We start from the raw sequence: 114,028 nt of genomic DNA, 5'->3' as shown, positions 1-114,028 counted from the left end.
GTTTTTCCTCATGTCGTCTTTGGATCTTCGGCCAATCACCTTAAATCTGTGTCCTCTGGTTCTCGACCCTTCCGCCAACGGGATCAGTTTCTCTCTATCTACCCTGTCTAGACCTCTCATGATTTTGAACACCTCGATCAAATCTCCTCTCAACCTTCTCTGCCGAAGGAATTGACGGAGATTGATTGCTGTGATTAGTCAATAACTCCATTATTTTTGGATCATGGGACTACCAGGATGGTAGAAGGTGAACTAGATGGACCTTGGTTTTTTTCCATCTTGCGATTCCTATGTTAGAGGAGAAAATTTACAGAGCCACAAAAATAGAGATGCACAAGCCCGCCATGCAAGTCATGGAATTGTGCATGGCACAAGATGTGAATTGTACAAAGGGAGAAAACTCAGTTACCTAATGCTTTGGTAGACTGGGGCTAAAAATAGAAAATACCCATGTGACATGAAACTTTGCTTGACTGCCAAACTCCACCTGTAATCGCACTGGAGTCAAGGTGGAAACGCACTGAGCTACTGTTCTGAATGGAATATTTGAACAGCCTAAAAGAAATGTGCTTAACGAGCCAGTGATACCCAGGGGCATCTCAACTTACAAAAAGAACTAAAAGTGGTTGAACATGAGTTCGGTTCCCTTCCTTAGGGAGTAAGGATAAAGCTAACAAGCAAGTGTGTCCAAAGGTTTTAGAAGTGCAAAGACACAGCTCCCCAGATTGCTTAGTGGGTCATGGCACCACCCAGTGTGGTACGGAGCCCTACAGACCAGGAAGGTACCATGCTCCATCCCCAGTTTGGCTTCAGACAGGGTGGGGGAAGGAGTGCAACGAGTGGGCGAGGGATCAGAAACAAGGGCTAGGGACGAGAAACAAATCAGCCAGGGCTCCCATTGTCCAGGAACTCGTGCTGAAACGTGCACACGCATGCGAGCGTATACACACACACACACACACACACACACACACACACACACACACACACACGGGTGAGGACAGGATCAGACTCAGCTGTTAAGCTCTCGGCAATAAAATAGCCTGCCAACACGCATTGCCTTACATAAGAATTATCACTTGAACAAGGTGCCAGAGGGCTTCCAATGCCAGTGGAACTGGACCCTAGCAAGGGGCAATGCCTTGAGGAGACAGTTCATGTGTCCAATCCTCAGATTCCCAGCATTAAGCTCTCGCAGTGTAAGTCATTTGTTTGTTTACGGAACTAAATAGGTTGTCTAGTCCGCAAGGAGTTAAAATACAACGGAATAAAAGACAAATAAAACAATACTTTTCATTTCCTGAAGCAAGTATTCTTTAAGGAAGGAAAAGGAAGGCAGGAAATGCAATCTCTGTATCTGGAATGTACAACATTTACTTTTACAAAAATGTTAAAGATCACTCAGGAAAAAAAAAGAAATAGGGCCCTGCTTACCTCATTGTCTCTGCTCCGATTACTGCCAGGGGTTGATGGGATTGCAGGGTGTGGCTGTCTGTCCATCTCATGCAGGTAGTGACCGACACTTGGCTGCTTTCCCGCACTGAAATCATTTGCAATTTTGTTTCAGACGATATCTGCTAAATCAGCATGCTTCGTGACAGCGTCTTGTCCTGGTAATCCAAACATTTTTGATTCCAACATGTGTGGGGAGTTGGGGGTGGGGGGGGGAAAGGGTGGGGGCCCGGGACAGAAAGAGAAAGCCTCTGAATCACGGTTCTAAACTGCTGTGACAGGAAATGGCAGGATGTAAATACGACTTGGCTCCCAAGGCCGTTTCCAACTGGCTGACAGACTCGCGTGAGAGACAGGCGCTCACACCTCATTGTGTGGGCGAGGCGACTTCAACTTGTCACTTACAGCACCGGCCAAGCACAAGGCTGAGCAAAGACAGCTCCATCCGCAGTCTCGTGTCTGAGCGTAGGCCAGTCACTTGCTTTCAACACACAACATGTCGCAATCTTTTCTGCTCTACAACCATCTGTTAAAAAAAAAATTCTCCCTCCCTCCCTTCAAAATCAACTGACCCTTGACCCAGGGGTACAGTCCCCAGTCGCCCTCCAGTACCTTGTTCCACTGGCCAATCGGCATACATGCGTTTGGACAGAGTGGTTCAGCCGGCTATTTGACCCGAAAGAGCATCACAGCCGAGCCCATCCTCTTCTCATTCTCACCCGGCATCCACACATCCACCGTTTGCAGCAGAGGTCGCTGGATAGTGAGTGAACGGCTGATCGTTACCCCACCCTAGCTTGGGGAAGGGGGGGCCGCACCAAGGCCAGTTGTGGTGCTCTAACTGTTATACCCGAGCTGAAATCAGCTGACTCAGCCCATAGGTCTTGAGACCCCCCTCCCTCCTGGTCTATATGGCTTGGTGTTACAGCAGGCAATGCCTTTACCAACTAGGCCACTGGGGGAGCTGCATACAGGAATCTCTTTTTTATCCGGCACCAACGGGACCGCCGTGGTGCCGGTTTATCAAAAAGTCCGGATTACCGAGAGCTATAGTAAAAGGTACAAGAGCTGAGAGCTCCGTATACAGCAACAAACCCAGGCTTCCCTGTTGCTTAGCAACAAGTGCAGGAACAATGGCCACAAGATCCAAGCATCCCTGTTGCTTAGCAACAGCTGCAGCCACACCCGATTGCACAGCCACAGATCGAGGAACGGCCAGTAATATGAAGTAAAACTTACCTGAACCTACTCCTGAATTTTGCCGGTTAACCGAGATTTCCGGTTATTTAGGTGCCGGTAAATCGAGAGTTTCCTGTATAACCATCCTTTAAAACAGCAACAATTTCACTGAATTTCTGTCTTCCTCGCTGTGAGGGATCACAGCACTGGGGAAACGGATTTCTCTCTTGCTTCACCCCACTCCCATGTTCTACACCCATGGAATGCTTGAAAACCGCCACCGTCATGTGTTACCTACAGGGCAACATTGCTTGACTAGTGGGATGGATATAACCCACAAGGAGAAATTACTGGTGGTGGACAGATGCTACTGGCAGACTACAGTTGGACTCAGTGTCTCTGGGCACAGGGGGAGGGGAGTGGGGGAGGGGCTGGGGAAATCAGACAGGGTTTCTGCTTCAAATCACGGTCCAGCCATTCCCGCTAGAAAGTGCAGGTGTGGACGTCAGACTGGTGTGGAGGACAGGGCTGGGCACGGCTGGGAGTTCAGGGTTGGTAGTACAGGCTCACATACCACTTTGGTGGGGTAAAGGAGAGCCATCAACACCCATAGAGTGGCACCCAGAGTAACTGCCTTCAGAAAAGGAGAGATTAGAGCAGAACATTGGGGGGAGCTTGCTCCACGATGGTCGGATCTGATTATCTCGGCCCTGAATCCTGGTGTCACTTCAATACATTGTAACTGTGAGACCTTTACGTCACCATGACAGCGCCCTGCTGTCCCATTCATTTTAATCATTTTATAGATTCTGTGGAGTCGATACAGTTAATAATGGTAAAGAATGCTAAATATGTAAGTGTTATACTGGGGCAGCTTTGATTTTATTAAAATAAAAAAAGAGGATTGGCACATTGACCTTATAATTCAGTTCAAATCCAGCCCAGACAGACGGATTTACAGCCTCTGGTGCTTGTAAGGGTCCCATGTGAAATGAGCTTGAGGCAGTCTCAGCCCAGCTCCTCGTGAGTGTGGATCCACAGAGGAGGACTGCTCACTGGCACTGTATTTGCAATCTCACTCAGAGAGGCCAGAAGGATGGTGGCTGGAGAAAAAGGACATTTTCAAACTGGCGCAGTAGGGGGCGCTCTAGTGATAAAGACACATTTAATGGGCCAGAGCAGAGAGTGAATCCCATTCCTGAACACTGACACCCCTCACCTTTGCCAGGGCACAAGTTCAAAATAAAAAGGAAGCGGGTTCCAATTACCCCCACCTACAGGGATAAAGATCATTCCTTTTCCAGTTGAAATGTTTTCATCGACTTCTAATTTCCCAAAATGGCCCATGAACCGTCCAGCAGCTTGGAAGGAGAAGCTGAAGGGACCATATATTTCTCAGTTACCAATATCTTTTTCTATCCAGGTGACAAGGTCCATAGGAGGGAGTATTTTCCTCATCTAAGCTGTTGAAATTATTATTTTTTTTGAACTAGATAGTATAGTAAAATAAATTCAGTGGATTCATTTCTCAGTGCCTGCTCTAATCTGGAGGTCATTATCCACCAGAAAACATTCAGGATCATTGCTAAACAGTCCAGAAACACACGGCCACTTCTCACACCAACGATAAAGTTAATCATACACGAAGCAGATGGAGGGTCAGAGGTCCCTGGGACATCAAACCCATGACCACAACATAAGCAGCATAACCTCTTCACTACCAGACCACATCATCTTTGGCTGGGTTTGGGAGAGGATGTTATATATTTTAAATCATCAGCCACCTCTTCCGCTCATCTGAATCACTTCTGCTTACCTTGTGCCAGAGTCTACTTTACTCTGATAATTGCCTGCGTCGTGATAAGATGAACAGCTAATCACTTCCTCTGGAACATTTTCCAGGTTACCCTGTGAATCAGTTATTACTGACAGCTCCTTTCCTCTTCCAACACTGTCAAAGCTCAGCTGGCACTGTAGCAAGAACGAGCCAAAACCTTGTATCGTTAACCATTTTGCTGCCAAATTCATTTACATACTACAGCTTGGCGTTACCTAGTGGAGCGATCCACTGCTTACTGTGTCTAAGAACCTGGTACTTCTCACGCTCGTACAGACTGATCTTGAGCCCAGTGATGCATCATGGTACGGGTTCATGAGCAAAGGATATCATTAACATATTTATGCTCCATTTCTCCTGCTCTTTGGTTCCCTGGAGCTTTCTGCTTCATTTATTCTACATAACTGTAATCTGTAGACTTTGCTCCTTGAAGTTCACTTCTGCATCAGAGAGGTCAGATCCAGCTGGTACTTGTTGCATCTCACACCACTACACCTAGAGGCTTGGTGCTGCTTTCAGCGACCCTTTACCAGGCAGAGTTCAACTATGGATTAAGATGGTCACTCTGGCGATTCTGCCAAGGGCATCATTCCCAACTGTAACATTTGCATATTGAATTATCATTGGCCCGCAGGCATCTGTAAGGAATACCTATTATATTCACATGTGATCACATGCTGAGTTGTCATCAACCTGCAGGCATCTGTAAGGACTACTATTGTTTGGAAGACCCAGGCTAGGGGTCCTAACGCCATCTTTTCCCCACTGTGCTGTATGAGTAAGATCACAGACCTAATGCTTAATAAAAGAGTTAAACTGTAATACTCCGTTGTCCTGCAATATATTATTTTTGTACAAAGTGTGCAAAACAAGACACCAACTCCAAATCTGTTTGCATTGCATGCAATTTAAATGTGATGTTAAGTGGGACACCGACAAAGGTGTGACATTCACACAACCTGCCTTTTGGGGAGGGGGAACGGTGGGCGGGGGCAAAACCCTGACCCTTCAATCAATTCAATTTTTTTATTTGCCATATGTAACCAGTACAAGTACAAGTACAATGGAATGCTTGTTCCCCGTTGGGACGCGTCAGCTATACATACAGCGCCGTGTTCAGAGTCAATATAATGGCTTCCCGTGGCAGTGGGAGCACGATGTCCCTCAGCCGCTCCGTCCTCCTCGTCACCGCGGCCTCCTCCTCACTGTTGCCGGCTCCACGTGTGGTGGCCTGCTTCTCCCGCTCACGATCCGACCTCTGGCCGCTATGCCCGGCTCCCCTCCTCCCAATCGGACTGCGAGCTTCCCGCCATGGAGCTGCCGGCCGACGTGCTGCAGCGGGTCGTCGTGGCTGCTGCTGCTGCTCGTTGCGCTGCGCTGCCTCCGCCCGACTCGCCGAACACATCGTCGGGATGTGAATGCTCCGGTCGCCGCGGCCTCCTCCTCACCATCGCCGGCTCCACGGTCCGACGGCCCGGGGCCTGCTTCTCCCTCTTCCGGTTCGGCCTCTGGCCGCTATGCTCAGCTCCCCTCCTCCCAGTCGGAATTCCTTCCCGCCGAGGAGCTGCCAATCTTGCTGCTGTAAAGAAAGTCTGTATCATGTTTCTGTTGGCATCCGGCATGATCCCACTAACCTCGCCATAGGGTTAGCAGCATTTATACTGTTGCAGACTTTTAAAGGTCATTTATGTTGGCACAGAGTGGAGATGCCAGTGTGGCAACTTTAAGTCACCACATCAGAGTCCATTGTTACCTGGAGGCAAGCAGGAAGATCAAAGACCTCCGTCCTTTGTGATGGTACTGGCATCAGACCAGTACAAAGAATAAAACACAACTTTATTTTTTCATGGACCTTATCAATGGAGAGATCTCAGGACAACTTACACCCATAAACCTGGCAGCTACTTTCATATGTATCCTAGAGACTAAAGAAAAAACAAATTTGCACAACACAACTAAACTATCGACCGCCAACATCACTATCCTACTCAATTCACGATCTTTCTATGTACAGTGTACACACATTCAACGAATTGATGCAGCTGCACTGTAATCTCTGCAGCAAATATAGGCCCACAAAGAGCTTTTTCCTCCTGCACCTGTTTCATCCCTCCTCTCCTGAAGGCGATGGCTCTTCCTGGTGTATAAGCCCACAGGTGCTCCCCGTTGGGATGTGGTTCCTCAGACACCTGTCACCTTGCACAACCAACCATTCTTCAGAGTGTTCAGGACCGTGAGACTTGACAGGCTGTTTTACCATGGGGGCCATCACACTCCTAGGCCCAACCATCTGCAGCTGCTTCATTAATGACCTTTCCTCCATCATAAGGTCAGAAATGGGGATATTTCCTGATGCTTGCACAGTGTTCAGCTCCATTCGCAACTCCTCAGATAATGAAGCAGTCCGTGCAAGACTGGACGACATTCAGGCTTGGGCTGATAAATGGCAAATAACATTTGCGCCACACAAGTACCAGGCAGTGACCATCTCCAACAAGAGAAAGTCTAAACACCTCCCCTTAACATTCAATGGCATTACCATAGTCGAATCCCCCACCATCAACATCCTGGGGGTCACCATTGACCAGAAACTCAACTGGACCAGACACATAAATACTGTGGCTACAAGGGCAGGTCAGAGGCTGGGTATTCTGCAGCGAGTGTCTCACCTCCTGACTCCCCAAAGCCTTCCCACCATCTACAAGGCACAAGTAAGGAGTGTGATGGAATACTCTCCACTTGCCTGGATGAGTGCAGCTCCAACAACACTCAAGAAGCTCAACACCATCCAGGACAAAGCAACCCGTTTGATTGGCACCTCATCCAACACCTTAAACATTCACTCCCTCCACCACCGGCGCACTGTGTCTGCAGTGTGTACCATCTACAAGATGCACTGCAGCAACTCGCCAAGGCTTCTTCGGCAGCACCTTCCAAACCCGCAACCTCCGACACATAGAAGGACAAGGGCAGCAGGCGCATGGGAACACCACCACCTCCAAGTCACACACCATCCTGACTTAGAAATATATTGCCGTTCCTTCATTGTCGCTGAGTCAAAGTCCTGGAACTCCCTAACAGCACTGTGGGAGTACCTTCACCACAGCGGTTTAAGGCGGCAGCTCACCACCACCTTCTCAAGGGGCAATTAGGGATGGGCAATAAATGCTGGCCTTGCCAGTGATGCCCACATCCCAGGAAATAATTTTTTTAAAGTGTGCCTTCATCTTTTCATTACCCAATGACCACACACATGCACTTGCCAGCAGGATTTACTGGATGGTTTCAGGAGCAGGGAGAAGACCGAGATAAAGGAACAAAGTGTTAACTTGGACAAAAAAAAAAATCAATGGAAAAAGAATAGGTGGCTGATGATTTAAAATATATAACATCCTCTACCAAATCCAACAAATGAAGCTGAAGTGGATGTTTTACAGAGCTCAGAGTGTGGGAAATATACTAGGGATTTAGAAGCTCTCGTGTCTCAGGAAGCTCTAGATTTAATAACACTAACAGAAACTTGGTTGCAAACTGGGCAGGAGTGGACAATAAACATATCGGGTTATAATATTTTTTAGGAGGGACAGAATGGATAAGAAAGGAGGAGCGGCGGCAATATTGGTGCAAGAGGGAATACCTGTTGTAGTGAGGACGGATGGACCCTAAAGAGGTTGAGACACGTTCAGTATGGTTAGATATCAAAGATAAAAGGGATTGTTGCATTAGTGGGATTGTACTACAAACCCCCTAATTGTGGGATGGAAATCTATAGGCCGATCAGGAAGATCCAGGAAGTCCAAAGATGTGGTTAGGTTGATTGGCCATGATAAAAATTTGACCCTTAGTGTTAGGGGGGATTAAATACATGGGGTTACGGGGATAGGGCTTGGGTGGGATGGCTGTCGGTGTAGGGACAGGGTACTGAATTTGGATGATCAGCCATGATCTCGTTGAATGGCGGAGCAGGCTCGAAGGGCCGAATGGCCTACTCCTGCTCCTATCTTCTATGTTTCTATCAGTCGGAATAGCATTACTGCTCTAAGAGATTTTAATTATCGCTCATTGATTGGGACAGGGAGGGAGTAAACAGGGAAAAGGGAATGGAATTCCTAAAATGTGTGTAGGACTCCTTCCCCAAGCAGTGTGTCTGTAAGCCTACAAGGGGAGAGGCGTTGCTAGATCTAGTTATGAGTAATGAAATAGATCAAGTGGGTGGGTGAGCACCTCGGGAGTAGTGACCAGAATATGATCAGGTTTAAGGTTCAAATACAAAGGGAAAAAGTTAGTATAAACACAAGGGCAGCAGATTGGAATAGGGCAGATTTTGGAAAAGGTGAGGAGTGAGCTAGCTGAGGCAAGGCGCAAATGCTCCTCAATGGCATTATGGACTCTGGAGATGTGGTATATCCTCTCTACTGGAAACAATTGTTGCTTTTCCTGCTAGATGTCACATGCTGCTGACAACGGGTTGTCGTGTACCACCTCCGCTCTCTTCGAGCACCTTCATCATGAGGATTGATGACCTTCATCATCTTCAGATGGATAGCACAATCCTTTCCCAACAGCAATTTTATGCAACATGCCACTATAATTCTCGATACCCTTGCTGGGCTGTAGTGTAGGGCTCCCCGCTACCTATCCAGGCAATGGAAGTGGGACTTCAGAATACTGATGGTCTGTTCAATAATAATATGTGTAGCATTCAAAGCTTCATTGAACCTGTTGTCACTCAGTCCTTGCATGGCACAGTGGTATCAGCCATGGTTGAAATGGATAACCTTGGTCTCCAAACAATCATTCCTGACACATTGTACTGGCTGAACAATGCAGGTATGTTTGATTGTCAGAAAACAAAGGAATCATGGCAGCTTCCAGGGTAACATGCTTTTATGTGCAGTGATCTGGTTGACATCGCTCACAGGCTGCACAAAGAATGAAACCCTTCCTGTTCATGAAATTTAGGGAATCTTCAGTTGGGGCCTTTAATGCCACATGGGTAGAATCAATGACACCTTGTACTTGGGTTGAATCCTGCTACACAATAAAAATATGAAATAAAAATCGGGAGAGATACCGACTCGCTATCATCCATTTTACACAATTGCACAAAGTCAAAATTACCCCTAGAGAGTCATAAATTCATACATCTCCCTCCCATTTCTCAGTTATTTTCTCCCCTCTTGCTGGTCCTAAATGCCATTCCCTGGCTGAGATCTGGTGGATCAGTAACTTGGTCCCGGACAAGATCGACAGTTCTTTCAAATTTTCGTGCCCCATCACTATGGAGAAGCGCCTTGCTTTCTCTCAGCACCTTCTTCTAATATTCTGTCATCCAGCTGCCTCATCAGAAGAACTGTAGACATACCTTATAGAAACATAGAAACATAGAAGATAGGAGTAGGAGTAGGCCATTCAGCCCCTCGAGCCTGCTCCGCCATTTAATGAGATCATGGCTGATCATCTAAATTCAGTACCCTGTCCCTGCTTTCTCCCCATACCCCTTGATCCCTTTAGCCTTAAGAAATATATCTAACTCCTTCTTGAATATATTTAATGAACTGGCCTCCACCGCCCTCTGTGGCAGAGAATTCCACAGGTTCACCACTCTCTGGGTGAAGAAATTCCTCCTCATTTCAGTCCTAAATGGCTTACCCCTTATCCTTAGACTGTGACCCCTGGTTCTGGACTCCCCAGCCATCAGAAACATCCTTCCTGCATCTAGTCTGTCCAGGCCTGACAGAATTTTATAGGTTTCGATGAGATCCCCTCTCAATCTTCTAAACTCCAGTGAGTATAAGCCCAATCGACACAATCTCTCCTCATACGTCATTCCTGCCATCCCAGGTATCAGCCTGGTGAATCATCGCTGCACTCCCTCCATGGCAAGAACATCCTTCCTCAGGTAAGGCGACCAAAACTGCACACAATACTCAAGGTGTGGTCTCACCAAGGCCCTGTACAACTGTAGCAAGACATCCTTGTTCCTGTACTCGAACCCTCTCGCTACGAAGGCCAACATACCATTTGCCTTCTTAACCGCCTGCTGCACCTGCATGCTTACCTTCAGCGACTGGTGCACAAGGACACCCAGGTCTCTTTGCACTTCCCCTTCTCCCAATCTATTGCCATTCAAATAATAATCTGCCTTCCTGTTTTTGCCACCAAAGTGGATAACCTCACATTTATCCACATTATAGCGCATTTGCCATGTTTCTGCCCAATCACCCAACCTGTCCAAATCGTACTGGAGTGACACAGCACAGTCGTGTGCCAATATGTTCAACAAATACAGAAAATGCTGGAACTCCTGTGAAGCGCCTTGGGACGTTTTACTACATTAAAGACGCTCTATAAGTACAAGTTGCTGTTGTTGTTGAAACACTCAGCAGGTCAGTCAGAATCCGTGGAAAACTGACAATTTAATGTTTCAGGTATGATCAAGACAGTTCTACACCTGAAACGTTAACTCCTCTGTTCTCTCCACTGATTCTGACTGACCCAGAGTGCTTCCAGCCTTTTCAACATCTGCAATTTGTTTTACAATTTTCTCCACCATCCAAAAGTAACGGTACATTTTCATGGGTTCTGACCACCTTCTGGCAACTGGCCCAAGTGGCCATTTTTCACGTGCGAGTCTAGACAGCGAGTGTCAACAGCCTATTTGTAAAGGACATCAAAGCCCAGCTTGATCCTGTCCTCACCAATGGCCACACAAACCTTCCAGCAAGTATTCCTGGGTAGTGATCAGGAATGGAAACCCTATTGTCCCCTTCCTAGCCCAAGGGCACTGGAGCCAATTATACTACCCCTACTAGCTGAGAGCTGTTAAGTCAGCACTTAACAGCTCTCAGCCCCACAAGGATGTGTGCTGAGCCCCCTCCTCTACTCCCTCTTCACCCACGACTGTGTGGCTGTTCATGGTTCTAACACCATCATCAAGTTTGCGGATGACACCACGGTAGTAGGCCAGATCAACAACAACGATGAGTCAGCCTACAGGGAGGAGGTCCAGCATCTCGTGAAGTGGTGCGCCGATAACAACCTGGCCCTTAACATCAAGAAAACCAAAGAAATCATCGTGGACTTCAGGAAGTCAAAAGGCGGAAGTCACACCCCCATCCACATCAAGGGGGCTGTGGTGGAAAGGGTGGACAGCTTTAAGTTCCTCGGAGTCCACATCACGGAAGGCCTCTCCTGGTCCCTCAATACCTCCTCTCTGGTGAAGAAGGCCCAGCAGCGCCTATATTTCCTAAGGAGGCTGAAGGGATGTAACCTGTCACCCCTGATCCTCTCTAACTTTTACCGCTGCACAATAGAGAGCATCCTGACAAACTGTATCACAGTATGGTATGGCAGCTGTAGCTACTATGACCGGAAAGCCCTGCAGCGGGTAGTCAAAACTGCCCAACGCATTACCAGCACCCGGCTACCGACCATAGAGCACATATACCAGAAACGCTGTCTACGGAGGTCACGGTCCATCATCAAAGACCCTACCCACCCCAGCCACAGTCTGTTCGCCCTCCTGCCATCTGGGAGACGCTACAGATGCATTCGCACCCGTACGACCAGATTTAGGATCAGCTTCTTTCCCAGGGCTGTCATCCTACTGAACTCCACAAACAAACTCTAAAGCCTGCACATCTGCCAATGCACTTTATTATGGTTATGTTATGTTAATATACTACAAGCCAAATGTATGTTGAATGTTTAAATGTCTTAATCCAAATGTACACTCTCGGGAGCCGCAAGCCTACATTTCGTTGTACTGCACTTGTGCACTAACAATGACAATAAAAGTTGATTTGATTTGATCTGATCAGAACATCCTGGTCTGTCTCGCTCAGTTCTGTACTACACTGGACAGTGCCATTGAGCAACTAGGAGATCCCACCATTGTTAACCTCTTGGAGGCAACTTCCAAACCCTGACAGATCCTACCATTGTTAATATCTTGGAGGCAACTTCCAAACCGACAGGAAAGCAGCAAAGTTATGTTATTTCTGAGAATGCAATGCTAATCACAAGATAAAAATTAACCAGTCCAATTTCACATTGGACTCTTCCTGAAACTGGGACTCTCAGCAAGTTAAAGTAGAATTGTTCAATCTGACCCAACTTCACCAAATGTCATGATATTCTAACTGTTGTCCATCTCAATGAAGGTCGGAGTAACCCAGCAGGTGATGGATCCTTTCAGGTTTCTAGGTGGGGAAGGGGTAACAGAGGTACCCATTCTCACCCCTCCCAGAATTTAAAATTCACTGAAAATCTGAAAGCAGACACAAAGTAGCCTTTAAATATAAACTGTTCAGGTGATTCTAACTTGAAGGGTCACCTAAGACGGGCAGGCGTTTGACACGGTTTGTAAATGTGACAGTGATTAGGGTCATCAATCTGTTTTTCTGTTTTCAGAGGGCTTTCTTGATGTTGCTCCTTAACTTGCCATTATTTTCTGACCAAAATAGATGATATCACCACTTCATGTTTGTTCAGAAGCTGCTCACTCCCTCGTTAGAATGGTGTAACTCATCCTATGGATATTAATAAAGGCCCAAGGGCTTAATTTAATGAGGTTAATCGTGAACTTACTTTCAGCAACAGCATCTAATATAGTTCCAGTAACAAACATCAACTGTGACTTCAGGCATTAAATGCTTCCCTTTTAATACAGGAAACAATAAAGCTATAAAGTTCACAGCCCCTCTCCCTCGAGTTGTGATTCTTTCCCTTCTAACAGCTCAAAGTGTGTTCGTTGAGGTGAGATCTCTTGGGGTGCACGTCAAAAACCAAAACTTGTATTGTACAAATTGGCTGTGGAATTGGTGGGAGGTGCAGGGGAGACATCAGGTTCTTGAGATTAAAACACACACACAAGGCGATACAAGGCGTTGGTACTCAGACATGTTGCTACACAAGGTGATTGGATGCACTCTTACACGAGTGATTTCACACATAGTTCTTTGTTTCAGGAAGAAGCTGCAAGCATAAATAAGAGGCTTTCCCCAATAGAAGCAACCATAGGTTGCTCATGTACTTCTACACCTAGGCCCCACAGTCAAGAGGTCGAAGGCAGGTCACCTGTTCAATTCCCAAGCCAGGGAGTAAGCATTAGAAAGCATGGCATGAGAAAAGGTCCATTCAGCCTATCGGGGCCTGTTCCTTCCACAGATCACGTGCAATCCAGTCTATAGCAGCTGGTTTCAGAGCAGCCATGGTTGATTATGTAGGAGCAGGCTGCCTGCCTATCTTCTCTTGGACTGGGTAGGGGGAATATCTAAGAAAATGACTTAAAAAAACAAAGACTAAAAAAAAGGGGGAATAATTCTTGGAGCTGTTACCTGACAAAGTTGCAAAGGACAGTCACCACAGAGGATTCACATCATTTCAAATAAATTCTTCAGGCCTTTAGAAAATAAATTAAAAAACTTGCATTTATATAGTGACTTATCATCAAAACTTCTCAAAGCACTTTATGTAATGAATTACTTTTTAGAACAGTGTTATGCAGGGAACACAGTACAGTACAGCCTCATTATAACAAACCATGTTATCCCATTTATAACCCAACAGGTTCTTGCCTCTCTTTCCACCCATCCATCCACACAGCGGTCATATTAAAGCTAGGTATTCATATTAGTTTTGCAAATTTAAAGCGCCATTGAAAGCCAAACCTCTCGTACTGATCAGATTAGCAGCTCTGTATCGCTAATCATCGCCTATTGTTTCAGCACGGGAAAGATTTCACAGCTCATGCCCAGGCTGAGCCTCAGCATCAGATGGTAGTGAACAGTCCGCTGTAAAGAATTTGTTAAACTACTGGCACAAGCTGTAATCTCAAGAGAACAGGTTAACAAAAGGCAGCCGGTGACATCCCAGTTTGAGCCAGCTGGCAAGCAGCCACGGCCCTCAATACTTTGTAAATCAGCTACAAGTGGGTCCAATGCAAACCTCATTGATTGCTATTGAGGCTCCCTCTAACACACACCTCGTTCTAACGTACCTCTGGCTTGGAACCAAGAGTAATGTTATAACAAGGCACCTTTCATCCAATCATTCACTTGAATAGAATTAGCTATCATCAGCAGCTTGAGAAATCTGGTTAGCTGTTAAATCTGGAATTCCAAGCACAATTTGAATTGTTAAAGTGCGACTATGAAAGAAAAGACAGACTTGCATTTCTATAGCGCCTTTCACGTCCCAAAGTGCTTTACAGCCAATGAAGTACTGTAGATACGTCACCACTGTTGTAATCTATGAAGCTTCTTATAGTAATTGTCAAATGTTGCCCCTCTATTTAAGGTTTGGAGTTTGATATACAATTGCTTTTCAGCTTTTTAAAATAAAGTAGAAGAGAGAAAAACTGTTTGAAAGTGATCATCCCACACCGCTGAATATCCTGACACTGACAAATGTTAAATGGTGTCCTGGGTGTGTAAAGCTTGGCACAATTGAGCTGGTAGCACCTACATGTCTTACCAATGATAAGACTGGCAAAGTCTCAATCCAATTCCTAGTGGACACAGCCCACAACCATCTCGAAGTTGGCACTCTCACTGAGAGGTCAAGTGGCAGCTGGTCTGGGAAATGGAAACGCTGTCACACTGCTGCAGTAATGTCTTGAGGGGTTGGGGCTGAGGCACATTGCTGGGGGCAGAGTAGAAGCAGCTTTACACTGTGCCTAACTTTGTTATACTTGACTGGGAGTGCTTGATGCCAATACTAGGTGCCTGAAATGGAAAGTGTTCCATCCCCCATCAACATCGCTCACCTTGATGAGTGCAAAATTCACAGAATAAAAAGTAGGTGCTGCATAGCTACGGAAAATGGATTGCATTGCTGGCTGGATATTAGTGCGAGAGGAACTCAAAGATATCATTATGGAATTGGTTTGAGTTGTTCCAAATTGTTTTACAGATCAAAAGAGTGGCAAAACACAGAGTTCTTTTATTTTGCTTAATGCTGCTACAAATACATTTCTTGATAAAAGTTCAAATGCAGATGGAGCCGAACGACAAAAATAGAACATAAAGGCAGAACTAAACAGATAACATTCTTATTCTTTTTGCCATTTTATGAGAGTGAGACCATTTTGAGTCAGTGCAACAGCGTTTCATAGCTGAACCATCACTGGGTAGTGTGTGTTGCCTTCTCATTTCTGTGTGTCGTTGATAGATGTATGAACTGGCATGAAAACCACCAGGAACTGTACAAGTTTGACTCCTCCACATGTCTCCTGAGGAAACACAAACCCTCCTTTGATTTCACATTTTACAATTTCCTCAGCCAAACGGATTGCGCCCAAAACATCCACCTACATCAACACTTGCAAAGGCCAATCGGAAGAGGCTCATTAGGCAAAATAAAAGTTTGTTGTGATGTAATCCACATAATTAAAGCACACTTGACAGAAAGATGTACTCTGCATTTCCCTCCTTTCCTAAAAATACTGAGAAAGACAAAGCAACTCGGTCTCCTTAACACTAAAATTAGCCAGAAGGACATCAACCCTTAAGATTCATTTTGTCTCCAGACAATTCCAGTACATTTCCTTTACAGCTGCCAGCATACAGACCTGTTCCATTATCTCAAATCACAAGAGTAACAATCAGTATGATTACAATGCTACAAAGTATGTTTTGTAGTTTTTTTGTGACATTATTTTATTTATATGTTTCCCCAATTTGTTTTCTCCCCATCTCCTCTGAGGTGTTGATTTATGCTGGGATATCGTTCCACAGGCAACAGGCAGCCTTCTATAACTGTCCAAGTGAGCCAGTCTTCATGTTTGAGTTCAGGCAGTGTGAATTGACAGGCTAGTCAATGACAAGGGAGCACAGCTGCCGAGCCCCAACCTGTCCACACGCAACGTCAACCCAACTGCCCTTTCTAGCTGGGGTCACTCTACAGCGATCAGGAGCAGGCACCGTGGCAGATTTATTCCCATCCTACCCAGATACACTGCGAGCAAGTGGAGTTCTCCCCAGTGTCCTGGGCCAATATTTATCCCTTAACCAACATCACCAAAAAAAAACCCAGATTATCTGGCCATTATCTCATTGCTGTTTGTGGGAGCTTGCTGTGCGTAAATTGGATGCCCCGTTTCCTACATTACAACAGTGACTACACTTCAAAAATACTTCATTGGCTGTAAAGTGCTTTAGGACATCCTAAGGTCATGAAAGGCGTGAGTCTTTCTTTCTTTATCACTACCCTGACTAAGATCAGCTTAAGCTACACAGGCCAATGGTCAGATGTGAGACGAGATGGTCGGTATAGTTTAATTCAACATTGGGCAGTGCATGTACCTATGAGCCCTTTATTTTGACTTGTAATTTTGGTGCTTAGTGTGTATGTACATATATATTTTACAGGTATTTCTAAGTATAGTGCAGAGATGTATATGCACCTTAAAGTAAAGGAGGCAATTTCTACAGAACTGCCCCAGTCGCCTACTACTGCTACACATGTACTTGGAGGGATCCTTTGGTACATTTTCTTTATTTGATGCATTTTCGCATATTCTCCTCCTGCAATGGAGAAAAGAGGAAAAATTAAAAAATGAAACAAGGTGGAATAGACAGAACATAAGAAATAGGAGCAGGAGTAGGCCACTCAGCCCTTCAAGCCTGCTCCGCCATTCAATGAGATCATGGCTGATCTTCTACCATCAACTCCACCTTCCTGCACTATCCCCATATCCCTCAAGTCCCTTAGTATCCAAAAAATCAGCCTTGAATATACACAATGACTGAGCATCCACAGCCCTCTGGGGCAGAGAATTCCAAAGATTCACAACCCTCTGAGTGAAGAAATTTCGCCTCATCTCAGTCCTAAATGGCTGGCCTGGGCGAAAAGGAACAATGGGGAGGAAAGAATGTGAGAAATGAGATATATTTATTTTCTAGACACCGGTTTCTGAATGTACGCAAGTAATAGAAAATATTTGCATCAAAATCTGTATGCCAACATAAATCATTTTTTGACTTACAATTGTCTCCTCTCTCCACAGAGTGCTGGCTCCTGGTAGGTATAGTTCTACTGGTGCCTGTTGCCTTCTGACTGGGCCTGAGCAATTTAAGAACACATTCATTTTGAACAATGTTCATAAAACTGAACAAACAGCAGGAAACTTCATTTCTTCCACTCATAAGGAAAGTATTTCTTTTTACAAACAGAATATTCGGCCAGTTCCTCTGTTCTCCACCAGTTAACTAAACTACATGCTGTGATTGCATTCCTAATTGGAGTAAATTCAGAATCCTCCGAGGGCCCTGAAGATTCAAGCGAACTTCTGGCCATTTTACAATATTCAGTACTGTACACGGTTACCTGCAATAGCGAAGTAACAAAGGGGCTTCGTGGTGGCATGGGCCTTTCAGTTTTGGGGCCTGGGTTCATGTTCAGTGCAGACTAAATGTCACCTCTCTCTACTGGCTGAGGGGGTCCTACTTGAAATGAGTTTGGGCAGTCTCAGGCCAGTTGTTAGTGGGTGTGGGCACTCTGCACAAAACAGGCAGTCTCACAGGATGATGGTGTGGGAAGTGGGATTGACATGTTGGTACAATGGTAGTGGGGGGGGGGGGGGGGGCGCTCTTTTGAGGTTGAAACAAAGGCTCATTGTTGGGGCAGAGTAGAGGGAGCTTTATTCTGCAGCTAGCCCTGGCGTACCCGACCTTAGAGTACTTAATGCCAGCACTGGGCGAAATGGAAAGTGTTCTGTTCCCAGCACTAAGATAGCGCTCACTTTGATGAGGAGGGGGGGCGGGTGGGGGGGAATTACAGAAATGGACACAGATCCCTTAACAAATCTAAACGTTAGGAACTCTATGCAAGTTACCAGTTTCTGAAGGGCAGACACTTCCACTTATTTGGGTCTGTTGTGGCCACCTTGGAAATGGCCTTCACTCCTGTTCCAAATTGTGTTTTTACTGTACATTATAATTTGCTATCAAAAATCCTTTTCATTAGTGTGGGAGGGAAGATTATTAAGGAACTTCAGGAAACCAAAATGGTTATGTACTGTGCGGTTTTAGGACATCTCTCCTCAGCGAGAACCTCCTGTGTAAGAGTCGGAGCAATCAGCAGGCAGGAAGCATGGAGTCATTAAAAAGAAAAATAAATTTCAACATCCAAACACTGAGTGGTGTCATTTTCTCAGCATTATCTGCAAAATGCAGCAGAGGCAACATTTGAAATTAAATTTCCTTTTTTTAAAAAATAGAAATCGCTGTCGTGACAAACACAATTGTACTTAATAGAACGGCAAAATAAAATCGGAAGGCTTTCTTCCTACAAGCCTCCCAGTGTAAAGTGCCACTTGATGACAGCCGTTCAGGAACTGAAAGAAAGAAAAGGCTTTATAGATCCCGCCAGCAACTGAAAATCAAAGATATCTAACGATATGAAGTTAATTTGGTGCTTTGCACGCTCAAAAGTGTGGGACGATTATTTTATCAGTTTCAAAATGACTTTCAACAATGCAATTCCACCCCTGCCTTACAATGAACACAAAAAAATTAGTGGTTGTTGCCGTCTGGTAGAAAGAACAGCATTACCATCTAAAACAAAAGACAATGACACAAGTAGGCACAAACTTTATAAAGGAATCGGCCCGTACACATTATAACAGTGCATCGCCCTCCTCCCACACCACCCACTTAAGGTCCAGAATTTTCTTCCAATTTCAGATTTAAAGAGGCTTTGCTACTCCTGTAAAATTGAGAGAAACTCCCCTCACCTTCACCCCCCCCCCCCCCACAACCATAATTTCTAAAAACCCTCCACTTTCCCCTCCCATCCTGAAAGTAGTGATTAATGCAAGATCCCAAGTCAGTTATGTGAACCAGCAGATCACTGTGCCCACAGGAGGTCCCAGTGACTGAATGGTACAGAAAGAGAAATAGAGGGAAAGAAAGGTTGGATTGAGAGTGAGCTATCCAATTAGTCCCATTGCCCTGCAATCTTCTCCATTCTAGTTCAGACAAGGGCCAGGGATTATACCCTGGTGAACATTGAGGACCTCAAGTTCCAGTCAGACGTGAATGTATACCTCACCCATGTCACCGACATACTAACCAAGTTGAGCAAAGCATAAGAACATAAGAAGTAGGAGCAGGAGTAGGCCATACGGCCCCTCGGGCCTGCTCCGCCATTCAATAGGATCGTGGCTGATCCGAATCTAGACTCACGTCCACTTCCCTGCCCTCTCCCCGTAACCCCTAATTCCCTTGTCTGCTAGGAAACTGTCGATCTCCGTTTTAAATTTATTTAATGTTGCAGCTTCCACAGCTCTCTGAGGTAGCAAATTCCATAGATTTACTACCAGAGTGAAGAAGTTTCTCATCTCAGTTTTGAAAGGGCAGCCCCTTATTCTAAGATTATGCCCCCTAGTTCTAGTCTCACCCATCAGTGGAAACATCCTCACCGCATCCACCCGATCAAGCCCCCTCACAATCTTATATGTTTCGATAAGATCGCCTCTCATTCTTCTGAACTCCAATGAGTAGAGGCCCAACCTACTCAACTTTTCCTCATACCTCAACCCCCTCATCTCCGGAATCAACCGAGTTAACATTCTCTAAACTGCCTCGAGAGCAAGTATCTTTTCTTAAATATGGAAACCAAAACTGCACGCAGTATTCCAGGTGTGGCCTCACCAGTACCCTGTATAACTGCAGCAAGACTTCCCTGCTTTTATACTCCATCCCCCTTGCAATAAAAGCCAAGATTCCATTGGCCTTCCTGATCACCTGCTGTACCTGCATACTAACCTTCTGTGTTTCATGCATCAGGACCCCCAGATCCCTTTGTACTGTAGCACTTTGCAGTTTCTCTCCATTTAGATAATAACTTGCTCTTTGATTTTTTCTGCCAAAGTGCATAACCTCACACTTTCCAACATTATATTACATCTGCCAAATTTTTGCCCACTCACTTAGCCTGTCTATGTCCTTTTGCAGGTTTTTTATGTCCTCCTCACTCACTGCTTTCCCTCCCATCTTTGTATCGTCGGCAAACTTGGATACGTTGCACTCGGTCCCTTCCTCCAAATCATTAATATAGATTGTAAAGAGTTGGGGTCCCAGCACTGACCCCTGCGGAACACCACTAGTTACTGATTGCCAACCAGAGAGTGAACCATTTATCCCAACTCTCTGTTTTCTGTTAGATAGCCAATCTTCCACCCATGCCAGTATATTACCCCCAATCCCGTGATTTTTTATTTTGTGCAGTAATCTTTTGTGTGGCACCTTGTCAAATGCCTTTTGGAAGTCCAAATACACCACATCCACTGGTTCCCCTTTATCCACCCTGTTTGTTACGTCTTCAAAGAATTCGAGCAAATTTGTCAAACATGACTTCCCCTTCGTAAAACCATGCTGACTCTGTCCGATTAAATTATGCTTATCCAAATGTCCTTGGTTGACTAATAAAAGCCAAATTGTACCTGGCTGAGGTATTACACTTGAGTCACCGGGGGTGTGGGGGGGCGGGGGGAATGACAGGAAAGAGACCCAACTAGATGATGGTGGGCACCATTACACAGTGGGCCCATCCCATGACCAAGGAACAGATGTGGCCATTTCTCAGGTTGGCCAGCTATTACCACAGGCTTATTTGACACGGAAGTGGAATTCCAACTAAGTTATCTGGTTCATTGATACGGAAAATGCTTTTAGAAGATTAAACATGCTGTGTGTGCAACCCGTATTAACTGGTCCAAATTATGCTCAAGCTTTCATGCTCCACACTTGACGCATTGGAGCAAAGCTCAGCCGAGCCAGGTAAATCACCTTGGGGAGGAACACCCGAGTTGCAGACTACAGCCACGGGAAAGAGTTTATTCAGCAGCAGAACATTGAACCTGGGCACTGCAGAAGCTACAACCACAGTCATACAGGAACTACATTTACTCCGTATTCTGACCAAAATCCTGTAGCATGATTAAAGTTGACAAAAATGTGCATCTCGTGCAGTAGAACATGGCTCTGCAGATACAGCATCAACCAACATTGTTGTGGTTCCAAAAACAGGAATGTCGACACACTGTCACATCAGGAAGAAACGCTGTTTTGGTGCTCAGTGGTATTGCTTCAGTGGTACCTTTTTAAAAATTTGCTTATGGGATGTGGGTGTCGCTGGCAAGGCCAGCATTTATTGCCCATCCCTAATTGCCCTCGAGAAGGTGGTGGTGAGCCACCTTCTTGAACCGCTGCAGTCCATGTGGTGAAGGTAGTACCACAGTGCTGTTAGGGAGGGCGTTCCAGGATTTTGACTCAGCGACGATGAAGGATCGGCGATATACTTCTAAGTCAGGATGGTGTGTGACTTGGAGGTGGTGGTGTTCCCGTGCGCCTGCTGCCCTTGTCCTTCTAGGTGGAAGAAGTCGCGGGTTTGGAAGGTGCTGCCAAAGAAGCCTTGGTGAGTTGCTGCAGTGCATCTTGTAGATGGTACACACTGCAGCCACGGTACGTCGGTGGTGGAGGGAGTGAATGTTTAAGGTGGTGGATGGGGTGCCAATCAAGCGGGCTGCTTTGTCCTGGATGGTGTCGAGCTTCGAGCATTATTGGAGCTGCACTCATCCAGGCAAGTGGAGAGTATTCCATCACACTCATTACTTGTGCCTTGTAGATGGTGGAAAGGCTTTGAGGTGTCAGGAGGTGAGACACTCACCACAGAATTCCCAGCCTCTGACCTGCTCTTGTTGCCACAGTATTTATGTGGCTGGTCCAGTTAAGTTTCTGGTTAATGGGGACCCCCAGGATGTTGATGGTGAGGGATTCGGTGATGGTAATGCCGTTGAATGTCAAGGGGCGGTGGTTAAACGCTCGCTTGTAAATATTGTTCGGGGGAAGGAAAAAAAAGGGAAAAAGGCATTTCCCCCACCCCCCCCATCTAAGATTTGGCCTGGTATTGGCTTTCATTCTACCAAGAAATCAATTCCAGCATAAATTTATACAATTGTTGCAGCAATTAGTTTGTTTGAAGTAGATGTCAGAAGGGACAAGCCACTTAATTTAAATAACATCTTTTCAGATTTGTTCAATTTAAAAAAGGCAGCCAATCACATTTGAAGTGTTATTTAAATTTGCTTGGTCACAAGTCATTTTTTGAAGGTATTTATTAGCCTATCTTTTTCAAGGCGGGGGGGGGGCAGGTGGAGAGAGAAAAAGAAAAACTTCTAGCTTAACTACAGTAAAACTGGGTACTGCTCCAATCACTATTTTAAAAAAATTGTTTGGCAGTTAAAACCGAATGTAGCAGCTGAAGTAAATGGAAGAGGGTTCTCTGTTCACACTATGAATTCATCCAGCTCACTGGCCAAGTGGAAACATTTGCAGGGAGCCAGGGTAGTCAGAAACACTGGACTCAAAATATCTACAGTAAAAGAAAAAGAAACCCCAGACTTGTGACAGACATGTCACAAAGTTTCAGACAGAAGAGGGAAAAAAAATCTTACAAAATTCGATGTTCAGTAATGTTAGGCAGGACAAGTGAAAACACAACCAATTTTTAAAAAAAAATTCATTTTACTTGTATTGTATTTAACAGATTGTACACAAAAAAGATACAAACATGGGTTTGCATTAGAATTTCAAATCACATAACACTTATTTACCGAACAATGGGTTTAAAAAAGGGATATTCTTTTCACAGGAGTGATGATTATATATCAGAGCCATTTCACTCCAATATAGAACAACTTTAGGAGACCAGGCTGCTGGGACACTGGAATGCCAGGCCTCCCAAGTATTTCAGAATCCTTAACGAAAAAGGCATTAAGGATATGCCCCATGACTGGGATTTTCCACCATACAGCCCAAGTCCTATAGCCATTTAAAAAAAAAAATCTGAACCTTACATTTGGAATGTCAATTATTGAAGAGAGGGGCATTTATTTTGAGAGGGGCAAAAATTGATGCTCACTGAAGTAAATTCCTCCCCATACTCCAAAATTCTCCCTTCCTCTCCTGAACTCATTGACTCATACTGAGGTACAGTTCAATGGGCACCAGCCATCCTCTGCACCTCATCCAAGCAGCCCTCCTTCATGTGCAAGCCCAGGCAGCAAGTGCTAGCAAGCTAATGGACGGTTAAGGGCAGCAGACCAACTGATCGATATGGCTTACTACTACACAAGGCAGTGCCCTTTACCCACTAGGCCATCTGGGGAGTGAAGTGAACGATATTTACACTAAATATGTAATCGAGGGATGAACTAAAACACAACTACATTGCAATAAGATGCTCAACAATATCCAGTTTAGAGACTAGTCTGAAAAAATGAACCATGCTCCCCAAGACACTATACATACACATTAGAGGTCAACTCCACTGTAACCAACCCCATTCCAAATCTCAAACACATTCAACTCCTGCCAATATTTTTTAAAAAACAAAATGTTTTCTGCTAAAATGAACACAGTTTAAAATGACAATATTGAACACTTAAAAAACTTATAAATAATCAAAGTTGCCATTCGAGTTTATAGTAGCTTAAAAAGGTTAACTACATCTGCAGGAACTGGTCTCTATGACAACAGTGCAAACATAGCAAATACGAGCCCTAAAGGAGGATAGTGTGACAAGCAACAAAGTATTTAATCAGGATCTACTAATGAAAAAACAGCTCACCTGCCCTGTAAATGAACACAGTCTGATGAAAAACCACAGCAATAGAAGAGGGAGGAGGAGGAAATGGATTTCTTGCCCTGGGATCTATTCTCTTTTGCACACTCTTAATTAATTAAAAAAAAAAAATCAGCAGACACAATCCCTACGAGGCCAATTTGTTACAAAAAAAATCCAACTGCCGCAATTCAATTTAAGAGCCATTATGAACAGCAGGTTTAAAACAAGAACAAGCCCATCGAAAATATTATTAGGATTAGTTCTTAAAACTCTGTTGCCTTGCTATGGCAGTTCAGGACCTTGGGCAGATCACAGGACATCATACACCAGGTCTGAAAGGAACAATCTGCTCTGGGTCCCATGACTGTGCTAAATAAAACTGTTCGTGGCTTTGAGGAGTAATTACCTTATTACATACAAGCCTCATTAGTAAGAGAACCCAGAGTTCAAACACAAAAATCTGACTGAATTGATTCCTCGATTCAGTCACAGTAGGGCAAGCTTCAGTTGTAAAATGAATTTCTCGACCAAGAGCTATCATGATGCCAAAACACTCTCTTCAGTCAGGAGTCTTTGGATTAGGAATCCAATAAAATTCAATTAGAAAGAAATATTTTTACCGCTCCAAGGGAGAAAAGAGAAGCGGAGATGGACATTAAGGATTTACTAGAATAGGGACTTTGCCAAAAGGATGGCCTTTTGTTAAATTACTGGTGTTGGACTTGTATCACACAACCTAACCACCAAAAGGAGGTGCTGAGCTCTGACCAAATCCCAGATTTTAAGAAGCATTCTACAGTAGTAGTTTCATTCGTACATGTTCTCGCATCTTCTACCAAACAGGCATCATCATAGAAGATTTGAGATACACGGGACACTCGTGTACTTCAACGGCGCTCAGACTTGTAACTCTTCACCTTCCTACCCCGCCATTCATAATGCAGAGGTCGGAATGTCAACTGTCCTTTCAGCTTTTGCAACTCATTTAGGTTTCTATATAAAAGGATAGCCCTCTATTATTTTACAACCAGCTGGGATCTAGCTGATCTTTCCAGCATTGCCCTTATAGACACTGTGCAGCAGGTTTGTTGCATTTGAGCGACCAAAATCTAATTCAAGCAACACAAGTCCATACAGTTGGTCTGCGTGATATTCTACGCAAACTCATGGTGGAGATACATACGGTTAAGACCTCCAGAGAAATGAGACAAAGCAACTACAGGAAACTTTGGTTTATCCGGAGGTTAACTGTCTGGAATGCTCGAGCCACCGGCAAAAATCAGGAGCCGTTTCGTTAGGTTTTTTTTCTTTTCGTTGCTTTTTTTTCCCCCACCAGTCAGGCTCTGCAAGGTCTCGCTGAAGCTGTTGCTAAGCTACAGAGACGCTTGCAAGGTACGGCCGACTGTTTAGAAGCTGTAGCAACAGGGTTTGTTGCCAGATACGGAGCTCAAAATCTCCGTATGTTTCAACATTAGCGCTGGTTTGTCCGGCAGTTTTGATGGGACGGCAACAGCTCGGTCCCGTCGGTGCCGGATAGCACAAAGTTTCCTGTACAAAGATAATCATCCCAAACTGCAAGTTCCATTCCCCTCCATAAGGACATTTTAAACAAGCGTAACAAGGACAGGACTTCACGCAAGGTCAACTTTAAGAACTATACACAGCTGTCAGGCTTCCCCCTCCGCTCCTAAATAATCTTCCTTCACTCTGGTGCTGCTGGGAGGCTGAGCAAATCACATCCATTCTGCCCAAGTGGCTACTGCAAAGTTTCCTACAGGTTTCTGTCCAGCTGTACAAAGATCCGCTGATACCCTTGGCTTCCAGTCCTTCACACCGCCAATCGATACCTGCTGCTCTACAGAAGCTGCCGCTCCTAAAAAATTTACAGGTTTACATAGTTTAAAATGGATGCCTATATTAAAATAAAACCTCAAATGGCAACCTTCAGTTATTTGCCACCTTTGCTAACTGGGCTAAGATTTTAATTGCATAAACTAATTTAATAATACAGCACTGTTTTAAAGAATAATACATTTAAAATAGTTTTCTGCTAACTGAAGTTTAAGGAACAGAAAAACAGATTTATGTACAACATTCGGGGAACAAAGGCCCAATGAGCAGGAATGTAGGGTTGCAATCGGAGTTAGTTTGTCAAACTTTTTGCAGTGACAGGCCCCAATCTTCTGAAACCATTTTCAGATTTTTTTTGAAACCATTTTCAGATTTTTTTTTTTTTTTTTTCTAAAGTTTCATTTTTCTTCATTACTGCATGTTTCAAAGTGATCCAAAATTAAATGTTTAATTAATTGTCAGGTTGGCTTGGCTACCTGGAGGATCGATGTATTTTTCACAGAATGGTTGGGCATGAGTTTTCAATTTCCAAATTTTGATGCCATCATGGTGAGGTTCATCAATGATAGGAGGGACAGAGAGGTGGAAAAATAACCCAATTGCCCAAAACTACACTAGCAATTTTATAATAAACCCACATAAACAGATCAATGGTTTGTTGATGGCTCGTCTATTTAGACAGTCTAGACTTTGTGGTACACATACATCTAATCCGGTAGAAATGAAATGCAACTCAATTCAATCCTTCAATCAAATGAATTCTTAGCTTTGGGGTGGGCGGGAAGCAGCCTGAATGTGTGCGCAGAGATTCAGTTATAGCTCCCGACACTCTTACTAACAGAACTAAAATACGGAAGGATATAAAAGTCATTACCAAGCAGCGGGACAAGAGGTCTTGCTTCATCAGTAACCTAAACACCAATGTTAGCCGCTCCATTTATATAAAGCACCAGTTTAGTGACACAAAAAAACCCCATTATTTGCCAGTAACCACTGCAGATTAAAACTCCTGTAATTTTGCATTGAAACATGTCATACAATAAAAACCATTTCATCTCGCCTACCTGAATCCTAACAAATAAAGCTTCACATTTACTATTTCCAATGTTCGCTAACTCAATGAGAAAATCTCACTCAACCGCCCATTTTTCTCTGCATGGTTAACAGCCTGGGTTTCTCGGTCAGCAGACACTCTCCATGGCCTCCATTAAACGGTTCTGGAAGGAGCATGGTCTGGAGGAATTATCCCCAAATAGCATCGTGTAATAATTGAGATGGTCAAAAATATATTAAAAGTTCTGCACTTTCTCCCCCTGCAAATATCCACTCTGTTACTAGCATACAAGGAATTCCTTCCCAATCTATCAATTTTGACAGCACTAGTGAAAAATGTAGTTTAAAACAAAGGTGGAAGGAACACCTATTGGTCAACAGCGAACTAAAAAAAAACACTAGCAACATCCAAGGGGGAAAAACACTTTTAAATAAAACATGCTAAATCCACATTAAAAAAAACCATATTGCACAGAGTACGTAGTGTAAACACTTAACGGCTTGAAATATCTGCCTCTTTGGGTTCATTCCATCCCATAATATTGTACAGTTACATAATGAGGTCTCTCTCACTATGGCAATGGTAATTCCAGCTCCGACTGTCGTAAACAAGTTTGGTTTCTCCATGGTGGGAAAGAGAGATTTGATTGGGCAATCCAGAGAGTCTCAAGATTTGCTGAAAAGGATGGCCTGATCCGGAGTTTAAAGTTCACGTTTCCTGGCCCTGGGGTAGGGGCCTTGGAACTTCCAAACCAACCAATAGCAGCATTCACAGTATCGTTTTAACATAGTTCCATCTCTTGTGTGGCTGGTCCATTGATATTTCATCAGCCATAACTATCCAGCAATGCTACGAGAGTCTCTTGCTGTTAGCTGGGCCCATCTTGGCAGACGTGCTGGATCTGGTGACTGGGAGAGGCAATCTGTCCAAGCCTGAAAGAAAAAATGTTGAAAAATAAAGTTAGAACCACAAACAATTCGTTTCAGAAATTCTACAGGGGGTGAAAAGCCGCATGAAAAACAGTCGAATGCCCATTTTGCTCCATAATTAACCTAGTGAATTTTAAAAAATCAAAATAATTTCACACACTCCTCTGTGCAAGTGCTCAGTTTGTGTCATCATCCATATGTACTGTAGGACAAGCAAATCCAGACACCAACCCATGAACTCCCAGCAAGTGCTTCACAATATTAAACATTTAGATCAAGGTTTACACCTAGCTACGCTGAACATCTGATAACCACCATTGCACACTTCCTCAAAAAGAGGCTAGCGATAAAATTATTTTCAAAAACATAAAAGGACCGATATCTAACCGAGATTTGTAATCCACGATAAACCAACAGGAAAAGCAAATCTGATTCTAACAATCAGTTCACATAACCTACCTCCTTGCTCCGAGATAAGTCAGCATTCAAGGAGTTTACAGTCTATTTTAAAGTAATCGTATCAAATTTAATTATAAATAACTTAGCACTTTTTTCAGTCAGACTTCATTGTGATCAAGGAGGCCCCCACTGTGAGCCCAGGCCTCGTCAGGCCCGGTTGAATTTTTTTGTAATCTTTACATCCAGAAATGGAAGTTAATTATTTTAGAACACAGGATTTGAGTCAATAATGCTCAAGTTCTTTTCATATTTTGGATTTATTCCAGCTGGTCAGAGAGTTTAGTTATTGTGAAGGTTTGCCCTTGGTCAAATAAATTATTCAAAAAGAAAAAAAATAAGTGAAAGTGAAAAATCAAAGGCACATTTGTCAGTTGGGTGACTAAGTGTCTGCAAAGCAACAGAATGAAATTTTAAAAATACTTTACAGATAAAGCATTTTGAAATATTTGGTCTGAATAACCGTTTACATTTTATTAGGATATCACAGACTCAAGAGTTGCGGGGCGGGGGAACCCTCCAACTACCCATTCGTCTCACTCTCCACTTCAAGAGAAGCAGCTGTTCATATCGGCCATTTGGCAGGTGATTTTGGTTAAGTCACACAAAGCCAGGGAACTGCAACAAAATAGAAAGCCAGCATCTACAACAGAGCAACAGGGTGTATAGCAGCAAGGAGAGGAAAGGGAAACTAAACAATGATCCTATCAACATATTTAAAAGAAAGAACTTACATTTATATGGTGCCGTTTGTGTCTTCAAAACGTCCCAAACCACTTCACAGAACTACTCTTGAAGTGCAGTGACTGTTTTGTAAGCAAATGTGGCAGCCAATTTGCACACAGCAAGATCCCACACACAGCAATGAGCTGAACGACCAGGTGAGGGCCCATTACCTCAGCCTTTATCCAGGTGAAAACATTATGCTGGACAACAGAAATACAGCTCCTCACTGCAAGCTATCCCTCCCCAGCCCTGAGAGCATCTATTAGACATCTAAAAGCAGGAAAAGGTTAAGGGTCTCCCCCCACCCCACCATCTCTGGTTATTTGTCCCATCACCATTTTCAAGGATGAGAAACCCTATTGCAATAAAAATGAAGCTACTTTCTCTGTGTTTGCATCACATCCCCTCTTTTCTCCTGGTAGCAATAGTGTTCACTGTTGCACGTCACATACACACACTTACAATCCAAGGTGTTCACATCATTTGTTTTACAAATTAATCTAGAAAGGTGGCCAATCCCAAACGGACCAGATCATCTCCCTCCACCTCCACAAGACCACTGCCAACCTTTTAGACAAGTGCAATCCAGGTCAATCCTTTTTAAGATCCAGCTGCACACCTAGCTTGCACGCAGGAAGCTTTTCTATTCCCTCACCAACTATTTGAGTGTGAAAGGGGAGATTTTTCAATCGTCCTTCTTGCAGACAAGGACAATGGTTAAGACTGTATATTTTGCACAGGAGTACATTTTTTGGTAGAATTCCTGAAGCTCTATAAAGTTGGGCAGGGGTGGGGAAACGAATGTATTTCACAGAAATGATCAACAGACAGTAGGTGAGTTTTACAAAACGTTCTGGGGAGAAAAACCACGTATTCTATGAAAAACACACAGCAGTGACAATGGTGCTGTCTGGGACAGACTCTCTCCAGTGTGACAGCCATGCAGAAAGTTTAATATACCAAGGAAGTGTATTGATGTTGTTTGTACGGATTTTCTACTAATGAGGGAACCATAAACATCACATATTCTAGGGAGCAGCTTGACGCAGTGAGGGTGTTTTATTGAGGATGCACAATAACTTCATACTCCAGGTTCAAAAGCACCTTATTTAAATGAAACAAAAAATACTGGCATTTAGGCACCTTAAGAAAATCTGTCCATAAACTTAGGAATACCTCAAACAATGGCGGGTAACTGAACGGTTTCAACAATCAGTGCGAATTATCTTGATAAACTTATAAATACCACACAATTAGATACATTGTCGTTTACTTTTGAAGTAGAAAAACCCTTTACACAATCCAGAAATTGCAGTTATAAAATATTGCTAACGTGCCAATATCAACTCCCTTCAATAGGTGGGTACAGACGCCTAATCGCATGGTGCGGGCGAGGCTCTTCATCCCTCCTTATCGTGACCCTTCGGAACGAGTTGCGGCCCTGACTTTGTGCTTGGATAGCCATTGTATTCAATTTGTTGACAATGAGAGATTAGAAATGGCTCCCAGGAGACAAAGCTTTTCACAGCAACGTTTACCCAGAGGAACCGGACTGGGATTGTATTTCAGGACAAACGTCACCAGTTACTGACCACAGATCTAACATGGCCAGAACGGAGTTTAACCCTTGTTAATGCATTTTTCAAGGCAAACAGTAAAAAGTGAAGACAGACATATTGTAAAGTTCTACGCTAGTCTCGGGTTTCCCTTTTCAATAACTGCATGAGGAATTGAGAGAAAACTACTTAAAAAAAAAAAAATTTTTTTTTAAATGCAAGCCCTTTCAGAGACCATGTACATAAAGAAAGCACACTCATTTTAGGCAAAATGAGTGGCACATTACTACAACATGGCTAACATTTTGTACCTTCGCCCCCAAAACAGCATTCTATCTACAGCATTTAGCTTCATATACTTCTATGAACAAACAAACTGCAATCTTCAGCTGCCCTTCCCCCATTGGCACAGCGGGCACGGCCACATCAAATGACAATTTTGAGCAAGAACGCTGATGAGAACCCTCCAGAATCAGCAACTGGGGACTGGATCTGTGTGTCAAACCAACAGCAAAATATCTGGAGAGGACCCTACAGCTCCTTATACATGGTTTGTAATGGCAAGGAATCGAACTTTTATGCATTAATTTGGCTCCAAGTGGCACCAAAAGCAGCAAATGTGTACAATTTGAGAATAAACAAGCGCCACTTTTGTTTGCGTTAAGACACGTGCAGTTATTTCTTCCTTCCTGTACCTCCTTATTTGAACTAGATTTTGGTAACTTGCAGCACGTCAGATTGACCCTGCTTGGAGAGTGACCAGAGACAGGATGGTGCCATCTCTTGCTGGGGTACAGTTCTACGGTGCCTGCAGCTGTCCAGTAACTCACCCAAGTGACCATTCTTCATTTGTCAGCAGGCTACTCCACAGGGGTGAAGAGGAGGGCGAGGGCGGGAAAGGGAGAGCAAGAGCGAGGGATAAAGGTATTAGAAGTGCTGAGCAACAGCTTGGTCAAAGGGTGGGTTTTAAGGAGAATCTTAAAGGAGGAGAGGGAGATGATGAGGCAGAGGGATTTTGGGAGAGAATTCCAGAGCATGGGGCCTAGGCAGGAGGGGGAGGTGCACAAGAGGTCAGAGGAATGGAGTTGGGGAGGGGGGTTTGCGTTTGTAGCGCTAGAGGCGGCGACAGAGATATAGGGAAGAATGATGCCCAAGACTAGGATGGGAATTTTAAATGAAGCATTGGGGAACTGGGAGCTATTGTAGATCAATGAGGAAAGGGGTGACGGGCAGGCAGGACTTGGTGCAGGACAGGATACGGGCAGCAGCGTTTTAGACTAGCTGAAGTTTACGGAGGGAACACTGGCCAGGAGAGCGTTGGAATAGTTCAGTCTGAAGGTTACAAAAGGCACAAATGAAGGTTTTAGTGGCAGAGGGCTGATACGAAGGTGGATGTAGGTGGTCTCGGTGATGGAGAGGATATGGAGTCAGAAGCTCAGCTCAGGGTCAAAAAGAACAGCATGTTTGTAAACAGCCTGAAACCATGGCCAAAGGAGGGGGATAGGGAGTCGATGGTACAGAGTTTGTGGCAAGGGCTGAAGATGAAATATAGAAAATAGAAATGAAGAGAACACTACAATTCAGACCAATCCAAGGTAAACAAAGAAACACTGTGCCTTTCAAGGGTCTGAAACCCACTAGAAGTGGTTTCAAGGATGGCTCCAGAGGCAGCAGGGCTCCTGATGATAACCTAAGCATTGCCAGGCACTGAGCGACAAAGCTGGCTCAATGGCCTGTCTGCATCTCTCCAGCCAGTGAGGGAAGTACAGGGGTCAAAAAAAAGTCACAAATCAAGAATCAAACAACTAGTTGTTACCTAATCTTCTGGAAACTGTAGACTCTGCCCCGCAACACAAATGGCACAAGGCCCTGAGGTAACCAGTTCTTGAAGCAACTCTGCAATATAAACTGGTCAGAGAATTGTGCTTAAAGCATCCAAACTAACCTCATCCCACAAAAGGTACCATTACTCAGCATGCGCAGGCAAAGTCGAGCATCTCTGACCCGGCACACAAATATCTACCTGATGCAAGGATACTACAGGTTTAATGAGAGAAAAAAGATGATGCGCCTGTAAGCATGCAATTAGGATTCTGTACCCACCTATTGAATGGATTTCAAACTATAAAAGTTATCCACACCTTTTAAAACATAAAATAGCTACAATAATGCGGAACATGACAAATCCTGTCACATTTCCAATAGGATTCTAGTTCTAAAGGTCTGCAAGCCATTATTGAAAGCAGCCTGGTCTCATCATTAAGATGTACCCAATCAGAATGCACAATAGGATGACTGCGAGCATCTAATCCCCAGTCTGCTGTTCAATAACTAGAATCACAAAGTCAGTCAGTATAACTACCTTCTTTTCAGGCATAAGATTTACCGGTGGGTTCCTAACTAACACTGTTACACCTGTACAACTAGCACTTACCAAATGCATGGAGAAGTTCTGCTTGGATCGCCCTGGTGAATTTTTTGACCAGGCACATTGCAGTAAGGCCAGCAAAAAGCATGTTGTAGAGAAAGACGATGTAAAAATTTCCCAGCCAGTTAAACCTGCCAAAGTTCCCCAACAAGTCAAAGTTTGTGATTCCTAAAAAAAAAAAGAAAAAAGAATTCTTAATAAAAAAGGGAAGCCATTCAAATACTTGATTTAACACCTGCAAGATAATTCAGAAATGTTGCGCGCATTACTTTTCTCTCGGGTCATTTAACGAGAGGCAGCACAGTAGGAAAAGTGAAAGTGTTGTTAAAATGGACCCTGCTGCATTAAAAGCTTCAATAAACACGCACCTTCCTGAGAGCACACAAGTGAGAAAGAACAGATAAATACTATGCTTCTGTCGTGGTTTTTAAAGCCAGCCGTACTGCAGAACACATTTTTACTGTAAAAAACATTCTCTTCCAATTTTCTCTCCTCTCCGGGTGCTGACTTTTGCTGAAGTACCGTGCCATAAACAGTGTGGCCATTCATGTGATACTCCATGTCTAGGCTCACATGTAATCACAGGGAGCATGAATGAACACACACATGAACACCAAGCTAACCGAGCAGAGGCCCACGACTGATCCAGAGATCGGGCTGTAAATCTCAACGTTACACATTTACTCACTGACCTATCTAGGGGGAGGAAGAGAAGGTGAGAAGAGACATTACCTTGGGAAACACATTTTGAAAAGGTTACACAGTTCTGTTTTGCACAGTACTTTTGTGTACCAGCACAATGACCACACAGCAAGACACAGGTTTGTATTCAGGTCTCGACACAGCCAGTTCCCAACTTCAGCAAGACAGGCACTGAAAGAAGTTGGACTGAAGGAAGATGTTTCCCCAAGTAGGAGAGGGAGAGACATCACTTGAGCCACTCTCACCAGGTGGATGGACAGGCGAGCGAGAGCGCTGGAGACAGAACACCAATTTTGCACTACAGAGTAAAAAAAAAAAAATCAATGCTGGAAAGTTGAAATAAACTAGAAAGTTCTGGAAATACATAGCAGATTAATCACCACTTGAAGGCGGGAAAAAAAACTTGTCAATAATTCTGGTGGAGCCGGGGTTGAGGAAGGATCACAATAGAAGCATTGACCTGTCTTTTGCTTCCTGTATATCTGCAGCATTTTCTTTCATAAATGTAGAATCTTTGCAGATAATGTAAAGAGATAAAGCTGTTAGCAGCCCCAATAGTAGATTTAACAAGTGTATATATATCGAATAATGGCGCCCAGGATTGGGGCAGAGAGAAATAGAAAATGGAAATGAGAAAAATCTAAAAACGAGCTTTCCGGTTCTTTTTTAAAAATAAAAGAGCTGTCTCAATGGCCAGCAGATACATTCTGCATCTCAGCTATGCAGACTATGAAGGTCCTCGGTTCAAGCCTTGGCCTGGGCTCAATTACCTGATCTCAGCCATGACTGAAGCAATAGTGTTACAATTGGCTCAGTGGGCAGCACCCTCGCCTCGGAGTCAGAAGGTCGTGGGTTCAAGTCCCACTCCAGAGACTTGAGCACAAAAATCTAGGCCGACACTCCAGTGCAGTGCTGAGGGAGTGCTGCACTGTCGGAGTGTGCCGTCTTTCGGATGAGACGTTAAGCCGAGGTCCCGTCTGCTCTCGGGTGGATGCAAGAGATCCCACAGCACTATTTCGAAGACGAGCAGGGGAAGTTAGCCCCAGTTTCCTGGCCAATATTTATCCCTCAATCAATATCACACACAGATAATCTGCTCATTATCACGTTGTTTGAGGGAGCTTGCTGTGCACAAATTGGCTGCTGCGTTTCCTACATCACAACAGTGACTACTCTCAAAGTACTTAATTGGCTGTAAAGCACTTTGGGACATCCGGTGGTCATGAAAGGCGCTATAGAAATGCAAGTCTTTTTTTCTTGTGTCCCTGTGCTAGGGGTGGAGAAAAGAAAAAGGCCAAGGTTTTTGCTCCTGATCACTACCCAGCTATGCATGTGTACCTTCATATGAATAGCCGGTCAACAGTCAAGGCAAGTGCATAAATATTTGATGGACAGGGTGCCTGGAACACACGTAACTACACCCCATTGAGGGAGCCACTGCCTTCCAGAGAGGAGCCATTGGGAGTGTGGGGGAAGGAAAGTTTACATTTTAAGTCTAGCCTTTGAAAAACAATTCCACTTAAGCTCCACCTCAGCACAGCACAGGCCGACCTTGCTTTTATTTCACTGAATGATACAAGAATAAGACGACAGGGCATCTCTCTATATATCCATACAATACCAATAGGCAATAAAGATGTGAAAATATTAAACAATGGCATTTAGTTATGGGCTGAGAGCAAACAATTCCAGTGGAGGAGGGCAGATTTTTAAAAATAAATTTAATAAAAACCAGTTCCATAAATTATCAAAAATTCTGCTTTATAATAAAAGGCAGGAAAAACTGAATGTTATAGGTGTAGATTTTAAAAACTGAAAATCTGAAGTCCCAGTGGGCTTGGTGGAGTTTGGTGCCACCTGCAGGCAGTCTTGGGCAGCTCACATTCCAAACCGGAATGGTGGTAAAGTGCCATCAGGGCCAAAGGCTTGTAGTGACTTGAGTAAAGCAAATTTGTTTTTATTGCATTTGCTTCTTGGATCTCTTTAATTTGCATTTTGGAGATCAGATTCCACAATTTAATCTGTTCTTCTGTGGAAACAGAAAACCTTCCTTACAATATGAAAAGCTGTGGGAAGAGGCCATTCAAACAGCCTAGTTAATGGCGGTCTGATTCACTCATTACTATTCAGAGAAGTCTCACAAATTGGGCAATAAATGACAGACTGGTGCTGTGCGGAGTGTACACGCACAGTGATTTTTCCCCAGAGATGCTCATTTTAATCGACAGCTTATCCAATTCAGTTTTTTCTTCCACTTTCTCCATTCCTCTCAAAGGGGGTGCCTCATACTGGGGCAAGGCTCCACAGGTGCTGGCTCTACAATATCTCAGCCAAGTGACCATTCATCACGAGCGACGTTCGACAGCAAGTGTGAGCAGGCTAATTAGCCAGAAGGGAGCAAACACTTTCAGTGTAGTACTGAGGGAGTGCTGCGTCGTCAGAGATGCCATCCTTCAAACAAGACATTAAACTGAGGCCCAGTCTGTCTGTTCAAGGGGACACAAAAGATCCAATGGATCTATCTGAAGAGGAGCCAGGAGCTCTCCCAGTGTCCTGGACAACATCCCTCCCTCAACCAAAAGCAGGTTAATGGTCATTCATCTCTTGTTGTTTGTGTGACTCCAAACTGACTGTTGTGTTTGGCTAATTAATAATGACTGCACTTCAAAAAAAAAGTAATGCATTGATGGTGAAACTCTACCAGCTCAAGAATGTGATAAAGCACTATATAAAACACAAGTTCCTTCCTTCCAGTCTTCACCCAATATTTCCCTCATGCGCACACACACAAACTCACTCTTCAGCACAGTACACGGGTTAACAATCAAGAACTTGGGTTGATTTTGCTCCCCTCCCTAGTCAGAGCAGGTTGCGGCCAATTAGAGCGTCCTCACCACTGCCCCAGTCGATATCAGTAAACTCGGCACAGACCAGGAAGGTTTGAGCGGATCTAGATACGGTGACTGAAAGTTAAACGGAAGCTACAGTCACTGGAGACATTTACTGCTGCTTACCGAGTGTCCGGGAGAATACTGGCAGGGCGGAGCTCAGAACAAGCAGTGACACACAGTTCCCGATTATCTAGATAAAACAGATTGATCAAAAGATTTTACGCATCACAATAAAGATAATGGTATCCTTCAAACAATTTTGATCAGGCCATATCTGGAATACGGTGTCCAGTTTTGGTCCTAGAAAAGGTTCAGGGGAGGCCCACTAGATTGATTAAACTAAGTTAATGACCCTTAGTTACCAGGACAGAGAGCGAGCTGGGGCTTTTTACTTTGGAAACAGATAGACTGCAAGGAGATACGATTGAGATCCTTAAAATAATGAAAGGATTAGACTCTGTCCACGTGGATAGGCTACTTAAGCTTGATCGGTTAGGAAAGACCGGAGACACAAGTATAGGTTACAAAAGCATAGAATTAGGTGAGATGCCGGAAGGCATGGCCTTTCGCAGAGAGTCTTCGGGGGGAAAATTGGGTGGCGACCATTTTTGGGGCGGTAATGTCGCTGGGGCGCTAATTTTAGTGCCCCTCCGCTGGAAATTCAGTAGTAGCTCCCTAAGCAGGCGGCGGCGTGCTTCCAGTAGCGTTCCACCTCCTTGGGGCACTACAACTGAAGATCGCAGTGCTACATACAACAGTGCCACACGCATTGGCACGTAGCACTGCGTCATCGCCGGCCTCCCTCCACTGATTAAAGGGGAGGGGTCTAGCGCTGTGCGCACCGGGGCCCTGCTACTCCACCGGGGAGCCGTGAAAACAGCCCGGCACGCAAGAGGGGTTGAGCAATTACGGCCAGCACCCAGAGAAAAAAAGGGGGCAGGCGCTGGCAGTCGGCCAAAAAAAAATGGCCGCCCGACACCTGCCCCTTTAACTTGCACTGCCGCAAAAACGCCCCGACCCTGTCGGACAGATCGTCCGGCAATAGGTCAGGGGGCGCAAGGGAAGGGAAGTTTGCGGCCTGGGTGCAAGTGGGGCGCTGTGCACGGCAATGAAGTCATCGCCGGCAGCGCAGCGCCACCAGCTACCTCCTGCTGAATTCAGCGGGAGGAGTTAGCAGCGCCGTGCCCGGGCACAGGCACATGGGGATTTGCGCAAATCAACCGAAATTTTTCCCCCTTAAACTCGGGAATAAATTGACGGCACATCAAGTGAGTGCGGACTCACTGCAAGCATTCAAAGGGGAGCGGGACAAGTTCCTGTGAGTGGCTAACATCTCTATACAGGAAACTTCGCGATATCCGGCACCGACGGGACCGGCGTGATGCCGATCTATGAAAACTTCCGGACAGACCAGCGCTAATGTTGAAGGATACGGAGGTTTTCATCTCCGTATCTGACAACAAACACTGTTGCTTAGCAACAGCTTGTAAACAGTCGGCCCGTACCTTGGAAGCGTCTCTGTAGCTTAGCAACAGCTTCAGAGAGACTTTCCAGAGACTATTTAAAAAAATGCGAGAAGAAAAAAAACCTAACAAAACGGCTGCTGATTTCTGCCGTTAGATCGAGGTTTCCGGACATACAACCTCCGGATAAACCAAAGTTTCCTGTATATAGAAGGTAGCGGAGTCATTGGTGGCCAGTGTCACTAGTCCCTATGTGGTCACCTCCAGGGATTGGAGAGAATTGCTGCAGAGTTTATTTTCCTAAATTGACCAAACTATTTTTCCCTCTTGTTTTTTTGCCTTTCCTGGGAGAATGAGACTGCCACTGAGGGGTGATGAGGGGGAGACGGTGTGTCAGCTACACCATGCCTTTCCCTGTCCTCTTTCGTATGTTTGTAACGGACTATCTGATGGCTGTGTTCAAATATTAATCATTGTAGAATATCCAATAGAACAAGCTGAACAGTGCTGCTGTGGTGTTGGGAAATACAGCTTAGTTGATGGCTAACTTTTGCTCTTGTACTATGGACAGCACCCAGAAAGGCATAGTTTGCATATAGCCATTAGTAACCAGGTTAAAATTCTTTACAGCCCAGAGTGCTAATGTACTTTGCAGATTTAAGAATAAGTCATAATATTTACACGCCATTCTAGAATCAGATAGACTCTGATGGGAGATTTGGCAGGGGAAGCTAGCCACAGGTCTTCTCTTGTCCAAAACATTACGATGCAGTTACCCAAGCTTGTAATGGTGTACACAAGAAAATAAACAGAACAATGTGGCATTTTATAATACAACACAGGTCGAACCATTAAAAAAAAAAAGACTTGGACGCAGAAGTGCTATTATAATCCTCAAAGAGGAAATGATTTTAAACAGACACAGCTCCGACTGTTAACACCTACCTTGGTCATGGCGGTGTCCTGCTTCCTGGGGGCAAGTTTGATGAAAAATGGGGAACTGTAAAACCCAACAACTGATGACACCATTAAGTAACTGTGTCGAAGTTAAGGTGAAATAAAAATACTCAACATGCCGGACCAGAGCTAGTTAGTCCTAGAGCATCAGAAACTTTTATTTTTTTTCGGAGGGGGGGGGGGGGGAGGCGCCAAAGGAAGAAAGCAGAACCAAGTGTGCCCGAAACAAGGTCTGCAAACTACAGAGTACACGTGCGTGCCAATTCTTTTATTCATTTCAGTGACAGCTGTGAATCAGTAGGCAGCACTTTTGCCTCGGAGATTGTGGGTTCAAGTCCCACTCCAGAGATTAGAGCACATAATCTAGGCTGAGGGAGTGCTGCACTGTCGGAGGTGCCATCTTTCGGATAAGTCTTTAAACAGAGGCCCTGTCTGCTCTCTCGGGTGGATGCAAGAGATCCCACGGCACTATTTTGAAGAACAGGGGGAGTTCTCCCCGGTGTTCTGGCCAATATTTATCCTCCAACCAACATCACTAAAACTGATTATCCGGTCATTATCACATTGCTGTTTGTGGGAGCTTGCTATGTGCAAATTGGCTGCTGCGTTTCCTACATTACAACAGTGACCACACTTCAAAAATACTTCATTTTCCGGCACTATGCCATGCACTCCCTGGGCAGGCCCGCCCCCGAGCAAGCCTTGTGCCAATCAGGGAGGAAACAGGAGTCCCCGAGGAGGCTGCCGACATCCGGGCCTTTCTGACTGCTGCTGGAGAGCCCTGAGGAACGATCCTGGGGGGAAGGGGAGGAAGAGGAGGGCTTACAACTCTGATCCAGGAGAGTCCTGGGGCAGGGCCTTGCACCAGGCTTCTTCAGACACCCCAACACTGGGGTGTCCAATAGACAGATGAACAGCAAACTGAGGCGGGAGGTCAGGAACACACACCTCCTCTCTGGTGAAGAAGGCCCAGCAGCGCCTATATTTCTTGAGGAGGCTGAAGGGATGTAATCTGTCACCCCTGATCCTCTCTAACTTCTACCGCTGCACTATAGAGAGCATCCTGACAAACTGTATCACGGTATGGTACGGCAGCTGTAGCTCCCATGACCGGAAAGCCCTGCAGCGGGTAGTCAAAACTGCCCAACGCATTACCGGCACCCAGCTACCGACCATAGAACATATATATCAGAAACGCTGCCTACGGAGGGCACGGTCCATCATCAAAGACCCTACCCACCCCAGCCACAGTCTGTTCGCCCTCCTGCCATCTGGGAGACGCTACAGATGCATTCGCACCCGTACGACCAGATTTAGGAACAGCTTCTTTCCCAGGGCTGTCATCCTACTGAACTCCACAAATAAACTCTAAAGCCTGCACATCTGCCGATGCACTTTATTATGGTCATATTTATGCTAATATATATGTACAAATGTATGTTGAAATGTTTAAGTGTCCTAATCCAAATTGTACACTCTCGGGAGCCGCAAGCCTACATTTCGTTGTACTGCACTTGTGCACTAACAATGACAATAAAAGTTGATTTGATTTGATTTTGATTGTGGCACTTGGCTTGTGCCTATTACAGGTGAAGATCGAATCACACGCTGTGGGGGAGCCTCAGGAGATCCTGGTGGAACGCAAAGGGGGAGGAGACCTGACATAACGAGACTTTGTCCGTCTTTACTGAACAGAAACACGTTGAAAGGATACAAAATCAGAACAACTTCCACAGCAGCTCCAAGTGAACCAAACATAGAGAGAGAGTCTTTCCCTAGAAGAGGATTCTAGAACAGAAAAAAAGCACTTAACAGCACTGCTAAAATCACACATCATAACAGAGTAACTCAAGGTTCAAAACAAAAACATCCTCAAGCTGGGGCTGCAGTCACAGAACTACAATTGGCTTCAGTATGACAGACATTTTTGGAAGGGATGAGGGAGAAGAAAGGGTAGATGGAGTGAGGTGGTGGGCGGGGTGAGAAAGAAGTGTGTGTAGGGGAACAGCCAGGGTTCCTGGGTGATGACCACTACCCAAAGCTCGCTGCTGGAAGGGCACTGGGTAGTCAAAATGCCTGCAAACAGTCACCGTCTAGGCCCACACATGAAGAATGGCCATTTAGACGTGATATTAGACAGCTGTCTGCACCTGTGGCACTTGTAACTCAGCACAAAGTGGAAAGGATACAAAATCCAGAACTACACCAGCACACTGCAAGAGCACCCTGCAAACTCTCAGCTGCCATTTTCCTCCAAAACACAACCGAGATATTGTACGTGATGAAAAGGAAAAAAACTCCAAATGCTGGTGGGACATAGCAGGCTCATCCACATCTGGAAAGAGAAGAGATAGGCTAACTTTGCACTGTCAGCCCTTCTTCAGAACCAGATGAGTTTGTTAAGGGTCAACCTATCTTTTCCCTTTCCAGATTCTGGCAGACCGACAGTGTAGGTTCCAGCATTTTCTGTTCTTAATTCAGATACTGTAAGTACGCAGTACAGGAGCTCCCCCTCCAGGTCACTAAAGCTAGTGCATGCTATACCCTGAAAAGAGTTTGGGGACCGCGTTACAATACAGCACAAGTAGCAACTCAAGAGGCTGGAGGCCACCCATTCGGACAAACTATATGCAATTTATTTTTGTTCACGTCAATGCATTTTGTTCCTCCACTTGTGTACAGAACAAAGGAGGGTTTGTTTCTAGAGTTCCCGGAGAAGCTTATTGTCAAACACTAGTTTTGCAAGTGAATAAACAGCAGTTTTGAAAATTGGGGTCTGTTACACAATGTTCATGTTTTCTACGCTCAGAATCAAACATCCCAACTCCCAACACAAAATTAATCTGGTTACAGAACACATAACGTGCAATTGTCGCTGCATTTGGGCACTGTACATTTAGCTTTGGAGACTTTCCCTTTGCTGATTTTATGGGCAAGAAAAAGCCACCAGACTCTCAGTGTAGTAATTCTAGCTAGTTACAGGACAATAGCTACAGGAACAGGTTGTACAGATCTGGGAAATTTGAGCTTCTACACTTCACAATACTATAGGTGTGTCATAGGAACAGGAGGAGGCCCTTCAGCCCCTCGAGCCTGTTCCGCCATTCAATGAGATCATGGCTGATCTGTATCTTAACTCCATCTACCCGCCTTGCTTCCGTGACCCTTAATACCCTTGCCTAACAAATTCTATCATACTGACTTTCCCAACTCGAGGATGCGTGGCTTTTAGAATCGGGGGCGAGGTTAAAATCTTTGGTGTAGCCAGGTCTGTGTAGCTGACTATATACCCAGACATGTACGTGAATATGACACATACACACAGTTGAATTAAATGACATGTTTCGCTTTATTTCGGAGTTCTTTACCTGCATTCCTTTGGGCATGGCCGTTTCATCAATAAGCAATTCAAAGACATGGAATCCCACCAGCAGGACTGAGATACCCTGAAATAACACCAATGATAAGCATGTCAACTGGGAAGAACAGTGTAGTTCAGCCTTCACCAATTAGTCAGACATCCCGCTCAGTCCCAGAACAGTAGAGCTGAAGCTGCAGCGCTCCGTGTTTCAGGAGCACTGTACTCCTTCAAGCACTGTCTTTTCAGCTCTTAACACTGATGGAATGATATAAAATCCGTCCCAACCAAATTCAGTGAGCACGAGCCCACAACCCTTCGCTATACTCTCAGACGGGATTGGAAAATGGAAGGTTCACAGTGGCACAATAGGAGTTGTGGCACATCGTTAAGGAAGAGCAGAGGAAGCCTTATGCTGAGTGACGTAAGAAAACTACGAGGCACTTGGTCTGAGTATTAAACAAGGCTTTAATCAACTGTTTTTCAACATGGAGATCTAGTTGTGCCCTTCACTAGTTCCTGTTAAAGAATGTCCTGAGCAAGCTGGGCCCATGCCCGAGTATTTATACTCTCCCTGGACAGCGCCACCAGCAGGCCGCCCAGTATTACTTCATAAGTCATTTTCACATAAATGACAAGATTCATGTCATTGAGTTTGGCCCATGATGTCCCTCATCTGGAGGTGCTTGATGTGGACGCCAACTGCAAAAGTATTGCACTGTTCAGCACAGACATCCTCAGTTTTGGGGGGGGGGTACAAAATTAAAAAAACCCCACAATAACCAGATTTGGTTTGACCACATACACCAATTTTTAAATATTGAAGCAAGTTTTATTTATGGGTCGAGTAATGTACGATTCCTGGCTCGCGATACATCAGGACTCAAACAGGAGCCAAACATGTTCATGCCAAAGGTCAACAAACAGTTCATCTCCTCAAATGAGGCCTTTCATGTGAAGTTGGGTTTTCTGGATTCAGCCATAATAAGCACAATCAATTAACTCCTGCATAAAACACATTTATTTCAAAACTGAAGAGCTGTTCATTTTTTTTTTTTGAGTTATGCAAATGAGTCACTCCTGAAACACAGTGGCCAAGCTGGAGATGGAGCTACCGGTTTTAAAATATTGATTATATATATATATTTTTTAAGGAATGCAGCCTCTCATTAAAAGCCCTGCAGCCCGAGAGAACAGGAGGGAGTCTCGAAACTGAATACTCAATCCAAAGAATTTCAACATCATAGAATTATAAAATGTATAACGGCCACAAAATCAACTCCCAGATCACTTCTCAATAAACTTGCAGTAATGAAGTCACATTAGTACAGTATATTCTGTTCATACGTCACAATAAAACAGGAACAGTGCAGAATAAACACCATGGAGCAATCTCAAAACGATCGAGAATGCAACTATTCAGAAGGAGTATGCTCTCGAAAAGCAAACATTCATGAAACCCTGCCTTAACTACACTGGGTTTAAACTTGCACTCTCCCCAACACTGCCATTTTGGATTCAGGACTCCAAGAAGTTAGGCTCTCCCACCAGAAATTTGTTATAGCATTCCAGACATCCACAATTTGCAAAGTTGCTAGAAAATGCTACGGGTAATCATCCCCAGCATTTCCTTCAGTTGAAAAGGCTTTAGGTAGACTTTGTTTACAGCAAGGATGCTTTTTAAGATTTTGCAAGAAGGAAGATACACACAATTCAACCCTGATAAGATAATATTTTGTTTTGCAGAGAAACACTCAGGATTTCTACAAACAGCAGATACACAGACAACTTGCAAACCTTTGTATTCAGCAGTTCAACCCAAAACAAAAAGCTCAAAAACCTCTTATTATAAATCTCATCATCAAGAAACTACTTATGAAATAACACTGGACGGCCAGCTGGTGGCGCCGTCCAAGGAGTATAAATACTCGGGCGTGGGCCCCAGCTTGTCAGTGACATTTTGTAAGACAGGAACTAGTGAAGTACAACTAGACCTCCATGTTCTGAAACAAGTTGATTAAAGCCTTGCTTTATGCTCCAACCAAGTACGTAGTGAGTTTTATTACGTCACCTCTTACACCAAGAAGGTCAGACTATGAAGTGCACTGCTGTCTCCAGGTGACTTGACAGTGGGTTGGCTGCATTTAGTTGGCAAAGCATTAAAAACAGTTTACGGAACACTTTGTAGTTAAATGTTCCGTGTGATCAGCAATTCTGTACAAGATGTGATTGGGTACATTACATTCTATGCTTGGATGAGGTGTGCATTTATCTGAAGTGGACTATAATGAGAACCAAGTCTAATTTGAGGGGGTTGGTTCTTGCATCATTGTAACATGCTGCCCTTCGAATACTAAACAAATTAATTTGTGATATATGAAATGGCCCTGGAGTAGAAATAGGTCAAAGTTTCCATTAATTACAGGTGGACAGGCGAGTGGCTGGAATCTCTTCACTTCACCAAAACCCAACCAATATGTTAACACTTACCGTTAATGCCAGAAGGAGCAGCATGGCCAACGGGTATCCCAGGTTCCTTTGCCAGGGTGATGCGCTTATCCTCATTTCTGCCGGAACAGATTTGCTGTTAGATGCATCACACTTTGCACGAGGCATCAACAAAGACACTGCTCTAGTTTAGTCACACCACCACACACACTTTCTGTCCTTACCCAACTTAAGCCTCCTGGCATGGATACTCAAGAACTGGTTTTTGAGGGACTCCACACTGAAAAACACCCAGCAGGACGACATCTTGCCTGCCATCAGAAAGAGAAAAAGATGCATCAGCAACAACAACTTTGCTTTTAAATTTAAATGGCTTTTAAAAACAGATATAATTGGTCTAAACTTCTTCATTCAACTAAAGATCAAACCTTCTATTGTAGCTATCATTGAGCACAAAGCTACACAGCTCAATGTATCGTTCTTCATGACTTATATTTTTAACTTCGAACAATTTTTTTTATTTTTTTATTTTTTAAAAAAGGACTTTATTGTTTGTGAATGCTCAATATCAATCTCATGTGCTTGACAGAAGAAAAGGGTATTAAATCCAGCTACGCTTATACCATTATCACTGATGACAAGGCATCACATGTACCCAAGTATTACTTTTTTTGCATACCATTTAGCTTGTGCAGCACAGCAGCCTCCTCAAATCGTGTACAGTTGAGTTGTTCGTCTAGATCCTCCAAAAGCTAAAAACAAAAAGTAAAAGGAATAAGATGAATGATGTATTCCGCCTGCCCCCCACCACCTTAAACAACAACTTGCATTTATATAGCGCCTTTAACGTAGTAAAACGTCCCAAGGCGCGTCACAGGAACGATTATCAGACAAAATTTGACAGCCATATAAGGGGATATTAGGACAGGTGACAAGAGGTAGGTTTTAAGGAGCGTCTTAAAGGAGGAGAAAGAGTTAGAGGGGTTTAGGGGAGGAATTCCAGAGCTTAGGGCCCAGGCAGCTGAAGGCACGGCCGGCAATGGTGGAGCGATGGAAATCAGATATGCACAAGAGGCCAGAATTGGAGAAACGCAGAGATCTCGAAGAGTTGTCGGGCCAGAGGAGGTCACAGAAATAGGGAGGAGCGAGGCCATGGAGGGGTCTAAACACAAGGTTAAGGATGAGAATGATAAAAGAGGTGTTGCCAGACCGGGAGCCAATGTAGGTCAGTGAGCACAAAGGGCGATGGGTGAATGGGATTTAGCGAGAGTTAGGATATGGGCAAGTTTATGGAGGGTGGAAGATGAGAGGCTGGCCAGGAGAGCCTTGGAATAGTCAAGTCTAGACGAGGCCTCGGTTTAACGTCTCATCCTAAAGACGGCACCTCTGACAGTGCAGCACTCTCTCAGTGCTGCACCGGAGTGCTCAAGTCTCTGGACTGGGGCTTGAACCCATGACCTTGGTGACTCGGAGGCAAAAGTGCTACCCACTGAGCCACGGCTGACAGCCTAAATTTATGAAAGTCTACATGAACACTCAGGAAATTTGGAGAGGATACAATTCTTTTTGGAGCTCCTTCAGTGACTTACTGGGTAAATGCACAAGGTGGTGTGTACTAAGCTAGATTAGAAGGTCCCACATTTGATTGCTTGCTACTGTCCTAATTTAGACCATCTCAGTCAGGCAACAGATGGAATTGGGACCGCTACAATGCCCTTGTACGGAAATGAAAATCAGATAGGGTTCTTGCTCCCAATTGTCAGTGGTGGCTCAGTGGGTAACACTCTCGCCTCGGAGTCAGAAGGTTGTGGGTTCAAGTCCCGCTCCAGGGACTTGCGCACAAAAATCTCGGACACGCCAGTGCAGTGCTGAGGGAGTGCTGCCCTGGCGGAGGTGCCGTCTTTCGGATGAGATGTTAAACCGAGGCCCTGTCTGCTCTCTCAGGTGGATGTAAAAGATCCCATGGCACTATTTCGAAGAGCAGGGGAGTTCTCCCCGGTGTCCTGGCCAATATTTATCCCTCAACCAACATCACTAAAACAGATGATCTGGTCATTATCACATTGCTGTCCGTGGGAGCTTGCTGTGCGCAAATTGGCTGCCGCGTTTCCCACATTATAACGGTGACTACACTTCAAAAAGTACTTCATTGGCTGTAAAGCGCTTTGAGACATCCGGTGGTCGTGAAAGGCGGCGCTATAGAGATGCAAAACTTTCTTTCTCTTTCCAATTACTGTCCAGTGACACTCTGCTGCTAAATGCAGGTGTGCACACAAGCCCAGGCTTGACTGTGATGGTCAGACAGCCTACTGATATTATCTAGGTTCACACAAAGAACGGCAACTGAGCAGAGATACCAGAGGACGGCTGGCACTCCAGCAAGAGCCAGCCTATTCAGAAGAACAGGGAGGGAAGTTGGGAGTTATAGAACATTACCTTAGATGGCGAGAGGTTGGGAAAGAAGATTCCTTACCCTGGGTTTTACAAGTAGCTGCCCAGTGACCGTGAACATGCGGGACAAGCCAAAAGGAGTGCACACTGTGAAGAGAAGGAGACGGGTTAATTCTGGAAATCAAAAACCTATGCAACTTGCTTCCTACAGTCGTGGTGAATCAGACAGATTTAAAGCTCTCCTCCGCTGCCTAACACTGCACTAACCTGTAGCTTTGAGAGCAGATGGTCCGCTGCATTAGCAGTGATGACCAACAATTTACATGCTTCTAACATAGAAAAATGTCCTACGGCGCTTCATAGGTGTTTAGTGGGGTGGGAGGAAAGAGTTTAAAATCAACTTAGTGGTTTAATAAAATTTAAACTAAAGTACTTTATGACATTTCCATCATTTTTTAAATTAAAATGATGAAATGCTGTACAATATTACTCATCTCAGAAAAATCGTAGTAAAGTAATCATCAATCCGAGATCAAAGAACTGGCTGTGTAAAGGGTCAAATCAAACTTGAATCGTCTCTGCTTTGTGTCAATGCTCAATTTTAAAAAGGGGCAAGTCACACACGACAAGTTTGGCCAGTTGTGCGGTTAACAGCTTCAGTCTGCTTCTCACCGTTAAGTCTGTTTGAGCAAAGCGCTGTCCTCACGCTGGTCGAGAGTAAGCACAGACACCCTCCACAGTTCATACTTGCCCAAGTACACCATTTACAAACCATTTGAATTTCATTACTGGGCCATTTAAGCAAACTTCACATAATACAATGCAAACTATGTTTTTAAAATGCTGCTAGCTTTCACGAGAAAGATCGATCCAAGACAGCACAGGCCAGCATTACATTCAAGGAGGAGTTACTCACAGAGCAGCAGCAGAACTCCAAATAGTGAAATGCAGGAGTAGAGGTATGGAAGGTAATAATCCCACAGATCTGTTGGTAAAGAGAACTTGGGTTAGAATATAGACTAAACAAGAATGGAACAGCGGGGAAAGGGTCCCCGGTCTCAGCTTTTAGACTCTCCTTGGCTGCAGCATCTGGAAACGCCCAGTCATGAGGCTGTGTAAAGCTCGATCCCAAAATAACAGGAGTACAAGAGGAATGATGTGGTCCTCCAAACTGCAAGTCCCACAAGCTGGCCATCTCTGTGCCGATGCTATGTTAAGATTTTTACAATTGCACTTTTTGCTGCTATGCCTCCTCCAGCATAGCCCCTTTAGCTTCTCACAAGATACTCACCGTACAGAGATTCTCTGCTAGCTGCATCATTATTAATAATTGCAGATGCCACCCACACGATCCCCAGAACCAGGAGGGTCAGAAGGAAGAGGACAACAAATGTTTCATAAACTCGAGCCATAATTCCCTGTGGGGAAAAAAAAGAGTACAGCTTTAAGACTGGGTTCTCGTGTATTACAACGACAACTCCACCCCAATTACCGTGTTTGAACTGAAGCTGCAGGTCAGGTGAGCTGTTAAAACCAGCAACCAGAATGTCGGTCGACGGCACTACCCGTGTCCAGTCAATGACGAGTGCCGGTTAAGTGACCCAGTCAACCGCAGAAAGTGTCAATGGCTTTGGGCAGATGAGCGGCCTGGAGGAGGGTAGTGGGACCCTCGCTGCAGGGAATGCCATCAATAGACAGATGAGCTCATCTTTGAATTAGCCGAAGGTGTCCATAACCGGCAACGGGTGACACAGCCGCAGTACACAAGTCAACGAAAGAGCAAGAAAAACGCCAATGATAGACGACTGATGATAATGGAGAGCTGAAACTACCAGAGTTAAACTCCTGGCCACTTCCAAAGACCAGACCCAAACACATCCATCTTCAAGATTGCAGAAAATGGTGGATTTAAAAAAAAAAAATTAAGTTTCCAACCTTTAAAATTATTTCATTGGGGAAAGGAATAAATTTAGGAGCTTTAAACTTCTAAACTGAAAGGACACAAGACAAACAAACATTCTCAACAATGTCTGCTTTAATTGGGGTTTTTTTTTTTACATAAAGTCATTAATAATGGATAATTAAGACAACCAAGTTCTTGACTAGCTTAAGTCCAATCAATTGTTAGCATAAAATAATCAGGAAAGTCCAAGATTTAACCTGAGATTTGCCAAAATAACTCAATTCAAAACTTAGACTACATGCTAACAGACAGATTTACTGAATTATCACGATCAGCAAAATCAAAGCCTGGTAAGAAACGAATCAACCACATATGATGGTTTAGCCATTCATTACCAGATCTGGCAGGAACACAGAGCACTATCGGGTCCTGTTCACCTCTGTCAAAACGGCTCACTGCTCCAGGATCAAAGATAACTTCTTAAACCTCTCTCCCCGCCCTCTCCATCCTCACCTCCAACAAGTTCGAGGAGCTAATGGACTTCTTTGCCACGAAGATTGAAACCATGCGTTCAGCTGCCTCTGCCACTTCCCTCCCTTCCCCTAGCCCACCACGTCAAACTTCCCCCAAGGTTCCCGCCTGTCCTAGACCTGAACTCGCATCTTTTTCTAGTTTCTCCCCCATCATGCCCTCTGAGCTCATCTTGTCCACGAGACCCACCTCCTGCTCTTCGAGAGCTGTACAAATTCTGTCCTCCCATGCTAAGCCACTTCAGCCAAGTTTGGCGGGGAGGACATATCCACATCCCTGTCGATTTGGTACATTCACTCTGCCGACTCAATGATCACACAGCTATTGCACTGCAGAAAGCAATCCGCACCATCCCAATTAAAGCAACACTCATTTTAGCGATGATTTGAATTCTGATTAGTATATTCACAGCCATTTACCGCGGACCTTCTGGGTCTTTCTGTAACACAACAATAACCCTTCTCACCTTTTTTGAGCCAGCAAATCCCTCCGATTCAGTGAAGAAGTATGCAAAAGGCATCAGGAACACCAGAGAGATGTTGGAGAAGAGGAAAACAAGGTTCCACAGGCCTGCAGAGAGAGAGAGAGAGAGAGAGACAGGACAGTTACATTCTCTGGTGATTTATCTGTTAGCACACAACTAATTAATTTTGAATGCCTCTGCTGCTCAATAATTGGCTACTACAGCCAGTGCTGGTGCTCGGTATTCCAAGGAAGCTTAATTATCGGAAATATCCACCAACTCTGGTTGGATGTATCCCTGGAGGTTTCATCACATGACCCAAAACATCCATCCTCGCGGGGCCCCGCCTTCCCACACCAATTGGAAAGTGAACAGACGTAGTTAGCCACTAATACAAAAGCAAGATACTGCGGATGCTGGAAATCTGAAATAAAAACAGAAAATGCTGGAAATACTCAGCAGGTCAGGCAGCATCGAGGAGAGAGAAACAGAGTTAACGTTTCAGGTCGATGACCCTTCGTCAGAACTGGAAATAGCTGGAGATGGAACAGGTTTTTAAGCAAGTGCAGGGGCAGGGAAAGGGGGGAGGGGAAAAGAACAAAAGGGAAGGTCTGTGATAGGGTGGAAGGCAGGAGAGAGATTAAATGATAAAAGGGGTGATGGTGCAAGGCAAAAGGAGATGGTAACGGGACAAGTTAAGAAACAAAAGATGGCTCTAGATGAAGTGTAAATGGCACCGGCAGAATGAAAGACAGCTGCCACATGGGAGAGAGGGAAAAAAAGGATAGTGGCAGAGGTTATGGTCTGAAATTGTTGCTCTCAATGTTGAGTCCAGAAGGCTGTAAAGTGCCTAATCGAAAGATGAGGTGCAGTTCCTCGAGCTTACGCTGAGCTTCAGTGGAACAGTGTAAGAGGCCGAGGACAGAGATCAGAGTGGGAGTGGAGCGGAGAATTAAAGTGATAGGCGACCGGAAGCTCGGAGTCCCCCTTACGGACTGAACGGAGGTGTTCCGCAAACCGGTCGCCCAATCTACGTTTGGTCTCCCCAATGTAGAAGAGACTTAGTTAGCCGATTGGATGATTCTTGACCGTCAGTCAAATAGCCCGCCCCGCCCACCACAAATCGCCAATATTTTTATAACCAAGACAAGTGTCCAAAGTAAATGGGGAAAAAAAACTGTTTTCTAATGCTCCGATGATTGTTCGCCCTGGTTGCTCGCAGCAGTGTTCAGGAGATCAATCTTTGTTACCTGGGGACTCCAGGTCAATCCTGGAGGGTTGGCAACCCTAATTATATCCAGTGTTGGGCACTGTATGCGATACCGACAGTATAGACGACACGCATTATTAAAACATGGCCACTTTCCTCAAAGCTCAAAATTGTGATTTCTTGTGCGTTACCCCACTTCACCACTAGATGGCAACTTTAGCTCACTCCTGAAGAATCGGTCTCATTGCTGAAAATCAGTACTTCAAATAAAAAGCTAACAATCCAAATTCAAAGAAAGTGTTTGTTTGGCAAAATTTTCATACTTTGAGCTGCATTAATGATAAAATTGTAATTCAGGTCGATATCATCAGATAGACAGAAATGTGGCAAGTAAAAATTATATGAGGAATACAGTTCGTGAGCAGTGCATTTTGTTTTTGAACTCTATGGCCAGCCAATTAGACCGGGGTGGCCATTCCTGGTCCTGCACATTCCTAGGTTCCTCGGCAGAGATTTTCTGTGGCCAATTTCCCATCCTGAAGGTGCCGACAGTTGCTGGGGTATAGCTCCATGGGCTCTAGGCACCCTCTAATACCTTGCCCCAAGTGGCCATTCTTTCCGAGAGAGTCTGCACAGCGAGGGCCAGCTGACTAAATTTCACACACACACTCTTTTGGCAGGGTTGCCGGTCGGCGATCAACAGGAGGAACCCTGGCTCATGTTCCCCTCTTTAGCAATGAGCCAGAGACCAAATGTACCACCCTAATTATTGAGTCAGCTAAAATCAGCTAACCCGAGAGATACTCTTATCAGCTGTTCTACTCGTGTACAAGGACAAATCCTACTCATTTAAAAAAAAAAAAATCACAGATAACAGTGACCATGAATTTTTTTTGTTGAAAAAAAAACCTACTTTGCAAAACTGCCAAGCTTTCCCCTAATTTAGCTTTTTAAAACCTCATTACAATCCCAAATTGCCAACTCTCTGGGGCTCTGTGCTACGCCACAGCTATAGTCAAAGCACCACTCCACAGACCAGTTGCCAGGAGTGCTTTGCCAGTTTAGTACAGCTTTTCCTCTGCATCGTAAAATCAAGCTGGAGGCCTCCATTAGCACAAAGAGCAAGCTGGTGAAGGGCTGGAGTTTGGCCCTCGATTTGAAATTTTGCATCTTTCGCTGGAGAATGTGGCTCCTTACTAAATGTGCTGCCCAATCGCAGCTAACTACATAAAGCTCTGCAGTCTGGTCAATCCTATACATTACCTGGAACCGGACAAACATTGGTATTTGAGCACCCATTTACTTACCATGAATAAGGGAACCGTTCAACCACTGCATGTAATAGTTTTCTGGCAACGAGAGCAGGATCTCATTGCTAATAATTGAAAATGGAAGGAGAAAGACTGCACCAGCAGATACTGCAAGGGTGAATGTGCACATCCATAACCTAGTCAAAAAAAAGTTACTATTAGTCAAACTGTGTGTACGGTTGTGTTTTTCTCGAAGTTGTCAAATTTAGGTCACACCAAGGAATAAAGACTTTCCACCGAGCACACAGCTCAGATGTGGCAGAGATGGGAGGCAGAGCTCAGTTCCTCTTCTCTAAAGGTAGCCGACTGCAGATCCTCAATTCTCTTGCCTTCCAGCTGCACTCCTAAATATGACTACTACTGCGTAGGCAAGCGATTGCAGAAAGGATCCACAAAAATGCGGCCGTAACCTGTTGCCGATTCACAACGCCGCATGTTCCGCGAGAACAAATGCGGGGAACCGGTCATGTGTGTCTGCACTCGTCAGTTATTCCATATGGGAGCCACCTTCCCCGGGGGGAAGTAGTTACTTTTGTATTTCTGTAAACAGTGCCTGCTGACTAGATTAAAAGGGGCTCCTCAGCACTTCAAACAATGTAGGTAATCCTCCGAACACTATGGTAGCACTTGAAACTGGCGTAACATTTTGTAAATAGTATCAATACAGAACTTCACATTCGTGTGCTTACTGACTTTAGGGGTGTTTTATTTTGTGTTACTCTTAGCAATTTCCCCCCTTTTTTGGGGATAAGAAACATGCTCAGGGTTTGAATTGTTTAAGTGTTGGCACAAATGTTGGGTTTCTCACAGGTCGCAGTCCAGTACACCTATAGAGAGTGGTGCATGAAGATGGCACCTGGTCAGGTAAAGTACAGCACAGAAGGAGGCTATTCGGCCCATCAACTCTTTCGAGGAGCAATCCAGTCAGTCCCACTCCTCCGCTCTTTCCCCATATCTCTGCAGTTTTTTCTCCAATTGCCTTTTGAAGGCTACTATTGAATCTGTATCCACCACCCTATCCGGCAGTGCATTTAAAAGTCCAATTGTGTCCCTTTGCTTAAATATACCAGCATGCAGACAGACAGTGAGATAACCCGTTATCCAGCTCAAGGTACAAGAACACTAATATTCACATCTAAATGCTTACAAAACAAATGACTACACTACACTTTCAAGTCAACCACTCTACCCGCTCAGAGAAAGGACTGGTTAGATTCCGAGACAGTCGGCACCAGCTGCTATCTTAGGTTTTGTTTAATAAACAAAAGATTTTCAACATTTACTGCATCTCAAATAGAGCAATTTTGTCGCCAAAATAAATATCAATCAGCTTGAGAGAGAGAGAGGCTGGAATGCCAACCAAGTCAAAGCATGCAGAGGTACGAAGGAGTATGAATCCTTTATCGGTAACATTCCAAAATGTCTTCTGTAGGGCTTTGGTCAAGTTTTATTCATTCATTCTCGGGATGTGGGCGTCGCTGGCAAGGCCGGCATTTATTGCCCAGCCCTAGTCGCCCTGAGAAGGCGGTGGTGAGCTGCCTTCTTGAACTGCTGTAGTGGTTTTGATACAACAGAGTGGCTTGCTAGGCCACTTCAGAGGGCAGTTAAGAGTCATGGAACAGTACAGCACAGGAGGTGGCTGACAGAAGAAAACTACGAGGCACTTGGTCTGAGTGTTAAACAAAGCTTTAATCAACTGTTTTACAACATGGAGGTCTAGTTGTGTCCTTCACTAGTTCCTGTTAAGAATGCCCTGCGCAAGCTGGGCCCGTGCCCGAGTATTTATACTCTCCCTGGACAGCGCCACTCGTAGGCCGCCCAGTATTAGTTCATAAGTCTTTCCTTCATGAATGACTGATTCATGTCAGTGGCCATTCGGTCCACCGCGTCTGCACGTTGGTGTGGGACTGGAGTCACATATAGGCCAGACCGGGTAAGGACGGCAGATTTCCTTCCCTAAAGGACGTTAGTGAACCAGTTGGGTTTTTATGACAATCCAATAGCTTCATGGTCACTTTTACTGAGACCAACTCTTTATTTCCAGATTTTTAAAAAATGAATTCAAAATTCTCAAACTGCCATGGTGGGATTTGAACTCATTCTCTGGATTATGAATCCGGGCCTCTGGATTGCTAGTCCAGTAATATAACCACTATGCTACCATGGGGAGGCACAAATATTTATATAAATAATATATATAAATAAAAAATTTACAGACCAAAAAAGAAAAAGGTGGCCAGATAACTGGATTAAGTTTATGAATTAAATTGCATACAATTACAGGAAACTTTTGTTTAACCGGCACCTAAATATCCGGAATGCTCTAATAACCGGCACAATTCTCACTCCGAAAACTACAGTATACAGTCGTTTATAAGTTTTGTTTTACTGTTAAGTAATTAAAGAGTTATGGATTACCCTCAACTGGCATTACTGTACTTAATCAAGCATCTTCCACCATCCATTTAACAACATTCTGTAGGTGAGTACCCAATTACAGTATACTGCACATTTCTTGATTTTTTTAATTTTTGTTTGTTAAAAATAGCCTCGGTAGATAACCCTCTCCGTTATCCAGAATTTTTTTTATCAACCGGCACCATCCTGGTCCCGTTGGTGCCGGATACCAAAGAGTTTCCTGTATGTACGTGGCTGTACAAAGGGCATGACTGGGCTGCCATGAATATCCCAGGATCACCGACAGATACAAAGTCCAACTGACTAGGGCTTTTTAGACATCAGTTTGACAGAGACTAAATTACAACACTGAGTCACGATTATAAACTCATGGGCTTGAGGTGGTAGTTCCCAGAACTCCTCCTTTAGCCACGTCCAGGCCAGATTAACAAGACCAACCGCGTTACCATCATAGTGAAGGAAGTGATGTTTAAAGTGAGAGATTGAGCTTGATAAAAGATTGCACTTACGTGATACGATTGACTGTTGCATCCTCATTATTGTCTAGAGAAGAAAGATAATTTCACGTTAAAAACAGGTTGGAATTCGTGCTTTACTCTTACAACAATGTCTTTCTCGGGTTAAACCGGGAACGCGCTATGTAACAGCTTTTAGACGGTTGGATCAGACTGAAGAAAACTGGGGTTCTGGCAGCTGCAATGTAGCTCAACGCAAGCTCAAGCACTTCATCTTTCTATTGGGCACTTTGCAGCTCTCTGGCCTTAATGCTGACTTTAATAACCAGACTTTTAACGACAGTTCCCTTTTCTTTACACTAGGAGATGCTTCCAATGAGAGATGAAGGAGTGGTTTTTTTGTGGGGGTGGAGGGAAAAGAGGAGAAAAGTTGGGTTGGCGCTTAGATCAGGGATCGTCCACTGGAACATTTTTTTTCTTCTTGTCCCACGCTGCTTGATTCCGTTTCACTTTGCCAGCACCCCTCACCCCATTACCATTTCTGATCGGTCTTGACCACACGCCACTCCAAGGATAATTGGCCAAATTAGAAGGGGGAAAAAAAAAACAGCTCGAGTCCAGATCTATTTCTATTTTATTTCACTGCTCTTATGACAGAATAATGCTGCTTGGAGTCTAGTCTGAATTGGGATTTTCCAATTCTAAAAACAGGCAAGCAAATTTATAGGTTGGGGAAGGGGTATAGAATGGAGAGAAAAGGAAGGAAAGCATATCGCTGGGTCAAAATCCTGGAACTCCCTCCCTAACAGCACTGTGGGAGCACCTTCACCACACGGACTGCAGCGGTTTAAGGCGGCTCACCACCACCTTCTCAAGGGCAACTAGGGATGGGCAATAAATGCTGGCCTCGATCCAGAGAATGAATTTTTAAAAAAAGAGGCAAGTTACGTCATTGTGAAGCATCATCACTCCTGCATCACTGGTTGGAGTAGGAAAGGGTTCAAAAGGAGGACAACAATAAGCAAGAAATAAAGATTAAGTAGCTAAAGCCGGTCTCACATGCTGTGTGGTAGGGGAGAAAGTAATGTGGAGGTAATGCGCCGATAACAACCTGGCCCTTAACATCAAGAAAACCAAAGAAATCATTGTGGACTTCAGGAAGTCCAAAGGCGGAAGTCACACCCCCCATCCACATCCATGGGGCTGTGGTGGAAAGGGTGGACAGCTTTAAGTTCCTCGGAGTCCACATCACGGAAGACCTCTCCTGGTCACTCAATACCTCCTCTCTGGTGAAGAAGGCCCAGCAGCGCCTATATTTCCTAAGGAGGCTGAAGGGATGTAACCTGTCACCCCTGATCCTCTCTAACTTCTACCGCTGCACAATAGAGAGCATCCTGACAAACTGTATCACAGTATGGTATGGCAGCTGTAGCTACTATGACCGGAAAGCCCTGCTGCGGGTAGTCAAAACTGCCCAACGCATTACCGGCACCCGGCTACCGACCATAGAGCACATATACCAGAAACGCTGTCTACGGAGGTCACGGTCCATCATCAAAGACCCTACCCACCCCAGCCACAGTCTGTTCACCCTCCTGCCATCTAGGAGACGCTACAGATGCATTCGCACCCGTACGACCAAATTTAGTAACAGCTTCTTTCCCAGGGCTGTCATCCTACTGAACTCCACAAACAAACTCTAAAGCCTGCACATCTGCCAATGCACTTTATTATGGTTATGTTATGTTAATATACTACAAGCCAAATGTATGTTGAATGTTTAAATGTCTTAATCTAAATGTACACTCTCGGGAGCCGCAAGCCTACATTTTGTTGTACTGCACTTGTGCACTAACAATGACAATAAAAAGTTGATTTGATTTGATTTTTGAATGAGGTAAGAAAAAAAAAACCTGGAGACAGGAGTGGAAGAAACAAATGCAGACACCTGAAGCTAAAACGTAACTGCACTTTTGAGTTAAGGACTGGCATCAAAGAACAAAGGCAGACTCATACGCTGCAGAGGCAAAGTAGCACTTATACAACACCTTTAACATAAAAAAAGTCCCACAGCATTACAGAGGAGAAAGGGAGCAGGCACCGAGCCTTGGCGAATGGGTTAGGGGAGGTATCTGAGAGCTTGGTCGAAGACATGCGTCTCGAGAAGGCTGTAAAAAAAGGTGGAGGGAGGTACACAGGGTTTGGGGAGGGAACTCCAAAACATTAGGGCCAAGGCAGCTGAAGGCTACCACCAAAGCTCGAGTGGAGGGAATGCGCAGGAAGCCAGATTCAGAGGGCTTGAGGGGATAGAAGGCATGAGAAGGTTGCAGAGGTAGGGTGGGGCGAGGCCACCGAGGGATTTGTAGGTGAAGATGAGGATTTTAAATTTCAATCCATGGGGGGGGGGGGGGGGGGAGAAGAAAGAGCCCATCTTGGTGACCTGCTCCAGCCCTCCAAAAATTCTGCGCTCCTCCAACTCTGGCCTCTTGTACATCCCGACTCCCTTCACCCCACCAGTGGCAGCCGTGCCTTCAGCTGTCTCGGCCCGAAGCTCTGGAATTCCCTCCCTAAACCTCTCCACCTCCTTTTAAGACGCCCCTTAAAACCTACCTCTTTGACCAAGCTTTTAGCCACCCCATCCAATATCTCCTTCTTTGGCTCGGGGTCAATTTTTGTCAGATTACACTGCTGTGACGCGCTATATAAATGCAAGCTGTTGTTGTTGGTCGTGCATAAAGGTCCCTGTGGCCCAACACCAACCACAGACTATAGAATGCATTTGCATTTACCCAAAACTCAACTGGAGAACATTTCAGATATGGTTAGATGGGATTTGTGACGACGGAAATGTGGCAACGTATACAGCTCATTAATAGAGGAACACCATGTCCAGAATGCTGACAAGACACGGAGGAAGTTTAAGCCACACAGACGTCAGCATTGCTTGTCCAACAATGCAAGATCCTGTTAAATAACATATAGTATGGGCACCACTGGGTACGGTATGAAATCTTGGAACAGCTGAAATAAGATAAAAACGTGATTAAAAATATCCCCTGCAGCTGTTGTCTGTATTCTCTGCATCGACAATTCATTGTTGTCACATCCTGAAGCTCAATGCGATCAGAAGTTGGAGGACGCTGCCCCCCCCCCCCCGCAAACAGCTCTGAAAGTTTCACAAGTACATAGCTGAACCACACAGACCAGCCAAACCCCAGCTTGGATCCCTTGCCTGTGTGGAATGAGTTGATTTCAGTCAGGGAGGCAGCAGGGGTGCCACAATTGACCTCGGGTATCCCTGGGCTTGGGAAGGTGGTTGGCGGGTGCGGAGAAAGAAAGAACAAACATCCATCAGAATTGCTGCTGCTAATTCCAGTGACTCCCGCTAGAAAGTGCGAGTATGTGAACTTCGAGGAATGACCGGATCGAGCTCAGTCAAAGAGCCTGACGACACTCGCTGTCCAGGCTCGCTCACACACGACCGGCCACTTGGCGAACATACTGGAGGGCAGCCAATGCTCAGGGCGCACGAAGTGTCATGAAGAGGGATTTAAAATTGGCAAAAAAGTTATAAATACCAGTCTACAACCATCAGCCAAATGTTTACACATGTTGTCCTAGTTCTAGCTGGGCCGCATGGATACAAATTTAAAAAAGCAAATGATTAAACAGAGCACTCTGTTCAAACACTAGATTCAATCAATAGGATAAGCTATAGCATTAGTAGCCAAGCTTTTTGTCTTCAAGGGACACTTGGGTGAATACCATGCAGTCTCACAGGCCTCATATAAAAAGTTTAAATCCAGATTTCCATTAATTTGCATCCAACTCAAGTTGTTGATACTAACAGGTATTCAGAATGAGGATTTACCCACCATTGAGCAGGCAGTGCGGACTGCCCTGCCACACACAATTTGGGTCCTAGCCATTCATTAGAAATGAACAAGATGGGACCTGCATGGAGCCCAAGCAAGGTTACTGCAGGTCCCAGTCACTTGTCTTACTTCCCCACACAGGAGGCTGGTCACAAGCCCAGTTTAGTGTCACCTATTAATAGAAGCAGAAAAATAACCTACTGGCTTTACTTCCATCAAACTGCACACAGTAAACAGCTTGAGCACCTAATGGAGTTTGCAAATCAGTACTGAACTCGATCCAGTGTGCGCGCACACACGTTGGCTACTGAACACCCAATCTAGAATTTCTCTCAGGATGCACTCAGACTCAGCTGTGTAAAACAGAGAGCAAATATGTACTAAGGGTGAATGCTTAATATATAAAAAAGGTAAAGTTTTGAGCAGATGTAAAAAAGCAAAAAATGTAGATATACTCAGTGATGCTGCATTAACTCCAAAAGCACGTGCCCAGATTAAATAAAGTTATTCGATGGGGAGTAAATGTCACACATTCTCGTGTTGTGGCTCCCTGGTTACGCTGTTATTGAATACTTCCAAAAAACTGGACCAAAGGCAGCATTGGTAGAGGCCAAACGATGCTGCAAGGAGTTTTTAAAAAGAGAAAGCATGCATAGTGTGCATGCATGTGCATACACATACACAGCTACACCCTGTGTACAGAGGCTACACCCAACTTCTGCATTTTGAAATAGTCGGATAATTCTGCCAGTGGAGGTTATCAAATCCAGGTTTGGACAGCATCACACGTTGAAACCCAACTCCATGTAAACAGTGGTGCTCGAATTGAACTGCCCAATTCTACCAACAAGTGGATAAATAAAGCACCTGGATGTGGTTAAAAGATGTACAGATCAGCAAGGTATTATGTTCATTCCCTGATCTATGCGAAGATAACCCTGGGTAGCAGTGGGGTATGACAAGTGGCCTTGCAGGACAAGAGGGGAAAATGTTCTGCTCACATCCAGTGAGTCCCACCTACCACCACTATTACCGTGCCACAAAATGCACGTGTGTCGATGTCAGATTCGGACTCAGTCGTCTGTGCTCAAACAATTTCCTTAAAGGAAAATCCTACGGTGTTTTATAAGTATATTAAGGGCAAGAGGATAACCAGGGAAAGGGTAGGGCCCATTAGGGACCAAAGTGGCAATCTGTGTGTAGAGCCAGAGGATGTAGGCGGGGTTTTAAATGAATTTTTTGCATCTGTGTTCACTATGGAGAAAGACGATGCAGACATAGAAATCGGGCAAGGGGACTGTGACATACTTGAACATATTAGCATCGAGAGGGAGGAGGTGCTAGCGGTTTTAGCGGGCCAAAAAGTGGATAAATCCCCAGGCCCGGACGAGATGTATCCCAGGCTGCTGTGGGAGGCAAGGGAGGAGATTGCAGGGGCTCTGACACTAATTTTCAGAACCTCTCTGGCCACAGGGGATGTACCAGAGGACTGGAGAACAGCTAACGTAGTACCATTATTCAAGAAGGGTAGCAGGGATAAACCAGGGAATTACAGGCCAGTGAGTCTAACATCTGTGGTGGGGAAATTATTGGAAAAAATTCTGAGGGACAAAATTAATCTCCACTTGGAGAGGCAAGGATTAATCGGGGATAGTCAGCATGGTTTTGTCAAGGGTAAATCATGTCTAACAAATCTGATTGAATTTTTCAAGGGGGTGACTAGTGGGGTGGATGAGGGAAATGCTGTGGATGTGGTTTACATGGACTTCAGTAAAGCTTTTGACAAAGTCCCGCATAGGAGACTGGTCAAGAAGGTAAGAGCCCATGGGATCCAGGGTGCCTTGGCGCGTTGGATCCTAAACTGGCTGAGTGGCAGGAGGCAGAGGGTGATGGTCGAAGGTTGCTTTTGTGACTGGAAGCCTGTGTCCAGTGGGGTACCTCAGGGATCGGTGCTGGGTCCCTTATTGTTTGTGATCTACATAAATGATTTGGATGAAAATGTAAAAGGTATGATCAGTAAGTTCGCAGATGACACGAAAATTGGTGGGGTGGTAAATTGCGAGGAGGAAAGCCTCCGGCTACAGGACGATATAAACGGGTTGGTCAGATGGGCGGAAAAGTGGCAAATGGAATTTAACCCTGAAAAGTGCGAGGTGATGCATTTTGGACGGACAAATAAGGCAAGGGAATACACAATGAGTGGTAGGACCCTAGGAAGTACAGAGGGTCAGAGGGACCTTGGTGTACATGTACATAGATCCCTGAAGGCAGCGGAGCAGGTAGATAAGGTGGTTAAAAAGGCATATGGGATACTTGCCTTCATTAGCCGAGGCATAGAATATAAGAGCAGGGAGGTTATGATGGAGCTGTACAAAACGCTGGTGAGGCCACAGCTGGAGTACTGTGTGCAGTTCTGGTCGCCTCACTATAGGAAGGATGTGATTGCTTTGGAGAGGGTGCAGAGAAGATTCACCAGGATGTTACCTGGGATGGAGCGCCTCAGCTATGAAGAGAGGCTGGACAGGCTGGAGTTGTTTTCCTTGGAGCAGAGAAGGCTGAGGGGGGACCTGATTGAGGTGTACAAAATAATGAGGGGCATAGATAGGGTAGATAAAGAGGAACTTTTCCCCTTAGTGGGGGGGTCAATAACAAGGGGGCATAGATTCAGGGTAAGGGGCAGGAGATTTAGAGGGGATTTGAGGAGGAACTTTTTCACCCAGAGGGTGGTTGGAATGTGGAACTCAATGCCTGAAAGGGTGGTGGAGGCAGGAACCCTCACAACATTCAAGAAGCATTTGGATGAGCACTTGAAATGCCATTGCATACAAGGCTATGGACCAAATGCTGGAAAATGGGATTAGACTGGACAGGGATGGATGGGCGGCACAGACACGATGGGCCGAAGGGCCTCTTTCTGTGCTGTAAAACTCTATGACACTCACCTTCTAGGCTCAGGGATGATGAATAGCCCCTTGGGTGAAGTGTCTGTGGGACCGTACTTCTGAACGAATCACGTAACAGAAGTGAAGAAAATGGCGGGGGGGGGGAAGAGCAGTTGGGCAGGAAAGTAATCGTTGGTGAACAGAAATGTTGGAACGGATATTTTGTTATACAAAAGCTTTCTTTACTCTTCATTTTCCAACCCAAACACCCTATATTTGAAACTAACTGTACAATTCCGATCTGTTGCTGTGGGAAGATATGCCCCTTACATTGGAGAGTAACGGCACCACCAGCACACCACACCGGTCCCACATGCTGCAGCAGTAATCGCCAGGGTCTTAGCAACTTTTTTTCTCCAGTATTTCCTCCCAGGTATACCAAGGATCTGCATCACTTCCTGGGCAAAAGCAGGCGTGTTCTTGGGGTAGATCTAGAAAATGGCTCCTGAAAACCTTCCACTACAAGTGGGACAAGCCAGTTTATTTGTTAAATTTGCCAGAAATTGAAATCTGTTGAAGTGTCTGCTGTAATGTTAACTTGCACCTCAGATTCTTTATCTATAAATCACCTTTCAGTTTGTTCACTGCTCTGGGAGCCCTCAATGCAGATACAGGTACAGACCTGAGAAAGAGTTTCAATCCTCGATGCGGACATTAATATTTCAATCAACATTCACCTTAAAGAAATGATCAGACTTTCTAGTAGCCATTTTCTCCAAACTGTCAGCTGTGGCTCACTCTCGCCTGAGTCAGAAGGTTGTGGGTTCAAGTCCCACTCCAGAGACTTGAGCACAGAAAAAAAATCTAGGCTGACACTCCAGTGCGGTGCTGAGGGAGTGCTGCACTGTCGGAGGGGCCGTCTTTCGGATGAGACGTTAAATAATAATAATAATAATAATAATTCAACTTTATTGTCTTTGTACAATGCACAAGTACATGAACAACGAAATGTGATCTTGCAAGCTCCCAGGAGTCCAGTACAAATAACATTAACATTAAATGTAAATAGCACCGTCCTGGGAGAAGCAAAGCCGCTGCGTCTGTGCACGCCGCCATTCCATTTCCACCATTCCTCCTGTCCGACAATCTTCAGCCCAACGCCCGGGCCTGCTCACCAGCCGCCCCTCCCGGGGCTCCTTCCATGACCTTCTGCACCTGGTCTTTCCTGATGGTCACCCCTCCAGGTACTAACCAGGCCTGGCTCTGCTTAGCTTCCAAGCCTTGCCAGTGACACCGAGGCCCTGTCTGCTCTCTCAGGTGGATGCAAAAGATCCCACGGCACTATTTCGAAGAGGAGCAGGGGGAGTTCTCCTCGGTGTCCTGGGCCAATATTTATCCCTCAGTCAACATCACTAACACAGATGATCTGGTTATTATCACATTGCTGTTTGTGGGAGCTTGCTGTGCGCAAATTGGCTGCTGCGTTTCCTACATTACAACAGTGACCACACTTCAAAAGTACTTCATTGACTGTAAAGCACTTTGGGATGCCCCGAGGTCGTGAAAGGCGCTATAGAAATGCAAGATTTTCTTTCTTTCTGAATTACTGCTGGCCCAGCTAATGTCGGCCGGCAGCTCCATTTCGGGTAACTCGCAGTCCGGATGGGAGGAGGGGAGCCGGGCATGGTGGCCAGAGCGGGAGAAGCAGGCCGCCACACGTGGAGCCGGCAACAGTGAGGAGGAGGCCGCGGTGACGAGGAGGACGGAGCGGCTGAGGGACATCGTGCTCCCACTGCCACGGGAAGCCATTGTATTGACTCTGAACGCGGCGCTGTATGTATAGCTGACGTGTCCCGACGGGGAACAAGCATTCCATTGTACTTGTTACATATGGCAAATAAATCTAATCTGAATCTGAATCTGAATCTAATTCAGTGTTACAAAAGAAGTCACAGGACAATGGTCTTTTTAGACACATTCCCTTTGCTCATCCAGCATTTCTTCAATTGAACTCTGGGCAGGTGATAAAGAGAGATTTTGGGGAGTGCCATGGAAAGTAGTGTTCAAACATGCACTTGTATTTCAGTTTTTCACATAAACCTGACTTCTGTCTGACTGAACTATAATAACCTCTCAGGTAGATAAACAGCTTTCTAAACAAAGCCAATAATAGAAACATGCCCTGTGAATGAAAACAAGTCTCAACATTGAAATGAACCTGAGGGAACAAAACCGTTCCCAGAGGGCAGGGTTCTGCCTTGGGAGAGCTGTCCAGAATTAAAGCGATAACCGCAGTGTCGAGAGTGACAAAGGCAACTGCACGTCAATGGAGGGAAAGGCCACTTTTGCTCATATACGCAGAGTATGCTACTGGCAAGAGAATCTACGCCAGTCACTCGGCTATCTTGATGCAAGGAAGTTCATGCAACCTTTATAATTTAGTGTTGCACCCAGTAAATAGTTTGCATATCTGTTTTTAAAAAGCTAAACTTGAGCCAGGCCAGAGGGTGGCACTCGGTGAAGGCGAGGCTCTAATTTAGTGGAGGTGGGCAGGAGAAGCAAAGCGTATATATTATTAAATTGGTCAGTCTTTCCCCAAGAGCATATTACAGTGAAAACGTAATAATAACAAAATAAAGTTCTGGCAAAATCCTTATTGCAGTCCACTTTATCAGCAGCCTACAGAAACCCTGATACTGATGGCACAGCTATCCTTTAGCAACAGGGATAACATTTATAGAATAAATCAAGTTAACACATTTCACCACATGGCACAACTATTCTGAATTTCATGAACTGACCACACTGTTTTTTAAATCCGAGATTTTATTGCATTTGGGTCACCATGCCGCAAGATAGGAGAGATTTAAAACACATTGAAACACTGGGAATGAAACACAGATGCTGCATTTCAAATACATGCAATCCTTTAACATTTCAGCATGGCCTGCTTAAGTTGGCTTACAAAAGGTCACCTTTTATTTCACCACCAGATTGGCAGCTTCACGGGAATCGAAACAAAATGCTCATTTCAAAACCGTAGCTGAAACCTGCACATGTAAACAGATAGTCACCCATCGGGATGCTCAGGCTTACAGCCACCGCCCTTTCAGATGCACTGGTTACAACAACTTGCATTTAGATCATGCCTTTAACAAAGGAAAATGTCCCAAGAAGCTTCACAGGAGCATAGCCAGATTTAAAAATTGACATCGAGCCAAAGAAGGAGATATTCGGACAGGTGACTGATGGCTTGGTCAAAGAGGCAGTTTTTAAGGAGGGCCTTAAAAGGAGTTGAGAGAGAGGTAGAGAGGCGGAGAGGTTTAGGGAGCAAATTCCAGAGCTTAGGGCCTAGGCAGCTGAAAGCACAGCTGCCAATGGTGGGGGATGCACAAGAGGCCAGAGAGCAGGAGATGGCTACATAGAACACAGCCTTACTGCTTTTGAGTGGAACTGCTGTGGGTGAATTTTGATTTGTACTTCTGAAAGATTTCAATGCTGGCTTTGGCATCTTAGCCAAAAATTCACCAGCCCTGCCCTTTTCCCCCTTCTTGAAAACACTGACTCTTGCGGAGGTATAGCTCTGCAGGTGCCAGTATTACTTCTTCACCTCACCCATGTGCCCATTCATCATCCTTGAGCCAAGCATTAGCAGGCAATTTTACCATGGGGGCATCACAGCCCGACCAGCAATTATGTGTTCACTCAACTTGCACTCTTCTACTTTAATGTGAAAGCTCAAAGTGAGCGATACTAATTTAAAACATATTCAGTTACTTTGCAAAAACGTCGTCCTGCTATTCCCCGTCCAATGCATTATACCATCGCCCAACAGACAGGCTGGATAGACAACAGACAGGCTGGATAGACAACCTGCTTTAAGTCCCATACCAAAACTGCAAACAGACAAAAGAAAGCTTGCAGCACAAGCAGAGGTATGTGTAGGTGCAAGGGGAGAAGAGAAAAGTACTAGCTTAGGATACCGCTCGATCGCCCTCGTGACAGCGCAGCCAGGATTAGGATTTTCCCACCTGTGGGTATCACATTAAACGTACAACTCGGCTTTGGAAACAGTTGCAGTATACAAGGTGCACTGAATGACTCATGCTGTAGTATTTATCGATGTCAGCACACTATATATAAACACAGCATCAATGCCCTACTGTCAGCCACTGGCTCAGTTGGTAGCACCCTCGCCTCTGAGTCAAGTCCCACTCCAGAGACTTAAGCACAAAAATCTAGGCTGACACTCCAGTGCAGTGCTGAGGGAGTGCTGCTCTGTCAGAGGTGCCGTCTTTCGGATGAGATGTTAAACCGAGGCCCCGTCTGCTCTCTCAGGTGGACGCATGGCACTATTTCGAAGAAGAGCAGGGGAGTTCTCCCCGGTGTCCTGGCCAATATTTATCCCTCAATCAACATCACTAAAAACAGATGATCTGGTCATTATCACATTGCTGTTTGTGGGAGCTTGCTGTGTGCAAATTGGCTGCCGTGTTTCCCACATTACAACAGTGACTACACTTCAAAAAGTACTTCATTGGCTGTAAAGCATTTTGAGACATCTGGTGGTTGTGAAAGGTACTACGGAAATGCAAGTCTTTCTTTCTTACTGGTGGTACCACCATTGGAAGTATCCAGAGTCCTAACCAATACACAATTATGTATGCACCCCAACAGCCGTCGGAGGCTAAGTCAGAATAATTATTTCAGAGCTCGTAAAAGATTTTTTTTTTTTTTTAAATCACCTGCTGCAAAGTCTGCGTTCTTTTTAAACCGAGCGATCACCAGGTAGGAGAGGATATACAGCGTAGTGAACAGGAGTGCACAGATCTGTGGAGAAAGAACATGAAAAAGTTAAAAGAACAGAAACACAAACTGAGCAAACAGCAGGCACACGGCACTCAAGTACATGGATATTCACATTCTAAATAACCCCTCTCCAATCATCACCTGTTGAAATTCAGCCACTTAAAAGTGAAACGCATCTGTTCACTTGGACGTGACAGAAGTGTTTGCACAAGGCCAGCTTCGCTCGTGGCTCAGTGTGTAACGGCCTTGCTGAGGTGGAACTGAGCCAGTGTAGAAAGTCGATGGTTGGATCCTTGAGCGGCACGGAGTCAGCTGGGCAACATCAGCGTTCTCCCTCCCGAATCATTATCCACATCACCCGTTGGGGCAGTACGAGAGACGGGCTGTAGTACCTCCCCATAATAGAACTGCTTGCCAGCATTCACTGTCGGGACTTGCGCATGAAGAATGGTCATTTGGGCGACGTACCAGAGGGCTGCCACCAATGTTCCCGCTAAGCTGCGTGCCCACACAGGGGTCTGGAGGTCCGGCGCAGGCCGCGCACTGGCTTTTACATGGAAGAAATCGCGCATGCGAGAAAATTTGAATGGGCTGCGCAGCCAGTTAAAGGGACCACGCACGAAATAAAAACTTAGAGGGTACAATGGCTGCCACACCCGCTAGCAAGGCAGGGGGAGGGGGGGGGGGGGTACCTTCACAAACAAGATAAGACTTTTTTTTTTGGTGTGATATTTGTTTCCCAAATAAAACTCAGAAAGCAGCACCTCTCTTTCGCCCATCCATTTACTGGACAAATCTAGTCTTAAATCCTCCACGTCAATTGCGAGGAATTTGCCAAGTGATGGATGCAATAGCCACAACGGGGTCGAAATACCTCGAGTGTTTTCCATTCAGATTTCGCGACTAAAATTACCGACAGAAGGAATTTCTCCCCCGCAGTTTTCGGAAAACAGTGTACAAGACATGTTCCTTGGCAGCTTGGAGCACAGATTTCCAACACCAGTTTCGTGGGTGCTGAGAAAATATGCACGCACTCGAATAATCACCTCCCCTTTTTGCTTAAGTAGTTTGGCAAATCCAGACCGCTAAATCTTTCTCCCAGACCAAGCTGTGCACGTTTGGTTTGACACTTTCCATTCACGTTGCACTGCATTATTGCTCCCCCCCAACAAACAAGTATATTTAAAGAATGCAGAGCTGCATGACCCAACCCAACTCTCGCAATGCTCCACAGAAACATGCTATTTATACAATTGTACAACTTTGGAAGACGGAATGATCCCAGATCTCAGCTGCATTTGAAAATCTTAGCAGAAACACTGCAACTACCCCCCAGGACCCCCTCCCCCCCCAAAAAAAAACCCCCAATCAGGGGGAGGTCACATCCTCAAATCCCAACATTTATTTTGGACTCCTGCAGTTTCCTTTCGAACATAAATTGCGCTCTCATTTCTTTGAGCTGCCGGGTCATCTTGCACAGAAACTGCCACTATGGATTCATATTCTTTTGGTCTAAATTCTCTTCATTTCTATCCCCTCTAATCATGCCTCAAACTTTATATTGTCTGAATGCTAAATATTGGCTAGTAAAAAGCATTACATCAATGGTCCCTGCTTACTAAATTCACCAAAACAGAGAGAATATGAAAATTAAGATAGATTGTTAGGGTTTTAAGGGATATGAAGCAAAGGCAGGTAATTAAGTCACAAATCAGCCATGATCTAATTGAATGGCAGAACAGGCTCCAGGGGCTAAATGGCCTCCTCCTGTTCCCATAATCCTAGAATTACACAACACCCGCCCTCTCAGTCACTGAGTTAATGCCTTCATTTAATTGTCTGTCCTCTCACTTCTCTTTTTAATTTGAAAGCTCCAGGTTTACAGGCTATGAGCTACAGCAACACTGAAGCAAGCATAAACTGGTCTCTTTAAAAAAAGTGTTACTAGTTCATAGTGTGAAAAATAATTTGAACTGGCCAGGCCGTGTGTTGCTGGATCAGACCCAATGATAACACAACGAATCATTTGGAGAAAACAGCCCATCCCTGCAGACAAACTTGTTCCATTTGTATGGGCAGTAAAGCTGTGCCGAGCAGGCATGCGAACACCGGGTGACGGAGCGGAGGCAGGTGTAAATCTGCTCTACTCTGTTCCCGATCTGAGCCAAGCGCAGACTGTGGCATCTCCCAGCAGGAGTGGGGAGTGGAGGGGGGAGAAATTAGAGGGGAGTGTCACACCTGGGGAGTCCCTGACACCTGCTTGCAGTTGGCTAGTGTGAGGGAGGGGGCATTGAACGACTTGGAGCACATAATGCGCCTGCAAGGTGAACAAAAAAGGGGATAAAAATAAAAATAAAAATTAGACAACTCATCAGAACGCCTTGGTTTTTGGTGCCTTAATGAATCAAATTCCTTTTCTATCACGAGATGCCATGATTTTTTAACCGCGTTTTGGAAAAATCTCATCCCGTCCGTGATCCTATGCAAATGAAAATCCAGTGACCTTGCACGATTAGACTTTCTTTCACGAGAACCATTAGAAACATACACTGCTTGTTCACGTCTTCAGGGGAAGCGAGATAAGTACTCGAGGGAGAAAGGAATAGAAGGAGATGTTGATAGGGTGAGGTGAAGGAGGCTCGTGTGGAGACCATAGACCAGTTGGGCCAAATGGCCAGTTTCTGTGCTGTAAAAACTATGTAATAAGTTTCTTGCCAATCACTTTACAAGTAGAATAAGCAGTCCTGCTACCACCAGCTCAAGGGAAAGAAAGCACCTAACCATTTGAATCCAAACCAGACACTTAAGAGGATCTGCAGGCTACTCAGCAAGGAGTCACGGAATATTAACGGTGGTTGTGTAACCCCAGCAAAATTTCAGACACATCCCTCAAATGATTGGAAAGCTGCACTGCACCTCAAAACAGTCACTCCTGATTTGGGGAGTCAGGGGGAGGAAATGGAAGGAAGGTACCGTCAGATTCCTGCACCCGACAGCAACCCTTGCAGGAAGGCGTGGAGTGGGAGAAGGAAAAGGAGACACATGCACACAGTTGAGGTTGGCTTTGGTGTCTCCTATGACTAGTGCAAAGTCAGCGCCTTCAAGAGAGGGGGAGAAAATTGGCTCAAAGAAAAAAAAATGGGAAATACCACTATTTCAGGGTTGCAGGTCCGGATTGGTCATTTATCCAGACATGTTCCTAAACATACAGCCAAAAAAAGACACAGAAACATTCAAAGCTATTTTATTAAATACTGTCGAAGTTTCATGGAAAATTCTTCCGTTACTTTTAATTAAACAAATGACCCTTTTGGATCATGCGCAGCCCAAGGCTTCGGAGTCGAGAGCGGTTACAGATATGGAATGAAGTAATTACACTCGCTAGGCCAACTTTGCGTCGGTGGGGGGGGGGGGGGGGGGGGGGGGGAGAGAAAGGAGGAGGAAGGAAAGGGAAAGGAAAAAGCAAAAGCAAGAGGGAAAAAACTGATGGAAATAAAATAGAAACCCCATCTGTTTGAACACGGCAGGACTCGATGGCCGAAGGGCCTCTTTCTGTGCTGTAAAACTCTATGACTCCTGCACTGCCAGCTGTGTGGGATCCAGTTCCGAACCCCATCTCAGTAGTGAAGTGTGTTCTTGCACTCCGGATACACAGATTAAATGAGCAGGTTCTTAGTTTGCAGACCCAAGGATATCGAAATCACACTGTGCATTAGTGTGATGCAAGATCCAAGAATGGACCCAAATGTGCACTGGCTTCAAGTGGTATCTAGAAGTCACACAGATGCATTTTGTGTCAGCAGATACCCTGGGGCTGATTTTGTCAATGGGGGCGCGTTGGAGGCGGGACTGCTCGATGTTTACATGGGTGTGCTTGGGGATGGGAGGACGGAGAAATGTGATGGGTTTGTCGCAGACCACAAATGGGGCTAAACTCATTGTTGCCTTTACTTCACACGTGGCCAACACACCATTCTTGGCCAAGAGAACAAGAACCTGCTCCCTGGCCTCTGTCAAGGTCATTCCAGCCAACTCCTCAGAAAGCAGCTAAAGGTTACTCACATCTCTGACCTTTCTTCCCTGACTAAGGAAGCCCCTAGTCTCGATGCACAACTTCTCCAATCGCATTGTTACAATCAGGGCGTGTGGGGAAAATTGAGGGGCTGTGAACTTTTGTGTTTCCTCTTTAAAATCGAGAAGAACGTTCCTCTTAAATTTTGCCACTAGCACTCAGACAGAGAAAAACAAGTTTGCAATTGTCACACCCCAGAACATCAGGCAATCTCATTTCAGCTTTGGGGGAAAGCGAGCTTCACAGCTAGATTCAATCCTGTCCTCATCCAACACCTGCATCGGAAGCTGAATATACAGTGATCAAGGGCAAGAGGCTGGGCCGATTTCCTCCCTAGCCCAGGGTCGCAGAGGAAAACTGTAACTGCGTCAGACGGCTCGAATTCGGGCCCCACTCCAGACCGCCCTGGCAAGCGCAGATCGGAGCACCGGCTTTGAATACTAAGTTGACATCCAGCGGGCGGGTACTTGCATCCGATGGGTGCAGGTGCCAACCCCATTGTAAAGGGTAGGTGGGCTCTTGGTTGCACCACACCTCGGAGAAGGTACTTCGAAGATAAAAATCACGAGGAAGGCAGCAGGAATCCACCTCAGCTACTCTTTGCTAATAAGTGAATTGAGAATCTCGTGTGCGACACTTGAATTAGGACCTGGTCTAGGGGCAGAACACAATGGACGGGCAGAAGCACTTCTGTATATAATATTTGCTCAGTTTTGTGTCTTCAATTTGCTGAATGATTAATGGGCTGCAGAGCTAAGTTTTGAAAGCTGGTCATTCTCCATAGTTTATAGAAATATTGAACTAAACGGAGCAATTCTTGAAGCAGTTGAGCCTTTATCGTAATTCAACTATGTACTTGAGTGCTAAAAAAGGGTTCCTAACTAAGCAAAATTAAAACAAACACGCACATTTCATGCCTGGCTTAATCTATGAATGTGTCCGTGAATCTCTACAGATTTGTATTAGACAATAGAAACAGTCCATTTGGGAAACTGCAAGTGACACTAAACAAAGTGTCCGATTGATGTGATTGAATGACCCTTTTGGAAAAAAGTTAGAATGTTAAACATTGACGTCACTGCCAAAGCCAAAATCTTAAACTTGTTAACTTGCGAATCACCGATTGGAATTGCACACTACAATATACGTACCCAGCTCTGGACACTGTCGCTGGAGAGCAAACCACTGTCGCAACGATAGTATCAACAAATCCAACAACGGAATTCCAACTCCAGTAACCATGCATTGTATTCTCAGAACCACAGAACACACTTTTTTTTTTTAAATTCTCTTCAACACTCACCCTACCCAAGGATCTGCACTCAATTACAAAATCTGAAATTCGGATACATTTACAGGACAAAAGGATGTATTGAGTAAAACAGTCACAATATTGCACAATTAACTCCTCCCACCCAAAGATTTTCTGATGTGATTTGTGGTTCTGAGAATACAATGTAAGGTTAGCGTAACCACCCCTGCACTAAAATAAATCTCTAAAGCCCAGAGCATTTATATTCAAACTGCTCCCAGCAGTTTCAATATAAAAAAAAGTGTCTGTTCGCATTTTTGAAACTATGCAATAACCTCAGGGTTGATCCTGTCAATACACCCAGTTTGATTGCACAATATTGCTGTTCCAAACTAGCCCCAGCAGCAACACTGAAACACACGCAGATACACAGTTGCTCAAAAGTAGCACTCGGGACTTCCAAGTTTCTGGCAGCCCATCTTCCTCAATGTTGGCAAGGTGGGTGTGAGGTGAAGGGGAGATCTGTACAGCCCTGTTGCACACCCCCCCCACCCACCCACTCTCTCCGCCCCACTATTGGCAGCCGTGCCTTCAGCTGCCTTGGCCCCAAGCTCTGGAATTCCCTCCCTAAACCTCTCCGCCTTGCTTTCCTCCTTTAAGACCCTCCTTAAAACCTACCACTTTGACCAAGCTTTTAGTCACCTGTCCTAATCTCTCTATTTCGCGCGGTTTGACAATGCTCTGGTGAAGCACCTTGGGACATTTTACTACGTGAAAGGCGCTATATAAATGCACGCTGTTGTAAAAGCAACACGGCTTCTGGTATGGGTGGGCGGAGCTCAATCACCAGTAAAAGTGGCGGTCAGAAGCCCCCATATATCTGCAAGTACTGTGCACAACATAGGAGTTTTTTTTAAATGACTAAAATCATTGCACATCTCTTAAACTGCATATTTAAAATATACACATTACCAGAGGGCGAGAACATGGGCTCGTTCCCACAATTCTCCAGTCAGTGTGTTACCAATCTTTACAGTTATGGCGAAAGTGGGGGCCAAAAGACGACGAAATTCTTACATTACCCAGGAGTTTGAAGCAGCAAGTTTCACATTTTAAAACTTTGAAACCCCCCCACCAACCAGAAGCATTTCCCTAAATTTTAAGAAGTGACCACATTTCAAAAGTAATTAATTGGCTGTCAAGCACTTTGGGACATCCAGAGATTCCATGACACGATTTGAAGAGCAGGGAAGTCTCCCCGTATCCAGACCACATTCAAACAGATCACCTCAAGCAGCACAATCACCAAAACAGATTAACTAGTCATTGATGTCTTTGCTGTTTGGGAGACCTTTGTATGTGTGCAAATTGGCTGCTGTGATTACCACATAATGCCAGTGACTACACGGAGTAATTCAGTGGCTCTGAAGCATTTTGGGATGCCCGGAGGATGTGAAAGGCACTATATAAATGCAGGTTCTTTCTTCAAAGCCTATAAACTTAAAAGTAAAACAGGCTCTAGAGCACTGATTAGAATAAAATACAGCTGCAGTCTTTCCGGCTTGAGGTTAAGTGAACATTTTCACACACAAGCTGGAAGGACAACCCCACAGCTTGAGGATGTAGGGCAGTAAACATCCTCAGGACCCAGCGTCCTGTTCCACATAGAAACACTGGATCAAACTCCATTGGGAGTAACTCGCCCAATCAGCCAAGAACACAGTTTCCTCCCAGCCGGTTGTTTGAAGTACATTTTACTGCAGCCTTCAGCCCCAGTCGTACAGCAGTGGACTCTAAACCAAAAGCACAAAGTCTGCAAACCAGCGGCGACTCACATTTCTGTCCTTCTGCCCTCAGGGCAGCAGTTTAACTATTAACTTTTAGTAATTGAGTTAAACTAACAATCAGATCTGCCCTCACCGAACACCAGAAAACCTGGGGGGAAAAAAAAAGGAATTTACTTCTTTTTCCTGACAAATTTAAGGATACTTTATATAGCCTAGATGTCATTTTAAACCTGTAGCATTTCAAAGGGTAACAGTTTTTAGATTTACAATAATTGACAATCATATAACCAACTCCATGTTTTACAAAACATGAACAGTGAATGTATTCATTTTAACAAAAAAATACTCCAGGCCCTATAAAAATGCTGGTGCACGATCAAGTATCAGGATTGCAAGACAAAATGTAAATAATTAAACTCCGGGCAAGTTCAGGATATGGTAAGAATACAGTTGAAGATTCCCAGTGCTAGTGACTTCTTTCACTGTTATGCCCAAGGTACACGGCTTCATTTTGGTGGGAACCTACAACTAACTGTTCCACACTGCAGCAACCTTCTGACAGCATCGATTCAGCGAGGTTGCTTCAGCACAATGCTCAGCCCAGCAATGGAAACATTTTTCAGAATAATGAAAACGGAGTAAACAAAACTGACTGAGCAAACAAAAGCACGGAATGAATTATAATAATGGCTTAGATCTCCTGGACATGATTCTAAGTTCTACAGGTCTAGAAAGAGTGTACTAGCAATGTGGATTTGGGCCATTCGAGAAACCCTGCATTATACATTCTCTCCGATCAGTGCACCAATTTCTTTTCGGAGAGGTTCTGGGTCATTTATGCCACCTCTGCTCTCATGACGTTATTCTTCTGCTAAAAATTATGGGTGGAAGTTGTTATTTCTTATTGCGTAAAGCCAACCCATAAGGCATCGATTTAAAACTGATGTAATTGGGTAGGTTTTACATGAGAATTACTACAAGTCCTCACTAAATATTGAAATCAAGGCTACCAATTCCTTTTGAAAGACCCCCATATTGTTAAGCAAATGTCAGAACACAGTGTTTCTAACAGGTAGGGTGCAGCAGGAAAGGCAAATGCACTAAAACTCGGCCAATATGGAGTTGCTGAAAAATAAAAACAATGCAAGCCTTTGGGGAGCCTCTTCCACACCAAGCTTAATGTTGGGGTAAACCGGATTTATACCTTCCTACACAGAGATCAAGAGGTTAAACTTCTTCAACAAAGTATATTTTATAACCTTTTTACTGAGAGGAAAAAAAGAGACAGAAGAGAACTTGAACTACAGAGCACCTTCCACAATCTCAGGACGTCCCAAAGCGCTTTACAACCAATGAAGTACTTTTTGAAGTGTAGTCACTGTTGTAATGTAGGAAACGCGGCAGCCAATTTGCACACAGCAAGCTCCCACAAACAGCAATGTGATAATGACCAGATAATCTGTTTTTGTGATGTTTATTGAGGGATAAATATTGGCCAGGACACCAGGGAGAACTCCCCTGCGAAATAGTGCCATGGGATCTTTTACATTCACCCGAGAGCGCAGATGGGGCCTCGGTTTAACGTCTCATTTGAAAGACACCATCTCTGCCAGCGCAGCACTCCCTCAGTACTGCACTGGGAGTGTCAGCATAGATTTTGTGCTCAAGTCTCTGGAGTGGGACTATGAACCCACAACCTTCTGACCCAGAGGCGAGAGTGTTACCACCGAGCCAATGCTGCCTGCGACAGAAGAGCTTTTTAATGCGCTTTGGCTGAATATGAGTGGTTTAAAAATTCAACTGAGATTTAAATAGCTTCACTAACCATCTGTTTCCTGTGCACCCAAGAATGTGACAAAGGAATTGCATTGTTTATTGGATTATCTTGTTGTGCACAGATCCAAGGGCATCGCGCAGCAAACTGTTCAAGCAGTAAATTAACCGACGGCGAGGGTGGGGGCTCAAATTTGAAAATTTACATTTCTAATCGCACAAACTGCAGCTTAAAGAGAGAACGAATTTCGAACTAAGTTGTGTGAAACTTCAAAAATATATATTGAAGTCCACGGGCTGGAGTACAGAAAAGGCACTGTAGTCTCAGTGGTCTTTAGGGTAGGGAGGGGCCAAAAAAAGGTTCCCGACTGCTATCCACTTCCAGTAAGCTTTGCTGGAAATGCAAATAATGTTCCCGCTAAGGTGTGCGGCCGTGCAGTAATCTCAAAGGCCGAGATTTTCCCGGGGGTTAGCAGGTGCGATCGGTGGGAAAGTGTTTTTTTCCCCCCAGCGGGTCGGGACCCAGCTGTCAACCAGCATGCACCTTTCCCAATGTCGGATCTGTCAGCGCTGAGCAGACCCGACACGCAGCGGCAGGGGACCCAATTCAGGTAATTGTGACCTTGTTTAGAGATCATTAAGAATACATTTGAGCTCACCTTTTGATTTTAAGTGCTCGCCCACGGGGTCCACGGTGGTCGTGGACGACGTCAGTCAAGCTAAGGCGGGAGTTCAGTAGCCAGAGTTGGCAGCTTCAAATGTACAGTAAAAGCTCCCACCTTAGAGGTATCTTCCCTCAGCCACAAGCTCTTCTTCACTGCATTTCCACAACAGATTCACCATGCTGCAAATCTTTACACAAGTCTCCATCCAGTCTGACCTCATTACTTCTCTCACCATTGACAGATTGCTTCCGTCATCTCTACTTCACCTGCCATCTATTCCACCAGCATGGGTGTCCTTTATACTCGCTCACCTTGGTCCTCAGAATCTCACCACGATCAGCCCCAACACCAGCACCAACCTTCTCCGCAATCACCGGATGCTGCACAGGACAGAGGGCATCAGCATCCGACAACATTGCTGCCCGGGAGGTCAGGGATGGCCTCACCATGGCCAGATTTACTTCACTTGATACTGTGCACCCTGGCTGCCACATGATGCGCCAGCTTGGCACTACCCCACACCAACACCATAAAGCATCCCTACAATGCCCAAGCCATTCCTTTCACACTCACCACCATTACAGGGGGTACCGTTATGTTTCACCATTCACTACAACTTACTAAGCTACTTCCAAAAGTGCATACAAATCTGTCCAAGAACGCAAAGTGTTGAAAATAAAGGTTTCAATGTTTGACACCACATTAACAGAAACTTTACATGAACATTGCATAAAACACCCAAGTGTGTTGTTAGTTAGTATGATTGCACTAGGATGAGGGCGAGTGTGAGGGATGGCTGGTGAGATGGGGATGTGATAATGTAGAGAGGGGGGGCTGGGTGGAGGTGCAAGGTAAGTTGGTGTGAGTAAGGATGCGCAGGAGTAGGGTAGGGAAGGCAGAGTGACGGGGGATGTGATGAGCGGCATAGCGGGATGAGGTTGAGTGTGGCTTTGTACTAGCGTTTCGTGATCTACTGAGATCATTGAAACGTTTGTGGCACTGCACCCAGGTCCTCCTGACCACATCCCTGCTTGTATCCTCCTCTGCAATGTGCAACCAGGCGGTGTTGATCTCCTGGGGAGGTCTCTTCGCCCATCGGAAGGGAAGAGGACCTCCCTGCGTGCTGTGACGCCCTCCAGAAGCATATGAAAGCAGTTATGGGAGAGCCTGGGTGCAGCCCTGTGCCGTGCTCGTCAGTGTTTGCAGCACCTCAATGCTGTAGAACACCGACAGCACAAATGTCAAATTAATGTTGGCCACGGTCCCTTTAAGGAAACCAGCTGATGATGCTTCTTGAAATGACGTCACCAGACCCGCTTCTTCTAATTGGCTGGGAAACACTAAGACTTGTTAAGCCCGCCCAGCAACGGAAATTAATTTTACAGAGCGGGATGGAGCTAACAGCGGGGCCGGGACCCGCCACCCGCCAAGGTTAGTACAATCCCAGCCAAAGGTCCCGTGCAGGCCACTCACCAGCTTTTACACTGTTAATACGATAGCAAAGTACTGCAGATGCCGGAAATCCAAAATAACAACAGAAAATGCTGGAAAAACTCAGCAGGCCAGGCAACATCCGTGGAGAGAAAATAGAGTCAACGTTTCGGGTGAGCCCTTTGTCAAGACTGGAAAAGCACAGGAAATGAAATAGATTAGAAGGCCAGGCTGGGAGAGAACAAAAGAAGAGGAGAGCCATTAAGAGGTATTCAAAACGAGACGAGATGGTGATAGGACTAGTGGAGACAAAAGACGGCTCTAGATTAGGTGTGAAATGTTCTGGCAGAATGGGAGACAGCTGCCATGTGGGAGAGAAAAAAAAAAGGGGGGGGGGGGGGGGGGAGGGCCAAAACAAAGGTGTGGATAAAAAATAAGTAAAAATGTAATAGGGGCCGAGGTTATGATCTGAAATTGTTGAACTCGATATTGAGTCCGGAAGGCTGTAAAGTGCCTAATCGGAAGATGAGGTGCTGTTCACATTGTTAATACTGCACATGTGCAGTATTAACAAACGGACGGTGTACTAAAAGAAACCGGTCGCGCAGAACAAAGCACAGCTTACAGGGAACACCGAGTGCAAGTATATACATTGAGCAAGGACAAGATCTAGCTCAGATATGATTCCTGGTCTCCTCCTAAATCAGCAGCTCTGTGGAGGTTGCTGAAGGTGCGCTCCTGCTGCCTTTAGCACTCGGCACCACAGCATGGGGGCGGGGGGAGCCTTCAATCTTCCCCACAACATTGGTGACTGTCCGGTTAGCATTAGAAGGCAACTTGCAAGAGCCTACTTCTGCTTCAAGAATATGAAGAGTCAGTGTGGAAGAAATCTTGAGCCAGTGGGTAGAGATCAGTCAGCATTTAGTTTGAATATGGATTTGTTTGATGGCAATATGCACGGTTGATACTTTGGCTATTAGGTGCTACATCACCACCAGCACCCTTTAAGAGATCGAATGGCTACAAAGAATGACGATGAACATCATCTTTATTTTGTTCCACTTTTTGGATAGCCTGTTGTTTAATCCAACAGTGAGAGAAAACGGAACCACCATCACACAGCTTACATCCCCTCAGTCAATATGGGATGTCACATCCTCAAATAAAGTCAGGAGGTAGGTCAAGCAAGACCTATCCTTTCTAAAACCACGGTAGCTGTCCTTTGTTAGGTTATTTTCATACAAATTCTCTTTCATTTTGTTTCCGATCTATTAATTCCATTTATCTTCCAATTGGCAAGGCCAAGCTCAAAATACTGGACAAGAGTTTCCGCTTTGGGCACAATCGCAATCTGGGCGCAAATTGCAGGCAAAATTGCGCTAGTTTTGAGAAATGTTTAAAAGCTTTTAAAACGTGCCTTAGTGTCCTTGTGCCTAAAAAACTCAATTTTAAGAGCCTCCTTGAAGGCCCGCAAACGGGCACCATTAGCAGAAACTCACCAATGGCGAGTAATTCGATCTGGAAACGTGGCCAGTTTTGTGGGCGGGGGCCGGCTTCTGGCGCGATTTTTTTAAAGCTAGCCCGAAAGATCGCGGAAACTCAATTTGCGCTGAATGTAATTTGCGCTTAAAACTGCTCGATCTTTTGTACTGGTTTGGCCAATTCGGGCGACTTGAGCTAAAAAAAAAGGCACAACCTAGCAGAAATTCCTGTCCAAGGTCTTTAGTTGCCAGGATGAAAGAACAGCTCAGGCACTCTAGCTTACTGTCTATAACCACAACATAACAGATACCATTTCCTTTGCACATATTGTTGCCATCTCTTGGGATTCAGGTGGCTTGAATAAATTGTACAATTTCTTGCAGACTTGACTCAGAATTCAGAGACAATTGCTTTCTTGTCAATCCATCCTATCAAAACATTCCATTCGTTATTTTTTTTTAAATTCATTCATAGGGTGTCGCTGGCAAGGCCAGCATTTATTGCCCATCCTCGAGAAGGTGGCGGTGAGCCGCCTTCTTGAACCGCTGCAGTCCATGTGGTGAAGTAGTATACTTCTTTGTAGCCGGTTTGGTACAACGGGGTGGCTTGCTAGGCCATTTCAGAGTCAACCACATTGCTGTGGGTCTGGAGTCACATATAGGCCAGACCGGGTAAGGATGGCAGATTTCCTTCCCTAAAAGGACATTAGTGAACCAGATGGGGTTTTTAAACGACAATCCAATAGTCTCATGGTCACCATTACTGATGCTAGCTTTTTATTCCAGAATATTTAATTGAATTTAAATTCCCCAGCGGCCACAGTGGGATTGGAACTCATGTCTCCAGATCATTCGTCCAGGTCTCTAGGTTACTCGTCCAGTAACAAAGCCACTATGCTACCATTCCCTTACAGCAGCGCATTCATTTCCCTCCACCATTGTGAATTTACAACAAAAATTGTCTCCGAATTCGGAGTCAAGTCAGCAAGAAAATCCAAACTAGATTCCAGTGCAACATTTCTTGACAATCTAGCTCCGGCTTCCATCACAGTTCAACTGGGCCCATTGCCACAAGCAATTCAAAGTGGTTTAAAAACTGTGCTCAAGGGAACTGGGTAATATCAGTGAGTCAGAATACTGCAAGTACAATCAGACTAAAATTCCCACTGCCAGCATCAGAGATCCCAACAAAAACAAGCCAAGTCATTTCCAATACAGTTCCAAGTTAGGAATAGTCTGTAGCACAGAGCTGCAGCAGTTTCAGTCACATGGGTCGCAAAAGATGTCCAGTGCGGGAAATGGAAACGTCACTCTGGTGGACCAAAAGGTGTTCCAAGACTGGGGTTAAAACACATTGCAGGGAGTACTGTGCAGGTAAAGTCACTTTGCAAGCAATTTGCATTATACTCCACCGAGGAGTGCGTGCACCAGCATGAATTTGAAAAACACAAAAATGTTCTCTTTCGCTTGCCCAAATGGTAATAAAAATTCAAGTTATGAACATTCCTCTACTCCAAAACCAGAAGCACAAGTAATCAAACGGAGATGTAGCATGCAACTGAACCGTACATATTGGATGGTTCCAGGTTCGATGCCTGATCTTTGCAGAGTTAGCTGATGTCAGCCAGAGTGACAGGAAGTGTGCTACAATGGGTCTCAATGCCTCTGGGGAAAGCCACTTTTTTGCTCCCAACAGCTACTGGAATGTGCGCATGTGTGCAAAATCAACGAAGAGATAGGGTTCAGCTATGATGTCCGCATGGACAACTACCCTGGCAATACTCCTTGTTCAGGGGTAGCTCGTTCCATTCCCTCCACCACTGTCAACCTACAAGAAGTGGCTCAATATTGAGTCAAGTCTACAAAAAACAGATCCTAGTGCAAGATTTCCTGACAATCTGGGTTATGCTTTCATCATAAATTAGCCCTATTTCCACAAGCAACTGAATCCGGTTTAAAAACTGTACCCTAGGGAATTGGGCAAGATCAGCGAGTCAGGAAATAGGACTAAATTTGCCACTGCCGGCAAAGGTCACAAGAAATAAAAATCCCAATCTACAGGAGACTTTGGTTTATCCGGAGGTTGTATGGCCGGAAACCTCGATCTACCGGCAGAAATCAGGAGCCGTTTCGTTAGGGTTTTTTTTCTTCTCGTGGCTTTTTTTCCCCCCAACAGTCAGGCTCTGGAAAGTCTCTCTGAAGTTGTTGCTAAGCTAAAGAGACGCTTCCAAGGTACGGGCCGACTGTTTAGAAGCTGTTGCTAAGCAACAGTGTTTGTTGTCAGATACGGAGATGAAAACCTCCGTATGCTTCAACATTAACTTTGTATGTCCGGCAGTTTTGATAGATCGGCAACAGCTCGGTCCCGTCGGTGCGGGATATCACAAAGTTTCCTGTATATCTGAGAATATGAAGATTAGCCATTTTGGCCAGTAGCAGAGGACACTTGGGCCTTGTGGAACGGTAGCTCAATGAGAGTTTGCACCTTCAGGAGTAACTGGAAGAACGTTGGAGAGGAAAAACAAATGTCATCAAACTCAGAAATTCAGTGGCATAAAAGCACTGTGGTTTACTCTCAATGACACACACAGCAAATTCCCAATCTCAGCTATGTTGCCAGAGGAGGAAGAGCAAGAACAGTCTTCGGGCAGGAAAAAAAGGTACAAACCCAAGTCATTCTCATGCACTTTGTAGCAGCTACTTATACAACAGTGAGAAAGGTCCCAGGTGCATGTTATTTTGTCTTGCTGCAGTTGTACAGGGCCTTGGTGAGACCACACCTTGAGTATTGTGTGCAGTTTTGGTCACCTTATCTGAGGAAGGATGTTCTTGCCATGGAGGGAGTGCAGCGAAGATTCACCAGGCTGATACCTGGGATGGCAGGAATGACGTATGGAGAGAGATTGGGTCGATTGGGCTTATACTCACTGGAGTTTAGAAGAATGAGAGGGGATCTCATTGAAACTTATAAAATTCTAACAGGACTAGACAGACTAGATGCAGGAAGGATGTTCCCGATGGCAGGGGAGTCCAGAACCAGGGGTCACAGTCTAAGGATAAGGGGTAAGCCATTTAGGACTGAGATGAGGAGGAATTTCTTCACCCAGAGAGTGGTGAACCTGTGAAATTCTCTACCACAGAAGGCAGTTGAGGCCAATTCATTAAATATATTCAAGAAGGAGTTAGATATATTTCTTAAGGCTAAAGGGATCAAGGGATATGGGGAGAAGGCAGGGACAGGGTAATGAATTTGGATGATCAGCCATGATCTCATTGAATGGCGGAGCAGGCTCGAGGGGCCGAATGGCCTGCTCCTGCTCCTATCTTCTATGTCTATTTTGCTGATCCAAAAGAGTAGGGTATGGCATGTTATGCTGTGTGTGATCTGAAGATAAATGTATGGTTGGGGGGGGGGGGGGGCAAGCAGGAAAGGGAGGAGATAAAAATGAATACAATTTGCAACTTCAGAAATGGTAAAAGATAGCACTGAACAATGCAAGAAAAGAGAATTGACTGTGTTCTGCAGAAATAAGCAAAAAAGTTATCCTGCCTTGTTAAAAAGTTCTGCAGAATCAAAATGCAACTGTTGCAAAACCTTCAGATGACCTCGGATTCTAATCCCATGCTGTGATTTCATCATCTACAACTCATTACATTAACGCTCACAGTAGTTTACAGATTCATCTCATTATTCGAGCTTCCTGCCAAAATGTACCTTTCTGTGATATTTACAATTAAGTCTTTCAAGTTCATTTTATTTGGATTAGGGATTAACAGCAGATGGGCTGAGGCAGGGGCAGAGACAGGCAATGTTAGAGGTGGAAGTAGTCTTTGTGACGGAGAGGATATTGGGTTGGAAGCACAGCTTGAGGTTGAATAGGACGCCAAGGTTGCAAACAGTTTAGTTCAGCCAGAGATGGGTGCCGGGGAGAGGGATATAATAGGTGGCTAGGGTACAGAGTTTGTCGAGGGGGCTGAAGATTCGATCTTTCCAATGTTTAGGAGGAAATAATGGCTACTTGGGCAAGGGACTGAAGCGCAACGGACACCTGTAAAACTAATAAAAGCAGAAGATGCTGGGAACACTCGGGCATCTCTGTGGAAAGGGGAAAGTATGGTCAGTGATTCAGGTCAATGACCTTTCATCAGAACTGGAAAACTGTATTCCAGCAAGGAGTCAATACGGTCAGTAGAGCAGGAGGGGGAAAAAGCAAACAAAAAGAGGCAAAGAAAACTTTAAAAAGTAACTCAAGACACACCACAAAAGCTTCTTCGACTGCCCCCCCACTTCAATCCCAATTTATGCCCTTGTGACATTGGGGTGCAACTCCATAGGAACTGGGAGTCCATCAGTACCTCACCAAAGTGGTCATCCTTGATGTGTGAACCTGGCCGGTGAGTAGTAGCAGGCTATTGGACTGCAGGGGGCATCATAGTGAACATGCAGGTACAGCAAGCAATTCGGAAAGCAAATGGTATGTTGGCCTTTATTACAAGAGGATTGGAGTATAAGAGTAAAGACATCTTGCTGCAATTATAGGAGTGGGCCTTTGGCGTAGCGGTAGCATCCCCGCCGCTGGGCCAGAAGGCGTAGGGTTTCGAACCCCGCTCCAGACAGTCCCGGCAAGTGGAGTCGGAGCTCCAGCTCTAAATTCAGCGGGATACTTGCGTCCGTGGGTGTGGGTGTGGGTGGCCCCCCCCCCCCCTCGTATGGGTTGTGGGAGCCCGTAAAACCCTCCCGCCATAGGACTAACCACCCTAATGGCTGGTACGAAGATGGTTACAGTCACGGAAGGAGTGTTACTCGCAGCCAGAAATCCTTCCACCACTTCATACAGTTCCCCAAAGGGAACAGTGTGAAGACACGTACGACGACGACTGCAATTATATAGGGCCTTGGTGAGACCACACCTGGAGTACTGTGTACAGTTTTGGTCTCCTTACCTAAGGAAGGATATACTTGCCATAGAGGGAGTGCAACAAAGGTTCACCAGACTGATTCCTGGGATGGGGGGATTGTCCTATGAGGAGAGATTGAGTAGACTAGGCCTATATTCTCTACAGTTTAGAAGAATGAGAGGTGATCTCATTGAAACATACAAAATTCTTACAGGGCTTGACAGGGTACCCTAGCTGATTTTTATCCTCACTAACATTGGTGGGGGGGGGGGGGGGGGGGTAATGCCACTCTCACCCCATCCTTGAATCTTTAAAATGGTCATACACACAGTTACTGATTTCTGAAAACCCAAGGGATTAAAAAAAGACTTGTATTTCTATCGCACCTTTCACCACCTCAGGACGTCCCAAAGCGCTTGACAGCCAATGAAGTACTTTTTGAAGTGTAGTCACTGTTGTAATGTGGGAAACGCGGCAGCCAATTTGCGCACAGCAAGCTCCCACAAACAGCAATGTGATAATGACCAGATACAGTACTGTGGTTTTTAGTGATGTTGGTAGAGGGGTAAATATTGGCCAGGACACTGGGGAGAACTCCCCCCTCCTCTTCTTCAAAATAGTGCCCTGGGATTCTTTACATCCACCCGAGGGGGGCAGACGGGGCCTCAGTTTAACGTCCCATCCGAAAGACGGCACCTCCGACAGTGCAGCACTCCCTCAGTACTGCCCCTCCGACAGTGCGGCGCTCCCTCAGTACTGCCCCTCCGACAGTGCGGCGCTCCTTCAGTGCTGCCCCTCCGACAGTGCGGCGCTCCCTCAGTGCTGCCCCTCCGACAGTGCGGCGCTCCCTCAGCACTGCCCCTCCGACAGTGCGGCGCTCCCTCAGCACTGCCCCTCCGACAGTGCGGCGCTCCCTCAGTACTGCCCCTCCGACAGTGCGGCGCTCCCTCAGTACCGCCCCTCCGACAGTGCAGCGCGCCCTCAGTACTGCCCCTCCGACAGTGCAGTGCTCCCTCAGTACTGCCCCTCCGACAATGCGGCGCTCCCTCAGTACTGCCCCTCTGACAGTGCGGCACTCCCTCAGTACTGCCCCTCCGACAGTGCGGCACTCCCTCAGTACCGCCCCTCCGACAGTGCGGCGCTCCCTCAGCACCACCCCTCCGACAGTGCGGCACTCCCTCAGTACCGCCCCTCCGGCAGTGCAGCACTCCCTCAGTACTACACGGGAGCTCGATTGTTGAGAGACTGTCGCAAGATGTTAGCCTACTTCCAAGCAACAGGATATTATCTCAGTAATCCTGCAAATCAAACAGAAGTCACTTTGAGCACTAACCCAGCAAATGCTGCTCCCAGCAATAATATGTATTGATTAACAAGTTTGACAATGCCAGCATTTGATGCTCCTCTAGAGGTAGGTTAAAGGTACACTTTATGGCTCCACGCTAGAACAGAAACATTTGACAAATATGCAGAAAACCTTGTGCTAGCACGTTATGTCTCAACAAGTACTTTGGCACAAGTGATTTTCTTTAAAGCTCATTCCCTCTACCCCGAGATTGATTCATTTCAACAGACTGGTTCTCTCTGAACCAAAAGGTGTGGAGATGCTGGGGTACAACACAGAGGATGCCAACGGTTCGCTGGTACCTTGCCCAAGTGGCCATTCTTCAAACAGCAAACGTCAACAAGCTGCTCAACTGACACCGACATCAGTCAAGACTAGAAATAACAACAGAAAATGCTGGAAAAACTCAGCAGGCCAGGCAACATCCGTGGAGAGAAATTAGAGTCGACGTTTCGGGTCGAAACCCTTTTTCAAAACTGGAAAGGAAATGAAATAGATCGGAAGGCAGGGCTGCGATAGAACAAAAGAAGAGACATTAAGAGGTATTCAAAACCAGACGAGATGGTAATAGGACAGTGGAGACAAAAGACGGCTCAGATTAGGTGTGAAGTGTACTGGCAGGATGAGAGACAGCTGCCATGTGGGAGAGAGAAAAAAAAGGAAAGGGGGGGGGGAAAAAAAGGGAAAACCCAAAACAAAGGGGTGGAAAAAAAATATAAGTAAAAATGTAATAGGGGCCGAGGTTATGATCTGAAATTGTTGAACTCGATATTGAGTCCGGAAATCACAGAGAAATCACAGAAACCCCACAGTGCAGATAGAGGCCATTTCGGCCCATCGAGCCTGCACCGACACATATCCCACCCGATCCCCGTAACCCCTACACCAACACATATCCCACCCTATCCCCGTAACCCCACCTATTAATCCCCCTAACACTAAGGGTCAATTTATCATAACCAATCAACCTAACCCGCACATCTTTGGACTGTGGGAGGAAACCCACGCAAACACGGGGAGAATGTGCAAACTCCACAGTCACCCGAGGCCAGATTCGAACCTGGGTCCCTGGTGCTGTGAGGCAACAGTGCTAACCACTATGCCACCGTGCAAAGAGCCCTGCCTTCGATCTAGTTCATTTCCTTTCCAGTTTTGAAAAAGGGTTTTGACCCGAAACGTTGACTCTACTTTCTCTGCACGGATGTTGCCTGGCCTGCTGAGTTTTTCCAGCATTTTCTGTTGTTATTTCGGATTTCCAGCATCTGCAGTATTTTGCTATCGTACCAGTCAAGACTAGTTTTGTTCTTCCTCAAAGTCCGCATGTGCGCTTTGCAGTAGGGTCACTAGATATCCATTAGGAGTAGGAAAGCAGGTTGGTTCCACCCCCTCCCCACCACCCCGTCCCTTCGCACAGGGACACTGAAGCAAACTGTAATGGTCCTACTACTGCCACAGCCTAGATCAACTAATTCAGCACAGCGATCTAGCCAGAGAGCCTCTTAGTCTGTATGGATTAGATCAGATATTTGCCCACTGAACCATTAGAAGAGCTTATTGCACAGAGGCAATCAAATTCTGTTGTAGTCAAATATTAGTTCATTTAAATACCAAATTTTGGGGGGCGGGGGAAGGTTGTTGTCTTGTGTCTTATGCAGCGGAATTGTGTACAATGTGGAAGTCACAACTTTTCTGAAGAATGTTGCTAAATGCAAAAAGCCATGCCAAAACTTGAAGTCAGCACAAAATGTTAAAAAACTGGGCAATTTACCAGAGCCTAACACCAAGTTGGATGAGAAAGCAGTCCTGAAAGCAGTACAGGATATAATTCACTCAAGGGAATATAAACACATCACATTCACAATGATGAACTGCAGATATACCAACCCATTGTGTGATAATGAAAGTGGTTCACTCAGCTCATGACCACCATTAAAAGAAACGTAAAAGTTGCATCAGGCGTAGGACAAACAGTTTTCTACTTCACTCAAAAGAGCGAGATAAATCAGCATTCTAGTTCAACTATTTCTCTCTTGATAACTGTGCAGTGCCAACAAATATACTTTTATATCTTCATAAGTTACAATGCATAGATAAAATGTAAAAGTTAGCTATTACTCTGGGATCATCCTGGAGAGTAGAGACAACAGGGTAGATGCTGAGAGGCTGTTTCCCCTGGCTGGGGAGTCTAGAACTAGGGGGCACAGTCTCAGGATAAGGGGTCGGCCATTTCGAACCGAGATGAGGAGGAATTTCTTCACTCAGAGGGTGGTGAATCTTTGGAATTCTCTGCCCCAGAGGGCTGTGGATGCTGAGTCATTGAGTATATTCAAGGCTGAGATCGATAGATTTTTGGACTCTAGGGGAATTAAGGGATATGGGGATAGTGCGAGAAGGTGGAGTTGAGGTCGAAGACCAGCCATGATCTTATTGAATGGCGGAGCAGGCTCGAGGGACCGTACGGCCGACTCCTAATTCTTATATTCATTGCACCCCAAACTCCTCTTCACTTCTAACTGCCACCTTCGTCCACCCCCAGCCACATCACCAAGAATGAGGAGCTCAAGAATTTCTTAAATTGCTTTTACCTTGGTCTTTGGCTGGGAGCTCCTGTTGCAAGGGTCTCAGGCAGCCACTGGTGATATTAAAATAAACTTGCGAGATTTTCATACACTAGCAGTCAAAACCCTTTCCTTAAAACTGCATCTTTCTGGGCCCAGTAAAAATAGCACTCCAGCAGCAACCATCTCACACACACTCCCTATTCAAATTCCTCCCATCCACAGCGCTAAGTTTGCCTTTTACACAGAAATTACAAAACAGAACAAGCCATTCGGCCCAACCTGTCTGTGTTAGTGTTTATCCTACACACGAGCAGCCGTGCTAATCCCATGTACCCGCCCTGTTCCCATATCACTTTATTCCCCATTCCTTCATCCGATTCTTAAAATGTGGACATGGCCCCTGCTTCAATCATTAACTCTGGTAGTGCATGCCACAGCCTCACAATCCTGTGTGTAAAAAAAAAAACGATCTCCTGCTCTCTCTCCTAAATCTCTCACATTTAATCTTTTACCTATATCCCCTCAGTCTAGATCCCTGACTTTTTTACCCCCCCTATCTACTCCGTTCCATCCCTTCGGAATTTTCAACACCTCTATCAAATCACTCTATAATCTCCTCTGTTCGAACAAACATACCTGACCAAAGTCCCAACAATATCTCATGTGACTACAATTACTACACAATATCCCTCCTTGATTTTTCTGTCTTTTTTGACGAGATTGATTATGGCATCCTCCTCCATGGTCCATCTCTGGGACACTACCCTATTTTGGTTCTATTCCTACCTTTCCCAATTTAGGCAGTACATCATCTCCACGGACTTCTCCTCCGACCCCTGCACATACAGCACCATGCCCAAGACTTAGCCTCCTTTTTTCCTCCATCTGTGAAGGCTTTGGAGAGGGTACAGAAGAGATTTACTAGAACGATTCCAGGGATGAGGGATTACAGTTACATGGATAGACTGGAGAAGCTGGGGTTGTTCTCCTTGGAGCAGAGAAGGTCAAGAGGAGATTTGACAAGAGTTGTTTAAAATCATGAAGGGTTTAGCTAGAGTAAATAGAGAAACTGTTTCCAATGGCTGAAGGGTCACTGACCAGAAGGCACAGATTTAAGCTGATTAGCAAAAGAACCAGAGGAGACACGACGAAAAACTTTTTTACACAACGAGTGGTTAGGATTTGGAATGCACTGCCTGACAGATTCAAGAGAAGCCTTCAAAAGGGAATTGAATAAATACTTGAAGGAGAAAAAAATTCAGGGATATGGGGAAAGAACGGGGGAGTGGGACTAACTGGATTGCTCTTCGAAAGAGCTGGCGCAGACTCGATGGGCCAAATGGCCTCCTTCTGTGCTGTACTATTCTATGATTCTATCTACATGCAATGCCTCACCAACATCATCTGTAAATATACAGTCAACTGCAATATACATGATGAGATTCAACTTTATTTACATATACATATTGTACAGCATTTGAACATTACTACTATATTAGGAAGTTCAAATCTGCTCCAAATCCGCCACCTAATGTCCATAGTGTTGGATACCAGAGCAGGTTCTCAACACAGCAGACAATATACAAACCTCTCAATAAGTAATTTAAGGTTGAAAGAAGACACTCCATCCAGATAAAACCAGTAACATAATCTCTCATCTTGGCTTTCAAATCTAGTAAAGAGTCGGTGAAGTCCCAAACAGTGAATAAATGGGAATATTATGCACACTAAATGGTTTGGTGCGTTCCATGAAGAAGCTTGGACTATATTTGAGCACGCGTGAAGACATCACTCACTGATGGGGTTTTACAGTTAGCAGAGATCGCCTCATTATTTGATGAATATAACCTGTGAAGAAATACTGCTCTCACACATTTACACGTCTTGAATATTGCTCCAAGAGATAGTTGACGAATTTTTTTTTTTTTTTAAATCTTTCGGGCACTGAATTCGACTATGCAACATATATGTTTTCCACTCCGATTTAACAACTAAACGAAAACCATCAGCAATCGCTCCCAAAAGTTAAAAAAAACTTACAATGCACTCGCGAACTCGGTTGTGGAAGAGCTGTGTTCTAATCACAACGTCGTCTTCCATCGCGCCCCTTCATGGCTAAGAGGGCGCGCGTTACCTGTTGACTCTAGATATGAAGTTCCCGTTCTCCACAACTCCAGCTCCGACGGCTGCAGTGTGCCAACCGCCCCCCCTCGCCATGCAACACGGTGCCGGATTGGCTAGGGAACGCCACGGTAAAACATAGCACCGCACATACCATTGGCGGAGAGGAACGCTAAAATAGACCGCGGTGTACGATTGGCTAGAACACCTCTCAACGCACCTCAGACGGTACGGGACTGGCTGGAATTGGCTTCAGCTATAAACTGATTGGGGAGAAGGGTGAAGAGCTTGAGCAATGGTGATCGGAAATGGAAAGAGTCTGAGCATCTGATTGGTTGCGGTTGTATACGACATGTAATTGGCTGAAACTAGAACAGCCTCCATTTAAACCATGCGTCAATGAGATACGAGAGCGCCAGGAGGTCGGGCCGATAAAAAGAAACTTTAAACATTGGCGTTGAGAAACAACAAATTTTGTTCTAAAATCTCTAAGTCATTAATACACACAAGAAATGGAAGTTGTACCAGTTTGTTTAAGGCACATTCTTCTGTAAATGCAAAATTGAGAGATTATACTTCTCACTCCTTATTAGCATAATCAAATTAGACTAAAAAAAAACGAATGCTAAAATAAAAAACAGAAAATTCTGGTGAAGAAACATGTTCTCTTTACAGAGACTATATTTCCAACATTTTCTGTTTTTCTGTTTTGTAAGGCATCTGATGATTGGATTACAGACGGACGGTAAAACTATGATTTGCAAAATGTTATGAATTGAATTTATGTCGCCAGTTCCCTCTAAATTTAGCGGGTTGCTGCGAGGATTACAGACCAGCTTCTAAAAGCCAACGATCATTTTGAGTAAATGAATGAAGGGAGGGAAATTCAAATTGACCAATCAGCAGCTGCTAGCAAATCGGCGTGGGTACAGCGCTCCCTGCAGGCTAACCCCAGCATCTGGTCTTCCCTGGAGCGTTCCTTTACACTAGTTTTCTTTTGATACTAAGTCCACATGTTAATCCAATAATAAAAACAGAAAATGCTGGACGCAAAGATGGGTGGGCGTGTGTGCTGTGAGGAGGATGCCGAGAAACTCCAGGATGATTTGGACAGGTTGGGTGATTGGGCAGAAGCATGGCAGATGCAGTGTAATGTGGATATATGTGAGGTTATCCACTTTGGTGGCAAAAACAGGAAGGCAGATTATTATCTGAATGGCAAGAGATTGGGAGAAGGGGAAGTGCAACGAGACCTGGGTATCCTTGTGCACCAGTCGCTGAAGGTAAGCATGCAGGTGCAGCAGGCGGTTAAGAAGGCAAATGGTATGTTGACCTTCGTAGCGAGAGGGTTCGAGTACAGGAACAAGGATGTCTTGCTGCAGTTGTACAGGGCCTTGGTGAGACCACATCTTGAGTATTGTGTGCAGTTTTGGTCACCTTATCTGAGGAAGGATGTTCTTGCCATGGAGGGAGTGCAGCGAAGATTCACCAGGCTGATACCTGGGATGGCAGGAATGACGTATGAGGAGAGATTGGGTCGATTGGGCTTATACTCGCTGGAGTTTAGAAGAATGAGAGGGGACCTCATTGAAACTTATAAAATTCTAACATGACTAGACAGACTGGATGCAGGAAGGATGTTCCCGATGGTCGGGGAGTCCAGAACCAGGGGTCACAGTCTAAAGATAAGGGGTAAGCCATTTAGGACTGAGATGAGGAGGAATTTCTTCACCCAGAGAGTGGTGAACCTGTGGAATTCTCTACCACAGAAGGCAGCAGAGGCCAATTCATTAAATATATTCAAGAAGGAGTTAGATATCTTTCTTAAGGCTAAAGGGATCAAGGGATATGGGGAGAAAGCAGGGACAGGGTACTGAATTTGGATGATCAGCCATGATTTCATTGAATGGCGGAGCAGGCTCGAGGGGCTGAATGGCCTACTCCTGCTCCTATCTTCTATGTTTCTATGACCTTTCGTCAGAACTGGAAAAAAGCAGGAAATGGAACAGATTTTTAAGCAAGTATGGGAGCTGGGAAAGGGGGGAGGGAATGAAAGAACAAAAGGGAAGGTCTGTGATAGGATAGAAGGCAGGAGAGATTAAGAGACATTGGCCCAGAAATTCGGGTCTCCACGGGTGAGTACGCACGGGGTACTCATGCGTCGGCCCAACGAAAGTGCCGGTTTTGTGCATGCACTGCGCATGCGCGGGAAACCGGAACTTCCGTTCCCCTGAAAGAAGGGATTCAGAGGTCGAATGCGTGCGCATCGAACTTCGTTTTTTTTTGCAGGTTTCTCCGGGAGGGTAAGTCTCCAGCAGTTACACTTTTAAAAAGCAGGCGCAAGGCCTGCTTTTAACAAGGTAAGTGATGAATTAATTAAAATTAAAACATTTTTTCCACAGGTTTATTATTTTTAAATACTTTAAAGAAAGGTAAGTTTATTTTTAGCCCCGTTAGAAAATGTAATTAATTTTTTCAAAAATTTAAATTATTGTTTAAAATAGTTATTTCATGTAATTTATAGTTATTTTAAAAATGTGATGTTTTTTTAAAAATTATTTGAAGTTTTAGTGATGTTTTGGGGCTTATAGTATTTATAGGTTTGACAGCACTTCCTGTCAAACTGATGAATGAAGCATTCCCTGCTACCATTGGCTCTCCATGGCCCACGTGATCCCAGGGGACGCTTCGAACTAACTGCGCCCCTGGGATACACAAGCACTACGCACCGACAGTTGGAGCAGGCCCAGGATCGGAATCCCACGGGGGCCCACAGCTCAACGGCCAGCGCGCTAGGTAAGTGCAGGTCGGGGGCTTGCACCCGCGGGAAGCCCCCGACCCGAATTTCTGGGCCATTAAGAGATATTCAAGGCAAAAGGAGATGGTAATGGGACAGGTTAAGAAAGAAAGTTCGGGGTACAGCTAAAGCTAACGTCGGTGCTGGCAAGAAGTAACATGAGGAATGACGTGAAGGTTCCTTGAAATGCTAAGTTATCCATGGATCACCACCTGTAATTATTTGTCTACGTGCTCAAATAAATTCTATAAAAAATGAAAAAAAAAGAAACAAAGGATGGCTCTAGATGAAGTGTAAATTGCACAGGCAGAATGAAAGACAGCTGCCATGTGGGAGAGCAAAAAAAAGGGTGGATAAAAAATATATATACAATAGAGGCCGAGGTTATGGTCTGAAATTGTTGAACTCGATGTTGAGTCCAGAAGGCTGTAAAGTGCCTAATCGAAAGATGAGGTGCTGTTCCTCGAGCTTACGTTGAGCTTCATTGGAACAGTGTAATAGGCCGAGGATGGAGAGGTCTGAGTGGGAGTGGAGCGGAGAATTAAAGTGACAGGCGACCGGAAGCTCGGGGTCACCCTTACGGACTGAACGGAGGTGTTCTGCAAAGCGGTCGCCCAATCCAACCTTCTGTTCCTAGCTTCCCCGAACCTCCAATGTATTATTTATGGCTAAACAGAAAATGCTGGAAACACCCAGCAAGTCAGTGGAGAAGAAACGTTTCAGGCACATTGCCCTTCAATGTGTTTTGTTAAAAGACAGACGTGCATTTCTATAGCGCCTTTCACGACCACCGGATGTCTCAAAGTGCTTTACAGCCAATGAAGTACTTTTTGGAGTGGAGTCACTGTTGCAATGTGGGAAACGCGGCAGCCAAATTTGCGCACAGCAAGCTCCCACAAACACCAATGTGATAATGACCAGATAATCTGTTTTAGTGATGTTGATTGAGGGATAAATATGAGGGATACCGGGGATATCTCCCCTGCTCTTCTTCGAACTAGTTGTAAGAAATAGCTGTTAGAGTCAAAGATGGGTTTTAATTCTTAGAACAGAGACTGACGACAGGCAACCGGGAACAGAGAGCAGAAATGTCAGCAAGGTCGAATATCAAGCATCAAAAGACAAATAGAAGTGATAAGGGAATCGTAAAATGCGAAACATCACAGGGTGGTGGGATAATAGACAAAAATGGAGCCGAAAAGTCATAAAATGTCCTTGAAGAAACATAACAAAACATTCCTCAGAAAGATAAGAGGGAGGCCTTGTCAGTCATGCAGAAAGGGATGGCGAGGGATGCCTTCCCGCTTCACAATTGGACAATGGGATGGGGGATCAAATGATTGACACCAGGTGATTACTAGCCCACCGAAATAATTATAAATATAGACGAGCGAGAGAGGAAATCAGGCAGTCAGGGGCGAAGGCTTCCCCGAGGTGGCTACGGCCTAACACCTTGGTCAAGTTTAGCCTTTGAGGTGGCTGATGGCCTCACACCTCCAGCAGCTTGAGAGATGACCCAACGGAAGTGACCGCTGCAGCAGACTGCAGGAATCCCTCCCCGTCCGTCTGGTCATGGCATTCCGGTTCAGGAGTCGTAGATCCACTCCTACTGTCACGGGTTGTATGTCTATTATACTCGGCTTAAACCATACGTAATATCTGATTATGCCTTAAAACTGTAGCCCTTTAATAAAAGCCGTACAACTTCTAAAGCCCTGTTGGGTAATCTGTGTGAGCCTGTGATCCTAATCTTACATAGTGCCATGGGATCTTTAACGTCCACCTGAGAGAGCAGACAGAGCCTCAGTTTAAAGTCTCATCCAAATGATGCACCTCCAACAGTGCAGCACTCCCTCAGTATTGTAGCATCAGCCTAGCTTTTTGTGCTCAAGTCTCATGAAGCAGGACTTGAACCCACAACCTTCTGACTCAGAGGTGAGGGTGCTGCCCACTGAGCTGCAATTGACACTGCCCGTTGTTTGAGATTTCCAGTGTTTTATTTTTTTGTTTCAGATTTTCAGTGTTTTATTTTTGCTATATTATTTGCGGCTCATGGCTCACAGTTACTGCCTGATCTGTTATTGTTTTTTTAATCGCGACGTCCCCATCCAGCTGAAATCATGGCCCAGAAATTCGGGTTGGAGGCTTCCCGCGGGTGTAAGCCCCCGACCTGCACTTACCTAGCGCGCCGGCCGTTGAGCTGTGGGCCCCCGTGGGATTCCGATCCTGGGCCTGCTTCAACTGCCGGCGCGCAGTGCTTGCGTATCCCAGGGGTGCAGTTAGTTCGATGCGTCCCCTGGGATCACGTGGGCCATGGAGAGCCAATGGTAGCAGGGAATCTGTATTCATAGATTTGACAGGAAGACCTGTCAAACCTATAAATACTATAAGCCCCAAAACATCACTAAATCTTCAAATAAATTTTTTTTTAAATCACATTTTTAAAATAACTATAAATTACATAAAATAACTATTTTAAACAATAATTAAAATTTTTGAAAAAGTTAATTACATTTTCTAACGGGGCTAAAAATAAGCTTACCTTTCTTTAAAGTATTTAAAAATAATAAACCTGTGGGAAAAAAATGTTTTAATTTTAATTAATTCACCACTTACCTTGTTAAAAACAGGCCTTGCGCCTGCTTTTTACATGTGTAACTCCTGGAGACTTACCCTCCCGGAGAAACCTGCAAAAAAAAAACGTAAGTTCCATGCGCACGCGCTGCCTCTCCGGCGTACGCGTTCGACCTCTGAACCCCTTCCTTTAAGGGAACGGAAGTTCCGGTTTCCCGCGCATGCGCAGTGCGTGCACGAAACCGGCACTTCCGTTGGGCCTACAGGTGAGTACCCCGCGCGTACTCACCCGTGGGGACCCGAATTTCTGGGCCATTAATATTCTTGTTTACAGTAAAGACATCTTAAAATGTTATCGAAATACTGCAATTGAGATACTGTTTTTGCAAATATTGTCCTATTTCACAAGTAGACAGTTATTACAGGTAGACTATCCTTTATCCGAAAACCTCGGGACCAGCCGAGTTTCGGATAAAGGAGAATTTCGGATTTCGGAAGGTGGGTCGGCGGGGGTCCGCGGGGGGTCGTGCGCACGACTTACGCTGACGCTCAGCGTAAGTCAGTCGGGGTCGGCGGGGGTCGGGGCCGGCGGGGTCCGCGGGGGGGTCGGCGGTTGTCGGGGCTGGCGGGGTCCGCGGGGGGGGTCGGCGGTTGTCGGGGCCGGCGGGGTCCGCGGGGGGGTCGGCGGTTGTCGGGGCCGGCGGGGTCCGCGGGGGGGTCGGCGGTTGTCGGGGCCGGCGGGGTCCGCGGGGGGGGTCGGCGGTTGTCGGGGCCGGCGGGGTCCGCGGGGGGGTCGGCGGTTGTCGGGGCTGGCGGGGTCCGCGGGGGGGTCGGCGGTTGTCGGGGCCGGCGGGGTCCGCGGGGGGGGTCGGCGGTTGTCGGGGCCGGCGGGGGGGTCGGCGGTTGTCGGGGCCGGCGGGGGGGTCGGCGGTTGTCGGGGCTGGCGGGGTCCGCGGGGGGGTCGGCGGTTGTCGGGGCCGGCGGGGTCCGCGGGGGGGTCGGCGGGGGGTCGTGCGCACGACTTACCCTTTATCCGAACTTCCGAAACCGGAACCCTCTAAAAACCGAAGGTTTTTTCGTTCGTACGCACGACTTACGCTGAACGAAAAAACCTTCGGTTTTTAGAGGGTTTCGGTTTTCGGAAGTCCGGATAAAGGGTAGTCTACCTGTATTCACAATTAATTGATATGTAAAAACATAGTACAGTACTTAAAATGATCCCCAACCCTATTTCCCCACCCCCATTGGTTTGAGGCATAAATGCAACACCCTCCCTGCAGCAGTAGGGGTTCGACAATTGTCCTCAGAAACCATGAACTACAACACCTTGTATTTATATAGCACATTTAACATAGTAAAACGTCCCAAGGTGCTTCACAGGAGTGTTATCAAACAACATTTGATACCGAATCACATAAGGAGACAGGTGACCAAAAGCTTGGTCAAAGAGGTAGGTTTAAAGGAGCATCTTAAAGGAGGGTGGAGAGGCGGAGAGCTTTAGGGAGGGTTTTCCTGAGCTTAGGGCCTAGTCAGCTGAAGGCACGGCCGCCAATGGTGGGGGAAATCCAACCTCACCTCCTTCTGCATCCGTCCTTGGAAAAAACTCTCCCTCAAGTCACTTACAACGGCACTTTCAAATTCCTAACTGTCTAGCCTTTGGCCCTCAATTCGCCACGATACTTCTGCAAATACCGATCTGCTCAATCACACCCCCACCTCCACCTTTGATGTTCTTGTCCCCACTAATACCCTTATTCTCTCCCTTTCTGGGCGACCCCCAGTACAACCCCCAGCTCGGCTCCCTTACGTTCAATGGATGTAGATTTCAACGTTTATGGCTGACAACTGGTTTAGTCATTCATCGCCGGATCTGGCTGGACCACATAAAGCACTATTGGGTCCTACTCTGCCAAAACTGCTCACTACTCCAGGATCATCCTGGAATGCAAAGATAACCCCCCCCCTCACCGGCTTCTCTTCTGTACTACCAACTGTCTTCCTAAACCCCTCCTGCCTCCTCCACCATTACCTCCCACAACAAGTGCAAGGAGCTCATGGACTTCTTTGTCACTAAGATCGAGACCATTCATTCAGCAGCCTCTACCACATCCCTCCCTTCTCCTAGCCCAACAGGCCAAACTACCCCCAAGGTTCCTCCCTGACCGAGCCCTGAACTCGCATATTTCTCTAGTTTCTCTCCTCGTGCCCTCTGTGAGCTCAACTTGTCCTTGCGACCCACCTCCAGCTCTCTCGACCCTATTCCCACTAAACTGCTATGGACGAAGGAAAAGGAAAAGCTTCTGATCACTGTCAGTGAGCCCTGTTGGAAAGCCCTTGTTGGCCATTGGGTGGCTATCCACAGTTGAATAGACTTGCACACTGTCACTGTCTAGGCAGATGTAGAATCGCCTCCTGGGTGAGATACGAGAGGACCGCTGGTGTCTGTGGAACTATACCCCAGCAAGGGTCAGCATCTTCAGGCGAGGAGGCAAGTACAAAACAAAATTAACACAGTAAACAGTTCAAGTTTCCGGTATAATTCATTTGCATATCACAAATGTAAATTTTCCAGGAGCCAGCAAAATAAAACGTAATAGTTTCTTTTTTAAAAAATTTCCATTAAAAAGTATTCCTTGATTAGTTTTCTACATTACAACAATGACTACACTTCAAAAAGTACTTCATTGGCTGTAAAGGGCTTTGGGGTGTCCCGAGGTCACGAAAGGCGCTATAGAAATGCAAGTCTTTCTTTTTTCTCTTTTGATGTGTTTAAGCGTGGTAACCTGGTGCAATTTTTTAAAATACAGCTGAAAATTGGCGTATCACCAAAAATAAGCATTTTTAATACGGATGTCCAGTCCTCCACCTGTATGTAACTTGATTTAAAATCACTGAAAATGACTTAAAAAACTATACTGAACCATTTAATAGTTTCATTGGTGTACACTAGTCAGTTTCTTAGTAAATTAAATATTTTTTGATATGAAAAAACTAAAAATGTGTCAACTAGTGCCTGTGCACTTAAGAAAATGACCGCAATTTAAAAAGCCTCCCCGAACCAGTGGAATCTCGCAATTTTGCCCTTTGGGTATGTGATAAAAATGCTAACTTCCGGGAAGTTATGTCATCACTTCCTGTGAACTATGAACTGTGTACATACCTCACTTCCTGTCATATGTCACTTCCTGTTGGACTGGTATAAATACTGGTCTGTTCAGTATTGTAAGAGGCTTCTACCAGAGGCATGGTAAAGACCTCTCTTGTATATAGTGTGTTTATAAGTTACTTAAAGCTTACTTTAAAGTTACTTGATGGTAAGTCTCCTTTTTCTTACATCAATTTAAGTAACTTAGTATTTACACTGACAAATACTAGACCTTCAGACAAACTCGGAAGTTAAGGATCCAGGGAACCACCCATCATGGAGAAAATCCTTAGACCTATTCGTCTGGACTTGGACCCGAATACACCAGCAGCTGGCAGGGTATGGAAGCATTGGTATCGTACTTTTGAGAATTTTCTGGATGAATGTAAAGTGGATGCTCCTGCTAAATTGAAGATACTTGTCAATTATGTGACCCCAAAAGTGTTCGAATATGTTGATGACTGGGATAATTACGAAGAGGTGATTCGGGCACTTAAGAAACTGTATGCGAAGACCCCAAATGAGGTCTATGCTAGACATCTACTGGCCACAGCCCGACAAGGGCCAGGGGAATCAATTGACGAATTCCTGCAAGAACTTCGCAGGCTCAGCGTAGATTGTAACTTTCAGGCAGCCTCAGCTGAGCTGTACCGCCAAGAAATGATTCGTGATGCTTTCATCTGCGGGATTGCCTCTCCATTTATACGCCAGCGTCTACTAGAAAGTAAAACACTTGAGCTACAAAAAGCTTTTGACCTAGCTTGTTCACTGGATTTGGCAAAGAGAAATGCAGACCTCTATCAGCTGCCCAGATCTCGATCTGCTGCTGTAGCTGCAACCAGACAATTCAAGCGGTCTCAGGTGAACCCTATCATGGGGGAATCTAATTCTGATAATTCTGATGAAGAAGAGGAGGACGACCCCACTTTAGCAGCCTCTTGGCAATCTAGGAAGGAATGCTTCTTTTGTGGAGATGCTTTTCACCCTAGGAAAACCTGCCCTGCTCGCAATGCAATCTGCAGTTATTGCGGGAAAAAAGGACACTTTGCTAAAGTTTGCCTATCAAGGGCCTCTACGAGGGCCAATCCAGCTAAGACCTACCGAACTGCCCCAATTAGGGCCTATCAAGATGCTCCAGCTAGGACCTATCAAGCTTCCTCTCGAGCTCTCTCCCGAAGAAGCACACCGAGAGTTTTAGCCACTCTCTGTGCAACGACACCAATTACAGCTGCTTGCCCACAGAACCTGTCTCAGGCAGCCACAAAAATTTCAATTAAAGGGCATACCTTAGATGCCTTAATTGACTCAGGAAGTACTGATAGTTTCATTAAGGAACAGATTGTTGCGAAATTGAAACTACATGTCTTCCCATCGGACCAGGCAATTGCGATGGCCCAGTCATCACTTAATACCAGAATCTCCGGCTTTTGTGTTGTTGATATGACACTTCATGGTCGTATGTATCCCTCCACCCGACTTTCGGTGCTCAAAGACTTATGTAGTGATCTCCTCTTAGGGCTGGACTTCCAAAAACAGCATAAGAAACTCACCATTGAGTTTGGTGGATCCAAACCCGGACTTACTATTTCTAATATACCATCTAAATTACCTTTTTGTGCATTATCAGCAGCTTCACTTGATGAACCCTCATTATTTGCCAGTATTCCGCCTCAATGCCAACCGATAATAACGAAATCGCGGCGCTTTAATCAGGAAGACCAATCTTTTATTGCGGCTGAAATCTCTCGACTTCTAGCAGAGGATATCATTGAACCATGTTCGTCGCCCTGGCGGGCTCAAGTCGTCATTGTCAAGAACCCTCTAAAACCTCACAAACAGCGACTATGCATCGATTATTCGCAAACCATCAATCAATATACCGACTTGGACGCCTACCCATTGCCACGCATTGATGATATGGTTAATAAACTGGCCGAATACAAAGTGTTCTCAACTTACGATTTAAAAAGTGCCTATCATCAGTTACCCTTGAAGGTCTCAGATAAGCAGTACACAGCCTTTGAGGCTAATGGACGGCTGTACCAATTTCGTCGCCTCCCATTCGGGGTTACTAATGGAGTGGCTGTCTTTCAACGGGCAATGGATGGCCTGGTTAAGCAGGAAAACCTAAGGGACACTTTTCCCTATCTTGATAACATTACCATTGCAGGTCACGATCAACAGGAACACGACTCCAACCTCCAAAAATTTCGGGATGCCCTCCATCGCCGTAATTTGACCCTGAATGAATCCAAATCTGTTGAGTCGCAACCGACCATCAACATCCTTGGCTACTGCGTAGGCAATGGTATCATTAAGCCAGACCCAGAAAGACTTCGCCCGCTCCAAGAGCTCCCGTCACCTAAGAATCCGGCTTCTTTACGTCGGGCTCTCGGTCTGTTTGCATACTACGCTAAATGGATTCCTCATTTTTCGGACAAAATCCAACCCTTGCTGCATGCTAGATCATTTCCACTGGGAACAGCGGCTGTTGCAGCCTTTAACCTTCTCAAAAAACAGTTGGAGAAAGCGGCTCTTCACTCCATTGATGAGAATCTCCCTTTCGTGGTTGAATGTGATGCCTCGGAGGTGGCGATCTCGGCTACTCTGAATCAGGAAGGTCGTCCTGTAGCATTTATGTCCAGGACCTTACAAGGTGCCGAGCTACATTATCCTCCGGTTGAGAAAGAAGCCACAGCCATCATAGAGGCAGTACGGAAGTGGAACCATTTTCTAGCTCGCCAGCACTTTACATTGATCACGGACCAACGATCAGTCGCCTTCATGCTCGATAATCGAAAACGAACCAAAATTAAGAATAATAAAATACAACTTTGGAGGATGGAACTGGCCTCTTTTGGTTATACCATTCTCTATCGGCCTGGCAAGGAGAATGTGGCCCCGGACACCCTCACACGGGCATTCTGCTCCACTATGTCATCCTCCACTCTCATGGATGTCCACAATGGTTTGTGTCATCCTGGCGTTACACGCATGCTACATTTCGTACGATCACGGAATCTCCCTTTTTCCACTGGAGATGTAAAGAAAATATGCTCAGAATGCCGGCTTTGTGCGGAATTAAAACCTCAGTTCTTCCGCCCCTCAGCTGGTATACTCATACATGCAACCCAACCGATGCAACGACTTAGCATCGATTTTAAGGGCCCAGTGCCCTCTTCAACTCGGAACACATATTTGCTCACCATGATCGACGAATATTCACGTTTTCCGTTTGCCTTCCCCTGCTCCAATATGCTGGCGTCCACAGTAATCTGCTGCCTTGAGCAGGTATTTTCTCTCTGTGGCATGCCGGCTTATATTCACTCAGATCGGGGTCCATCCTTTATGTCAAGGGAACTCAAGGACTACCTCTCAGAACGGGGAATTGCTACAAGCAAAACAACACCATACCATCCCATCGGAAATGGGCAGGTAGAGAGGTATAACGGTATCATCTGGAATTCCGTACGTCTCGCTTTAAGATCTCGGGGCCTACCAGACCAGCAATGGGAAACAGTGCTTCCGGATGCATTGCACTCTATACGGTCCCTGCTTTCTACAGCCACAAATACTACACCTCATGAGCGGTTCTTTGGATTCCAGCGTCGCTCATCTCATGGGACATCACTCCCGTCATGGCTAACTACTCCTGGACCTGTATTACTCCGAAGATACGTTCGGACGTCTAAAAATGACCCTCTCGTAGACGAGGTTGAACTAACCGATGCCAACCCCACCTATGCAAACATACGATATTCCGACGGCCGAGAATCTACCGTATCATTACGGGATCTGGCTCCCTGCCCACCAGGACCTAGTGGGACATCGGGTGATGGCATTTCACCAGGAAACTCTTGGGACCTATCGGGTACCCCTCTCCAGGATCCTGATCGGACACCAACTAGCTTGGTGCCGGTAGAACCCCGTGCTCAAGGTTGCGACCCTCCCAGTACCGCGCATGAAAGTACTGATCCGCCACAGACCAGCTCTGCACCTCCCTCTGAACAGAGGCAGTCCGACTTTGAACCTATTGGGGCTCGTACTCGAAGCCATGATCTCCCCGACCCTTCACAGGGCAATCCAGGCCACACAGACTCTGACCAATGGCCAACCGCATGTAAGCGGACCAGCGGCCCTCTACGACGGGAATCCAAACGGGTGCGACTCTTCCTTGTTCGGCGGCTGCGGACCAAAAGGTAGACCACAGCCTCCTAATCCTGCAGGAGGGAAGAATGTGATAAAAATGCTAACTTCCGGGAAGTTATGTCATCACTTCCTGTGAACTATGAACTGTGAACTATGAACTGTGTACATACCTCACTTCCTGTCATATGTCACTTCCTGTTGGACTGGTATAAATACTGGTCTGTTCAGTATTGTAAGAGGCTTCTACCAGAGGCATGGTAAAGACCTCTCTTGTATATAGTGTGTTTATAAGTTACTTAAAGCTTACTTTAAAGTTACTTGATGGTAAGTCTCCTTTTTCTTACATCAGGGTACAGCCGTTTTTGTGGGTGGGGCCTGATCCGGGTGAATTGAATCTTAAACTAGCGTAAAAGAGCGCGGAAAACACGAGCGTAAGCGGGTTTGGGCGTAAGTCACCTAATTCTAAAATTCCCCGCTCTTTTGCGCTGGTTCGGCCGATTCCGCCTGGATTACCTTGATATTACTCGTGAAAACAAGCAGAAACTCCACCCGTAAGTTCATAACCCGAACACCCATCGTGTGTGGCATTCTGTGAACCTTGATGGTTCAGGAGGGGCATGGTGGCATAGTGGTTAGCACTGTTGCCTCACAGTGCCAGGGACCCGGGTTCAAATCTGGCCTCGGGCAACTGTCTGTGTGGAGTTTGCACATTCTCCCTGTGTCTGCGTGGGTTTCCTCCGGGTGCTCCGGTTTCCTCCCACAGTCCAAAGATGTGCAGGTTAGGTTGATTTGGCTATGATAAATTGACCCTTAGTGTTAGGGGATTAAATACGTGGGGTTACAGGGATAGGGTGGGATATGTGTCGGTGCAGGCTCGATGGGCCGAAATGGCCTCTATCTGCACTGTGGGGATTCTGTGATTCTGTAAACATACCACATAACACGGCAGTGAACTGTATAGCCAAGGAAGCTTCAGCTCCTTGAATTTGTAATGGTGTGTCACATTTTGTCCGATAGCCCTACATGTAGTTTTTTTCCCTGTTACCTATGCACACTGAGAACATTTATTCAAGCTCTGTTTGCCTTTTTTTAATAAGAAACATGAAGTTTAATTAGGTGTCAACCATGGCTCAGTTGGTAGCACTCTTGTTTCTGAATCAGAAGGTTGTGGGTTTATGCCCCACTCCAGAGACTTGAGCACGCAATCTAGACTGACACTCCAGTGCAGTACTGAGGGAGCGCTGCACTGTCGGAGGTGCCATCTTTCAGATGAGACATTAAGTCTGCTCGGTCAGGTGATCCTAGGGCACTATTTTGAAGAAGAGCAGGGAAGTTCTCCCCGGTGTCCTAGTCAACATTTATCCCTCAACCAACATCACTAAAAACAGATTATCTGGTCATTATCACATTGCTGTTTGTGGGAGCTTGCTGTGCGCAAATTGGCTGCCGCGTTTCCTATATTACAACAGTGACTACATTTCAATGGTACTTTATTGGCTGTAAAGCACTCTGGGAGATTTTGAGGTTGTGAAACGCGCAAGAGAAATGCAAGTATTTCTTTTTTAATTAATACAAATTTCTCTTGTTTTCTGCTACAGAATCTGGTAGTATGCCATAGGTTGCTCTTTCCTTGTCTCTCTCATTCCATCTCTTTCACACAGTTAGAGAATGCAGCAGCTCCTCCACTTCAGGTAACACCATCTGCTGCAGAGGCTGGTAGTTGGCAGTATTGCCGAACATTTGTTCCTTCGCTGGGATCAGGTCACAAATGAGTGCATGAGCAGGTGGCAAACAAAGACCTGCACTTCAGGTACTGAAGAGCTGCATATAGATGACTGGCCCCTCCTTGTCTAGACATTGAGGCTTTCGATTCCATCTGGCACGACGGTCTATTCCTGAAACTTATCGAAAGCGGGGTAGGGGGAAAAACATATGATGTAATTAAATCAATGTATACAAACAACAAGTGTGCAGTTAAAATTGGAGACAAACAAACAAAATGCTTCCCACAGGGGCGGGGGGTGACGCAGGGCTCGCCCATCTCACCGACACTCTTTAATATTTACATAAATGAATTGGCAAAACTACTTGAACAATCTACAGCACCCGGCCTCACCCTATATGAATTCAAGGTTAAATTCCTCCTCTATGCAGATGACCTGGTTCTGCTGTCACCAACTAAGGAGGGTCGACAGCAGAACCTGGATCTGCTGGAGTCGTTCTGCCAGACCTGGGCCCTGACAATAAATCCCCCAAAAAACCAAAGTCCTTGTGTTCCAGCAAAGATCCAGACATCAGGGACCCAAAATAAATTTCACACTAGGAACAACCAAAATTGAACAAACCACTAACTACACATACTTGGGCTTAAAAATCAGTTCTACGGGAAATTTTCATCTGGCTGTGAATGAACTGAAAGAGAAAGCAAGAAGGGCTTTCTATGCCATTAAAAAAGTCAATCCAAATAGAAATCCCAATTAGCATTTGGCTCAAAATTTTTAAATCAGTAATTGAACCAATTGCACTCTATGGCAGTGAGGTGTGGGGACCGCTAACACAACAAGAATTTGCAAAATGGGACAAACACCCAATTGAGATCCTACATGCAGAATTCTGTAAAAGTATCCTCCGGACTCAAAGGAAAACCGTAAACAATGCATGCAGGGCAGAACTAGGCCAATATCCATTAATAATCACTATCCAAAAAAGAGCCACCAAATTTTGGAAACACCTAAAAATGAGCAACCCCCACTGCTATCATTACGAAGCCCTGAAATGCCAAGAGAGGACCATAAAGAAGAATACCCTCAGTCAACTAGTCCTGGGACTCAGTGAAGTAACTACTAACACTACTAACAATAACCAGCCCCAGGACAGTGACAGCGTAACACAAAGAATTCGACCCAACACAATCGTCACTAAGCAAAAGGAAAAATATCTGTCATATTGGGCAGAAACAACAAAAACCCAAAACAAACTCAATTGCTACTTGGCCCTAAACAGACAATACAACATGGCTGATTACCTGACCATGGTAAAGGATAGCAAACTGAGAAAAACCTTGACAATGTACAGACTTAGTGAACATAGCCTGGCGATCGAAAAAGGTAGACACAGGCAGACCTGGCTACCAAGAGAGGACAGGATATGCTCTCACTGCAGTCAGGGAGTGGTGGAGACAGAAATGCACTTCCTCACAGCTTGTAGAAAATATCAGGGCATAAGGGAGAATTTCTACCCAAAATTCACAAAAATATGCCCGGAATTCAGAAATTTGAATGACGACCAAAAACTCCCATACCTACTAGGGGAAGAGAGAAATTGTGTAACCTTAGCGGCACACTATGTTACAGCTTGCCATAAACAGAGGGACAACCACTAAATATAAGAAAAGAGTATATATAAATTATATGAATGTATATTTATACACTCAGGGATATATCTGTTTATACACTGTATGGATAGATCTGTATTTATGTGTTCAACCATGAATGTTTTTCGATGCTTTGGCAACATAAGATGTACCTTGTCATGCCAATAAAGCGATTTGAATTGAATTGAATTGAATTGAGTGTCAGCAGGTTCTTTGTCCATGGTGGTGGGTGGAGGGCATCACAGGTCATCCACATTGAAAAACTCATGAGCTCCCTCTACAGGTCTAGCAGCTCACTGCGCTTTAGATCTGCAGATGGCCAAGGCGAGGATCCATTCGCCAACAACCCTTTGAGCTGGACCCAGACACAATATCTGGCTCACAGTTTCGAATGTTTGGTGCTCACGAGGCCGATATGTGCTAAATTCGGCCATTCATTAAAGGAGAGGCAATTAACTTTGTGGATTGATGATAACCTCCTGACATTTTCCGACAAAGCTGAAACTCGATGCCTGGGTGTCCAAGCAAGTGTATTTTGACTTTGAATTAAAATATCTACTGGGGGCCTAAGAACACAATCCTAGACTGCCTCAACTTGGGCTGTTTGTAAAGAAGTTAAATCAGCACCTCATCCATGAGCCTTGTGGAGAATTGCACACAGAGGTAGAGAACATGATAAAAAGGAATTTTTAAAAAATTTGTTCTTGGGATGCAGATCACACTGGCTAGGCTGCATTTATTGCCCATCCCTAATTACCCTGAGATGGACCTTCTCCTCAAGCCGCTGCAGTCCTTGTGGTGATAGTACTCCTATGATGGTGTTCCAGGATTTTGACCCAAAGACAATGAAGGAACGTTGGTGTATGTCCAAGTTAGGATAGTGTGTGACTTGGAGGGAAACTTCCTGGGGCTGGTGTTTCTACAATGATGCTGATCTTGTCCTTCTCGGTGGCAGAGGTTGTGGGGGGAGATGGGGGGGTGAGAGATGCAGTTGAAAGTTGTTACAATACAAAAGGCATTCCACCACACTGTTGATCATCCCACAGTCCTGCAGGAGAAGAGAGAGAGGTATCAAGAGGGTGAACATGTGGCGTGTGGGAGAGGGCCAGTAATAATTGGGCCTGGGGAAGCAGGTCCAAAACAGGTTGCAGCCTGTGTGAGAGTAATGTCTCCTGGAGAACGTGTTCAGTTGTTTGATCAACCTGGGCAGCAGACCCTACCAGTTTATTCCCATGAGGATAACGGCATAGTGACACCGCTATTGCCAGAGTGTGCAAATACATTCAGTGAGGGTGAAGACCCTCCAGGTGTAGGAGGAAAAACGAGGCCACAAATATTGAGACTTTTAAAACAGTGGGTCATGTTGCAGCTTAAAGGTGTGATTGTGATCTTCTATCGCCTGAGCAAAGAAGCTGATTCAATTAGTGATGCCAGTGCTTCTTAAGATGGAAGCACTGAAACCGAGCCATGATCAGGCAGGATATCAGGGAGATCCCTTTATCTGTACAGGCAGATTCATTTGAGCAGTGACCCCGGCTGGTCATCAAATGAGGCCTGCATCAAGTTTGGCCGCAATGCCCTTGCACGATTAAATTGCCTGCCAACACTGAGCGGAGGCTCACACCCTATGAATAGGCATTTGCAAGAGGTACCAGAGAGCTGATGGCATCTAAAACAACTGCATCCTAGCAAAAATCACAGAGATCAGCACCTGAGGGATGGGGGGAGGAAGAAAATTGGCAGAAAGAATTGCACCAGGAAGTGCATTAACAATGTTCTTAAATCGCTAACAAAAAAATAGCATTCTCCAACATATGCTCAATAAGGCATTTTAAGGGCAATTCCGCCATCCTGTGCTCCCAGTGGGTAGCTGCACTCACAGAGAGCATGGCTCAGAGAATCAGAGACACAGTGTTGTAGCCCTATCTCATACCCACGTTCTCATCAAGTGCAGCTTCCTCATTCTGAGTGGGATTAACCTCCTGGTGTATGCATTTTCTGTTGATTTAAATATTGTGATAGCTGGATTGTGAAATTACATGTGGAGATACTAGCACCAATATAAAGATATCAAATCCAGGTGCATTAGATCCAGCAGAGAATCATCGTTTCATAGAATAGTACAGCACAGAAGGACCTCATGTCGCCTCTGGTTCTTTTGCTGTGGATCATCAGTACAAAACTAGAGTGCAGTTTGCCACGGAGTGCAGCTGGGAACAGAGTGTAAACCTGTGAGTTTGATGAGTAAAGGAGTTTGGGGAGGGAGGTGCTCCATTCTTCTTTTTCTATCTTTGTCAGCTTCCAGGAGAGCAGGAGTTAAAAAGCTGCACAAGAGGGGACAGAGAACCAGTGGGAGTTTGGCTCTGTGACACCCCCCAACCGCATCTGGAGAAAAATAAAAGGTGACATCACAGTGAAAAGGGTAAGTGATTGGTTGGTGAGTATTCTGCTCACTTCTCTTATCTTTTAAAGCCCAGGAAATGTATTAGTAATTGTAAGGTTTCATTAGTATTAGTAAAGTTTACTAGCAGTAATAAATCTTATTAGGTGTAGTAGCGTTTATTAATTAATAAAAATTAATTAATTAACTCAATAAAGATGGCAGGGCAGGTGATGTGTTGCGACTGCAGTATGTGGGAGCTCCTGAACGCCAGTGTGATCCAGGATGAAAATGTCTGTGGCTCAAGGAGCTTCGGCTCAGAGTTGATGAGCTGGAGGCCGAGCTGTGGACTCTGCGATGCATCAGAGAGGAGGAAAGTTACCTGGACACTTTATTCCAGGAGGCAGTCACACCCCTTAGGATAGGGTCTTCTGACTTGGTCAAAGGTCAGAGACAGGAGGATGTGACTGAGTGAGGCAGGTATGAGGACCCAGGAGGTAGAGAAGCCTCAGCCTTTGCAATTGTCCAACAGGTTTGAGATTCTTGCGGCCTGTCTGGATGAAAGCGGTGGCTGTAGGGTGGATGAGCAAACTGACCATGGCACCAAAGTACAGGAAGCCATTCAAGCGGGGGGAGTTAATAGGAATGTAGTGGTAATAGGGGACAGCATAGTCAGGGGGATATATACAGTGGTCTGTGGCCAAGAGCGAGAGTCCAGACGGCTGTGTTGCCTGCCCGGTGCCAGGGTTCGGGACATCTGCTCTGGGCTGGAGAGGAACTTGCAGTGGGAGGGGGAGGAGCCAGTGGTCATGGTCCACGTAGGCACCAACGACATAGGTAGAATGAGGAAAGAGGTTCTGCTGAGAGTATGAGCAGCTAGGGGCTAAATTAAAAAGCAGAACCTCAAGGGTAATAATGTCTGCATTTTTACCTGAGCCACGAGCAAATTGGCATAGGGTAAATAAAATTAGAGAGATGAATGCATGGCTGAAAGACTGGTGTGGGAGAAATGGGTTTTGATTCCTGAGGCACTGGCACCAGCGCTGGGGAAAGTGGGATCTGTATCGTTGGGATGGTCTTCACCTGAACCGTGCTGGGACCAGTGTTCTGGCGAGTCGTATAACTAGGGCGGTAGAGAGGGCTTTAAACTAAATAGTGGGGGCAAGGGATCAAATTTGAGAAGATGTGGTAAATCAAAGAGTAGAGAAAAGGCAAGAGAGAAAGGTATTAATATGGGAAATGATAAACAGAATGTGACAGGAAGGGATAGAGTACAAATCTAACAGTAAATCAACAGATAAGGCTAGAGGTTACAAAAATAATAAAAGGACAAAACTAAAGGCGCTGCATCTGAATGCACGTAGCATTCGAAACAAAACAGATGAACTGATAGTGCAAATAGAAATAAATAAGTACGATCTAATAGCCATTACAGAAACATGGCTGCAGGATGACGTAGATTGGGACCTGAATATTGACGGGTACATGACATTTAGGAAGGACAGGAAGCTAGGAAAAGGTGGAGGGGTGGCTCTGTTAATTAAGGATGGTATTAACACAATAGAGAGGGATGACCTAAGTTCAGGGAGCCAGGATGTAGAAGCGGTTTGGGTAGATGAGAAATGGTAACAGCAAGAAGTCACTTATGGGAGTGGTGTACAGGCCCCCTTAACAGTAACCACACGGTAGGATGGAGTATAAAGGAAGAAATAATGGGAGCTTGTCAGAAAGGTACGGCAATAATCATGGGGGATTTTAATCTACATATAGACTGGAAAAATCAGATGGGCAAAGGTAGCCTAGATGAGGAATTCATAGAATGTTTTTGGGATAGTTTCTTAGAACAGCACGTTCTGCAGCCAACCAGAGAGCAGGCTATACTAGACCTGGTATTGTGTAACGCGATAGGATTAATTAATGACCTCATAGTGAAGGCGCCCCTAGGTAGCCGCGATCATAATATGATTGAATTTTACATTCAGTTTGAGGGAGAGAAGAGTGGGTCAAAGACTAGTATTTTAAACTTAAATAAGGGCAATTATGAGGGTATGAAAGCAGAGCTAGCTAAAGTGAACTAGCAAATTAGGTTCAGGGATGGGTCAATAGAGTTGCAGTGGCAGACATTTAAGGGGATATTTCAAAATACACAGAATATATACATTCCAACGAGAAAGAAAAATTCCAAGGGTAGGACCCACCATCCGTTAACTAAAAAAGTTAAAGATAATATCAAACTTAAAGAAAAAGCATATAATTGCACAAAGATGGGTGGCAGGTCAGAAGATTTGCCAGAATATAAAAAACAGCAAAGAATGACTAAAAGATTAAAAAGGAGAGAAACATTAGAGTACAAGAGAAAGCTAGCTAGAAATATAAAAACAGATAGTAAGAGTTTCTATAGATATTTTAAAAAGAGTTAATAAAGTGAGCGTTGGTCCTATTAAAAAGTGAGTCTGGGGAATTAATAATGGAAAACAAGGAGATGGCTGTTGAATTGAACAGGTATTTTGCATTGGTCTTCACTATAGAGGATACTAGTAACATCCCAGAAATAGCTATAAATCAGGAAATGGAAGAGAGGGAGGAACTCAAGAAAATTACACCAGGCAAGTGGTACTGAGCAAATTGTTGGAGCTGCGGGCTGACAAGTCCCCGGGTCCTGATGGACTTCATCCTAGGGTCTTAAAAGAAGTGGCTAGTGAGATAGTTGATGTGTTGGTTTTAATTTTCCAAAATTCCCTAGATTCGGGGAAGGTTCCTTTTTAGATTAGAAAATAGCAAATGTAACTCCTTTATTCAAAAAGGGAGACAGAAAGCAGGAAACTACAGGCCCGTTAGCTTAACATCTGTCATAGGGAAAATGTTAGAAGCTATTATTAAAGACATTATAGCAGGGCACTTAGGAAAGTTCAAGGTAATCGGGCAGAGTCAACATGGTTTTGTGAAAGGGAAATCATGTTTAACCAATTTATTGGAGTTCTTTGGGGAAATAACGTGCTGTGGCTAAAGGGGAACCGGTGGATGTACTGTACTTAGATTTCCAGAAGGCATTTGATGAGGTGCCACATCAAAGGTTATTGCGGAAAATAAAAGCTCATAGTGTAGAGGGTAACATATTGGCATGGATAGAAGATTGGCTAGCTAACAGGAAACAGAGAGTAGGCATAAATGGGTCATTTTCTGATTGGCAAGATGTAACGAGTGGTGTGCCACAGGGATCAGTGCTGGGGCCTCAACTTTTTACAATTTATATAAATGACTTGGATGAAGGGACCGAAGGTATGGTTGCTAAATTTGCTGATGACACAAAGATAGGTAGGAAAGTAAATTGTGAAAAGGACATAAGGAGGCTACAAAGGGATATAGATAGGTTAAGTGAGTGGGCAAAGATCTGGCAAATGAAGTATAATGTGGGAAAATGTGAAATTGTCCATTTGGGCAGGAAGAATAAAAAAGCATATTATCTAAATGGTGAGAGATTGCAGAGCTCGGAGATGCAGCGGAATCTGGGTGTCCTAGTGCCTGAATCACAAAAGGTTAGTATGCAGGTGCAGCAAGTAATTAGGAAAGCTAATAGAATGTTATCGTTTATTGCGAGGGGCATTGAATACAAAAGTAGGGAGGTTATGCTTCAGTTATACAGGGCATTGGTGAGACCACATCTGGCGCACTGTGTACAGTATCGGTCTCCTTATTTAAGGAAGGATGTAAATGCATTGGAAGCAGTTCAGAGAAGGTTTACTAGATTAATACCTGGAATGGGCGGGTCGTCTTATGAGGAAAGGTTGGACAGGCTAGGCTTGTATCCGCTGGAGTTTAGAAGAGTAAGAGGTGACTTGATTGAAACATATAAGATCCTGAGGGGTCTGGACAGGGTGGATGTGGAGAGGATGTTTCCTCTTGTGGGAGAATCTAGAACTAAGGGGTCACCCACTTAAGACAGATGAGGAGAAATTTTTTCTCAGAGGGTTGTGAGTCTTCCTCAGAGGGCGGTGGAAGCAGAGTCTTTGAATATTTTTAAGGCAGAGGTAGTTAAGATTCTTGATAAGCAAGGGGGTGAAAGGTTATCAGGGGAATGTGGAGTAATCAGATCAGCCATGATCTTATTGAATGGCGGAGCAGGCTCGAGGGGCCGAGTGGCCTACTCCTGCTCCTAATTCGTATGTAAAACCTGCAGTTGCACCATTTCCGTTTGTGTACTATAAAGAGGAAGTAGAGGTATACTCATTTTGAAAAGATGCTGAGATCAACCTAAAAATAAGAAAAATTCTCACTTCCCTTTGCAAAATAAGGTTCCTTTTTTAGATTTTGAGAGCATTACACAAACTATTTCCTTATTGAACCTCATCTCACTGTAATTGCCATAATTCAATGAAAAACTTAATTGCTGGTTGACAGCATAGCTCTGGCAACCTTAACATGTTTCTTGTTTTCAAGATACTCTCGCTATATTTGCAAAAACTTTCCTATGCATTTTAAATGCTAATTATGTTGAACCAAAATGTGAAGCACAAATCTTTGGCTCTGTTAATGCTTGGCCAAATGGCTATTGAAGCCAAATCAATCACAACATTTAAGAGGGAACTAGTTCCAACACTTGAAGAGAAAAAATATTGAATGATATGGGGAGAGGGCAGAGAAATGGGATTAGATTAGAACTAACACCAGCATGATGGGCCAAATGGTCTTTGTGCTGAAGTACCCATGACTCGATGACTTAAACGTAATAATTTTTCCGAATTATGTATTCACAGATTATTTAGCCAGTGTTTTTAAATTAGTTTCACCACACCTTTTAAAATGCAAAATAATTTAAGATGAGTGTCCTTTTGTGTTGTTCAATCTGAATGCTGATGTCAATGAGCCCAACATTGTGGAGAAGCTGAATTAATGCATTCAATTAAAAAGGCATTCGATAAGGTTCCACACAAAGGACTTTAGCAAAAAATGAGAGTGCATGGAATTGGAGGTGACCTTTCGACATGGGAAGTGAATTGGTTAGGAGGTAGGAGACAGAGTAGGGATAATGGGTATGTACTCCAATTGGCAGGAAG

The 114,028-nt window shown here is 45.1% G+C and overlaps 1 protein-coding gene across 2 annotated transcripts; it reads right to left on the bottom strand.

Moving 5' to 3' along the window:
* Positions 1-22,981: 22,981 nt before the first annotated feature.
* lmbr1l (limb development membrane protein 1-like) lies at positions 22,982-90,723 on the bottom strand. Of its 2 annotated transcripts, none has more exons than XM_085972773.1 (17): positions 90,476-90,723; positions 67,106-67,190; positions 55,658-55,691; positions 52,728-52,867; positions 50,214-50,317; positions 48,605-48,731; positions 48,230-48,298; positions 47,396-47,460; positions 45,602-45,674; positions 45,147-45,233; positions 44,965-45,041; positions 42,485-42,562; positions 40,831-40,904; positions 39,105-39,195; positions 36,820-36,886; positions 33,110-33,271; positions 22,982-27,940 (listed from the first exon to the last, which is right to left on the bottom strand). In XM_085972773.1, the coding sequence occupies exons 1-17, from the start codon at positions 90,533-90,535 to the stop codon at positions 27,858-27,860; spliced, it is 1,476 nt and encodes a 491-aa protein (XP_085828899.1). In that variant the 5' UTR covers positions 90,536-90,723; the 3' UTR covers positions 22,982-27,857. The 2 variants fall into 2 exon arrangements, with proteins under 2 accessions (XP_085828899.1, XP_085828900.1); XM_085972774.1 differs by lacking the exon at positions 90,476-90,723 and adding an exon at positions 84,916-85,312.
* Between the last annotated feature and the right edge of the window lie 23,305 nt (positions 90,724-114,028).

Source organism: Somniosus microcephalus, chromosome 33, assembly GCF_052327205.1.
Source record: "Somniosus microcephalus isolate GS21.2 chromosome 33, FLI_Smic_1.0, whole genome shotgun sequence".
Classification (NCBI taxonomy): Eukaryota; Metazoa; Chordata; class Chondrichthyes; order Squaliformes; family Somniosidae; genus Somniosus; species Somniosus microcephalus.
Note: the sequence above shows the minus strand (reverse complement) of the source record. Positions and strands in the feature narration are given on the sequence as shown.

Coding starts and splice junctions, on each gene's coding strand:
- lmbr1l (XM_085972773.1), bottom strand. CDS start 90,535: ATGGAAGACGACGTTGTGATTAGAACACAGCTCTTCCACAACCGAGTT. Junction 45,234..45,601: donor TGTGCTGCACAAGCTAAATG/GTATGCAAAAAA, acceptor TTCTGATGGCAG/GCAAGATGTCGTCCTGCTGG. Junction 33,272..36,819: donor AGTATTCTCCCGGACACTCG/GTAAGCAGCAGT, acceptor TTTTTTTTTTAG/GAATCACAAACTTTGACTTG.